Genomic DNA, 136,371 nt, shown 5'->3' with positions numbered 1-136,371 from the left:
ACCGACAAGTTTATATTACTCTCAGAGCAATCCAGGTCGAGGGCGTTTTAATTACCCGCTGCCAAAAAACATTGGGATTCGTTTGGTTTCGCAGTCTTGACGGGAGAACATCCGACAAGGGCGAGCTTCCGAAGATTGTTCTTTTTCTTGACAACCAAACGACACAGCCTCGCTTTGGCAGAAATTGGTACATACATAGGGGTTGAACAAAATGTCCGTCCCCAGGGGCAGAGGCGGGGAAAGGGGTGTCATATTATAAGCTCAGCACAGGGTTCTTCTTGCTATGCTTTATTTTATTTTAGTACGTTTGGCTGTGGTATGTATTGCCATTAAAGAATACTGCCAACCTTTGGTGTCTGGGTCCTATGTTAGCACTGGTTTTGTAACAATTTCTTATTCTCCTTCCCCGTGTCACGTGTTTGTCCTTTGACAATCTTACGCGAAATTTTGCCACTGTGTTGCGTCTGTTATCTGATGTGTTTGGTTGGCTAATACGCCAAGGCAAGCAAGGGTAAATTACTAAATCTATGGACGCTGTCACCAGATTATCACCGGATTAACTTTGACAAAGTCAACAATGAAAGCACCAGCAAGGTCTATACATTGCTGGTGCGTTCACTCAGGGTTATTGACTCTACATGTTCATTGAGGTAAAGAGGTTTTCGGCTAGCAAGTTTTTGCCCTTTTGGTCCTAATTAATCAGTGGAAGATGCCCGATGGTTTCGTTGCTAAATGTCTTCTAAAAGGAATGCAAAACTCTACGTTTTAGACTGCATTATATCTTACCTACCTGTGGAGGCCTTGCATTCAAATATTGTCCTACTGAGTGGTTTTATCGGTAAAGGTTAAATATATGCTTGAATATAAGCTTTACATGCTTAGAAAGATTCCGTTTCTGAATTTCGAGAGAAAAACCGGGAAACTTCGGCCATCGGGGAATATTTGCCCGCTCGGCGGAGCCTTATTTTTGCCTTGGGTACACCAAAACGCCCTCACACGACCGAGGACTTGCATCTGCTTTAAATTTCTTGAGAGGAACAATAGTTTCTGACACTAACTCCTCACCTCACTTTACTCAATCGTAAGAGCATAATGTGGCTTTTGATCACATGTCTTTCACATGTTAATCAGAGTTAAGCAAGAATTTCTGCATGTCAGAAAACTAGAACTCAGGCACAACTTACCCTGCCGACTATTGATAAGTACGCGGTATGACAGTGAAATAACAAATCTCCACAAAGTTTCCATCGACATTGAATATGATATTGGGAGCTAAAACGGATTTCTCACCAACCTTTCAAATCTTGAGCTCAAGTTAGTCAAGTAAGGCAAGAGTATTGCTCAACTTAAAGACAACTCAAAATCAGGCACTGATTTATTTACGGACTATCTTCGTGGCTGACCAAAGCACTCCGTATTACAGTGAAGTCACTCATCTATACAAAGGATCCAACCACACTGGAAGAAGTTCAGCCAGGGTTAAAGACAAGCAAGAAAACAGACAATTTTCTGCACTTTGGATTGTCATGGGATCACTCGGGGTCATTGACCCAACATGTACACTGGAGTAAAGGAGTTTTCGCCATGCAATTCTTTGCATTTTTGGTACCCATCAATTTGGGGAAAATGCCCGATGGTTTCGTAGCTGAACGTTTCTAAAAGGAATGCAACACTCAAAGTTTTTTTGAATACATTAAGGCTAACCTACGTGTGGTGGCCTTTAGTATAAATATTGACCTACTAAGTGGTTTTATGTAAGAAAAAAGGTCATATATTTGCTTAAATAAAAGCTTGATATGCTTATAGAAAGTGTACGTTTTAGAATTTCGAGAGAAAAACGGGAATATTCGGCGAATTTGGGACTGTTTACCCGCTCTAACGGAGCCTTATTTTACGCCTGGGGTACCCAAAGAAGCCCTCACATGGCCGTGTACTTGCCTCTGCTTTCTTGAGAGAGACACCAGTTTCTGACACTAACTCCTCACCTCACTTTAAACGTCCGTAGGAGCATGAAGCGGCTTTCTATCACGTGTCTCTTATATGTTAAGCTCAGTTAAATAAGAATTTGTATATGTCGGAAAACTAGAAATCAGGTTAAACTTGCTGCTGACTATAGATAACCAAAGTACTCGGCCTGATATCTAAACGTTGAAATAACAAATCTCCACAAAGTTTCCATCGAAACTGAATATGATATTGGGAGCTAAAACGGATTTCTCACTAACCTTTCAAATCTCAACAAAGTTAGGCAAGTTAGGCAAGAGAATTGCTCAACTTAAAGACAACTCAAAATCTAGGCCATTCTTTCTTTATGGACTGTCTTTGAGGCAAACGAAAGCACTCCGCATGACAGTGAAGTCACTCATGTTTACAATGGATCCAACCATGCTGGAAAAAGTTCAGAGTCTGCACACAAACAAGCGACAAAACAGACAATTTTCTACACTTTGGATTGACATGGGCTCACTCGTGGCCAAATGTCTTCTAAAAGGACTGCAACACTCAGCACTCTAAGTTTTTGACTGTATTAAGGTTTATCTACTTGTGGAGGCCTTTCATCCAAATGATGACCTAGTAAGTGGTTTTTATACACTTATCATATACCTAGTTTCACGTGCCTGTGTAAAGCTATGGGGCGAAGCGCCCTCACATCCGTGCATTTGTTTTTACGTGTCACGTCCCCAATTGCCAGCAGTTGCATTTCTATCCGGTAACAAGTTGAAATGTTTAAAATTGTAATAACACTGCTTTATATTCATACTTAAAATGTGTTCAGAAGCTTAAAGCAATTCGATGTAATGTTTTAAATATTAAAAGGGACAAAGTCACTCTTTTTAGTATTTTTTTCATGAATTTTATTTTGAGTGAAAATACCTAGTATTGTTTGACTTCTTGAAACATGTTGAAATACTAACTGTGTATAATCTCCATTCTGCTTGCCGCCAATCGGTGAAACATTTTACGGTCTGTAACAAAAAATTCAATAATATACCATGTTAAAATGCCCTTGTATTCACCTTGTCAAATAAAGCCTGTAAAACATGCTTATTTTCATTGGTGAAATGCGAATGCGACAGCATCGACATTCTTTTATATATTTGTGTGTCAAATTTCTCGTTTTACTCCCTAAAGTCCTGTTTATACACAAAACAAAAGTATTGAATACATGTCTTTAAATTCAGTAAATAAACAAAATTACAGAATTACAGAATTACTTTCTGTATATGCTGTCAAAGTAGTCAGGTGGCTTAGCAACAAAAAACAGCAAGATCGTTACACGGATGACAAAAGTGCCAAATTTGCTACAGAGGTTCACATATGTGTGTAGATCAAAATTAGCTATTGCTCCAAAAATTTGGGCCACCGGAAAGGCTCGATGACGTCATAAATTCAAAATGGCCGCCATTATATTGCTTAAAAATGGTAAAATACAGTTTATTCAGCCAGTTTTCACTATTCTTGTAAATAAACTGACTCAAACATTCTCAATTATAAATAAAACATTGAATTGACGCAAATTAATTATTATGATGACGTCATAAAGCCAAAATGGCCGACCAAATTCAAAATGTCTGCCGTAACATTGTCTAAAAATGTTAAAATACTGTTAATGAAGCCTGTTTTCAGCATTTTATCACCTGAACTGAAATTAACACCCCAAATTACAGACAAACCGATAATTGATGCAAATTAATTATTAAGATGACGTCATATAACCAAAATGGCAATCGAAAGTTACAAAATGGACGATTACGAATTTTACTACTTGCTTGTACAATAGCCATTTACGTGACAAAATGATAGCATAAAAGTAATGTACAATTTGGATTAATATTCCATAAACTTAAAATAAAAGATAACGGTATCAAAACTTAGCCAATATGTTCAACACAAGTATAAAACTCTTATGAATATATTTTTTATTGATATTTATATTGATTATTATAAGTGGTTTGTGTTTGAAAAATCGAATCGATATAAAGGAAATGAAGGCAACTTCACACACTAGTTCTACCTTTGCTTGTGATACGGTATAGTGAGTAGATCAATGTGGTTTGGTGATTAGGGAAAATGGTGAGAAACCAGTGAATCGATAGTGCTTTGACCCTCGTAATGTGACCTTGGTCCCGGAAATAAGGTTTTATGTTGGTTATTCCTCCTAGCAGCGTTTCGGGCCAAAGTGGGGTCCCTTCTTCAGTCACTTGAATGGTTTTGTATTCCCACATGCTCAGTTTAATGGTAGCCATTGTTCATCAAAGAGACGTGCTAAAACTATTATGTTTTGGTCAGATTTTTGCGTGAATTGTTGCTCAGACCGTTCATTTGTACTCTCCTTGTGTTTGAATTTTGCTTGAAGGAGGATATATTGTATGTTTTTCTTCCTTTTATACGTTATTATAGATTTTCTGGAAAACCATGGCCAGCGTTTAATCGCCCTTCATAATTTTCCAGATTCTTATCACATTGTTTGATTAGGCTGGTTTTGATGAGGTTGTGCTGACAAGTATTTTGTTCATCATTACTCTTACTTTTGTTGATGAAGGATGGCTGACGTTTTGTTACATTCTTTTTTATACAAGCTATGTCTTTCTTTTTGTAATCTCTTTGTTGAAGATTTTGCGTTGAGAAATTGACCTTTTTATGAAGTCCATATTGTTGTTGCATGTACATATCTGAGTAATTCACCTTCATTGAAGCATTTGAAAGTCGGTGGCAGATAAATATCGTCAGATGGTTTTGTATGGGTTTTAAAATCGAGCCATCTCTCTTGATTGTGTCAAGGTATGTGATTTTGTTGATAGAATGTCCAATTATAAATTCCAAGTTTAACGTAGAGTACAGGGTGTTGCACTCCTCGACAAATGTTCTGAATGTTAGAAGTTGATGTTCGATCATTCCTGTGTAAACCATGAACATGTCACCTTTCAAATTTCCATACGAATATTTGACCGGTTTTGGGATTTAATATAACTTTCTCAGTTTCATGGTATGTGATATCAGCTTTTTCTGGTGAGCCCATACTGCATCCATAGATTCGTTTGTATTTTTCTCAGTTGAATTAAAATATGTTGCGTTTCAGAATAATCGACAGTAAGGCTTTCATGTACATTGATAGTGGGTTGGCAGGTACTGTTTCAGAGTCCAGCACTACAATTGCTGCATTTATGGCTTCCATTTTTGGCATGTTTTTCTACATTGATATCACGTCTAATGTTACCAGAATAGAGTTTGCTTGTTTTTTTAATTGGTTCTAACTAGAGAATAAAGTTTTTTGTGGACCTGGCATATATAAGTCGTTTTGGACGATTGGTTTTATGACAAGGTCTAGAAATTCCGTCATTTGTTTTTATTGGGCTCGAGAAGCCATTTCTATTGAGACGTTGGGTGACGATTGTTTCTTCTTTGGTTTTGTGTATTTTTTGGCAGGAGATACCACCGTAGTGTACAAATTATTCTACTTATGGGTATAGGGAAACCGTAAATCACCTCGTCAATGATCTTCTTGTCGCAGATAAATGATTTCGTATACAATATCCACTGTATAGTCAATGTCGCCAAGTGTAATAGTGAACATTTCGCAGCTGTCTATAACTTCCTTTAATGTCATTTATCTTATTCACAATTGCTATGCCTCATCCTTTATTGATGGGTTTCATTGAGATTTTTTGTTTTTAGACAGATTGTTCAGGGCAGTCTTTTCTGCCAGAGTCATATGTTCTTTCTGATGTGGGTTGCGAATGGAATTTCCTCTATCGATCTAAGTTGCTTCGAGACAGTTTTACAATTTTTGGGTTTTCCGCGGTTAGTAGTGTCGAACATGGACTTATCTTCGAACAGATGTCTGATTGATTGATTGTTTCTCATGATATCGCACAATCTCATGATGCGAATAAATTTGTTGATATCTCATACGACAATTTTTCTGTATAGGCACTCCGGAGTGGGAATAATTTTAAGCCTTTACTTAATGCTTTGATTAAGGTTTAATTTGCAAGATTGTTGATGAATCTGAGAATCTTTCTGAGTTCTTATCTTTGTTTAACCTTCCATTTCTGCTTATGTTCTTCCTGGTGTTTTTTATGTTTTTATGTTTTGGGTTTCCAAACAGCAAAACTCGTCTGGTCACGTTTTTTGCAGTTTCCTTCATCTTTGAATTCCTAACCAGTCTGGTAAGTGAACAACGAAAGGCAAAGACGCTTTTCATAAAATTCACGAAAGCTGCAAAAAAGTGAGCTAAGCTAGATTCAAAAAGAAAAAACTAGTCTTCTCTTTGTTCATAAAACCCTGACCAAACGGTCTTTTTCAGGCTGGCACATCCTCAAAAAGAGAACTACTGTAGCACAAAACTATGTCACCACACCCGAGACATAAAAATCCAAGAAAATTCAAACGAAAAAGGCTTCTGAAACGAAGGAAGCAAAAGACTTAAATCACAAACATAAAACTTTTTTCAGGGACCAAGGTCACATGACCAGGGTCAAGGCATGATTTATTAACCGGTTTCTCTACATGTTTTTCATTATCATGAAATCACATCACTATTGATCTACTCACTATAACGTAACACTTTCAAAGGTAGAACCGATGGGTAAAGATGCCTTTATTTCCTTTATATTGGTTCAGTTTTTCAGACAGAGGTCATGTTTAAAAATAAATGATTTCATAATAGTTTTGTAATTTGTGTTGAGCTTATTAGCTAAGTTTTAGTACAGTTATCATTTATTTTGAGTTTATGGATTATCAAGACAAATTGCACATTACCTTTAAACTATTATTTCGTCGCGTAAATTGGCTATCGTATTAAGCACAGTGAACTTCATAATAGGTCATTTTGTAATTTTCGGTCGCCATTTTGGTTTATGACGTCATCACAATAATGAATTTGTATCAATTATATGTTTTGTCTGTAATTTGGGGTTTTAATTTTAGTACAAATGATAAAATGCTGGAAACAGGCTTAATTAACAGTATTTGAACATTTTCAGACGATAACATGGGGATATTTTGAATTTGGTCAGCCATTTTGGCTTTATGACGTCATCATAATAATTGATTTGCATCAATTTTATGTTGTATTTGTAATTTGGGATGTTTGTGGCGGTTTATTCAAAAAAATATTGAAAACTGCCTGAATTAAACGTATTTTACCATGTTTAAGCGTTATAATGGCGGCCATTTTGAATTTATGACGTCATCGAGCCTTTCCGGTGGCCCAAATTTTTGGAGCAATAGCTAACATTGATCTACACATATATGCGAACATCTGTAGCAAATTTGGCACTTTTGTCATCCGTGTAACGATATTTTTGTTAAGCCACCTGACTAAAGTGCATATATTTGGTGCTGTAGCGTGCTTTAAGTGACAAGACACCGTAATTGGCCAACACAATAAAAATGCTTTTTAAATGTTACAGCTACTGTCTGCTTAAATGATTTTTAATGACAAACTGTGTTTCTTGAATTACTTCTGCCACAACTTCTAAGATTGGCATTTTTCGCAATGCAATGCCGGAGAATCGATTTTTCAATACAAGTTAAGCTCAAGTTTATCAATTTTGGCAAGAGTATTGATCAACTCACGGACTATGCCCAAATTGATTAACTTGAGCTTCAGATTTCAAACGTTGTTGAGAAATCCGTTTTTGCTCCCAATATAATATTCAATGTTGATGGAAACTTTGTGGAGATTAGTTATTTCACTGTAATGCCAAGTACTTTGGTTATCCATAGTCGCCAGGGTAAGTTGTACATGAGTTGTAGTTTTCCGACAGAAAATATTGTTTAAGTGAGATTAACATGTGAAAGACACGTGATTAAAGGCCGCTTCATGCTCCTATGGATGTGTAAAGTTAGTGTCACAAACTGTTGTCCCTCTCAAGAAAGAGAGCAGAGGCGAGTAATCGGCCGTGTGAGGTCGTTTTGGGTACAACCCAGGCAAAAATAAGGCTTCGCCGGAGCTGGTAAACAGTTCCCAAATGGCCGAATTTTCCCGTTTTATCGCTCGAAATTCAAAAAAGGAAACTTACTAAGCATGTAAAGCTTATATTCGAGCATATATTTGACCTCTTTCTGACATAAAACCGCTCAGTAGGTAAATGTTTGGATGAAAGGCCTCCACAGTTAGATAAGCTTTCATGCAATCAAAAAACTTGCATCCCTTTTAAAAGATGGTCAGTAAAGAAAGTGGCTGATTTGAAAGGTTGGTGAGAAATCTGTTTTAGCTCCCAATATCATATTCAATGTCTGTGGAAACATTGTGGAGATTAGTTATTTTACAATCATGCCGAGTACTTTGGTTATCCATAGTCGGCAGGGTAAGTTGCTCTGTGATATGAACTGATCAGCTCAATTTGTATCGAATGACGTGGTGACTGACTGACCAGGTGCCCCTTAATTTACATAAAACTTTCCTTATCGCGAAAAATGATAACTTGATAACTTCTTTTCTACGCGAATCAACAATGTGTTTCGCTTTGACACAGTTTTACACAGTACCTTCGAAAATTTATGGACTGTTTTACATGTGAACAAATCGATTCTCTAAGCATTGCTATATAAATGTTTCATTGTGCGGAGCAACATTCAGGACTAACACACTTTGAAATGACATGAAATTGTTTGGTTTGCTCTGAAGGTCAGCTATTAAGTCGTTAAAATTATATTTTTGTAAATTATTTTGTCGTTGTGCGTACGTTTGAAGACTATGTGCCCAATAGTTAGGATGCATTCACAAATTCTGGGCCTGGAGAAATCGCCAGTGAAATGACGATTTTTAAATCCCCCTCAATAACCTCAATAATTTTGAAATCCGACCCCTCTTCATAATGAAACAATTTCAAGTTACCCCAACTATTATATGGCCTAATGTTGAAATATTCAATATTGAGCTTTTCAATATAGCCTACACTGTACTTATGCGTTAGGCTTGTAGGCAAGAGATAACGTGTATCGTGTAGAATCTATGACAATGACACATGGAATAATTTGACAATATTTAGCAACCGACAGAAAATACAAGTGATGAAATGATTGTCTTTTTTAACATTTCTATTTTTCTTACCACTCTCTATATAATTTGTATCTACGTTTATAGATTTATATCCTCACCGCTCTCTTACTTTCGGTCGTTTGCGATTGGTTGATTGCCAGAACAGTTGCTGCCCATGAAAGCGACAGTACGCACTTCGAAGGTGAGATTCATGAAAACATACTACAACGTCTACTCCTTTCTTTGGGATTTCGAAACATTGCAAGACAAAGCCAGACGAATCCTCACTTACTGACAGTTAAATTTGTTTGCTAAGTGCGATCTCCATGTTCATTTTCACTATGATCCACGTCAAGCAATACTTTATATATATTTCCTTTTTAAACATTCTTCTTTCTGATACAAACCATTTTCTTCAATAAAATCATAACAATTTCTGATTTTAGAGCCTTACGTCCGCGAAACGAAGTGTTTTTCGCCATTTTCATGCCAGACTTATTTATTTCACGGGGTGAACCACAAGTGAAACACAATAGATATATAGATATTTAGAAAAGAGATAGATAGATAGATAGATAGATAGATAGATAGATAGATAGATAGATTACTCTCATTTCCACAGGACTATTGCGAATGTCTGCGGTTATCATCACTTTGATGAAAAAAGGGCGACACGATTGCTAGACGTGTTCAGCCAGATAGGAAGGCCTCGTGTTTTACATCTGAAGACAATATCAGGTCTTTTCATAACCTCTTCGCGACCTTAAAGAGGCACTCCCACTTGGTAACATTTTTAAAACACATTTTTTTAATGCCAACGGTCGATATTTGACATTGCGACTGCGCGCGGATCGCAAGATATCGATAAAAACATGTCCTCAAAAAAGTTAAAGTTTGAATTCCGGTGGCCCACCTTAATTCAGCTTCCGAACATAGAACGTTCGGCACTGGGGCCATTGTCAACTAAGCTATGGAGTACGAGTCTACGCTGACGCTGCTGTATGCCACAGGAGTACCACTCGCGTCGGTGAGCGGTCATGTCCCGTGGGAGAAAGCCGAGTCCTACTGACTGGGCAAAAAAACGAAAAACAAAGTTACTTTGCTGATTCCACCAGAATTCGCATAGGTGACTAGTACAGATAGGTGCGGTTGATACATAGTATGCATAGTGGCCGCCGCGTGGTATCGCGCATACCACGCGGCGGCCACTATGTATCGAACCACGCGTAACTGTGTGGCAGACGACAAAATGTAGTCATCAAAGGCAACTAATATTTTACACTTTAAAACTGATATCTATGTGGTATAGTTAAAAAATGTAATACAACTGATTGAGAATAATGAAAACGACAAAAACTAAGGAGAAGTTTTAAAAAAGAATTACCAGAGGTAAGGACATTGATAACGATGTATATAAAGTCATCGCAGTAGGAGGTAAATTTAATTGCGTCATTCGAACGTTTTTGGACTCCTTAGAATATCGTCAATCAGCACAAGAACACACTTTCGGGGGGATTTCGGGTCATAACCAGAAACGATCGTAAAACTTGGGGATGTGAAAAATACCCTCGGGAAATGACAAGTTTTTATCGATATCTCGCGATCCGTGCGGAGTCGCCACGTCAAATATCGACCGTTGGCATTAAAAATATGTGTTTTAAAAATGTTACCAAGTGGGAGTGCCTCTTTAAATTCAACAAGTATTGAATTCTATTGGTTGTCAAGTATCGCTGCCTGAAAAATACAAATCTCACCTTTAAACAAGGTTCAGACGCAATTAAGGTCAGCATTCGGCGAATATTGGTGCCATGAAGATTTTAGGAAGAGTAGTCGAATAATGCAAATGATACAAGGTCGACTGGGAAACATACAAATAGCTGATCATGTAGTGAAAATCAAATTTACTTACTCCGCGCATTTGAAGCAGATGCCACTTTTACACTGAAGCCAGTTCAGACAATGCAGTGTCCCTGATTATGCCATATTCGTGGTGTGACCTTAAATGCTACTTCTCCGACCTTAGATTTTATTATCTCAATTGATATTTGTGAAGCCATGACCTCTAGAGAAGGATCATCCAGTGAGATGGCGTGCAATCATGAAATGTTGTTCTGTGAGCTAGCAAACGTCCCCTTGGTGATATAATCACTCAGTCAACAACCTATATTGACGTGGTCTGTCAGGAACAAAACAAATATTGTTAGCTTGTTACTTGCACTATGTCGAGGATTGTTTGTTTTCATCTTTCTATACTCAGTATTACATATATTGACTTTATTGAGGTGTTCTAACTGTGTTCCAACAACTTTGTGTTACTATGTCTCCTTGCTGATCTTCGTTCGTATGTACAGCCCAGTGAACAAAACTTCCGAACATTTTTCATAGCATTGTTTTGGACAAATATTCTAACATATTTAGGATTTGCTTCCTATTCACTGGAAGAAATCTTCGTAAAACATTTGCATTTACCTTAATAATAGTAGCCTGTATTTGAATGCATTAATAGGGAATGCCCTTATATAAACGAGACTGTGCTGCAAGCGCGACGACGTGTGTTTAGTTTAAGTCAATTGAATTTTTTTGAAATAATTTTTTTTACGTTTTACCGGAAAATGCATGAGATGATCCTTTCTATTACTGTCTGATATAGTAATGTAACTATTAAAGTAGGAAAATAGCCTAAGATGAGTTCCGACTATATCATTTTAAAGCTTTTGTAACATATAGCGAAATAAATATGTCAAGTTACATCTAAACCGTTTTAAAGATAAAACGTCTTCTTTATGAATGTTGTCACTATCAGTATATTTTGGAGGTCATCCTTGTGCATAATGGCAATCATTTGATTGATTTATTCATTCATGCATCATTTCATCTATATATCTCTTCATGGAATATACGAGGGAATAATAATGGTCACATGGTCAAGTTCACGGTGGTATTGGTGGCAGAATTACAAATGTACAATGTGTGGCCAGTTGAATATTTCTCGTTTGGCAAACCTCAAAAGAAACAATAAACCTTTCATTACCTTAGAAAAGGTTATAGTCCATTTGTACTTGTATACGTTATCTGTCCAAAAGAACAAGTTCCATGACACCAGCTTGACATGATCCTCAACCTGGTTATTGTAAATTCACTTCGTTATCGTCAGATGTCAGTCAATTTTAGGTAAGGTGCATCAGCAACTATCCTTTCAGTGCAGTAAAACAATGACTAAATAAGCAATTAAAAACTATCTACCGTTGATTGACCAATCAGAGTGCTCAATTCAGGGTGTTTTATCTACTCGTAAAGCCTTGGTCACTAAATTCTAGAAACGAATGACAATGCCGTGGTAAAGTACTGTCCAATCAAAAGTGAACATGTCATAATCTGTAGACATCTGGTACGTTTTAATATTCAATTTTGGTAACACAGCGGAAACCAGCTGCAACACAAAATCTGCTGTGGTACAAACATAAACTAATGTGCCCTAGGGCATTTATAGGATGTTCCATTACATTGGAAGGCTATTTCACAAATAAAAGTTTTAATTCATATCCTAAACATGTTACATTGACAAAAAGGACGGTTGACCTAAACACATTGAAAACGAAAATATATCAGTTGGGGGCGATAGTTTTTAAGTCGGATAAAACCCTCGTACTCGGGCTCTTCTGGTATATAAAGTCCAACACTACGATAAAATGTCTCGGCCCCCGGCCTCGACATTTTATCGTTGGGTTGGACTTTATACACTAGAAGAGCCCTCGTACTCGGGCTTTATCCTATACATAATTGCCTCTGCCCCGAAAGACTAGCATGAAAACAGAGTATGTTGTATGACATGATTTTTTTTCAGGAAAATGATGTATTAAGCTATTCGAACTTTCCGTCTAAAAAGACAAAAACAGCGCTCACAACATCTATATTATGTAATGGACGATTGTTGTATAATGTTATGTGATGCATGACATATAGTGTCCGTTTAAACTAAGTATAATGAGGAGACCGGTTTCGTTACGCTAATAGGAAGATAATGACTCAATGGGCATATTAATTTCTCTAGGAATTTGCACCATATAATCTACGTCATCATAAACGTGGTACTCAACTGAAACAGCTATGTCACTATTTTATCGGTGTAATTAAGGCAGCTATTCCCCAGAACAAATACAACAAACTTGCCATGCTTGTGTTTTCTCATACGTATGGAAAAAACGGTAATTACACGAACTTCCCTATGTTGGCGCCAGACTGTCTCATCAAACAATTTACTTACTAGATTAAAGTTTCAATGGAAAACAAAAGACTATGACATCTCCATAATCCTCTTACATATTCAGGGATCGTCAAAAAAGCCTTTAAATTCTTGCACTGTATCACTTCTGACAGTGAAATCATGCTGAGTTTCATTTGTCGATTTCATCATTTTCCGCGATATCGCCGGTTATCTCTAAACATCAGTAGTATAATGATGGATTGCCGTAATAATGGTGTATGAACAAATACTTAAAATAAACAGAAACAATAGTCGCGCTGTCTACGTGCACAGCTGTGATAAGAATTTCCATACGAGTTTAAAGGCAGGTGTTGGCGCCAGATTGTCTCATCAGAAAATTTACCCACAGGATAACAATTTTAATGGATAAACAAGAAGCTATAACACCTCCATAATCCTCCTACATACCAGAACAAAGGCGATCTTAGGGATCGCCAAAAAATCTTTAAATTCTTGCTCTGTATCACTTAAGACAGTGAAATCATGCTGAGTTTCGTTTGTCAATTTCATCATTTTCCGCGATATCGCTGGCTATCTCTAAACATCAGAAGTATAATGATGGATTGCCGTAATAATGGTGTATGAACAAATACTTAAAATAAACAGAAACAATAGTCGCGCTGTCTACGTGCACAGCTGTGATAAGAATTTCCATACGAGTTTAAAGGCAGGTGTTGGCGCCGGATTGTCTCATCTGAAAATTTACCCACAGGATAACAATTTTAATGGATAAACAAGAAGCTATAACACCTCCATAATCCTCCTACATACCAGAATAAAGGCGATCTTAGGGATCGCCAAAAAATCTTTAAATTCTTGCTCTGTATCACTTAAGACAGTGAAATCATGCTGAGTTTCGTTTGTCGATTTCATCATTTTCCGCGATATCGCTGGCTATCTCTAAACATCAGAAGTATAATGATGGATTGCCGTAATAATGGTGTATGAACAAATACTTAAAATAAACAGAAACAATAGTCGCGATGTCTACGTGCACCGCTGTGAGAAGAATTTGCATCATTATAATAGTTTAAAGGCAAGTGTTGGCGCCAGATTGACTCATCAGAAAATTCACCCGCTTGATTACAATTTCAATAGAAACAAAATGCTATAACACCTCGATAATCCTATTACATAATAGAACAAAGGCGATCCCAGGGATCGCTAAAAGGGGTTAAAGCAGGATGAAAATGGAGGACATTTTATGATATGAGTTCGTGTCTGTGACTTTAATTTGACACTAATCCTTTGACTTCTGAAATGTCTCCTTGAAGGCCTGTGATGGCATCAGATTGTCTCATCAGAAAATGTACCCATTAGATTAAAATTTCAATGGAAAACAATAGGCTATCACACCTCAATAATCCTATTACAGACTAGAACAAAGGCGATCCCAGGGATCGCCTAAATGGCCTTTAAGTCTGATATGTGCATTTAGTGTACAGCTTTAGGCAACCAAGAGATCAAACTGAATTCTCGCTGCAGTTAGCCACATTGCACTGTAGCAGGCGTTAAGGTTCTCAAATGCACCGGGATCGATCGTAACATGTGCTATGGATAAAAATCTACATATTAAGGTATCCATCTTGGATTTAAAGCACGTTCACATTCTTACCGGTGCAAACACGATTGTATAAAATTATATTATTTAAACAATCAATTGATTTCCATGGACGTGAAGTGTAAATCAAGGCGGATATATTGTTTTTGTAAACGATTGTGTGTAAAAGAATATCGCATGCTGTGCCGGGAACCTACAGGCAGAGAGTTATTTTGAAAGTCACAGATATAAGAAGTCCATTCTATTCATTTTAATCACAGCGAGATGGACTTTCTCAATTCGTATGATCCTGATTATTACATCCAACCCATTCAAAATTCCTGCAGTCGACCGCCAGGTATATTTGGACAACGTTGCAGCATATCAAAGTCCATTTTAGGCTGCAATAATTACGATCTAGCATTTTTAACTCACCAAGCACGAGTAGAAGCGTTTTATGAGAAAATGACCAAAGAAACGATGTGTAATATGAATGTTGTAATGACTTTTTATACTCTGAGATATTATTAACCAAAATATCACGTTAAATCAAGATTGAAACAACAAATTTCGAGGTGAAATAACCAAGGTTCTTCTTTCCTTATAATTAGAATTTTCCGAGACTGTCACAGCGTTCTTGTCACTCATGCAATATCGATAATCATGTGCTGTCCTTGTAAACTTGAATCCCGTATTAAGTTAGTATGCGCCTCGAAAGTGAAAGACTTAAAATGTTTGCTCAAACTTCCCTGAATGAAACTTTCGACCACTCTCTTGCGAAATCAACTACAAAGATCGGACGTCACCGTGCAAAGTTTGGAACTAGCGAAACAAATTACCAAACATTTTGCAAGATTTGAAATTCAAAATGGCCCCATTCCTGTGTTAACTCTATGGGGAAGAATACAATTTTAGATTTTCGAAAGTTTTTTGAAAGTTCAAAACTGAAAGTTTTTCCTTCTCCAAGAGCTTTAAAATGAGCTCCCACGAGCAGTAAATTTGAGAGTCCGAATATCCGTCCCCGAGGCGTGTTCTAATTGTTTGTCACGAGAGTACACGCCGTCAGTGTATAACAATCATCCATCATGTTCTGCAGCAAATACCAAAAGGTGACATTAAAAGTTGCTGATAGCAAAATTCTGTACATTACCTAATATTAGGCATATGGAAAGATTTGAAAATTAATGATAACCCTCTAGCGCTTACAGAGTGACGTTAACGGAAACTGTTGGCTCCGGTCCGTTCAAAGAATTCTGTTATTGTCACGGAGACTGTTAAAATTGTCTTTTTTCTAAAATAGATTCTAGTATTTCAGTAATTAGATGTCACTATGATCTAGCGTGCAAACCTGTCACACAGATGTTAGACTGAAGAAATCAATATTATGATTGTAATATGGAGTCACTTCATAGACTTTCGTATGAAGCAAACTAACAATTCTCTTTGGTTAATGACGACATGGTCTGTGCGGGCACACGATTTTCTCCCGTGGGTCTTTATTTTATATCATGACAGTACAATATCGCCTTCATACAGGTCAAGGGATGGGTAGAGGTATGGTGTTCAAGGTAGACATAAAGGCCATTAAATTCAAACTGTCATTTTATGTCTTATAATTGCAATCCAAGATTATTTCCTTCCTATTTTGATTCTTGTTACTTTTTGTCATCTAGTTTATTTGGAAATAACACTGGTAGAATGTTTTATCCATATTTCGTGGTTTGGTTGCTGATGACTCCATTTTGAGGACATTTTAATGCGATTTTCAAGATAAACAATATTATTGACTCGGCACCCTGAAATAAGCTTATGCATGAATAACTCGTCTAAAATATGCTGTGCACTGTTTGATATCTATTTGAAAGACGCTTTAGTATTGCAAAGTTTACTTGCTTTTCCGTTTTATATTAACAATATCTATTCAAACAAAATAAATAATATGCCAAAAAAATAATGTACAAAATTTACGAGGCTGGTAATGTCCAGGTAATCAGAGATATCGCAGAAAATGATGACATCATCGAACTCATCTCAGCATGATTTCGGCGTTAGTGATTATAAAAATGGCAGTGTTGCCACTGTACCATTCATTCGTTTTCTGATACCTGAAGAACGCTGAGTTTCTGGTACCATGCTTTGTCAAGTCTCATCGAGCAAGACGGCAGTGTTGCTGTTAGTGGTTCTCTGTGTTGGGATCCACTCTGCTGTTGTTGAAGACACAGATGAATGGCAAGATGGCGACTTTGCCATCACAGCTGACGACAACGTTAACGATGACGTCGGTGTTGAAACGGTAGAAACTGATGACGTGGATGCTTCGAAGTGTAAGTGCAAAATATTTGACAGTAAGATTATTTCTCTTCGCGAAACGTTATGATATGGTTTTTCATACTAGTATTGTCTGTAGATCACCATTACCAGATCTTCGAATGACATATATGTTATTAAGGGCATAAAATTAAGTCTTTCTTTGAATTTTCTTTCTAGTTGGTCGAGGCTGGAGATGTTTCCCCGGTAAAAGTTGTTACTTTGTGAATCCCGACCAACGTTTCAGTTGGACTTCAGCAAAGAGTGAGTGTGCATTAAAGCACGGGAAGCTTGCAACAATTGATGATGCAATTGAAGACGCGTATCTAAGAGGTAGGATGATGAACTGTTAGATATTTGAAAAATCTGTCTTTTGTTTGCGGTTCTGTGTTCATGGAGTTTATTTTCTTCTTTGTTGAGCTATAAAGTTATATATTACATATTTAAGAAATATTATAGGACAAATAGGACAACTATATCGTCGTCATGTGATGTGACTTTACTGATATACATTCTGGATGTTATACGGATGATGGTTAGTAACATAATAGTGTTGCCACACTTTCTTTACGGTCGACAACTTGAGTCAGGGAATTAGCTTGGTGAGAGGTATAACAGGATGCTAATACACAGAGACGTCGTAAGGTTGAAGTTGATGAAGGTTATTGATATGCTGTCAGGTGGGACCAACGAAAAGTCTGCTCGTACACATCAACAGTTCACATTAAATAGACAATTTTTCAGGGCGTACCTGAACATGTAAAAACTTGACAGGAAGTGATCTTACACTGGCTAAAAATTATGAAATGAACTTGATTGGATAAGAAATGACATTCTAAATACTTGATTGGGAGAAAGTTTTAAGATATACATAATTATTCTGCTGACTCGGCATACATTCAGTATCTATGATATTCGTGTGATAAAATGCCGACTTCTAATATAATATCGTAGTCACTAAAGTTACATGGTCAAGATTTGTAGAGCCAGAAATCGATTATATATGTGTAAGCTATTGTTTCATCCCAAAATTAATTAGGCGTTGACTAAATTGACGTAACTATATCGTTGTCACACTTTATTGTTTTAACTTAAGTGTCCATTCGAGTAACACTATCATGGTCAATGTCATTAAACATCTTTTGTCAGTACATGATGAAAAGTAAAGTTGTTTGTTGTTTTCCAGTCTCTTTAGATTGACCGACCGGTATTTGTATTGTGTGTTAATTAACACATAGGCAATGATACTTGAGTTAATAAAAGAAACACCGGTAATGATACTTGAGTTAAAGGTATACAGTCACCTGTAATCTAACTATGCCCATATATGGTCAAAGGGGCGTTCCTTGGTATTCAAAATGCCCTTGTAAGGGCGCTGTTTTTAAAAAGCGGCCACCTGATTAAAATTTGTGATTGGTTAGATTTTCTCTTTCGATGGTAACTCTGGCAAAATTGGAACAGGTGACAGTATACCTTTAATCAAAGAAAGGCCTTCCACGTTTTACCGACTGCAACTGTTTGTATTCCCACTCATCTAGGTGAATGTTCGTCATGGAATTAACACAATTATACGTATACCACGTAAGAAATTTACCTAAATATTACAATAGTAACATTAGCATTTGGATTGACGCATTACTCAGGCAACCTACACAAATAATATTTTCTTCGCAGAATTTGCTCGTCTTGAGGGAGACCTTTGGATTGGCTTCAGTGACACGATTACACGAAATACCTGGAGATGGGACAGTGGATCGAGCGTGAGTCTGTCACAATACAATGATTCGAATTTTAAGCATTTAACAACAAAGCACCTCTATCGTTCTCATAACAGCGCAAAGAATGAGATTTATTTATGTTAATTTTCATTTACAAAAGAACTAGTCATGTCTGAGAAAATGTTCTCTGTGTGTGTCTTTGTTAGCTTTGGGATGTACGTATAAATGTAAGTCAAGCTATGATGCTATTGAGTAAAGGCGTGTATGATACTATCCGACTCATGCTGGTTCAATAAACTCGGGAGGTTTTAGCATATGTTTCACCTTTTTTATAACGCACCATCGATCCGCCGATATCAGCGTATGTACTTTTTGTTTAAATCGTGAGGAATAAAATATACTTTTAAAAAATAACGACATTTGTGACTGTATGCTAACATGAATCAATTTAATGAAAATGAATGTATCATACACAGGTGAGTTATTTTAACTGGTATACCTCACGTCCATCAACCAGCACTTCGACAAAATGTGCCTACATGAGACGGATATACAACGGTCAGTGGTATGACTCAAGTTGCACAAACCTACGCGGATATATCTGCGAGAAGAGATATTAACATTCTCCTTCGTACAGGCTAAACGGTAGGATGTTTATCCATGTATGTCTATATGTGTGTGTACGTCTGTACGCGTGCGTGCGTGCATAATGAATACACATTACGTATGTGTATGTGTTCATGCCTTACTTAGTTTACTTACGCTGTCCTAGTGATCCAATTGTACTAAGTCTTGCTTACTGATACATACAACTTCTAAAACTCTTCTGTGTATATGCTGAAATACTGGAAGGAAACCGATGTATTACTGCTTTACCTCACGTCGAGACGGCTAGTATTTTGACCATATTTACATTATTTCAGACCTCAAGTTTTCAACAATGAAGAACACCTGCTGGCAAGTTCACAATGACCAATTTTCAACCTGACAAGATATTGTGTTAAATATGATCTCTCCAAGAAATAAATGTGATATAATCAATTCAACTATTTCGTGTCGTTTCATTTCTTATGGCATAAGAAATTACATAAAAGTTTATTATCTATTCAGCGTGGGTTTAGCCGTCACTTCGCGGTGTGTCGCATGACAGACTCTCTCTCTCTCTCTCTCTCTCTCTCTCTCTCTCTCTCTCTCTCTCAGTTTTACCTCCTCGTTATTGATTTTATTGATTGTTCATTCATTGTTATCCCTCGGCGCCTAGTGCCTGAGTGCCAAGGTCACTATTGTCTGACTTCAAGGTCATGGGTACACGGGGATTACCTCACGGAAAGGGTTTAAATACATTCAACTGAGCTTACCCCCAAGGAATACGCATATCAGGTTTCAAAGCAATCAGACACGCGGTTTCAGAGAAGATGATTATTTGAAAGAAAGTAGGAAATTTCCCCACAGAAAATAAAATATAAAACACACAACATACAAACTTTACAAACCAAACTAAAGACGAAAAAGTAATGAAATAGCGCCTTCTGCAACACATGTACACCCACGACTCAAGGCATGAAAACATGAGTGAGGACGAGAAGGTTCTGCGCAGGGACAAGACGTCAATCACCGATTAGGAACTTTGTTCGCACTTGGTAACCAATGTCTAAGAACTCAATAAGTTGAACGTTTTCACTCCCTGCATTTTTGTTTTGTCGTTGACAGCGCCCTCGGAGGCTAAACAATTAAGTCAATGGGCATCTACTCTCTTGAAAATCGTTCTGTCTGACTGCGCTGTTAGTGAAGAATGCACAGTTTGAACCAATGATGGCAATAATTACACAGAGCGAAAATATGCACGATGAAGATTCTATTCAACGGGCCGATATCTTTGTAAAATGCATAAGTGCCATTAAGTATCGGACATCACCACTTGTAAACGACATGAGGCTGTTTACAATCTTTCCACCGAAAGTGTGAAGTTTTCGTTGTAAACACACAACAACAGGTGGTAATTCCAACTTGCAACACAAATATAATCAATTTTAATATGAAATTGATCTTCCTGATCATTATTTCCAGTAAACGACAACAAGATAAACGACGATCGATACTTATATACTTAATGAATCAGTGGTGGTTTGAGAGGAAAACATTTGCATTATAGGCAATGCTTTAGTTCGGATTGGTACATTGAAAAACATTCACACTGCTCGTAGTAATTATCTGTACACACATGGATAGTCTTCTTTTGATTCGGGTGAAGCTCTCGTCAAGATTAAATGATGATTCTCTGATGTTTTGGAAGGCGAATATTTATTTGTTCATTCAGTCATTCATTAATTCATTTATTCATTTATTCATTTGTATATATATATAGTATATATATATATTTATTTATTTGTTTATTTATTTATTTATTACGAACCAAGGGTCATGTGCAGATTTTTATCCATTTTCATGAAAACCACTTCCCAATTAAACATTATAATAAATATATATACAAAAAGCAAAACAAACAAATAGATATGACATACACAGTACGCACGAAACAAAACAAAAACTGCAGTAAGTCGTATCTATTGATGCAAATCGGACAGTCTGCGTGCGATACTGTCTACAAACTATTGTCATGGATGAGAAAATTACTTCTAAGGACAGCAGCGATGTTGCGCTGACCACCGAACCAGGAGCGAGTTCCAATCAGAAACTGTCCTGCTGAAGAATGAATACTTCAGTAGATCTGTTCTAGTTCTTGATATAGACGGAGATCATGATTATGTCTAGTTGTCGTACCAGAAGCTGTGATGAAAATTTAAAGTGTTGATGTAATGGATATTCTTGACTATGTCGTTTGTGTAAGATAAAAATAATATTGGACCTGTTATTGTGCCTTGTGGCACACCTGATAACACATCTACCCATTCAGACGACGCGCCATTGACGACAACTCGCTGTTGTCTGATTACAAAATGTATAATCAAGTAATGATTTGCACCCTGTATACCATAACTGTACAGTTTATCCAAGAGGTGTGCATGGGGAACAGAGTCAAATGACTTACTTAAGTCTAACAAAAATTACATGTACTTCCTTCGATTTTTTTTATCGAGTGAGACAGTCCAGTCATGAATTGTCGATTGTGATTCACATGAGCGTTGAGGGCGAAATCCTTGCTTGTTAATATGATAATTATGTGGGTATGTTTTCCAATTTAAGATTCCCTGAGTCAGCAGCTAGAACACCGTGCTTCATTTTATTCCAGAGTAGAATCACTTGTAGGAGAACAATAGGACGGCGGTGGATTCACTGCATTAAATACACGGCAAGAAAAAAGGGTCGTTTGACGTACATCACCTAGCAGACTACAATAAAGTTTCATTAAGCTGACATTTCTGATATGGGACTAAATCTTTATTAATCTACTCCGCATTGTATCTAGTTGGATATCGTTTAGCTACCTACAGAGCGGCGCTTGAGAAATATTTACAGGAGTCCCCGCACTGCTTGAGAAATTCATAATCTTTCCACTAGCTGTCAACTTTGTGACGCTAGAATATTATATTAACTGAGGATGCACTGAGACTAATTTGAGGTAACGAAGCCCGTTTTGGCTCATCGATCATTCCATTGAGTCCCTTGGGAATGACTCTTGGCTTCGGTTTGATATGTGCACCTTGAAAAACGACGATTTCGCGAACGGAAATTTCATACAATTATTCATATTTTACTGGAGGGCGCTTGGCGAACATCTTTAAGATGAACTCCAACATTTGCTGTCCTTTATGCAAAATATGTCAATGTTTGGCATTCGGCGTGGCTTCCATTTCTCAAGAAATATTACCTTCTGAAATTGTAGACTCAATTTTCTTATAATTAATTCACTGCCTCTACTAAACCTTCGATACTCAAAATTAACAGAAAACTTTTGGCGCCTTCGTTTTTTAGTGACAAGCAAGCTTAAGATTCTTGGCAATGTTGTAACATCCTTCAAAGACACAACAAAATTATAATTTCAATGGACACGAATCAGCAAAAAAATCATGCATTTATAGTATGATCACGATCATGTAAGATAACGTAAACGTTACTTTTTATGACAGTAGTAGCCATATTGTCTGAAAAACGGCGATTGGATAAAGAGTGTACAGTCGAGCAGAATATAATAGTTGCTTGTCGCTCTCATTTTTCTTGGAACAACTCTTGCCCAGAGACTGCCTGATATCAAATTTAAATCCCTTAATTTTTCACAAGTACAGCTTATCGATATAATTTTTATCTCCTTTAGAGTGAATTAACACAAGGCAGTAGAATCACACACGTCAGATTACTATCTAGAATAATCATTTTTTTGCGAGTGACTGTCTCCCGGCGAACTACGTGGACGGTTTCTGGGTAACATTTCTTCAGGCCTAAAATTTTATTTTGCGGTGTTTTTACCCTATGAGGGAGTCGCGTCACACTGGTTTTACGAAAGCCTTTTGCGGCACTTTGTGGATATTTGACAACTCTTCTTCAATAAGCATTTATGACTTTGCACAATTCTGAAACCAGACTCTCTTCCTGTGTTACATCATACTTTCCACGGATATGATCTGAATTGGATATCGTGTGTTCACCAATATTAAACTTCAGATTTGGAATTTATCGATTTTTGCATGATTTTGTACAGGTCAAAAAGTAATCACGACAGACGCTCAATGTGCATTATGCAAAGTTATTGTTTTATCACCGCTGATTGTCTCGCACGGTGCGGTAAAAATAAGTTGGGCTACTTTGAAGTATTGAAGTTGCCAGTAAGTTGATAACAGCTACAGGCCCTGTCATACCTTGACGATTTAGCCAGTGTATGCCAACGTATGGCGAATAAGCTGGGCGTACGTCGAATACGTTAGAATAGCTTTTGTATAAGTTAAGAGCACGCTGAAGGACGCCGAAACCTTTTGTACATGCACAAAACTTTTCGATGTATGCCGGGGTAAGCTTATGGCTTATACGTCCCGCGCAAGGGGGCTATAAGTTGTAGGTAGGTTATGCGCTCGTTGACACACGTTCATACACGCACAGACAAATACAGAAACAGACTAACAACGCGGCATGCCTTTTGTTCCATGGTCGTCTCCGTAGACTATGGCCTTTTCATATTAAAATGAGCTTCAGAGGTGTTAAACTTTTTGGAGACTTTGTTTGTGATTGATAATTGCACGAGATTGTGCGAAAAATACGACGAGATGGCATCGTACTGCCAGTCGCGTAGCAACCATAGTTACTTTGTGAGCTCTTAGGGCAGAAACACTGCTTCACGCCAATCAAAACATAACACGCCAGCAGTTTCATAAACATGTCCTTTCTTGACGCACGTGTAAAAGACGGTATGACTGACCGTAAACCATTGAGTAAAACCAGACAGTATCGATAAAAGACTTTCAAATTTGGTTCAAACGTACTCATTATATATTCATAAAAATATTAGAAGAATTTTAAAAATGGTAAACTCACTTTCCTGAAGCTCACAACACTGCCGTTTTCGCCAGCACGACAATTCCGCTCAACACCACACGACAACAACAACACAAACTTTGGCGAACATACTTTACCTTAACAATTGGCGAAAATCCGAAAATTACAGAAGAATGCATGGTCGGCACTCTTCGGAAAAGAGAGGCGAGAGCTATACCTGAGGCGAGGCGAAAATGGATGGGTTATGTAACCGCTTCACGCCTTGAACAATACCCGTTGCCAGTTTGTTTCTCTATTTGTCTCTGATACACGTTACTTGAAAGTTACTCATTAGTCGGATTGCGTCAAGATAATTGTCCAGCGTACCCAAAACGTATTTTGAACCTATGAGTACGTTATGAATACGCTATGTATATGCCCAAAATTGAAAAATACATCGTAGCTCAGCGTAAGCCAGCGTTTTAGAGAATTTTGATACGTTGGCATACGCTGGCTAAATCGCAAGGTGTGACAGGGCCCTAATAGTATCGAAACGTAGGGACTTATCAAGTGTTGTTTTAGGTTTTATTTTACAAATATGTATCACTATAGGCACTAGCTGGTAATGAAGGGTACAGGAAGTAGCCAACGACTACTACCGAAAACGTTCCCAGTGAAATGCCTTCACAGAACTTATTATTCGAAAACAGGAGTGTGTGATGAAAGTCAATGTCTGAAATATTCGGTGCTAAACGAAAAATATCGTCACACCATCCAGTTGAAAAAACATTGAAGAATGTAAATTATTTTCAAATTGACGGTCTTAGCTGAAAACCTAAAGTTGGCATGATTTAATTATCACCGAGTCACGCAAACACTGGTTTAAGTGTGGAAAAATTAACTGTTTGACCTTTTCAATTGACGGCGTGTCCAGGCAGTTCATGCCTGGTCAAATGCCTGCAAACATTACAGAATTATTAATATTCAATACGTGTAAATGTTGATACATATTGTCAAGCTATCAAGACTGTAAAACACAATGTATGTGTATTGAAGGTGTTCAGCGTCACTTGTGCAGGAGACGGTGACAAAATATGTTCTGTAGGAGCTCAAGGAAACAACAGTCGTCCTTAGGCTAATAGTGGGAGACAGGGTTTTGTTCCACTGTGCATTAAACATCTGAAGTCAGGGACATTTTTGAGGTCTCCAAAAACGTCCGACTGCTGAATTATCGGGAATGCCGTTGACTATGGTGACCAAAAGTGATGCAAAACGTAAAATGCGAATCTGAAAATAAACACAGCGTTATTGTTTTCTGGAAGCTGCTGTACTCTAAGGACAAAAATGGGTAATACGGTCGTTTATGTGTCATTGACACGTGTCTCATGGATCTTTCCCGAAGATTACTGACTGCATCTTGTGTTTTGTTTTTTTCCGATAGCCAGGCATTTAAATTGTACTTTTAAGTAATCGGTTTAAACTTTTTTCCATTAAGTCTAATATAACAGAATCATGCGTAATAACGGTACACGATTACCTTCTGCCACTTTGAAATCACCCAAAGCGGAGCCAACTAGAAGACATAGTGATGGTGAAAAGCAAATGAGCCATACATTCTGAGTAAGATCGAATTCGAATATGCAAACATGATTAATCAGAAACTGCGATCTGAAATTGCTAAAGGACATACTTATAAATCCTGTGTCTGTTTTGCATGGCTTAACGTCAAATGCCAGGAGCATTAATTACTTGGCAAACGCTTGCAGTACTTCGAAGATTATACTTAAAGAGTCGACGCAGTTTCCCGCCAACGCTTGGTATATAAGACTACTGTTTATCAGTATGAACGATGCCTAAGCTGGACACAAACGAAATCTTGTGGCGCTCATTTTTCGTCGTCCCGCCACTACAAATGATCTATCCTAAATTTTAACTTCAATACCATTTTGACATGACTTTTTCCAAGTGTGAAATTGGTGTGAATCCGTTCTCATGCCGTTACTGCTGGTCCTTTACTGATCGGGCACTTGGAATATCTCATTCCTAACCACATCTCGGTGGGAAATGACATGAAGCAAACTCAATTTTCTGTAGTCTTTAACAGGCTCAAGAAAACTAACTACCGGGACCGAACACTGCCATACACGGCTTGCATTTTAACTACCCTAATTGAAATTCAAATCTTGAGACAAGAAAGGTCGACAGTTATTTATGTTCTCTTGTCCGGAGTAAACATTTTCTGGAGAGACATTGAACATCTACACGAAGTTCATGGCTAAATTGTGCCCGCTAAGTGAACAACTGGTATATTACGTTTGAAGAAATGGCGCCATGCGAATGTCTATGCATCACAAAAATAAGTCATTGATTGTGAACGACAATGAACAGTTTTAAATATCGTAAGTTGCCGGTGTTGTTGTTTTGTTTCGTTTTTTTTTTTTGTTTTTTTTTTTGTTTGGTTTTTGAGGGTATTTTTGTTTTTGAGATAATGTAGCTTCTTTGACAAATTCAATTTTGCATAGTAAATAATCAAACAAGCGTAATTAAGTTTTCAGGCGATACTGTACATGTATGTGGAATTAATGTCTCCAGTTGAAAGATCATATCAGAATATTGCATTCATATCTGACGGTTTAATGCCATTGGTAGCCGCAAGAGACACCGTGTGGGTGATGCAATAATCAACCATTATCTGAAAATGCATCGTGATCATGGAGAAGAAATTTCCCAACTCTCGTCTTACGGTGCCAAATCTTTTGGTAAAATGTCTGTGAAGTCGAATGTAGAGAACGCATATGAAGAGTTCGGTAATTTTGACATCTTGTTTTTATATTTTCTTCATTGCTTGTTTTCTCTTACAATGAGAAAACATAGGATGATAATAGTAGGAAAAGTCGATTAGGAAGTTCGTCTTTTTTTCCCGCCAAGAGTTAAACACAGTGGTAAATCTTGGTAAAACGTCTTGCTAGTTTTGAAAATGCGAAAAAGGTTGAGGTTTACGCATTTAAAATATTAAGATCACTTAGGGCTGATTACCGGTAAATAAGTTTTTTTTTCTAAATACTATTGGGCTCAGTTAAGCTGTAAGGCTGGAAGCATCTCTTGGGTGGGACTGCCACTTTCCTACAATTCTTTGCTCGTCTACGGATTGCGTTGATTAGTTTTGAAATTGGAAAAGCGAGTTTCATTGTCCCGATATTGTGAAAATCTAAGATTAAATTTTTCAAAAAGAGCCAACTCGGGAATGGTAGCTTTTTTGAATTACAATTGTTAAATTTAATGTAATGTAAGTCCCTCCTCTGTCTCTTTCTCGATTATGAAACAGAAAGAACAGTTTAAAGTGTCCTTGGGCAAATCATGAATGACGGAATAACCGTTTTACACATTAAATGTTGGTTGGACGTGAAGAGAATCGTAGTGCATTGCGTGAAAATTGTGACCTGACACTGATCAGCGATGGGACTTCGTGGGAGTGGCCCAAAAGGGAAAAATTCTGCGCTGCGAAAATTGCGTAAAATATTTATATAGCATTGCGCCGTTTATTGAACAATATTTACACAGAAAGACTGTAGCTTTCTTGGGGGAACTATCATGCCGTGCAAAATCCAAACAAAAAAATTGTCAATAGTTTTTGAAAGCGAACAATATCACATATCGGCATAGACCCCCATTTTCAGATCAAATGGTCCATTTCAATCGTTTGAGTAGCCCCGATTCTTTGTAAATGTTAATGTCAGCTTTCAACAGGATGGCAGAGTAGGGATACTGAGTAAACAATGTGTAGGTGAGTGTTCTTTACTCTTCAGATACCTTGATAATGGAAGCTGTCCATGAGGGCGCTTGTCAGGGGGTTACTCAATTTTCATTGATTTGTACATTCGCGTGTCTACATGATGAATCATGGTAAGCCGAATTTAATGAGCAATATTTAACCCCATAGGTTTCTTTACCTTGTTTCAGATCCATCGAATACCGTGAATTCTCCGTAAGCGTCACGGGATGATTAAAACTATCTTCCATAAGAGCACAAGTATGAGATCGTGTGAGACACAGAAATGTGAGAGGTATCAAAATAAGAGCTCGGGGCGTGTTTATGAAACTGCGCCCGAATTTCTAAAAGCGCTTTCGAGTATGTTTCTTCGAAAATGTAAAAGAAGTTGTTAATACGAAACTCGATTGCCAAGACCATTTCTGCCTTAAATCAGGAGTAATTTGTGCAAAGTCGCCGTGCAATAAATACATGCCTGGGGTGAGTGTTTATAGAAGAAAACCACACATGATCTCAAGCAGCTTATCAAAATGTTGTCTCGACCAATTAAATGTAACACCCCTAGGTTTCGAGGTCGGATCAGCGATCAGAACAGAGAATAAGCATGCATCTGGGCGCAATCTGACAAGAAAGCTGTCGCGCTTCCCGTCCGTTTGCGATATCGAACCTTGGGGATGGTAAAAACACCCGGAGAAGCGGCGTTGCGCACACATTAATGTATTGCTCACCACGTGACTTCCAAGGCTTAAAAGCTCTCACCTCCTCTTAAAGAGAGCAGCCGTTACTGTGGGGTTCTCGGTCGGACAAACCTGTCAACTTGAAGCTGTGTTGTGTCTTATCGGCAAAACTACTTTACGGGGACAAGCAGAACTCACATAGGTTATCAACCCAGCGAATCCGGCGAAGTTTCATGTCATTCAAAGAAAGCAGCGACTCAGAAGAGGATTACAAGAGACAAGGTTGGTGATAGCTCAGTTTACGTTATAAATTGCATCATGACTAGCCCTAACACGGACCTTACGTCTGTAAAGGTTACACTTCCACATCCAATAAGAACTGTTCCTAAAGCCTACCATTGCTGCATTTCAAAGAACGAACGGCTATGTTGATTTGTTAATCAAGAATAGGTCATCTTCTGCCATTAGAGAATTTTGGACAGAAGAAAACGCGTCGACATCGTAAAAAGGATGTGGCGAAGAGACAAAGTGTGTTTAGCGAGGGTTACATGAAACGAACAAACGCCGTCGAGTATAACAGTGATTTCCGGAATCAAAGTCACCGTTAACAATGTCCAAATTTATGAAATCAATGAATATACGTAAAGATCCTGCTCACGCAAGGAGTACAATCGCCAGGAGCTTTAGTTACGGTATACCGAATGTTTACACATCGAGAAAGAGTGTTTTCATTGCACATTAAAACTATATTATGAAACCCTGTGACGTGTAAGATCTTGCCGGGTATAGCTGAATGGGTCTTTCCAAACTCAATTCGTAATAGCGTGTTCCCTTCCTTTCCTTCTCATTTAATGATTTGTAGCGTTGTCGACTTAACTCTTTTAGGCTATTCATAGTCAGCCCCATTGAAGTAATAAAATTAACAGAAATTCCTACGTCGATGAATATTCCACTTACTTGAAAAGTTCAATTGATACGTTGCATTTAAGAGTTGTTTGCATGGTATAAATAAGTTCTTTTCAAACGGAAAGCTGATATAATGAGTCGGTCAGGACTGAAATATCAATCGAAAACTGTTTCCGTTCACAGTTCTGAAACATTATCTGAAGTGATAATCTACGCAAAAGCACTGCCAAGGCTCAAGCGTCGACGCCTTAAACTATGTACAGAACATTACGCTATCGAATAAACTTAACCAAAAGTTTCACATGCTATATATATTACGTGGTCGGGTCATAGCATACTTTTTCCGAGCTCACAATAACTGAATCAATAGTATTGATGAAAGGGAGCCCTGAATTCTATTTGAGAGATCTTATTTCTTAATCTACAAGCGAAGGAAATTAAATAGAGGTTATGCTTAGCTTCACGATACAAATGTGCATATCAAATCCTTTCCGTATTTAAAATATGGCCTCGCAGTAATCCATTCCTTATTAGAATATATGCCACGAACGAGCGTATGGCACAAACAATGAACGACTGTTTCCCATTCTAATCACTGTTCAAAGGCGGGTTGCTTAGCGACCAGATTATAAGCATTTCCCGTTACACAATTCACGATTATGTCACAATCCACCGCTAGCAGGGGAATTCTCTTCAAATTTCGGGGATATATACATTGACGACAAACAAACTTCCACACAGAAAGGAAAGTTGACAAGTGAAAATGTGATATTTTTAAAAGAGGCGTCGAAATGAGTTTCTTGGTAGTTCTAAAACTAAATCGACTAAAGCCTTGGGTTAACGCGTACTCAGGCTCTAATCGAAAATCTTAACAACGCATCATGATAACACTCTTGAGAGTTAACTTTTCGCCTTTACATATTATCGCAGAGTGCCTTCCTCCAGTTGCTATAGAAACAGCTGGGCAGTTGTTTGACGAGAGCTCTGAGCTTGGATATCGTTGCTCGAATCAATTCTCTGGCTTTCTGTGTGGTATCATTGACACTAACGTTGATGTCAATAAAAGCGCTCTAAAAGACATTGGAAAGCGCAATAGCACTTTTATAAAGTGCTGTTTTGGTTTTAACGCGGTTGATTTCACTTTGAGTGCATTTTAGCTCCCATGTTCACGCAACTGTTGCTCATGAAGTTACAATTTCTTGGCGTTTGTATACCCGTCTGCTTGTCAGTATCCCAAGTATGGCTGATTAGCTGAGTTGATCTCCGCGAAATTTAGCGCACAAGTAAGCTTATCTTTCTGAAAGCCTAGAACTGAGTCGATTTTGCTGTCTACAGCTTTTATGATAATGAAGTTCATAAAAGATGAAAGTTTGTAGACAACAGTAGCCTGAATATGAGAGCAGAATTGTAGACCATTTCGCTTGTACATGAAGGGAATCTGATTCACAACGTATATATCAATGGTTCTGCATGTGTCTTTTCCTGGTACAATCCAGTCCGACAAAATACGAATATTAATTTACAATATGATCCAGTTTGAAAGCTAGGTGTGCCATTTTGATTCAACATTTTACATGTCCAAGGCTATTGCTCCGACACAGCTGTACCACTTTCACTCAAAGTTAGCTCAAGGACGACTTACCATAACATGATATAAACAAGTGAATTTGTTTTGCAATGCAATCCAATATGGCTTCCACGTGAATATTGTCACAACCTTTAATGTTTAGAGCTATCACTCTTATATGCTTCCGTCAGTTTATTTTAAATCTGGTTGAGGAACCATGCCCTATGACGTTTTAAGGTTCATCTATTTTAATTTAATAAATTAAATAAAATTAAAATTAAAAAATTAAAAAAATTAATTTAATTTAATAAATGGCCCTCAGACAATGATTTTCACATTTTTATTTCAAAAGCCGTTTATCAGACATGCCTTGCTGTACATTAAATGTATCAGGCCTAATGTACATTTATATCGAGTCGTTTGGAAATGTAACTCGTAAACCTGCATTGTGGAAGATTTGACGTGACACAAAACGAAAGCTTAGATGTAACCAAGCGATACAAAAGTAGTCGACCGTAAACCTGAGAGACCAACTTCAAACTACCAGTAACCATGTTGTAATTTTTGTGGGTTAGGCAATTTGAACGTTTTATCCGTGTTCCAGATACTCCAGGAAAATCGGAACGAATAGCTCAAAGTTACGGAAACTGCCAGGATAATGGCACATATGGTGTTACAGTCACAGAAGACCTTAACGAGCTCGACAAAGCTCGGTCGAGTCGACCTGGAGCAATCTTAGAGAGCAGATAACGTGAAATTATCTATTCACTGACTCCCCAGTCTCGCTGATTGTACCTTCAGATCATAAAGGAACACAACTCTGACACTATTTCCATCGTAAACGAAGACGCGTCTTTGAGGCTTGAATTGGTTTGGGTAGCTGTGTTAGGAAGTTCACATGAGAGTATAATCAGCAGTTACGGCAGATATTCAGATTCTTGAATTTTTACAATACTTTTTCGGTCTACCGCTTGCCGGGGCTTATTTTGAAGCTAAAGGAATAAATAAAATTCACCGATTTATTTTTGTGAAAATCGAAGCTGTAATTTTCCCCATAGAGTTAACACAAGGATGGTGGCCACTTTGAATTGCAAGTGTCCTTTCGGTAATTTATTTCCTATAATATCAAAAATTTGCACGTTGGCCTCCCATTTAATTATGGATTTTGAAAGAGCATGGTTGAAAGTTTCAGGAAAGTTTGAGCAAAAGTTTCAGTCTTCAATTTCGAGGCAGGCACTACCTTAAATCAGAGCGTTTTGAATATTTTACAAACAACGTTTATCTTTTTCTCCACTTGGTTTATGATCTCACCTATTAAGTATAAACTTTCAGCATCGTCAAAAGTTACAAGTGATCGGAATCTCATTAGATAAAAATTCTATATCAAAAGTGTTATGTTGTGTTTAAATGGGAGTTCTATCAAAGGAAATCTTTTTTCCATACAAATATTGTCATAAAGTTTAGAGCGGATCTAAATGATCGGCAACACTTCTCAATAGCCAGACGAAAACTTTTCTTCCTGAATTTCTGATCAAAGCAAGTATCTTATCAAAGTTTGCCGATGTCAACTTGTTCATAAAAACGCCAACTTAGCTTTTATCAGTACGTTTCTTCCGAAGGTATCTTGACGATAACTCAGAGCTACTTTGACAGATTCCTCACAAACATGTGTCGCCTGGCAGGAAACTTTCATCGGAGCTTTCATAAAGCGTCAACAGGAAAAATAGCGTCGACCTTCTAGCCACTATTACCAAATTTTCAGTCACCCTGAAACAAACAACCAAAACGCCATTTTATTTTTTCATGCTGACCTTTCAATGATTGCAGACATTTAAGGGATAAATTTCCGGAACCTAGCTGTGCAGAGACCTGCTTTAAGCAGGTTGCTTCCAAGACTTACTTTCTCAGTGTTTTATCTGATTTACTTGATCGGATGCCCATGCTGCGTGTAGCAGTTTAAATTGTGAGCTTATTGCAGTATTTTAACTGAAGGCAAAACGTCAATTTAATTAATTGATTGGAAAGAACCTTTGGTTGCATCCTCTTCCAGCGGCATTTTGCCTGTGTATGAAGAAATGGCAAAATATCTGTTAAGATTTCCGCGTTAATATTTTTTTCTCTTCTGAAATTATCTCCATTTTAGAACTGAATAAACTGTTTCAAAGACGCTTATGATGCCTTTGGATTTGGTAAAATCAATATTTTATCAATAGTTCAAAACCGTTTTTGACCATATTACATTAATAAAAATGATGCGAAATGAATATCAATATGTGATTGTTCAAAACAGTGACACAACCATTTTCATAATTCTTGAAGTCGCTCCCTTTAGTCAGCTGTCAAAAGTTGCCTACTTTCAGCCCTGGGTAGCCATAGCCACCTCTTTGTGATCATTCGTATACTCACTGAATATACTATGTATACTCATATTCACTGAATACAAGATCATCCCTTATATGACCACTTTGTGAACCTGGTCATTCAGGTGGCAAGACTCGCGGTCCCCTTGTTAGCCTTGCTCAACTATTTGTCCTCATTATTCATTTTGTAAATATTTCTATGCTGTGCGGCCATTGTCGTTCTTCGTGATGCTTTTCAACATAAAAGGCTTATCCCGCAAATATTACGAACAAGTTTGCATTACTGAGTGTTGGAAAAGCTGTTTTTCCGGTTTAACATTTCCTAGCTAGTTTTCGAGGCCATTGTTAAATGCTATATGTCGACGGTTTTGCGTGCTTTACCTTTCAAATGAACAGGTCATAGACACGGTACGTGTACACCGCTACTAGCTTAACTTTCTCATTTTAAGTTACCGGTAACAGTACAGGAAAATCGCTGCTGAAATAAACATATGCTACATCTTCTGGTCCCAACGTTGTATATTTGACTCATTATTATAACGGTAGATTCGAAACCAGTTGATTTTTTGAGAAATAATACCAAGAGTTCATTGTAGAAACAGAAAAATACTCGATAAATGGCGGCAATAGATAAGTATGGCAATTAAGGCTTTCTCCAGTAGCCTATACTATTTAACACAATGCGACCTAGGCCAAGATAATCCCGACCGTTCTACTTCGATCAAATAACATCCTGTATAGAAAATTTATCATTGGGGAGATCGATATTCGTAATATAGGGAACAGTCAAGTAATATTTTGGAAACGATATGAAAGATACCAAATCATTCAATAATTTATCCATACAAGATTTATATTTTTAATCAGAAAAGATAGATAAATGGGCAGACAGGTGGACAATGAACAGACGGGCAGTGAAGGCGAAAAAGAGAAGATGAGTGAGGGAGGGAGAAAGAATACAGTAATTAGGTGTCAAACCAGACAGTGTCGTTTTAAAGTTCAAACATGAACTTTTAATTGAATTCTAAGCCACATTTGACCTATATACATTTACACATCAATTTATTTCATTTTCGTAACATGACGTATGAATCTTTTTATTTGTGTCTGACCTTTACAATTTTAAGGGCGGTGTTACCGTAGTTGAAATTTCGACGTGATTTGTATATTGAACGCGATATAGCATATCACAGTGTACATTTTGTCCCAAGGCCATTATCGACTATTGAATATCTGTCATTGCACTTGTTATGCCAAGTTGTAAGAAGGATAAAATTGCATTCAGGACACGTTTGAACTAGAAAAATTTATCTTTGCCACAGCAGCTTTGCTGCCATTTTGTTGATTTTGTCTTCGATTCATTTTTCCGCGAAATTCTTGGCGTCGTCTGCTTGAACTTATTTAAAATAACAAAGTATAAAATTTACAACATAAAATTAAGTCTCAGAGCTTCTTATACGTTTTAACGTAGGTACATACAAAAGAAAAACTAAAGTTTAGCTCCCCATGGAAATTAAAATGGAGCAAAATAACCTCTGTAACTGAGAACTTTATATCTACAAAAAATGTTCACAGAGGTACTGTTCCAGGGTATTGCATAAACTTTGGAAGGATACGTATTTATATAAAGGTTGTGTCACTTACTTTGACGCAAGTCATCGTGTGAGTATTTGCGTTTTCTACTTTGCACGAGATGTCATAGATTGGTCTAATGAGCACGAATTATTGAATATTCATTAGGTACGATGACGTCACGACCAGGCATGAAAAAATTACGTCACGACGATGTTTTTATCTTATTATTTTACCACCACGAGTCCGTCAGTTAGCCTGTACCTTTCTTTAATGCACACTTTGGTGAATTTATTCGATGTAGATCATGAGTTGTGGATGTTGTTATTCCAGTCACACCACGTTGACCACAGTCTCTGGGCGAAGGGACTGTGTATTGACCGAGAAAAATTTTGGACATTAGTGCAGATTACACCAGGTTGTGTAACTGTGTCCTTAGAATGGCGCGCGCGTCTGAAAACCATATGCGGAGCCAGGCTACCCTTTAACGTAAAAAGGTAAAGTAAAATAAACTTCAGGCAGAATCAAGCCATCGCCGAACCTTCATATTTTGTGTTTAGCTAATAGAAAGCACTGACTAAGCTTGATGTTATCCTGCTTAACTGCTTCGACTAGCGCCTGAAGCAAATGGAACGGTGCATCGATGGCGAACGTATGTATTCGGGAACTGATCGATTATAAGCGAAAATTGGCGAGTGAAGCTTATGACCATTATCAGTATCGTTGATCGAAATGCCAAATGGTTATGATTAGGCAATCATTTCACGTTTCGGCCTGAAGAAACCAAAAGAAAACATTCACAAATGACATTCAAGTTGGTTTTCTGTGGCGCCGATTGGCCGGTGAGGAAATAATTAATCTCTTCTTTGCATCCGTTCTAAGTTCTGACTCATAATGTTGTAATTGTCGGGATGGCTCTTCCCGCTACACAAGCTCGAAGACCGAAAATCTTAATTGAGTTGAAAAATCCCTACTTGCTTAAGAGCAATTCGTTGTGTTCAGTATCTCCAACGCCTACGCACGTGGTTTGTTTAACAGCTTAAACTAGTTCACTCATCGATCTTTGATGTGCACACTCCTACCTTTCCCCATTCATTCTCGAAATGATTTACTGAAGGTGACCTAGCTTTGGTGCACACGGCCCTCACTCAAGCGCCAATGTGAGCATGTCAGCCATCTTGAGAGATACAAGACTAGCCTTTCATCCCCCCTCCCAACATGACGAAATATTGAACGTTTCAACTTGACACATCAATTTAACTTTCTTTTTTCGATTGACGTGTGTGTTAAAGATATAAGGATCCTTCGATTTTTTTCGAGTCTGCGTTCATGACAAGTATGAAAGTGAAAATTGCTTATCGTTCCTCGACATTTTATGATGAAATGTGCTAGATCAAAAAACCTATTGGCGCAATAATTGATTGAATCGAAAGAATGTGTGAGATCACTTTACCTTCTTAAGACATATCGTCTCAGAACGATCGCACTGGTTCACCAGGAGTATCTTCAAAGCAGAGACGTTTTTACTTCTGTGTACTGCCAACGCCAACGGAGAAACGATGTCAAATATAGCATAATCTGTTTTAAACTTGCATATCTACGTTTACTGTGACTTTGAGAATGCTGTCAATAAACGCCGACGATGAAAGGGTAAACATACCAAACCTGGTCACTAGATTTTGTTCGGCTATTCAAAATTTGGACAGTGAAAGTTTTTATTAGTATGGCATTATGTAAATATTTCACACCTATTTACACTTTCAGTTGATAGGGTATTCGTGAAGATCGAACTAGCTGTTTTGCCCCTCTAAGAAAATCTATGCACTACAGCTGTCTTGCCTTGTGATGTGTTCCCTGAATATCCGTATCAGGGTTACCAAAGGCAGCTTCTATGGATGTTTGGTTGCATCAAGTTACGTATTAATCGTGGTGCAGCACAGCGTCATCGCAGCGTTTTCGAAGACTGCGCATGCGTTGAACACTGTTACGGACGACAGGACAAGGCACTGAGAGCAAAGACTCTGACTTCCCAAGAAGTCATTTCGTATGCATATGAAATAATTTATTTAAAAACCAGCTCATGGTCCCTAGACTTGCATTTGATCCGACTTACTCAGCAAGGTAAGACTAATCAAATTGATAATTTTCTGTGTTGATATAATTATTTTATTCAGCTTGCCGTTCTTTTTTTAATAATAATAATAATTTATTGTCATATATATACGCTATTGCACATACAATGAAATACATCTTGGTTTTGCGAAAACAAAAGGACAGACAGTGAGATAAAAAAAAAAACAGGGAATAAAAGAGCAATACACAAAATAAAAGAAACAGAATTAAAAATAAACATGTTAGAATAAAAGCGCCGACTTCAGAAGTACAAGTGTAGGAACTATGAGAGACGAGATGTGTGAGCTCTCACAGTACTCGATTTACATTCATTTAACATGCGAATTGCTGTAGGGTAAAAACTGTTTAGGGACCGATTAGAACTTGACTTGATTGAACGGTAACGTTCACCAGAACGCATAAGTTGAAACAACTGTGTGCAGGGTGGTACTGATCATTGACAATGGAGACAGACTTTTTGAGAACACGGTCCTCGTAAAGACTGTCTAGCGATGGAAGATTACAACCAATAATTTTACTGGCGGTACTGACGATCGCGGTTGAGTCGTTTCCGTTCATTCATTGTGATATTGCCATACCAGACAGTGATTGCGAATGTCAAGACACTCTCAATCACTCCGCGATAGAACCTAATCAACAAGTTCTGACTAACACGAAAACTCTTCAACCTCCGCAGAAAGAATAAGCGTTGCTGGCTTTTCTTAACTATGAAATCAGTATTGGTTTCCCATTTCAAGTCAGCAGATAAGTAGACACCAAGAAATTTGAAAAATTGAACTATTTCCACTTCGGTACCATTTATAGTAAGAGGCGTAATTTCTGATGGATTTTTACGAAAGTCCACTATTATTTCCTTTGTTTTCTTGACATTCAGTTCCAAGTTGTTATTGGAACACCATTTCTGTCGCATTTTTAACTCCACCAATCAAAATTAAAATGTCAATATGATGAACCGCCGGAAGCTTACTATAGTGCAAGTAAGGCATTAACAGTAACTTTACAGATTTGCGTTTAAAGACCTCTTTCCCTGTTTATTTCAATGGTTTGACGGGATAGCTATCATAACATTCAAACACACAAAAAAAAAGAGATAAAAGGTCCACGGAGACTTTACACAATGATTTATGTGAATGAAGCAACCATAATGGCATAAATGTAAACGTAGATACTGTAAAATCATCAATTGTCACGGGGATTTAAATGAAAGATTTGTCAGTAAGGCAGCGTTATTACAGAATCTGTTGTTATTTAGCATTTTCATTTAGTTTGAATGTAGCGGATTTCATATGTCGGCGAAAGAGTGAATGTAAATACCAATGAAAAGTTAATATTTTTACAGTCTTTGTAAACGCAGCATGAAGGCCGAAAACGTCATTCCTCGTAACATTGATATTCCTCATGGATTTACGTGCCATAAACGCTCTCAAAATAAAAGTATCCTTTCTCTTATCTAAATAAAAAAATGTCGATACATCTAAAACAGTAACTCTGAAAGAATTTACAGTAAGATACGAATTACGGTATATCTTTATGTGTAGATAGGTGTGTAGGTAGGTACTGTGTATGTGTTAGGTAGGCAGGTAGGTAGGTAGGTAGGTAGGTGGGTGGGTGGGTGGATGGGGGTGTAAAGGAAGAACCTGATGATCGAAGCACGATATATTAATACTCATAAATTCATGCAAGGTATTTGAGTGAGTATTTTTTAAGTATACATAATGATGATTAATTGTCAATGGATAGTATAAATACACCTCATATTATGTTTCATAAAAATTGAAGTCAAGTGTTCAAACGAAAGAAGTTAGTTGGTTTGTTCTACGCTGTCGTCTCTCTCTGTGTCTCTGTCTGTCTATCTTCTGTCTGTCTGCCCCTCTGTCTGAAAACACCCATCTCTCTCTCTCTCTCTCTCTCTCTCTCTCTCTCTCTCTCTCTCTCTCTCTCTCTCTCTCTCTCTCTCTCTCTCTCTCTCTCTCTCTCTCTCTCTCTCTCTCACACACACACACACATATTAGCTCTCCTCATTCTCTGCTTACATATTCTGCCTTGCTATACAAAGTACGGCACACCTCACTCATCTACACGCTACATTGAGACCAAATCAACCACAGCATCCTGCCTTAGCGGTAGTAGAAAATTGAGCGTGAGATTCGTCAATAAGGGGATTCGATTAGATCAGAAAGCAGTAAACTGGCACAAAGTCGAACTTATCACTCCATTAGTTTTAATGCCTGCTTCTACAATTTTTCCCCATGAGGCAAAACATGTTTCTGTTTACATTTCGCACCTAAGTCTCGAAGAGTGGTTTCGTCGATAGATCAGTGTGTGGATTGATGGGTGGCCCGGTGCATGGGATCCCGACGAGTGCATTATAAATATGTTTTAAAGGCCGTGATTCCATGAAAAACAGAACCATGAACCAGAAAGTTAAAGACACGAAAGACCTTACTTCAACGTATAGTACAAAGCTACAAAAATTATTCATATAAGCCTAAGGGGGTAACTGTGAAGTTTCTTAAACTTTTCTGGTCAGAAATGTATATTAGAAGGCGGTTCTGCACTTTGGAAATGACCAACCTATCCTACGAAGGCTGTTCACCAAACGCGTTTCTGCAGATAATGGTCTAATCTCAGAATCAAGCTATTGCACCTACTTCACGTTATCAATTATTCAGAGAAAAAGGTTCAAAGAAATCGTTAGCATGTATAGTGCGCGTGCTTGTGAAAATGTCATGGTTTAAGGTTACTGTGCCTTCGACTATCACTTCTTTGTACAACAAATAAGCTATTGAGCGGGAAGGTGGGAAGACAAGATTGACGATTATTTAATAAGGGATCTTGTCTTTTAAATTTTTGAAATCATCATGCATGACATGAAGACAAAATACGTTCGTTCCGCTATAATCGGAGTAGCACAATCGATTATTAATGCGGCTTCTAAAAGAAGTGCTATATGCGACTTAAACGTCACTTATTGAGGGAAGCTACACCCTTAAATATCCAAATCAGCAATGGAAATTTCATGGCAGGTGAGTGCCAGGGGTGTAGCCGTGTCTTGTCGTAAGCACGCGAATGAAGATATGGGTCAAAGGTAGGGAACAAACAAGCAATGGATATTTATTTGCATATGACCCAAAAATCTCCAACCTTTTGATCGAATGTCTTATTATCAGTGTGTCATGATCACGAATTAAGATAGATTTTGGTCAAATTTATGTTTAGAAACGACAAAAGGCATAATTAGGCTACAATTTGAACATAGAAGTAAACTGATGACGTCAGATCTGGCAGTCTTCTTTGGTGTACTTTACCTTCCTTTCATCAAGAATTCATATGTGCTTAAAGCAAATTGCCTACGGCCCTATCGGAAATTTGACATATATTGCGACTTTTGTTTCTCCATTGATGCTGGCTTCATAGAACGCCAAATGATACGAGTAGATAAATATTGGCTACGACTCTAAAGGTCGAACAGTGCAAAGCCAACAATTAGTGATCAATATAACGCTAGGTGTGAAAGATAAGATAAGCCAAATTTACTATGGTGGTGAAATTCAACCTAGAATACAACCATTAACATAATAGTGGCATTTTTTTCAAATGAGATTTCTGATATATCATGTTCGGGTTTTTTAGTCAGTCATTAGGCCTACAACCAGACTATTGCGGCCAGAAATCACTCTTTAACTTAAAAAGGTAACAGTTGGAGATATATTTGGTGTGAGTCGACCGCCGTATTTCCAATTAATCTCATTTTAGAATGTTGCAAGGACATGAATGAGTCCTAAACTTTCTTCTTCTCTTCACCACCGCACAGTTGGGCTTGGGTTTACTTCAAACAATTTTAGCAAAACAATATGATGATAGTCTCAATTCGGATATCAAAGCATAAACGATAAGTTGCTGTTACCAATGTTCTTTTAATGCCAGAAAATGATTTAAATAATGTATGTAGCAATTACTCGGGCAAATGCAAGGTCTTTAGAGAAAGGTATTGCTAACGCTGAAAACATAACAAATGTTACTGTACCATTATCCTCTTCCTGGTTAATGCCATGAATCAAATTGAGTAAACATCACATTTAAGTAAGACTGGCAAAAGACATTATTAATAATACACCGGTTAAGCGTTGGCTTGTTTTAATTTGAACAAGTCAAAATCTACCAAAGGTCTAAACAGTGTCCAATAATCTCTAAATCATAATTTTCATTAAAAAAAATGTTTGCGCAAACCTCCTCTGCATATAAATATTAAGCAGCGCCCTTAAGTAAATAGCGCAGTTGGAAAGCAATTTGTCGGCTTCACCTTTAGTGCAAAGTATATGCCAATGAATTCTAAAGACGAAAATTTACTGCTATTAAAATATTGATTGTAATATCATCGTTGACACTTTTATTAACCTTAATGTATTTCGCAATTTTCTATTAACGTTTTGCTGGCGAACATTTCATAAGAACGTTGAGAATAAGTGTAGACTAGTAAATCAATGAATCAAAACATTCAGTGAAATTATTAACTTGGCCCGTAAATAATAGCAGTTGTGTAATTCTTGCTCGAGTTTTATTTTTGTACAAACACATTGCCGTAAATACACTCAGTCCGGCAGTTTTTGCTCTTTCTAGGGCAAGTAGATTTACATGGTTATTTTGGTTATTTTCCGCTGTAGATTGTTATCATTGACGTTATTGCTACGTAAACGTGGTGAAGAATCCGCTGTTAAATACCACGCCAGGACTTTGATGTTGTTTTTATGTATCTCGCACTCAGTACACGCATTTTGATGCTCTAGCAAGGCGAACAAATGCATGCATTTGCACGTCAATTTAGTGAAGATATACTACACTGAATAAAGTTAGGGCAGCTTGGCGAACCCTTATAAATTTAGATAACTAATGTGGAGAGATCTTCGCTCTAACAATACTGCATATTATTGACTGGCTACATGGCGAACCCCATTGCCTACAATCCATGTAATTTCTCTCGAAATTAGTTATTGTTTCTTCTTTGGTTAATGTTACTATACTGCAAACAAAGAATTATGTCACTCTTACAACAGCATCGTCACTGTTTGAATGATATCTAACAGACAAGCATTTATGTATATTAAGGGAAAATCGCTATCAATTTTTTGTGCGCATGGCTAAAGGTGTCAAATGATTAGTACTGAAAACAGCGGTTTTACAAACACTAGGAACATATAACATATGCCTCCCTCGAAATTTCGTACCTAGATCGTTAGTGACTCGCCGCAATTTTCACTAATTAGGTAAGTATTAAGCAAAATGCCTTAGACCATTTTGGCGTGTTTACTGTTCTGATACATCACCAAACGACACCCATATCACTTTTCAGCTCTAGCTTTATCAACAGCGTGAGTCGCAATGACAGTCCTCATCTTCTGCTATGACACCATGTACTTACACGTACCTGGTGCCACGAGTTCAGCAGGAAACCTTTCTCAGAAAAAGCGTTTACAAGTATTCCACTTCATGAGTAAAGCCATAGACTTCGCGTATCATAAATAAAGTGTAGCAATTGGTCGGCACAAACGGCAGTCAGGTATTTATTTTTGGGGATGCGTTTAATTATAACTTGACTTTAATCTGTTCGTTTACGTGTTTCGACCTCCTTTTGTATGTTACTCGCCGGCAAAAGCAGCTAGTTCATATGTCAGTCAACAAGAGGTAAGTAGTTTTGTACTGATCAAAACAGAGATTTCAAAGTGAATTATACGAAAGTGTCGATTTCATTTATGTCTCGAAGATCAACCCCAAAGCATTTTATAAGGAAGTATGGGTTTTCGATTTCAGAACTGATGAGAAGTCATTAGTGAACACAGGATGCAGGCTACATGTTCCTTAGTTTTATTCACACGGAAATTATACATAACTCTACGAGATACTTGAAAGTAAATCGGTATCTGCCTTTCGCTACGGCACACGTATGTTCGGACAAAAGCATGTAAGAGACACCAATCACAATACACTCTTTATCAGTTGTCCTATCTAAATGAGCATCACACAGGTAATTCATTAAACATTGTGAAATCTGTTATAGATGGCATGCATTTGCTTTTAGTTCAAATTAAGAGAGTACTCAATTATGGTGAGTAGGTGCAAATGCCAAATGTCTCTTGATCTGCATGAATGGCACTTTTTAATTCCTCAACGAACGACTTGACCCTATGGAAAGCATTCATTGTATAAAACGAACGTCTAACACAGAGAAATCGTTACACCTAAACAGCTAATATTTGCCGTCCATCCGGTCAGACGTACCTTTACAATATACAACATGGTACAAATAATAGCGGTATAGAATAACGTATGTTCTTACCCTGCAATTTTCTAATCAATATAATTTGTATCGAAGACATCACAATAGCGCAACGGCGTATTCATGTTGGATAAAGCTTCCATCTAGGATGATTAAATCCATTGAAATTGTTAGAACTACCGTGTCCAGGTTTTAATGTGACAAGATGTTTGCTTATATTGTTACTGTCTACTTTAGCAAGTATTAAAATACACCTGAGGGAGATATATGTTTTCACGACAGAAAGTGGGTCGTCGAATATGATCATTTTATAATTGCTTTTTCTCATCGCGTTTTCCATTCCCTTCGATGTATTTGAAGATGAAAAGTAAAGTCTCCTTTGGGTTACATTTCTTGAATAATCATCACGTTTAGTTTAACATTTCAGTTTTTCTCGACCCGTTTCCTAAAGTTACTTGCTTTCTTTAAACAATATCATAAAAGTGTTCTGTCCACTTCTGAGTGGCGCAGCTATTCAAGTTACATGATTTGTGTTATTTCTGTTACTTATACTGTTTTCTATTAACATTTCTGAAATTGGTTGATAAAGACATTCCTTATGATATATTCCTTTGTCTTACAACACAAAAAGGTAGGGTAGGGTTGAATCAAAACAAGCTTAAGAAGAATTACATTCGAAGAAATGCTGGAAGACTTTCTACGAGTGATCTTTCATTAACGACATTTAAGATTAGCTCGCGGGCTGCACCATATTGAAATGCCAATTGCCGGAGGGAAAATCGATCGTTTCAACGAAAACTAACTCATGATCCGTTTTCCCAACGGCCAAGGAATGTTCTTTCGACTGTAATGTTAGTCCTGTAGCGTTTGCTTGAAAGGAATGCATACGCCTAAAAATTAAGCCTTTGGTACTAAATTTTCATTTTGTAGGATAACACACATTTGTGTCCAACCTGCGGCTGAAAAGACGTGTATCGTGTGATCATAAACACGTATGAGTTGGATTTTAAAAAGAGAATAGCTCGTAAGAATCTGAAAAAAGAAAGACTGTCGAGTCTGAGTGATTAACAGGTTTCACAGCGGAATCATGTTCAAAAACAATGAATCCTGATTGCAGAGGGTCAATAGCTGTTTACAATTTTAACTCAAAGTGGGGAGAGCAGATAAATTTTTCCTTGTCAGCGGCACGTTTCTACAGCAGGGAAAGAAGCCAATAATTCCTATGTGTGCACCACAACGGTTCATGGTTCTAACTATAATCCTTCCAGAACATTTGGGAAGGAGGATTAGGGAACATCATAAAAATTCTTATCAAACTCTTGAACAACAACAGACATATGTTAACGCCTACAACTACCTTTTCTTTGAGATCATATTTTGAAATTTCTTTGTTTTTTTAAGATTTAAAATATTTGGCTGCAAATCGTCAAGAAGGAAGTCATTTATTGCAGAGCACGATTGCGAAATTGAAATGCTCAAAAATTATCAGGACTGTGATTGACTTTCTGTAACTTTTTTACCATGGCTGTTTTCGGAAATGGCTATAAAATGATATTTTTCTGCAGATACGGGTACGATAAACACACATCATTCTTGAACCCAAAACTAAGCTAAACAAATATTTCTATAGCGTCTCCCTGGCGTTTCCTTCTTCATTCGAATGTTGTAATGTTGAAAACTTTGCACTGTTCAACGCGATATTGCAATATATACTTAGATAATTTGGTAGCAAAACTGCTACAGAATGTATAAACACGTAACAGCTTATCAGTATATGGATCAGTGTGTTCTAATAACGTATTTTCATGCCCAGATGTAAATTGCATGTATCGTTGCAGTTTGTTCACTATTCAATGACCTGTGACTTTATGCTTGGGTTTGTATTCGAAGCAGTTTCTTCTGTTAACTTTGAAAAAATAGTGTTTAAAGAGAATACTTCGCCTTCACTCCAAACGCTTTTTGGCAGAAACCATGAATTGGTGATAACGTTTAAATACATCCTTCAGACAAATAGCTTCAGGCAGCTGGTCATATTGCCATTAAGAAGTGGTCGTTCTTTTGGCTTAAAGACATATTGGATGCTATGTCTGGGATAGATGTGCGCAATTGTTACAAATCACCCTAATGTCACTTAGCTTGTTTACTGAAGTCCATATACAGATATGTCTGTCTCTTTCTCGAACATTGCTGTGTGTTGTGTGTAGTTTATTCTTTTACTCTGCACTGTGCCTATGTGAATGTTTGTGTTCTTGATTATGAAAATTAAATATTATTCTCTGTAGATAATACCTTGTATATTTCGGCTGGTTTTAATTTTGATATTTCAAATCGATAAGACCTCAGGTGTAACTCATAGAATGCCAGGCCACTTGTGGGTCTGTTTCTGTTCATTACATACAGGCTGTTAGGAACAAACTAATATTGTCGATGAATCGTGATGGTAGGGACAGCTTGCTATAGTTATTGACAGGACTTGTTTGATATCTATAGCGCAATACTTTAACCTAATGCACAGAATGTAGGACATCACCCTGGATAATCATACGAAGATGTATTTATGGAGTTTCAATAGCTCCGTCAAGCTCTGTGAATATGCACTTTATATGTATTTCTATGAAATGTCGTTTGTCCTAAGTTTAAGTCACGCGGTTAATTGCAAATCAAAAAGTTTATTACCAAATATTCATGCAACACACTGGCTGCCCATGAATAAACTAAATTTTGCGGAATGCGTTGAGTTTTCGATATTTGTTACAGAGTATCGAGAGTGTCAATTGAACAAAAATTAAGGTGCGCGATGACGTTTTACACTAGTAGTTACACAATGTTTCCAAAAGAATGTAGACGGGCTTAGAATTGTACAATGATGCAATCGACAAATGTTGGCGCACTTAATATCACTGGAAATTGTTTATTTCATCACTTAAGGGGGCGCTGCACCCAACACAGCGTAAATTGATCTAAAATCACTTTTTTTGCAAATGTTCATTCTATTTTAATTAAAGTGTTAACCCTAGATTATAATATTTGTTGGGTTCACCTTTTAGCTTGTCTACAAGTCGTTTATTGCGTGATAAAGAAGTGCTAATTTATGCAAATGTAAATCACTCGATTTCCTGGCTTCATTTTTCTCTTAATTTCAAAATTTCAAAAGAATTTTATTCCACTCTGGCTGGGTCAAATTTTCTGAAATTTTAACATTATGTTCTTTAAATGTTATATAAAAAACGACTATTTTATTGGGCAATAAATTTCTTTAATTTTGAATAAGAGACATTTTAATTTTGCTAATCATGATTTTAATCATTTTTATGAGTGTCAGTCTTTCAACCCATGCCATTTTAGAATGAGGATAGATAATGCAGAATAAAAGAGTCGTATTTTTATACATATACTCTTCTTTCAAGTGAAATATTACATTTCAGAAAGTAGCGTTAATTTTTTTACTTAAATTAATTGTTATCATTAATACCAAAATAGAGGTTTTTTACCCCACATATACATCCACTTCATCCTTCGAGCAAACTATTGCTACCATAATAAGTTTAGAGTCTCTTCTTTTTGAAAATACATAGTATGAGGGGGTATTCTTGTCATCTTTGATGAGAAATATTGCTTTGAAAAAACTGTGTTGGCAACATGCAGCTCCACCTTAATTTTACAACATGTCCCGTTTCAAAATAAAACTTGTCTTTTTTATCGGCGTCTTCATCTCACGTAAAATATAACGAACAATGTTTGCAGACTGTTGAGCACGTTCATACCTCTCCTGCTTAGAAAGTCAGACAAATTTACAGTGACAGGAATTTATTGACCTAAAAAATAAAGCAAGCCGATAACTACCCTCCTGACATACTTCCTCAGGCCATTCAATAGTACAATGACCGAAGTTCTTGCAATCTTATAGTGTAAAAGTACCCACCATGAGACTTGGATTCAACCCCGAATAGTGAAGGTAAAGCAATAGAGCATTCAATTTGGTAATTGTCTTGGTAACGGTGTCTTAAAGTTCAACATTTCTCAGTCGAAATATAAAATATTGAAAAATATTTTATATTCTATTATCTTGTACGTAACTACAATTAACACACTTTTCAAAAATGCTTCACATTTTATGTCTTATTATCTTCGGCTATTACTTAGAGTTTGCAAATACTATCCATATAGATGTGACCGCCTGATCTCTGATTCACCATTCGTACCAAATACTTTGAGCCTTTCTTTCGGAGGTATGGCTACTGACACACTCAATATCTCTATCTATCTATCTATCTATCTATCTATCTATCTATCTATCTATCTATCTATCTATCTATCTCTCTATCTATCTATCTATCTATCTATCTATCTATCTATCTATCTATCTATCTATCTATCTCTCTATCTATCCATTTATCTATCTATCTGTCTGTCTGTCTGTCTATCTATCTATCTGTCTGCCTGTCTGCCTGTCTATCCGTCTATTAAGTCCGCTATGGTGTACATAAAATACTACACGTATCCCGACAGTTTGAGCTTTACTTTTACGTTATCATCCAGACCAAAGCCGAATAACTTTAATATGGCAGCGATTGTGCATCATTGAGCGAAATTGAATTCAAATCTAACAGTTAGCTTCGTCCCAGTGTGTTTGCGTCATTCTTGGAAACCTTTGACTTTGCCAATCTACCATGATAATATAGGTAAATGTACCAATAAAGAAGTGTTTAGTGAAATTTATCAAACTGTTTGTGTTAAATAACTGCTGTCAATTTAGATAAACTCACTTTAGAATATGACGTAATGCTTTTGATGACTCCATGCCTATTAAGTCTCTTCAATTCTTAAATTTTAAACTAACCATCTTGCTTACACCGAATGGCTTCTAAATTAAATCAGTGTTTGCGCTCGAGCGTCTCGATCACATTTTCATGCGTGGACAACCCGAACAGTGCCCCAAGTAAGAAAATGCAAAATTTACACTGGCCGTGTGAACAGCAAATCACAAAGTGCGCACATAACATTTGCAGATGATCTTTTCTGACACTTGTCAACTCAGTCTGGGGATGGTAGAACCTAAACCAGCGTGACTAATCCTGAATCAAAATAAGATGTTTTGTCATAGTGTTACGGCCTTACCTTGGGAAATATTTGGTGAGGTACTATGGAATATTAAGTGGGGTACTAGTCAGGGATCGTAATGCTTTCAATAATTGAAGCTAGCGCACAGTTTGTCGGTTTTAAGCAGCACTTTAATACAAGATGGCAATATTGTGATGTTCCAGGTTTCAGTTCTTCTCAAGCTTCTAGTCTCTTTTCTCTACAAATTAGTACTCTTTTTTAAAACTTACATAACCACAAAATATCTTAATGATACAATGGAAAAATTTGTCATCTCATGGAAATTTCTGTCAGGTTTGATTGTTCCTTAAGCCCAAGGTAGAGCAAGATCACTCCATAGAATACCCCGTTCTTTATTGTTGTCATTCTAGTTTTACTAATGACAAAGTGTGGTGCTATCCCCTTCTCGTGAGATCTTGACTTAACCTCCATTGGCCTTAGTCTCGTGAGGAAAGCTTCGAGATAAGTTGTTTTTCTCTCTTTTGGTGCACTCTCTTTTAGAGTTGGAATTTTAACGCGACCCTTCCACTCCCGGGGAACCCCCTATTTGAAAATTCAAAGTGGCAGCCAAGCACAAATAACCTTTATCCGCCTCGCAGGTTAAAAGAAAGATTGTTTATTTATGCTTGTTGCTGTTGTTTGTATTGTCTCACGACATTTGTGCTTTATCAGTTGGCCAAATTTTATTCGAAAATTAGAGTAATTGTGAAAACAATTCATATCGCTATTTGGGTAGAAATACCATTTTTAAGATGGCAAGGTGGGAAAGACAATCCGCTGAAGGAGTAGTTATAGGTATGGGTCTCGTGTGATTTGTTAATTTGATCGACGTCAAGCACATGAACTAACGGTATCGTTTACACTCGAACCTGTATTTTAGGTGAAACTATCTTAATAAATATGTCTGTGAAAATAGGACTTTTAAGAGTATTTCTTCAAGGCTCAACCTAAGTAAAATTTATCCTAAGTTAATACATACCCCCAATCATTTCATAATAAACTACTTTATTAATCGATACGAAAGCAATTTTACGAACAATTACCTTAATCATTATCACTTCACTTGGATGTATAATTATGAACCCATTGTGTATGCTTATCTTTGGAACTTTGCAGTTAAGTTATCCGAGGAGTATTTGTAAAGTGAAGTAACAACTACATCACCAATAGCATGTTCGCCTCCTTAAACTGTTTTCTTTCAAAAAAAAAAAAACTAATCAAATCCTCGATTTTGAAAATGACAGTTTTTGCCCTTAAAATAGATCTATTAAAAAGAAAAAACAAGCTGGGAAGTCTGCTTTGGTTTTTTTAAAGTCACGAACCGATCACAGGTGACGTCATGGGAAAGGAAATAGTTGCATCTACCTGATAAAGTATTGGCGCTACAATTGAATTGTAAGAGTTTAATCGACTGAGGGAAATTGAAAACGTGTATAGCGGTAAGTATACACCAACGTTATCGCACAACTTGACAAAACATTTTATATAGCTATGAATTCTGTCGACAAAAGGAACTACCCGCGGGAAAATTGTTTTGATGTGACACCAATAATACAATAGCAGTTATAATGCGGAAACGTTTTACACCCATTTTGAAAATATAAGTTTGTCACGTCCGTGTTGATTTAAAGAATATTTTTATTTATTTCGTAAAACTGTTCAAACGAAGCATGTTCTTCCCTCATAATGTGTAAACTTCCAAAAACCTGTCATGGTTATGACGCATACCACATATATGCATTTTTCCTTGGAAAATAAGACACGATCACGAATTTCAAGGTTTACATGTAAGCCCATGTTCTTTTACAATTCACACATGACCGAGACTTGGCGGCAGCGCACGTATACTCCAGTAAAATCCGACACTCACAAATTCATCCTCGAGGCAAGTTAAGAGAATGCATTACAAAATTTTTTAGGAGACTCCGGCGGTGCAAATTACACCGCTGCAATAGGCCACTATAGTAAAAGTTCAACCCAGTTTTACGGTATTTTGGTAGTGTAGGTCACCATGAGAAAAGTGTCTATCGGCAATATGCGATGGCAAACTACAGTGTGTGGCGCTAAAAACAAACCAGAGTGGCGACTCACTAAATCCAAATTTGTCTTGAATGAATTTGACTCGAGATGAGATCCACTAACTCACTGCCAGCTCTATTCACATTCTGTGCTCTAAACGGCGCAGTGTCCGTATATTAACTTTTTCAGTCCATTACATGTCTACTGGTGTAATTAAATCTAAACAGTGAAATAAATCAAATTTACTGTGCCTGGTGATAGTCTGGAATACCAAGAGGGAACTCAATTCTTTGAGTGCGTCAAGCCGCATTTTTGTATTACTTCATAATAACTACCTTCGATAGTCGCCGCAGTCTTGCGATAGTAAAATATCGACCCAGCTCTAAGCTGATATCCGGTCCAATTAAAGCTGATAATCCCACTGCGCCGCAGACACGTTATGATCTATCATATTATATCGATTGAAATAGGCTCTCAGTGTCTATCTGTTTTATCCGCGGCAATCCAACTGTCGAATATTGTTCAACTGTCTGTGATATCTTTTATGTTCTTCTTCCAAGTCATGTCGAATTCCTAAAGTTCAATTGTCAATTCAGAATGTACGCGTGGCATGTCTGATGTTGTTATTGACAAAATTTAGACCTGACAAGGTTTCATTTGCCAATATTAAAACTGCATATTGTACATGATACATTGTGTTTGCAAGATGAATACTTTGTATTGCAATAGTCTTAAGGGAGAAGCATATGAAAACAATTTACTTCAAGGAACAGAAATGATGACAAAAGGTAAAGCTACTGTCCCTTTAAGTCCACTAGATGCAAGTACAAATGCTGTTTGCAGAAAAGCTGAGGGTGCTATAAGCGATTAAGGTGGTTCGCACCCAAAAAATGAAAGACTTTAACCTTTGCTTTAAAGTTTCCTCAATCAAACTTTCAACAATTCTCTTTCAAAATCAAGAATAAAAAAACAGAGGTCACCTTGCAAAGTTGGGTTCTAGAGAAACAAATTATCCAATATTAAACAATATTTGAAATTCAAAATGACCGCTGTCCCTGTGTTATCTGTATGGGGAATATAAAATTCCCGATTTCCATAAAACGTAGCCGATAAAAAACTTATTTTCTCCTAAACTCTATTGCAACTAATTGGAAGAATTGGATCTATAAAAATCCAAATTTATCAAACTTGTTAGGTGCAATATTACAAATTAAATATAACACGAGTGCATTGCAAAACACAAAAAGTAGATGAGCTTACATTTGCTGATTTAACCAATATTGATATATGGTATCCAATTATCCCAAATCAGTTCCAATCGTGTTTCCATAAACTTTACAATGAGCCCCCACAAGTGGTAGGCCAAAATAATATTGTAAAAGTTTGAGAGTCCGAAATTCTGTCCCCGAGGCGCATTCTACCTTAAGAAGCAGCAACGCATGGTTAAAATTGAGAGAGTATCATAAGCTAAACATTTCTTTTGTAATCCGTGTGGAACCCCAGCATGGGTTACTCTCGTTCAGATTTCTTCAAATTATGGAGAAAGTTGACTAAAAAAATTAAGGATACATTTGTTCTCTTTCAGCCGAACGCTCTGCATGCCTTGAGATACATATAATGATATGTTCTCATTTAGTTGTTTTCTAACTTTAAAAAACACCTTGCGACCTTATTGATCATGTTCATGTGAACCGCAGGGTTTTCCTGTAGCACTTGTATTGTTCATGTTAATTAGGATGACACTTAATATACATTATGCACCTCATAGAGTGATATAATATACATGCCGCATGTATTTGCAACTGCGGTAACAACAACATTTCTATCAACCTATAGTCAGAGCCTACGAAATAATGATTTCGCACTTTACACATCTATGTTATATGTAACGCTGCAACCTTCAAATCCGAGGATAGTAAGTCGAAGTTGGACGCTACATTGCTGCAAGCTTATCGTGCAATTCGACGTAGCCCGAGTGTTCAAACGACTGACGCATGTAAACTGATATCATGTGAATTAATGATCTCATTTACAACAATCATTTGTAACCTGCGTCGATTATATCTGAAGAGTAATTGGGGGTTTGGATACTGGTTTTTAGTGAAATTCCCTGGCACCCTCGGTTATCATCAACATAATAAGAATTTGCTTTTGGCAAAGGAATAAACTTTGGTACACATTACATCTTGAAGATGTGGCAGGGATTTTGAAAACGATTGCTAATAGTCCTTCTCCGAAACACCTTTCTGGTCGTCATCTTTTGGAAGCTTTACTTGGTTAAGTGCTCCGGGTTTGAGAAGGGTGTCGGGCAGCTAAAATGCCGAACGTTGGCTCAAAATGCGGTCCTTCAACTCTCCTTTCAGGAGAAAATGAACTGAACCCTCGCTACAAACATCGAAGAATACAGAGAAGGATGCAGCTCTAAACATTTATTGTTCCAGTTCCTTCGTTGTGCTGCCGTTAAATTCACTATCGTTTTCTGTCGGCTTAAAGGATATTGTTACCCCAAAACTCCGTCCAGTTAACAGTTCAAAAGATGCTCTTCCTTTCCGACTCGATCATCTTTGAAGCACATTTGCTTTGAAAATGACTTAGTTCTTATAAAATTTCAATTCACCATGATCAAAGTTCGAATAGTATTACCTTTTAAGCACCGGGACAACATTTTCTCGATTCAGAATACCAGAGCGGAAGGTTGGTTGCTTTACAGTGAACACCAGTTGCAAATGGACGATGGAATTGATCTAAATGTTATCACTCTTGTATTATTGGTTTGTAAAGTTGTTTCAAATTTAACTTGCACTCACTAAGTTGCGGCAAACGAAAGACGTGGATGATGGTGTTATTTTACAGTTGGCTTCCACTGTTATTATTAGATATAACAATAAAACCAGTAAGCAGTAGGAACTGATTGGTGTATGTGAACTGATTGGTGTGTGGGAACGTGTGTGGTTTTCTTGAGCGAAAAGAAACTAAATGGTTCAAAATATTCGACCATAGGTATATTTGGGTCTCTTTTCAAGCTTTAACGTTTTTAGGCACAACTTCGAGAAATGTCAAGGCAAAGACAAAGGTATAGCTTGACTCTCACTCAGCTGCTATATAATGTGACATGGGGCAGTATGGCAGTGTTATACAATTGCCTGTACCAAACAGTATACTCCCTGGTATGTGTTTTATGATAGGTCAATATACAGCCCTTTGATCAGAGTCACGACTGTGGCCAATTCAGGAACAAGTTCTCAAACCAATTTACACAAGTGTGATAACATTTATATCAATTTCATCGTCCTATTCTCAACTGGTTTTCACTGTAATTGTGCCACTGTTAGACTCTGATGGATGTGTCTACCGTCAAGCTAGAGACTTTGTTCCCTGTGATCAGTTCAGGTAACTTAAACGCCGCGGCCGTTTTCAACTAGTCTGGATAGCTTGTCGTCGGGTAGAACGAACATCGCGTTATGTGCAGGCTAAAGTATACTTCGAAAACATCCTATTTGCAGCTTTTACTGTCCCGCGCTTAGGGGTCTCAACGCTGTGTTTCCCTGTTAACCCTTCGAGCATCAAAGTCAATTTTTGTTGCCTTTATTAAACATTCCCCAGGAAATCTTTTTCAGATTTTTGCCAAAATTTTCATAAAAAGTTTGATTCAATGACATGTGATATCCATTTGGTTCAAAATTATCAAAAATGAGGGAAAGTTCACACAATTTTGTAAAATGTTGCACTAAAATTTTGGGGTACAAGTTACAGCACTCAAAGGATTAAATGAATAGGCACTATTGCTTGCAAAGGCCCACTGACATTCACATTCTGAATGTGGCAGTAACATTCATGGGTTCCACTGACATTGACATTGCCATGTCAATGGCGTTTAACATAGGTATGTATACACAATATCTGCAAAATATTCTTCCTAACGTGACAAGGTTGTTTTACTTCTAAATTTAGCTAGAAACTATGTAAAATATGTTTTCTATTCCATACGGAAGATCCGTTGCATATCACCAAGACACCTGAATAAACGTAGAACTTGGCTAATCATATACAAACCATGATTTAGAATCATTTACAGTGATCCGATTACGTCTTCGGGTTCATGTGAAGTGCCATTTCGGCTTACGAAGCAAATGACTTCTTTTCCCAGTTAACTTTTGCCCTCTCCTGTCGTATCGATGTCTTTCCGGCTGGCTAGCTGCTCTAATTCCCTTTCTCATTTCGTTGATGGAAACGTAGCTACATAAGAGGCTTGCAGGTAAGGGTTGTTACAACGCAAATGTGCTTTCCCAGGGGCCTGACGACGAGGTTTACGAAAGCAAATAAATTACAGTGTCAGAAGGGTACAAGTTAGGTTCGGGCAATCTTTATGGTAGACGTGAGTAACACAAACTTTCATATCACTTTCCCGATTCATTCGTTGTTCTTTTAAACAGCTCTAGAATCCTAAATAGTGTTATCCACCTTAAGTGGGCACCTCTTGATACGTACAGACAATTCTCTTAAGCATGATGATTCATCAATATTACAGGAAGAACAATCACTGATATAGTACTTTGGGTAGTACCTGCCAATCAGATGTCTGTGAAGAATGATCGAAATATATCAGGAATATGTTAGAAGATGAAAAATGATTAAGCTTATTTTTTCAAATCTGCTGCTTGTAGTAAAACATATTCACTTGACCGAAAATATGCAAAATGGTAAAAAAAAATATCCATTCTTTGCCTATTTCCAAAAAGATATCAAATTATAAAAGCAATACGATTGCATATCCTCACTTTGAGCATCCCTTCTGAAATCTAATGATTTGTTATCAAGCTGTACGGTAAACACCCTATTTGAAGTTTATGCCAATGAAGAAAAGATACTTAAACAATCTTAGCAAGGACGATCATTCGTGTCGAACATAAGATCACGTGGTATCATTATCACATAGGCTGTTGTCATGCAACAAAAATAAGTTCTCATTGCTGACCAAAACGCGATGATTTGCATGTTAGTTGAACACAAGCCGTAGATTGATTATTTTGATATTTATGAATAACTCGTTCGCTCGTTCGATTATTACGGACCACTTTCACGCATGGAACATGTCAAATTGATGAATCAGATATCAGTAAAACTGGAAGTTCAAACGGAAATTTGACAATTTTTTTCGACTTAGCCTACGATATTACTTTAATGGTGACCGATTAACTCCATCTGTTCTTTACATACAATTAACAACTGCCATACGAATGACAACACTACTGTTAAGCCAGGAATTGATGGTTGTTCCGACTCGTAAGTCTTGAAGTACACATAGTTAACCATTTACACTCTTTGCCCTCGAAAGTGGACAATGAGCTCAGTGAAGTATCCGGAAATTAAAAGGCCCGTGTCTACAGTCCCTTAACACTTGCCAAATTGCGTCAGTGTAACGACATGAAGTTTGAACGGGATAAACAAAGTGACTTGTGACAACCAATCAAGATTCTATGATCAGAATCTTATAGCGGTGTACTATTTTGAACATGCTGTCTGTTTGTGAATTCCTGAATGTTCTTTCACAATTCCGCATCTTTCAAATAAATTCCTCCGTGTCCATTAAGGAATAGTGTCTAATATTAATTATGCTCGGTAATCAAGCCACTCATTTTCATTTGAACGCAGTAATTGGATGAGTTATCAAGAATGGCTAGAAAGCGCCGCAATTTTAATAGCAAATGTTCCGCGTCGTGATTGATACTACCGGGGTCAAGAGCTCAAGTAAAGTAATCCCACTCCTTTGTATCTAACTGATACTGATATCACTTTTATTTCACCTGCCTAATAAACGATTATTCAGAATCAGACGAAATTCGACAGAAAATATCAATAATTGCCATGGAATGATTAGGCCAAAGCGGTGCTATTCTCTTTGATGAAATAAAATACCCGGTAAATATTTCATATGATTAGAATATATGAAGGGTAACACTCTCCTATAATAGCGGCCTCTGTGTAGTGCACATGTCGGCAGGTACGAACTTGATCCGACAAGCGATACCGCCAACGGGAGATGATGATAGGACTACTGTACATTTTCGACACAATTCCATAATATGTCTCGTTAGCGCCAGGTAGTGGAAGATCCCTATTGTAATACTATGCACAAGAAACGACCGCTTCCAAGTTCCGTCGTCATGGAAATCGGGGAACCATGGATGCACTCTTTCTAGGTAGCTGCAGTTTATTTGATATCATATGTTGACAATAAAACGCATTCACTTCGGCACAACTAGTTTGGTATTAAACTCAAAGCTCAAGTAAGAAACATCAAAGTTTGTTTGTACAAAGATGAAAGCTTGAACATTGTATATATATATATATATATATATATATATATATATATATATATATATATATATATATATATATATATATATATATATATATATATATATAATTATATAATTTTGTCATTTCAAGACATATATATATATATATATATATATATATATATATATATATATATATATATATATATATATATATATATATATTATACAAGTTCTGTCATTTCAAGACACTTAATTTTAACTTCCTCGTCGCATTTTACATATAAATGCTGCCAGTATCACTTTCACCTAAGAAGTAACCCGACTAGATGTCAAACGTCATTTTTGAGAGATTCAACTTTGTGAACCTCGTGATTGTATACAATGAGCTTCCTTTTTACATAAAGTGTCAATTAGTGTACCTGAAGATCCAAATAAATTCTTCTATAAAAACGACCTTGCCAATGTGTGACCATTGTAGCAAATCCACCGACACGTATACACACCATTTTTATTATTCTACGTCAAACATACTATAACTTAGGCCTATAGATATTCTAACATTTGAACGATTGATCGACATTGCCTCGTTCACAGAGGTTTTTGTACCAGATACGTTTTCTACAACAAGTAACTTAGATTCCAATCCTCTTTATCTAAATTTTGCAATAATAAAAGATCCTCCTTTTATCTTGAAAAACTAGAGCGTTGACGTCAGAACAGCTGAGGGGCAAAGAGTGTGGATTTTTTTGTAATCGTTGTACTATTCGAGATCGATCTCGTCAAATAAACCGCAAGGGTAGTAAGCTTATTATACCTTAATACGACTGTTTTAACAGGGTTCGAACTCACAATGTACAGTAATTAATCCTCGTACATGAGCAAACGGATAAAAGATTAATGACATCATTTCTGATATACACAAATATATATAGCTTATGAGATAAACGACTGCTTCAGAAAAATATTAATCTTAGAATATTATGGTACAGAAGTTTCTAAATTCATCATCTAATACATCACCACTATTTCTAATCATTTTCGGATTTAAAAGGTATTAGTTTCTTCTTTCCAGCTTACAAAGACATTCAACAGCAGCTCGGTCGATTGTACTGTTTTTTTCCATCAATCAAAGGCTAAAAACTTACTAAAACTGATATTAATTAATTATCTTATCCAAAAAATTGTAATGAAAGAACGTTTTTTATACGAAAATGTAGAATTCGTTTCGAAACAGATACATTTCATACTTGTGTTCATGACTTGAAATCAAATAGTTAGACTATAAGAAGAATGTAGTTTGTTCTTCCTTTTTTACATGTATCCTGATGTTTGTCTTAGCAAAGAATCTTCAACACGCTGCAAACAACAACTAAGTAATATAAATCGTACATTGGCCACTTCTTAAGAGTATGGAGTTGATTTGTTGCAAAAGAATAAACTATGATATCTAAAAATGCCAATTGACAGAAAATACACTGACACACACACACTTGGATATTAATATCATGTGGAAAGTGAGTTAATTTATGTATAGAAAAATAACTGACTGGTTTCATCATACTTATCTACTCAAAAACTACAAATACAAATTTACTTAGAACGTATACTTCAATTAATTCAGTGAATAGATTTCTTATTTAATTTTTCTCCCACGCACGTTTGACCTCCAATGGACCGACATCATAAATTCAACCTTTCTTGCACCTTTGTTTGGATTTGCCATTATGATTCTGCAGAAATTTGAATATTTATTAAAGTTCATGAGTTGATATAGTCCGATTTTCCTCTGATTTCAAAGGACAGTCCATCTCCTGTATAGGGAAGTGTGCGTCCTTGAGTATATTTTTCTGCTTTAGTTATCCGATGTTACTTTCATTCATCTCAATGCAAATATTACAGAATGTTTCCTGACACGTAACCTAATGAGGATAGGATGGGAATGCCGTATGACAAGATCCGTCTCTGCAAACGATCTCCAAGTCATGTTGTAAAGGAACCGCGATCTCAAAATTAAAATTTCAGTCGTGACGCATATACACCTCGGCCTAACAATCGATTTCCTACCTTTAACTGCCGTAATTTTATCAGGGTTTCAAACATTTTACTGGTCTTAATGCGTACACGTTTAGTAACACCTGTCTGCATCATCGGTGTAATTGAACCCGAAAGTCGCCAACGATGAAACAAATTATCTTATTACTCCCTCCAGGTGTCACTTGTTCTGGAAGTTGTTCCCCTGTGTTGCAACGTTAATAACACTTCACTTACAGGCAATTTCTCGCGTAATAACTGACGAATATTACCTTTCTTCTTTGGAAGAAAGATAATCGTTAAACTTCTGCAGAATTGGGAAGTGTATTTTAGTGTCAATCCAAAGATTTGGCTGAGACTTACTGAAGAGCAATTATCGATATTTTCCTGGTTTCATTTTAATGCATTGAAAGGCAGACGTTATCTTGTAGGGATTTTCAAAACTGTCGAAAATTAATTTACTGTCATAACCATGTTGCTACATCCATTTGCAACGGTTTAATTCATCCTTTAATGAAATCCTTTAATGAAAGCGCATTCCTTTAATAAAATGAAAATTTTAAAGAACAGCACACCAGAATATATATGATGTTATAATACCATTGACACGGGGCATGCGCATGGTAAAGAAAGAAAACCAGCCTTTCTTACTCAAGAGTTTCCCTAGGTGAATATGTCATCGTCTTTTGAGATATGTGAAAAATGTAAAGATCTAATTCTTCTAAATTAGTTCCAATCTTTATATATATATATATATATATATATATATATATATATATATATATATATATATATATATATATATATATATATATATATATATATATATATATATATAATTATATATAATCCCATGGTATTTTTCTCTGTTTGACGTCATCGTATACGAGTGTTTTTCGCGGAGCCGTACAACTTCGAGCCGAAGGCGAGAAGTTGTGCGGCTCCGCGAAAAACACGAGTATACGATGACGTCAAACAGAGAAAAATTCCATGGGATTATATATTTATCACATGAACAGTCTTCTTATTTTTCTTTGATGTGGATGGATCAAAATTATTTTAACAAATTGCATGATTTTTATCGCGATTTTGTGTTTATTTACGCGGATTACTTTCATTTAACGAGTAAAGCGGCCCGTCACCCAGGAGATGTGCAAATGTTTACAGGTATACTTTCATTCATAAATCCGATTAAGCTGAAATTTCGCTACAGCGAAAGGTATCTCCACCAATCAGACATCCGGATTCGGTCACGTGCGCGTGTCAATCATTGTCTCGCGCTGGAGCGATGCCAAGGCAAGTCTGCCATCATAGCTTTCACCGTACCGTGCTACCGACGGATAGCCATAGTATTTTGGGTTATTTAGAATATTTACAATTACATTTATGAAGTTAATACAATGGCACTATCGAAACAGTAGTTATCATTCTTAGAGATGCTGTGCTTTTTAAAATACCTTAGCGAGCCCGAAAGATTCAGATCGATGACACACAGAGTGTACGCTTGTTGTTGTGGGCACTGCCGTACGTCACCGGTCTCCGCCGCGCCGGTGGCCATCTCAGTCGTCAATGTTTTCGTTTTATGGACTTTGACGTATCTCCCGTAGGTGCATCTCAATTTTGTTACTTGATGGGAACTCTGTTCTGTTGTACAGTGAGTGTTGTCTGAGTCAACTTTCGAAATAAATCAGATTCTACAGCGCTGCACTGCAGAGTTAGGACTACAGGTCGACAGCTGTATATGTCTTCACTACAGCCTTCCGCTGCAGGTTTGATCTCGATCGAGAAACAACGGAATAATTTGTGGGATGAAGGAAATTTATCGTTGTTCGAATGACTTTATGCTTGTGCCTTCTATGTCGCTTTCCCGAAGATTATACGGTACTCATTTATTAAGTTGAACTTTCGTTGAGGTGTATCTTTTAGGGTTTATCGCCAACCGGGATCGCCAGGTATGACGTCGCTTGGCGATCGCCAGGTACGACGACGTCCACACTGAGCCTTACGACTGGAGCAGTGACGTTACTGAGCCAAATGATCGATGGTATCCTCATTCGATTCTTGGGAATAGCTAAAGCTTTAGCGACTTGGAATTTCGTTGGACATGCCTTCTATGTTTCCATATCTGGATTTATCGCGCCGGGTCACCTTTTTGTCAAAATTCCATGAACACGGCCGGAAGCACGGCATCGATCATGACAAATCGGTCTGTGTTGCGACGCGTCGACGAACGGTACCATTGCAGGAAAAAAGTTCCGGTTGATGACGTACAACAGGGGTAATATGGATTTCTTATCTGTGCTGGTGTACGTCACACAGGTGGAGATACGGGCCAGTTCATGTGATAAATATATATATAATATAATCTTTATTTCGAGTACTTGCTCAAATGTAAAAAAAAAACAAAAAAAAACAAGACAGTAAACAGCTAACGCCCGCATCATCAAACAATACAAAAAAATGAAAACACTAAAAGAGCTTTCAAAAATACAGAATTAAAAACAATCTGATACAGTCTTTGCCCAAAAGACACTTTGCCTTACAACATCGACAGATAGAGCTGCTTTAATCAAGGTATTTGTGCTTTTATGCAATCTAATATATATCTATATATATATATATATATATATATATATATATATATATATATATATATATATATATATATATATATATATATATATATATATATATATATATATATATATATATATATATATATATATATATATATATATATATATATGATGGGACAACAACATCTTTTTGATATTCGATCTTCCCCTCATTGCACGTTTAGCAGTCACCAACTGACATATTCAACGTTCGTCTGCACTTTTCAATCGCATCAAATGCGCTGAAAATGATGTTACTCATTGTTACTCACAGACTTTCTCTAATTTATCCCTTCTTTCAATGACCACTAAGTGAGACTATACTTTTGAAACCACTAAGGGGAACTCTGGCACTAAAATTTTTCGACTTTTCTGGTATTAAATTTAACCTACAACTGGGATCAAAGAAATCATCTCTTCACCTTTCAGTTTGAAAAGGTGTCATAAATTATAAATTCATAGTATAATCATGGTGCAATGGTGCAACAGGGCCTAATTTGCATAAATGTCAAGGCTGTAATTGCCGTAGATAAAAGATTTCTAATCAGTCTGCGAAACTCTATATTTTATGAAAGATTTTGCAAATATATATAACTGTATCATAGAAAGATTCCTCATATGCAAAATCCAACACGACTGCCATAAAATTTCATTTTTCTGTCAAAGACACAAATAAATAGCTATATTAAAGCTAGAACTAAGAGCAATAGAAATGTTCACCATTCATTTTGTGAAGGTCCGGAAATAACGTAATTGTGACAGTCTAATATTATTTTATTAAAGAGGGGTCAAAGTTGCATTTATTAAACAATTAACTTATTCCTCGAAGAATTTAAAAATATTACATCAAAAGTTAAAGCACCCGGTGGTCACTAACACAACATTTGATGCTTAATGATTAATTGAAACAATATAAGCCCGTTTGCATGCAAATATATACACGCCTTGCGACATCCACAGCGATGCTAATTGTGCTCTGCTTTATTAATTATATAATGAATTACGAGTTTGTTTGATTCTCTACCTGGCAACTTGATGACCCCATCACTAATCATGACACGTAAATCTGAACTTGTATGATCATTTCAATTCATTTTATCTGTCATAGGAAGATTCTTCATTTGCCTAAATCCAACATTTCAAAGGAATTTTTAAAACCTCGAGCTTCGACAATACGAAAAGGGGCGGCAAAACGTGACGATCCTCTCTATCGCTTTACAGCTCACCTAGAAATTGGAGAAGCAGTATCCTGGGCGATGACGTCTATAAGTGATTGTACCTATAAATACTAATTGAAACGAACTTTACACCTTCGTACGGTGAATAATTTAAAGAAGATGCCAGTCTTAGCAAACCAAAGGAGGCAAGGACGAAAAATAACCCAAGGTTCGACAAAACTGAACTGTGACAAGTGGTGTAGAAACCCAGGTTACACTGAATTGTATCAAGTAGTGGAGAATCCGGGCTTACTGCATCTATCAGTCACATACATAACATCAAATGCTATATGCGATTAAAACAACCATCTCAAATAAAATCCGATTTGCATATACTGCTCTTGTAGTAAATCTTGTTTTAAATTGTCATATCACAGTCTCTCTACTCTCAAGGGACTGTGGTTATAGCATTTTGTGTTGTTTAAATGACCCCTTTGCGCATTAACCTTTCTATGAGGTATTTTGAAAGTCCTTGAGGAATGACTTACCCACCAAACAGCTGTGTTACAGTTATGCAACTTGGCCCAATCTTTCACATGCGGTTCAATGAACACAGCGAAAATGTTTAAAACGAATTATTAGCCTAGTTTCCATTTTCTGATTGAACTCATAAATTTGAATATTGACGTGCCACAATGTACCACAAATTATGTTGGTAGCAAGGTATTTAAATGTTGAATGGCAACAATAAGATAAAGGACGCCGAAAAACAATCATGGCGTGAACATTGATTTGTTATCCAAGATCGCTCATACAAGTCCTTTGTCAGGGTAATTATCAATCATAAACAATAAACATCATGTATTTAACTGACATTTCAAATTTTCCTTTTATTTTATCTCAGGAATGACTGCTTCAACTTTATGAGTTTTGCTAGAGATCCTTATCATAATAAGACAAGTATATTGACAGAGAAAGCAGAAGTGTTCATTTACAAAGAACTGCGCACTGAATGAAACAATGGAGCAGTTTCATGTCATTTTTAGTTCCTATTGTAGGGAAATACCTTCTATGCCTATACACTCACATTTGATTTCTATTATACCGTATTACAAACAATAGAGAATTCTTACTACTAATTGTTGTTCCTATTCTCCACAGGTCAGTAAACGAAGATATCAGTACACAAGAACCACTTTGTCAATGTATAGCGACATTGAAAACGAACGGAGGTCAACGTGAATGTTGTATGAGACTCAATCGGAGAGGACTTCTATGAAACACTTGGATTCCGTTAACTTTGGAATAAATTTTGAAAAACATCTTGCCATTGGGACTCAAACTTGCTCTGGCGAATTGGGTCTTTCAGCGAGCATATCAGTTTGAAGTGAGTTCATCACAAAAGGTTCAAAGGATCAAATGTCGCAACAGGCGAACATCGCGCGGATCATCGAATGAGTGTGCTTTTCGATGACGGCCTAGGTCACGTGACTCTTGCTATAAATTGGACAAGAGCATTTTCCATTCCTTTCATTTAGAAGTTCATGAACGGGTAGAACACAGCAAATCTCGCGGATGCCGTGACTTCGACGCGTTGTTGACGTTCTTCAGTCATCAGTAAGACCACTACGGTAGACGAGGGAGTAAAACATTATGATGGCAACCTTTGTGGAAAAGCTGATCTCTCATCGATGCGTATTCAATTTGATTGCGTCCTTGATTATGTTTTCGTGTCTGCCGTCACTAGCGGATCATGTACCGCACTTGACAGAACTGAAATACGCGAAAGACGGTGATGTGATCCTGGGCGGGTTACTAAATTTGCACATTTTCGACGCCGACAGACAGTGCGTCAAACTGGATTCGATATCAGTTCTTCATCGCATAGAAGCGATGGTTTACACCATCGAGGAAATCAACACCAGAGATGATATACTCCGAAATATCAACATTGGGTACGAGATCTATGACAGTTGCGTGTCCGAAGATGTCACTCTTGCAGCAACACTTACCCTCCTGCGCAACGAAACCGGTTGTAGCGATACTCCTGAAAGGCACAAACTGAAAGGGATCGTCGGTCCGCGACGCAGTGCTGTGAGCGCCGCCGTCAGCCGAGTGTTCGGACTCCATCACATGCCTCAAATTACGTACATGGCGACTAGCGATGAGCTCTCAGACAAAAACGCCTTCCCGTTCTATCTACGCGCCGTTCCACCCGACCGTTTGCAAGTCAGCACAATGATAGACTTGGTCCGGTACTTTGGTTGGACTTACGTGTCAATGATAAACTCGGACGAATCGTACGGCAGGAACGGCGCTAAAGAACTCAAAAGACAGGCTGCAATGTACAACATTTGCATCGCTTCTTCCCAGGAAGTTTCTCGTTTTTCTAACGAACGACAGCTCGATAGAATAGTAGCCACGCTGCTACAGTACCCAAAGGCAAGAGTAGTAATCATGTTTTCGGTTACTTACATGGCAAATCGTGTTCTGGACGCGGTCAAAAGAGCAAACGCCACCGACAGATTCATTTGGGTCGCCAGCGACGGCTGGGGGTACAACCTGGCGGCGCATGACAACCAACAGGTTGCTCTACGGTGGGTTTTTCGTAGAACTGTACAACATGAAGTCTCTCGAATACGAACAATATTTCAGGACTCTGACTCCAGAAAACACAGGTTCGAATCCCTGGTTTATGGAATACTGGGACCGATATTTGGATTGTGATGACTCCAATCGCGAGGAATGTGATGAACAGTACGTCGAAGGTTTCAGCTCCACCATGGGTATATCGGCTGTTATCGACGCCGTGTACGTATACGGTTATGCATTAGAAAAGTTGCGACAACAACTTTGTGCCGTGGACGAAGGTGGGTGCGACGCCTTCTATGAAGCCGACGGGGAGGACCTGCTGCCGCTTCTTCGCAACACAAGTTTTAACGGTACTCGCGGACTTGTTCAGTTTGATGAGAACGGCGACCTGATGGGAAAATATGTGGTGAAGAACTTACAATACACGAACGGAAAGTACGAGAAAGTCACCGTCGGTATTTGGGATGCATTGGCCGACAATAAACTTGAGATGTTCGATGAGCTAGTTGTGTGGACCGTACCCGAGCAAGTCGATGGAGTCCCCAGGTCTGTTTGCAGCGATCCCTGCTTACCGGGTCACATAATGATACTTCATGGAGACGGTTGTTGCTGGGAATGCTTCCAATGTAGGGATAACGAAATACCCATCCTCAACAACACCCGGTGCCATGCATGTAACCCTCTCTCCTGGCCAAACGAGAACTTCACAGCCTGCGACCCAATTCCTCCGACGTTCATTAATTGGCAGGACCCCATCGCCGTGACTGTTTTGAGTGCCACCGTCTTCGGACTTACGGCCTCGATTGTAACTCTCTGCGGCTATATTCAACATCGTAACAAACCTCTGATAAAAGCATCCAGTCGCGAGCTGAGTTTCATCATGTTATTTGGCGTCACCTTTTCGTACATAATGGTTTTCGTATTTGTGGCCAAACCAACCTTGGCAACGTGTGTGATGGTCAGACTAGGCCTGATGCTCTGCTTCACGATGACCTACGCTCCGATGCTGACCAAAGTTATACGGATCTATCGAATCTTTACAGCTGGCAAGAAGTCTACGAAACGACCCAGTATGACAGGACCGACGTCACAGGTGGTTATAACGACCTTCATACTTTCAATTCAGGTATGTAGACTTTTATAACCATCAGCAGGCAGCAATGATAGTAGCTTTTACGAAGTTGTCTGTTTGTTTTCTATAAAAAAATACATCGTACGTTTGAAGGGTTCACATATTTTGCTGAAAATTACACTCAAAAGACGATAAAGCCCCCCCCCCCCCCCCCACTCTCACTATAGGAAAAATTGTGAGACCTGAGAGAGAAAGTAACGATTTTTCGCGATTGGTTAGAATCTCTTGTTATTCTCACTGTTGTCAGTGAAACAATTTGAATTCTCACTGCTGAGCAGTGAGAAATGCACCCCTTGGTGAGGATCAAGGATGGTAACAGATTCTCACCGGTCAGACTGGAAATTCTCACCAAGCCTGGTGGAATGGTAATTTTACTGGTTAGAATCAATCATAATCACCATTCATTGGTGAGAATAGGCTAGACTCGTTATTTACTGGTGAGAATTAACCAGATTGATTCTCACCGGTGAACAACAAGTCTGGCTGATTCTAACCAATGTCACGGTGAGTCTGGTTGAATCTCACCAGTGAATGATGAATATGATACATTCTCACCGTGGAAATAACCATCCTCACTGTGCTTGGTGAAAATTTCCAGTCTCACTGGTGACAATCTGTTACCATACTTGATTCTCACTGAGGAGTGCACTTCTCACTACTCACCAGTGACAATTAAAAAATTCTTACTGAGAGAGGTAAGAATGATAAAAGATTCTTACCGATTGCGAGAAAGCGTCACCTTCTCGCTCCGGTCTCTAAACGTTTTCCCATAGAATGTCTCGTTGGGTCTCTTTTTCGGAAAAAAAGAAAGTCGCAAAGGACATTATTTCACCACTTAAGTCATTCAATTTCCATTTTATCAATTGAAATGTCGATATGACAGCCGATGACTTTTATTTTGTATACGTAATTCAAGACTGCAGAATTATGTTTGCACAAATTGCGCAATCATCGAATAATCTCCATTGGTGAAGCCACCGAAATAGCAGCAGTGGGGAAAACAAATTTCATTAATGTATTAGATAACGTGATCAATAATCCTTTTGAATCCGCCGTTATAGTAACTTGGTAAGCAGCCAGAGGTTGAGACTAATCTTACATCGGGCTTTTAGCCTGATATTCGATAACAAGAGAAATCAGTTATCTCTTTATACTTTGGAATATTTCCAATGGTACGATATCTGGAATAAGATCTTCTAGAGAAAGCTATCAGGTCACAGCAGTATCATCGTGCCTAACATTCTTTTGGTAAAAAGTCTTCATCAAGTGGGAGCAAGTGGGACGCCATGTTTTTGGGTTTCTGTTTGTTTGTTTTTTTGGGGGGGTGTTGTTTTTATAAAAAAAGTGTAAAAGGTGTTAAAGCAATACGCGAATTGTGACGTGGAAAGTTTTAGTCCCAAAATAATTTTTACCCTGAACATGTATGGCTACCCTAAGTGCGTTCAGCAAGGCTGTGAATTTTGTGCTACAATGATTTCAAAAAATAGTTGACCTACTGTGACCTTCGCGCCATTATAGATCTTTATTAAGGTAGAATGCGCATCGGGGACAAACATTTGGACTCTAAAACTTTAACAATTCATTCTGATATACTACCTGTGGAGGCTCATCATAAAAAGAAAAAATTTTCACCGTCCTAGTTTTCGAAAATAGATTATTTTATTTTTCTTCATAGAGTTAACACAGGGATGGCGGCCATTTCAAATATTGGTAAATCTCGGGGTATTTCTTTCTCTACTAACAAAATTTGCACGCTAAACCCAAATTTTTATTCTTGATTTTGAAAGTTAATGATGGAAAGAGTCCCTGATGAAAGTTTGAGCAAAAGTTTAAGTCTTTCACTTTCGAGGCGCATACTACCTTAAACATAAATTAAAACCAATAGGAAAAATGCGTGGTTTATTTTATTTGTGCACATATAACGGAAACTATTCAGTACTTAAAGCACGTAAAGGAACGCAACCATTACAATTATTTTTGGTTTTATTTGGTTGGTGGTCAGCTTGAAAGTCGGAAAATATTTATGATAAAAGTAGGGTCAAATTTTTTGAAAGTTTATCATCCATCAAATAGGCCTATAGCTTCATGTATCAATGTAATGCCCTTATGAAAATAATCGATGAAATGTAAAAATATGAATATACTAGTATTTGTTAAACGTAACCTTATGCTTTTCAGTCTGATTTATAAATTTTTAAACAAAAATTGTGCCGTGGTCACTATACGGGAAGAGTATCGGATTTCATGTATCTAACAGATTAGCACAATCTTAAATACTCCTTACATAGATCGTAAAACACAACCTAATTATAACAACATGTGAACAGAATCAATCGGCAGACTGAAGGGAAGTTTTGATCATCTTTACACTTTGACTGGCTTGTGTCTCCTGCGAAAAATTCAGACAAACGTTTGGTACGGTTACGATAGCTTTAAATGATAACAGGAAATAGCGACAAGTACGACACTTTCTGTACCTTGGGATTGGCCATTCCATAAGGAAAGTGTTAATATTTTCCTCCCACCATATCCTGCCAAGAGTTTTTGAGATGAAACCAAGGAAATCCCCTTCATTTGATATAGATAAATTAGGGTTTTATTTATTTATTTATTCATTTATTTGTTGGTTTATTCATATACAATACTTATTTATTTATGTGTGTTTTATTTTGTTTCTTTGTTGAAAAGTGACTGAAAACACATCATTTAACTCATTTCGTCAACGGGTCTTTACTAGTTTCTTTGTGAGTTATCATTTCGTGAAAAGTGCAGTGTAGGTTTTTTACCACGCTAGATTTGTCGGCTTGCCCCTATATACACGAAACAGGGCGAGTGGTGGAGATCAGACTTCTCCGTCTTTGCATAAAATTTGCAAAACAGCAAACAGAAAGATACATAATAATGGTGCTTTATGTATACATTAATACTCATTTCGAATATGATAGGGTGTAGGTTGAGAACAAGATACCCACCGCAGCATTCTAACTCGCCAGGCAAAATAACATCATCACCAGGTAAAAACTCTTAGATTCTACTCACATGGATTGGAATAAGAGCTGAGAGTATCACCTGAAAGTGTTTGCTATACTTTGTGAACTCAAAAAGATCAAAGCATTCAGCGTGCTGTTCGGACGACACCGTGCAGAATTCTAACAGAATATTGCACGACATTTTGGCAGGTTTTATGGTATTTTGGCAATTTTAGATTCTCCCAGAATGACAGGACAGAACACCTACCAATGTCAGACTGTTTCAGTTTCTAACCTCTTTACCTAACCTTTTGATGGTAACAGAAGCTTTACAATTAAATCCCATCTTCAAGGGATCAAATGCTTCTTCACTCTCTCCTGGCATATTACTTTCATAAGTACATAAGTATACCCAGGGGTATCGTAAGCCGCTTATCTGCAGTGCGATATTATTGCAGTCAAACAAAAACAGGTCGGTGATAAAAATATCTCTTTAACAAGCCATGTCAGACAACTATAATATTCCCTTCAAGTTGCGTGAACTAAGAATTACACTTACTCATTAATAGTATTTGGACTTTATCGCTATGTTTTCTCGTTACGCGTTAGGTATGTCAGTCCCTAGATTTTGAAACAGGTAGACAATGTGACGGAAAGTGTTGGTTTCTCACAAGAATGTTCGTGGACTTACAACGTTTCCATTGTTGTATGTGACCAAGGTGACATGCCGTATATGAACAACTATTCTTAATAAATAGTTAATAATTATAGCAGGACATTTTCGGTTGAGGAATAATGTCTTTGCTCCTGTTACCGTTACGATATCACTTCCCTTGTATTATACCGAGCCGACAATGAACGACTTTCTTTTAAAAGTAAGATGAACTGAAAAGTTCTAATTGATGCCTCATTAGTTATCAGAGCACTGCAGTACCATGCCTTCAAAATTATCAGTCTGATAGGCTTAAAAATTTTACCTAGGTTTTAGTTCCTGTAATACATCATTTGTTTGAGCGTTGCCCTCCGAACTCTGATTGGTCTGACTAACTGTTAACACGTGTACCCCAGCAGCACTTCCTATTAGTATGCCAGCTGAGTGGAGTAGAGTCATATAAAACTACAACATGCGAAATGTACTTCATTGATTCAGGGGAAAGGGGTCGAGCCGCCGATTCGCACACCGTAAGACAATTATTAAAAGAATAGTGGATTGTATCAGAAACCGATAACGCAATGAAGGGTTCCCATTTAAGGGGAGAAAGGAATAAGCATTAGAATGAAAAGAATCATTTTCATTAATGTATTCGTCTGCTTTTAAAATGGAAACGCCTGAATAAATTATAATAACATACCTATTCCATCGAACATCGCGCACCTCATATTAATAAAATGTTTATGGTACCTTGTTAATGACGTAGCGAGCCGCATAATCATCATTTGACTGAAAAAGGAACGGAGCTATTTTCAACTTGACAAGTTCAGGATTTTAAAATTATCAAATTACACGTTTTGCATAGGAAATTCGGGTTTTACAAAGTTATTAGGAAAATCGAGAAACCGCATAACAGTGATTCAAATGTATTCATGCGCCGTTCGTAGATGAATATCGTTACATTTTTAAGGAGTTTCGTCATGGAGCTCGAACACATGATTTTCATTTGCATAAAAAATAGAGTCAAAATTATTTGAGAGGAATGTAATAAAAACATTACAATCCCAAAAAGAGACTATGTACCCTCGAGGCTATGAGTCCATTTGCGCTCCTGACGTAGAGCTAATGGTCACCTGCCCTTTGGCTACTGGTCCCCTTTGGGGGGTTATAATATATAACATTCTGAACAAAGACTATACTAGAATATTTTTATCAATATTAGACTTAGCTAACTTTAAGTGTGAAAACATGTTATGAGTAGAGCATGAGAGAAGTGCAACAATCTTCGTCAAAAAGGGCTTTAGCCTGAGGGCGCCTTGAATGCTAATTGTGTGTCGTGTTTCCATTAGTCAGTGTGTTCAATTTTGTAACTTTTAGCCGTACGAGCAAACGTCATCAGATTGTGCGATTTCTGGATGAACAGCTAAATTATCGTATCGTTGCTGTAACAGTGATTGTAATAAACGTCGCGGAAATCTAAGGATTACAATTGTATGACCATCATTGATTATAAGTAACATATCTAACATCAGGTTAAGAATATACTAGCGATCCTATATCCTACATCAAATGTGAATTTTGTTAAATAATGAAACAAAATTAACCAAGCGTTTCCTCAATTAAGGATGAAATCGATCACCCGATTGAAATTGCCGAATTGGTGTGTCACGGTCGAGCGAAAGACGTACCATTTGGTTAATCTTAGAAAAGAATGATTAATTTACGACGCGAATCATGCCAATTTGTCAGTAAAATTAAAGGAGAGGCGCTGTTCCGAATAATTTTGTCGCGCCCTTGTTATGCGCGACCGAGCGGATAACTCCGTCATTGCCAATATATCCATACAGCGTCAGCCATAGTTAACACGGAGACTACATGCAAGGTTTCTTCTGTGATCCATTCTCCGAGAAAAGTATTTATACTGTTGTGTAACAGTTATACAGTGCCGTGTATGCTCATCTCCGACGCACAATCCCGCAAACAAACGGGCAGAAAGTGTAAGCGTATCCGTTCAACGAAACAGTTGGGAGAAATCGTGAGGATACGCGATTTGTCACAATGTACCTGAAAAGCATTTCGGAAAAGGATCCAGAAATACATTGACTTCATCAACTGCAACCATACATCCATCCTGATGTCAGCTTTACGGTTGCAGCACATGCATATCCAGTAGATGGACTGCATTCAAATACTGGTAGTTTTTGTCTGTAAGCACAAAGGGATGCAGAAACGTATTTACAGCGGCATTGATTGAAAAAAGAAATATAAATCATGGTCAGAAAGAATTTCAAGCAATTCTTGATTCGGAATGCATTACATCGTCTGATAATTTAGATTCTACAATAGAAATCATAAAATTTATACCCGGAGGATTCAATGAAAATTCACTTGCACTCCATTTTGCTGTCAACTAATTCAAAACAGTTAATCTTTACGAAACGCAGTCGTAGCTTTTAGTTTTTCCAGATAAAAGTTGCCAATATCGAGAAATAGCGATGCTGTAATGTACTGTAGGATGAATTTCGTAAGTCTAGTGAAAGCCACAAATGGAACAATTGACAATTTCACATGATGACTAATCGAAATCACTGACAAGGTACCTTACGTAGCAACAGAAAATAATGTGATTACGACAAGGAGTTTGCTCACATTTGCTGATAAATGGAAAACGGTCTTGCATGACCCATGATTCCTGTGATGACATGTTACCAAGGTAACAATTTTACCCTAAACGAAGCTTTGATATAAAAGCTAAGCCCACCATGCTCGAGTTAGCGTTCTTGAGTGCCTTCGTAGACCGGGACTTTTATCGGGGAAACTGTGGAAAGGTGGTGTTATTTTCCACAGGGATCATGTAAACTTATCAAATTTTATCAAACAATTACGCGATCAGATTTTTAACCCAATAAAAGTTTTGAAAAGTATCAATGTACGGAATACTTGCATTGCGTGAATTGATATTGCTGCAATGTATCGAGCAATAATTTGTATCTAGATAAGCCAGACAAGTGCTTGCAAGCAATACAGCGAAGATTAGACGGAGCCTCGGGAGTTGTTTTCTCAGTAAAGGCCCGTCAAATTCTGTTGGCTTATCACATGTACGTTTCTATCGTGGGCTTGTCTTTTTGCTGTTAAATATGCTGCAGGCTAATTGGAAGTGACAATGTCAATAAAGCAAATTGTGTTATCAACATACAACTGTGACAATACCCAGGGGATGATGCACCGTGCGGCAGGTGCATTTTAAAGATAAATTCTAAAATCAGTGTTCAAAATCGAATTTTTTTACATTTTGTAAAAGGTAAATTAGAACACGCCACAAATTACGTGACGGTTACTCATACAAGAGAGATGTTATCTTGGTAACCTGAGACAGTCTGTTCTTTGTAGACTTAAGATGTTGGCCGCAACCATAAAGTTCCCAAAGTTCGGGATTTCACATTAATGATTCTTTGTAATTATAATTCAAAGGTTCTCATAAGTGGTATTTTTGCCATGGTTGTACACCCGGCTGCTATCCTGGAGGCCTCTTCGACCAGAGACAAAAGAGTGGAACTCAGCTGCAATATTAAGGGGTCAGAGGTCATCACATCTGTCACCTACAACCTGCTGCTCATCGTACTCTGCTGTTGGTTCGCCTTTAAAACGCGCAAGGTGCCGGACAATTATAACGAATCGCGATTCATTACGCTGAGCGTCTACACTACCCTGGTTATCTGGCTGGCATTTATCCCCGCTTACATCACCGTCAACAGCTCCTCGTACAAAGTCGCCATCCTTTCCTTCGCCACTCTACTGAACTCTTCCGTCACATTGGTATGCCTCTACGTGCCTAAACTCTACGCTGTTCACTACGTTAAGGAGGAAGACACGCGCGCGGGGACGACGATAAACGCGTACGTGGCGGGAAACAGAGTGTCACCACTGCCTCACCTTTCGACGGTTGAATCATCGCGCTCCTAGCAGAGACATCCAGTGTGTTACACTGGATTTAAAATAATTATCACTACAGGGTTATTCATTTTAAGTGTCAACCGTTTCATAAACGTATCTCAGTCTGATCATTACCTTCCGAAATCCAACAACAAGCGATACCTGATCGTAAGAGGAAGTTTCGCGGAAGCATTGTCATGACGCAGAAACTTATGTCACAAACGCGATAACGCATTTCCATGGTTCCGTTCGAAGGAGAGCACGCACGCACACGAACAGGAGGTACTTCCTATTAGACACGCGCCAGGGAAGTATGGCAGTGTGCGGTGGGAGCTCGCGTAAAAATAGAACATGCTCGCAGTGCGTGATATAAGAGGAAAACCTTATACAATTCATACATTCCATGTTTATATTCTCGATCAATAATGAAAGAATGTACACAGATTCCTTCTTAACAATATACTTGTTTATTTTGTTTAATAAATCTTCCTGACCATCTAGACCCACAGTAAATTCACGTCGATTTTCCTTCACAATTCGTTGTGGAACTGCTTCAAGTTGCTCACTGTGTTGTCATAACAATCAGGGCATTGCGTGAGTTTCGGTAACACGCACTCCTTTAAGTACTGATTGTAACAGGGTCAATGTATATTAATAATGTTCGATTGGTGTACCTAAAGTCAGGTTCGAAGAGGGGGTCGTCCCGTCTGCAACTGTGAGCAAGGGACCCAATGGGTCTGCACAGAATATCTCAACATCCCTTGCGCAAATCCAAAATTTTAAAATGGCGGATGTACAGAAACTGGTTACCGCGTCGAAAGAAGCTTCATATAAACGAGGGAACGCAACCTAAGTGTATTTGGCAAAGTCTTGCATTGATCAGCAAGCTACAGAACTAGTGAACTATGAACATCAAATGCTGAATTTACTTCACAGTTGCTCGACATTTATTTCAAGAAAGTCGCGCAGCCGAAGACGGGACGACCCCTTCCCTTTAAATTTGTGAAAGAAAAAGTATTAACTTTAATCTTCTTATAAGTGTGGTTAGTGGTGATGTGTCATACAATTGTGAACTGTGATTCTATATTTGGTAATAAAATAAAGACTGAAATAGAAGCCTCACAAGTATGTCAGCTGTCACATTATGTCTTGCAAGTTTATCCACGGTATATATTTCTCTGTTGGAAGTCAACGTCACGCAGATGGTATCTTTAGTTTTACCAGAAAACTTTACTTTCGAAGTTAGATTACACATTCCGTCAAATAAATGTTATTTATCAATGCTTTTGGAAATAGCATTGATATGATATGAGATCATTTAAATCAAATATAAATATAGTCTAATCGTTTGTCATTTACCCACTCATTGATTCATTCAGTTAGTTATTCACAAATAAGGACATCCCTCTTAAGCAAATCTTACAAAAACCGTGAGAAAGGTGCATAGGGTGCGAATAGCGTAAATGCGTAGTTAGAGCGCAAAACATGACTAAAAGTAAGCAGTCGTGTTACACTTACACATCCATCGGTTAGGTTTGAAAATTTGGGTTGCAGAGTGGCTTTTCGAATTATTTTTGTCAGTGCGGTCGGGAAAAGTGTCTATGGAGAAAGGCAACGGCATTGACACAGTCAGTGGCGACTGTAATTGCTAAAAGCGTCACGGAGCGAGCTAAATTGAAAAACGTGGTTACCATGGTGACATGAAGCTGTTGTAATAAACAGTAATGGTCTAAGATGTCGTTATCGCAGAGCGCAGTACGTTAAAATTTTAATTTTCTGACGATATTAGAGCACAAAGCCGTGACAATCACACCTACATCTCAAAGCACAAACGAAGATCAAAAGCTTAATTTGCAAAGAAAAAAAAGAAGTTTAAAGAAATTCGGCTGCAAATAGTTGGGGAAATCAAGATTGCTGTGACTTCACAGTTCTACCTCCATTGACCCATCTGAATTTGAAAGAATGAGACCTCAGAACGGCATTCCAGTTAACGCATTGTGGTGTCGCTAGATTGTCCGAGGATCCCGCTGAGAATACAATTCTCGGTGTAAATCCGAGGTTCAGGAACGAGTCACGCTTACAGGTTAACTTTCAGTACAGCTTTGGCAATTACCAAACCTTTTACTCACCTCAAAGCTCGTAATTCTCTCGTCAATATTCATTTTGAAATCATAAATAGTATTTGTGAGAATGGAACTATGAGCTTAATGTCGTCACTTTTGTCATTTTAGTCATCAAGGGTGTAAGATTTGTTGTACTGCTCGTTTTGGTTTCTACGAACAATTCTTTTCATACTGTGATTTCCAGAAAATATTTTGGGGGTCAATGTGCTCACCAAAGAAAGATAAATTTGAATTTAGCAGATTGCTGAAAGATGCAATTATTTCTACGGACGGTTTTCATGTGGAATAAGATGTTGTGATGGTGTATTCAAATCAAGCACGACAACAATACCATTCTTAATCCATTATGTTAAGTCAGTCTTCCCTGTTTTTTGCCCAAATGCCAGGAAATCATCAACAGTAGAACAGAGATATCCAATCATCGTATATGTTATACTCTGAAAGGAAATAAATGAGTGTGTTCTCTTCATGTATTTACACACTAGTGTACATCAACGTAAGTAACTGAAATATAATCTTCTTTGGAACTAATGATCCAAAGACATTTCCGATCATCGGCGTTTTCATAGAGGTACACTGAATGTACTTGATTTGATATGGATGTCTGGTTATCTATTGGTAAGAGAAAGCTTGGTGATCCAGGATGTTGTTTGCAGTAGCTTCAAATTTCATCGGCTGAAATGCCAGAGTGAACGAGTGTCAGCATTGCCGGGGCAAAAAGATTGATAGAAATGGCCACAGAATCTGAACAACTCTTTCACCTGCAATAAAGATATTGCGTTTGCAATGGCCTTTTGATTAAGATTGCCGCATTGGGAATACTGCATCCACATAGGATTGGTTTGACGAATTTACATATGTCTACATCTTTGTGGAATTGGTTGTAAAGTCATTTGCTGTTTGAACATCCATCAAAAGTAAATGTCATGTTGGCGCCTTTCATAATACCTACGCAAGTCTGAAATGTCTGCTGTCGTATATGAACGTGTGGCGGGAAAAAAATTCGATTCCGCTGTCATTACAGATCGTTTGGAAAAAGTGTAGACTAAAAGTGAAGGCTGAAATTGTCTTCCAAAGAAAGGTTTCCATTCCAAGACTGAGCTGTACCATGGATGGAAGTTTTGTTATGTGACAGGAACACCTTTTTTCATTGCTGCGGGAAGAAAACCACGGGAAATTCCTGTATACTTATTTGCTCTGACCGACAAGTCGTAATAAATAGTTGCTTGAGAAACGTTGGAAGTGCACTTGTCTGTGTTTGTTCACGACTCCATGGAGTGATCTATTAACATACTGTCCAACAATAATGGACAAACACAAGTTAGTAGCATGTTGCCAAAATACACCAAAAAGGTTTCTCAGGACGTCACATCCTTCGAATAAAAAACAAATTAACTTATTACTGTAGTATTGACAGCTGTATCAGAAACGATCTTGTTTAGCCGATAATTTAATGAATTTACAGTTTTTTTCAGTTGACTAATACGGCTAGTTTTCAATCGGGTTCGAACCCACAACATACGACATCAGTCGCCTAGCGGAGAGGCCACAGAGAGAACCGCTCGGCTAAATCTCCACTCCCAAATAAAGAGTGGTTCAATAGCCGGCTAAGTTGTTACATTTTTCTGACTGAGACCGCTCCACACGTTGTAGAGTATACTGTGCATTTCGCTGATTCGTAGAAAGTATATACGTTTCGTCTATCCGTAAAAGTGGCAATTTTACTCAACTCTACCCTTGGATCACGTCCGGCTGGGTTGCCTGTTATGTACATTGCTTGTGAGAGTTGAACATGACCCTTTTTAATACTCGGTTTGAACATATTTATAATTTTTCTGAATTGTTTGCGGGGAACTTTACTCGACCGTCTATTCAACGTCAGGCAAGGCTGCGTAAATATTGAATTGCCAACAGATTACGGTTGATCATTTTGATTAGTTCTCAAAACATGTGAGCAAAGTGTTCTCATAAATCGTTTACTCGGAGCTTTCCACCAAAAGAAAATGTGCCAGTTTAAGTGAATAATTAACGCTCTTTACGGCGATCATAGACCCTACAAGAAATAGCGTCTGTGTTACAACCTACTCGTCCGTTCTAACAACAGTATACACGTTGATTTTTACCTTTGCAGTTGTAAGCTTACGTGCAATTCGTTCTATTAAAGCCGGGACACATGAAGCAAATTATGGCAGAGGTAGGACACATTGAAAAACATACTTCTATAAGGAAGCTGAATGCCTAATTTACATGTACTTTATTGCATTAAATTGACTACCATTCTACCTGTTAATTCTTTTGGAAACATTAAATTGCCGGTGTGTCCCAAAAAAACGAAAATGTGAAAACCATAATTTTCCATTCAGAATTCCAAAATGACTCCTGACTCGCAGCTGTTTTGCAAAGAATGGCAAAATTTTAAAAACGTTTCATTTGTCTGGCTCTATATTCTTTAATGTGTTCTACATCAAACAGATCAATTTACAATTTCTTTGCAGGCGTAGTTTTCTATACGATTCACTCATACACATTTTGTATGCTTTGTGCGTGTCCGTAGGACCTACAATGAACATCGTGCTAACACGGACAGAATCAATACGATAAACCGAAGCTTGTATGAGTAAATATGTAACTGTGTGTTGTTAGATTTCAAAAATGAAGAAAATAACCGATATTTACATCAGATATTACAATTGCTGGTTATTTCGCTTGCCCCTTACAGCTTGATCACCTTTAGGGGAAAATCATAATTTACACATTTCCATTTCAATGCTTCTTAGCGTCCTTCAAAGTTTACATTTCAGCGTTTCCTCTGCTGGTATTACGCTATTAAAGTACACTTTCAATGTCATATTCTCATCGTACATTTTTTCCTTATTTCATGTCTTAATATTGGTAATCTCTGAGTATTCATGCTGTTGTGTTTTAAGCTAGTAATATCTTGTTTTCCTATACGAGTTCTTCGCAAAGGCAATGGTTTTGGTTGCTTTCTACTAATGAAGATCTAATACTTTTTTCCATACCTATAACTTCCCTCATTTCCACGTCTGTAAATGACCTGTGGGCTTTTCAAAATTTCTCGGATCAATATATTTCCCAACTCTTACCTCGACTTTCTGGGAATGATGACATCCTAAATGTTATGTCAATGCGTAAAATTGCTCAAAACAGAAATTTTGTTAACTAGCAATCTGAAGTTTGTACATCTTGGCCGGAGGCCATTAGTACAGAATAAACGAAATCTGCGATAAATTGTTCAAAACCTTCCTAGTTACATACCCATTGTTGTTAAATCATCATATATGGAATGTGTTAATCTTGTCACGCTCGAAGTAACTAAAAGCCATCTTGTCTTCGAAGAGTGAGAGGTCAGGAACTGCGCTATGAACGAATTTCACAGTCGTTCTTCGACACCATATAGAACATTAAAATATGCCAAGATTGCTACACCAGGCGACCTTAATGATTAACATGTAAGCGATGGCTGTCAAGCTGTTACACTATACTCGCGATGCTGACCAGTACACCACTAATTAGTTGAAACATACCGTCTTTGGACATCAATGTGTTTTACATACTCTTATCATGAATCTCTTTTGATTTAATTTTGAGCATCAAAATGTCTGACGAATTCAACAAAGTCCAAGAGCTTTAATGTGCCTTTGACAAAATGGCTACATGAATTAGTAACCTTACCTTCCAAAAAATGTGCAGCATTGACAGTACATATATAAAGTACAGAATGGAGATGGAGGCATCATGGGCCAGTGGCTAGAGCAGTGGACTCACGATCACAGGATGGTGAGTTCGAGCCCCGGCATGGCCATGGTGTTGTGTCCTTGAGCAAGGCACTTTATTCCTCATTGCTTCTCCCCACCCAGGAGTTATGGGTACCTGGTAGGACAGTGGTTGTAATGTGTGTGTTTAGCTCTGCTGCGCTTATTGGCTGCACATGTGAGCTGTAGTTTGCTCCCCAGGGAGTTGAGTGGTATCATATTAGGTCCAGTGACCAGGGGTAATAATAATTGTAAAGCGCCTTGGGCACATGTACTTGTGGATATGTGCGCTATATAAGAACCCAATATTATTATATTATTATTATAAATATGTGCACAAGAAAAGACGGTGTCATAGCAAAGTTATTTATATTGGCCAGATATTCATTGGGCTAAGTTGTTGAATTTGTCTATCGCTCCCGTTACATCGGTTATGCTAACGTTGTTTTCTTGCATGTGAAGCACACAAGGAAAACCATTGAAAACACTATTTTCGCCTGAGTATTTGCATCGTTTATTCACAATCCGTGGATGTCGATCCGACCCTTTCAAGAAACTGAAGTCGTAGTGAGGAGATTTATGAATTCAGTGGTATGTATAATCCCTAGCCGTCAAATTAAAAAACAAGTTTATACATCAAATCAAATACAACGTTTGATAGCGTCATTTCCGTCGCTTTTCCGAGAGACATATGTGGACGTTATATCAGACGTCACATTCAATGCGTGTTTGCAGGTCTTTCTGTCAATGGAGTATGAAAGGTAAATGGAACTTTTACTTGCTACTGATGTAATGAATTTAAATCCTCAAAGTCTGTCGAAAACTGCTTTTCGCTCAAACAAATTTAAATTGAACTTCTGTAAACATGCTGTCGTCGCTCATATGGTGTTTAATCTTTCTTGAGTAAATGGATACACGGCAGTGAATCCGCTGTATGCTATTTCAACATTCCTCACAATTATCGTCGGGGCAAAAGGTCTGCCAAAACTTACAGAATTATGTCACAGTATAGAGAATAAGGAAGAGGCCTTTAAGACCCGTCTATCTTTTTTGATTGGCCATCGAGGTCTGATTGATCGTTTGGTGGCTGTTTTTACTCCCGGGGTCAGAAATTTTACGAATCAATGCCGCTTCTACAATGACATCACAAACCCAGCTCAGACAAGCTCGAATAAATTGTCGGCTCTGTGTGAAATATTCAGTCTTATCATCGTGGGGTCTCACTCATCACAGAATGTGATTCTTTGAGGGTGTCATCAATAAGATAAGGGATATTGGCTTCTTGAATACTGTATCCGTTTGAGATTATCATTCTGATTTTTCTGTTCTTTCATATAAATCTGAGGAGACAGAGTGGGGGAATAAACAAAGACAGGGACGGTGGTAGAAAGGAAAAAGACAAAATTCATACAGTAGCTGACGTAGTGTTATTAAGGCATATTCAGTTGATGGGTTTTTGTTAACATGTTACACAGCCCACGCAAAGAAATCAATTGCTGTTATACCATACGTGGGTTACTACACAGTAAGGTGATTAACCGCAATAGCAGGTAAGGAACCCGGCAAGGACGGCCCAGTTTTCAGTAAGCTCGGGTGATAAAATCAAAACTCACTGCCGATGTCGATGCCATTACGTTATTTCAGCAAAATAAATCAGGCATTTTATGTGCGTGTATAAATATTCGTGCATCCTTTCAGGAAGGGAACATGTTTATGAAGATGGATAGATTTACAGTGTGAAATGAACTTCGGAGAGAAAAACAACATAAAGATCGTATAAAATACCGTATTGATTCAATTAGATAGAAAGCTATAGTATTTATGGGGTAAAACGGAGGTATCCAGCGAAGCTTACCTGAAGTTCCTCTTCCGCTCCGAGTCAACGACTTTTAAAAATAAGGTAAGGATGGATGTAATTTGGAAGAGGCAACAGAGAAGCAGACAAGTCAGCTGAGCTAGTATTTAAATCCAGCTGTTACCGATGGAAAAAGAACCAGTTGGAATTTTCACTGTCTCAAATAAAAGCAAGATTTATATAAGTGAATCTAATAAAGAAATGGTCGTATTATATAAGACATCTTGTGTTCTTCAAGACAACATGAAGGACCTGCTGTGAATACTTATGGAGGAAAATGAAGCAGAGTACCGAATCCTCGAATTCTCAAGAACTGCAGTGACAACAAACACACGATCAAACAATCAACATTTGGCAAACAAGGCATAGAACAAAAGGTGATATACCTGGAACCAAGAGAGGCTGGTGTGTGGACTTCAAATTATTAACCCAAGAAGTGATGTCAAATGTTTCAAAACGACTTGGTACATCAAGCCCATGTCATAGATATAATTATTCACATATCAATTCTTAAGTCGTCACATCTGCCAGAAAAAAAAAAAAAACATTTTAATCAAGGTTATTCAAGAGAACAACATTTCTCTTCGTTCGCGGCAACTTCATTCGGTTGCTTTTCTGGTGGACATGATGAGCTGGTTGGCATAGTGATACGTAAGATTATGCTATATGCAACACATATACCGTAAATAACATCGGTTTTTAGATTGTAACATCTGCCGATTAATATTTACTGATTGCCATGGGACAGTTGCCAGTTCTGATATCGGCCAAAGGGGGTTGTGATGAAGAGACAAGTAGCCTCGATTCAAGCTTGTTCAAGAGAAAGGCTGGGATCTCTGAAAAATAATGCCATTTATCAATTTGTTCAAAAATCTTGAATATTGACTTTTGTTAAGCATAATATGCCCTTGGTCATGTGATCTATTGTACTTACCATCCGTTTATTTGGGTCAACTAAGAGTGATCCTTATGTTCTCATGCAAATTAGTAAACAGTGTCAATTTTATTTACTGGAAAACATTCTATTTTATAGAGGTACGAAAACCTTTGTAACATATGTTAAATACAATACTTAAAGGGAGGGGGTCGTCGGAACTGCGCGTGTACAACTTTCTTGTTTACAAACAATGTATTTCATGCGCTATATTGAGATGCATCACGTTAACATGGCTACAACATTTAAATTTTACGATATTCACTGTTAACAAACGTTTTAACTTTCATCAATAGTAAACGTACCCTAGGTAAAGTGTTTACATCGGTCGTAGGGGTCCCTGGCAACCTTTGAGCGATATTGGGCATATTGGTTTTGTGTTAATCCACAGACCCTCGAGAAAACAGGATAGGAAACAGATGTACGTCATTTACTTGGTTGGAATAAATTAAATTGGTTTGCCCAGCAGTCCCGTCCCAGACAAGACAACTTCGTACGTGCATTCAATCTAATTAAACAGCAAACTGACGTAATATTTGCGTATCACGTTTGGTTTTTTTTATCTCGTATGCCACGTGATTTCGGACGTTGTGAATGTGTACAATTTGCGTTGGTTTTACCATAAACCCTCGACGGCCTTGGTTATTCTTCCACTCTTACACTTTTTGAAGACAGTGGGTATAGCGGTAGGTCTCGCGCATTCGAACTAGCACATTTCTGCAAAATGTCAGGATCCTCGTACGGTCTTTCTTGGATAATATCTTTTTCCTGATACGAATAAGATTGAATGAAGGAAAGGTTACCGATTACTGGCCATTACAACCGAAGCGAACGGAACCGTATTTAGTCATAGACACCAAGAGAAAGATTTTCCAAAATCTGTCTCATTACTGTGTGATGCATTTGAAGATTAGAGTTAGCTGGTGCTGGCTCCTGAACTATTAGGGCACAATTACTACCGCTAGGTAATCTGTGATTTTTTAATACTTTAACAGAGAATCGTGTGACACAAATCCGGTAAAAAGGTGGCCGGGGGACACAGGGACAAATGGTAATTACGACGTGAAGTTTAGCGGAAATTGAAACGGAGAGAAAACCCTTAAGGGGTGGCGTTTACACGGGTATGGAGACACAAAAGTGCATGGGGATGTGAGGGAAGTAGAAACTGACGGGTAAAACATTTATCATTTCCTGAAAGTTTCATCTTTTGCTTTTTGTTTTCATCAAATGTCCTCAGGCAAACTATTTTACTTCGATTGATATCAACAGACTGCTGTATAAATGCTTCTCATCCGTTGTTAAAGGAAATGTACTGAAAGCTATAGCTGCTCGGTGTATTTTCACCACTACAAATAAATCTGTATATGTTTGGCAAAATGATCATTTGTTAAAGGCGCTTTTCTGCGAAGAACAGGACAATTTGTGAAAATGAAAAAAGTAGGGAAACTTTCATGTTTAAATGTTTACCACAAGTGTCTTCTCTTCAGCATTCACATTGTCAACAGCAATGTTCTTGTCTTCCATATAACATGTCCTATCGATAAGCTACATTGCATGCTCTACTGATGTTTGGTATGTTTACAAGTTGCCTAATGGATGAGTGCCAAAAGAAATGGACTTGGCGCTTTAGTGTTGCATGAAGGTGACAAAAACAATACCAAACCATACAATTCCAAGCGACATCAAAGTTCGGTGAGGCAGATGACAAGAGGCATGGTGACGTATTGACCGAGACTAAAAGGGTTGAAACAGTTAATCGACGACTGCAAGTCGTAAAAGATAATGAAACAAACGACTCGTCGGTGACACTGTCCGTCATTTAAAATTTGTAAACAACTTTGAAAAGGTAAACAATCTTGACATTTTCAGGGCGGACGGTTTTAGAAGACAAGAGATGTAATGCATCCTCATGGGGGTTAAAATAAAAGACGAGATAGGAAACAGTGGGAGGTATGGTACTCAGAGAAAGCTAGACCACATGAGTTTAAAGCTCGTGATTTGACAAGTTTAAATATACTTTGCGATGATCCAAAGACACTAATGAAAGAGTGTAGTCTAGTGCACAGTTCACAAGGTTGGTGTGAAACTAATCTGATCAAATTCTGGTGTAGAGATGGTGACGTTTCCACCTTTGCATTGTTCACCTACACGATAACTTACACTTTCTTTTATTGGTTGACATGTTTCCAGTTTGGTGACGGCATGTCTATAATAAAAAAATCTTTTGTGCGTAAATTATGAGAAATTCGTCTTTTTCAGTTGCAAACAAAAGACTTTACACATTCAAACACAACCAATGCTATGCATTTAATGTTCCCATAATTGAACTTTCATATTTAAAAAATACGATTGGTTTAATTCCGATCAAACACTAGACAAGCTATAATATTTTATCAGGAATATAGAAAAATGTGTACTCTTTCTTTTCTTAACGTGATGCTTTCGTAACTATTTAAACAACAAATGTCATGTACTCGCAGTCAAGTTTTCAGTCCCCTCTGACTTTAATCAATCGGCGTCAAGTTCAACAAGATCGTGTCTTATTCTACAGCATGGAAAAAAATGAAAACTGCTTTCTCCGGATAATTGACGACTGCTGTACCGAGAAAATTGCATTCTGACGTTAGAGGATAAACAACTTTCAAAGCTCCTTGGTAAAACTGAAGAAACAGCTTTTGTCATGCATTGAGGAACACATAATATTGACCATAGAAGTTTTTATTTCACGTCCATGTATTGAATTCTTGTTAGGGTGATATGTAGCAGTGTGTCCATAGCTGTGTCGGTAGTTTTCTGACGGGTTTCCTCCCTTTTACGTGCCGATTTTGATTTCGACGAATGTTACAGTGAGGTGTAAAAGACAGTAAACCACAGCACAGCTACGGACAAATGTCCGTTTCCCACCCACCTTGGGGAAGAAAGTCACCCCCAAGAACAGTCAAATTCTAAAGTCAGGTCGACAAAGTCTCAATATGCTTAACCTGTGACTTGGGTTTTCGTAACAATCATAAAAGAGACCAAGTATGAAGTAAGTTTTTGTAAGTTTGAAACTGCGAATGTCCTCTGGTTAAATTTTGCCACAGTTGGAGGGAAGCTGACCTTTGAAACTGCATATATATTACATCGGCAACATGGGTAACAGTTCCGTACACCTACATATAAAAACCTATTCCCGTAAAGATTTCGCAGCAACTCAATCCGAGGGGTTTCCATGTCTTGCAATCTTATCACAACGGGCGATACGTTCACACGTTGCAAGGTCCTAGTGTTCTGTGCAAAAAACTGGCGACAGTCCTGCCGACTGGCATTCACAAAACACGTTTAAATTGTACTCATTATTGTAAAGGTAACTTCGGCCGGATCATCAATTGTGATTCGGAGTTTTAATTCGAAAACGAGACCTCGAAAAACTATCGCTTGGGGCACCTGTATAGATACGCAGAATTTTGCAAGCACTTTCAATTTTCCACAACAGTTCTCAAAATATTGCCAGATGGAACAAAAAATTGACATGTGTGTAATACCAAGAAAAGTGTCACCTTGAAATGACAAGAAGTGAACCACATCAAATGAGACAGATGAGTGTGTGCTGAACTTTCATCATTTAGCCGCTATCTTAACATTTTTCGATCGGTTTAATTTTATTTCTGTCAATTATTTTTCAGTTGAACAGCATATCATGTGTGATGGCCGAGACTGAGTGGCGAGGACTGATATGCATCTATTACCGTGTAAACATGACGTGAAAGGCTGAGAAAAAATATGTGAATTCTTTTTGAGAAAAGGAGTCGTGCACCTTGTCTACATGCGATGTGACAGCCTGCTGATGACATTTCACGCAAACTAAACAGAGAGTCTAGTCAGTTCCTCACTGAATTCATAAAATATTAGAGACGCTCGGTTTAGCTGCCATGCATTTGATTTGTATCACATACACGCGTACAGTTACAGTAGCGTCTTCAGTCCCTACTACGGAACAAAGTTGCGTTTGCGCACATCTTCGGTATTCACTCAGTCATTACAAAGGTATCTTGAAATGAACGGACAACGTTGCTCAATGCTGTAAGAAACATTTCATGCGAAAGAGATCGGCATTCCTTCTGATGTAGAATACTGCCAATTGCCCAGGAGATAATATAATAGCATCGTCTTTCTTGCGTAATATATATGAAATAGCTTCTTAATTTCCTTTATGATAAAGACAAATTGTGAGAGCTGTCAAATCACTCCTCGAGATCAAAATTAAAAGATTTCACCGACTGTCCATTTTTATGCACTAGTTCATACGTGCTTATCAAACAGAAAGGAAAACAACTGACTTTTCTCCATTCCTTTCATCATGTTACACTGTGTCAGAAACTAATGAGCATAAATGGTTCATGTCGGTAGAGACGTTCTGGATTAAAGTCTATGACAGCATACACAGTAACGTCAATTTGTACGAATGTCCATGTTCACAAAGCATTTCTCAAACAAAAATAGAGAAAAGCTTATAAAATCCACTTCATCATTTCAGTGCGAGCGTTTTGGTTTCACTGAATCGTTTCGGGATGAATGTATTTTGACCTGGTAGGTTTGAAAGGGTTCAAATGCTTTGCTCTGTAATGAATCAGTTTTAACTCAATAGTTTTATACTTCAATAGCCATATTCATTAGAATTGAGGCTTAACGAGATAAGTTAATTTTAATTACCTTTAGCCTCTCACTTCGACGACCTTTGTATTAACATTTGTTTTACGTGTATTGCAATACTATAAAGTTGAAGTGAATAAATATATGTCTATAAATATCTATGTTACGGTTGGATATGGATGTTTACACTGCAACACGTCGGTAGATATTTGTTTTATTGACGCGGCAGCTAGACCAATACAAAACATACAGTTGAGAACCACAGGTCGAAAGAAAAATGTGAATTTCTATAAAAGCTGATTGTAAACATAACGATATTCCGAATTATTTGCACATTAAGAAGGCGAGAAATATGAGAGATGGAGTAGCGTGAATTATTCAATGAAACTAATTATGTCCTGAAAACAAATCGAACGAAAACATGCAAAGACATGGAAAGTCACTTTATATACCAACATCTCTTTAATCTGTAATCCATTCTCAAAGGGAAAAAAACTGATAGAAATTACGTGACCTTTTCTCTCCGAGGAAAAGTTTTCATGAAAGGCAGAAATTATTCCATATTGGCAATTTATTGCAAATTTTCAGAACAAGACTGGAGAGAGCATTCTTTCAATTCCAACAAAAGTCTCTTAGAGACCCGTAATGATCCAATTACTTACACATCATTATCCAGGCTGAGTTAATTCAATGGATGCCTGGGTTTCTAGTTTCCAGGCATTTTAAAGTGGGCAGGACCGGTGGTGTGAGAATGCTGTGTGGAAATCCATTCTTTATGCCATACCCACTGTCTACCAATTGAACAATGCAAACAGAGTATGGGAGACAGCCTGGCCAGGTGGTACCAAAACTATAGTGGTTAAGTGGTTTAAAAATAAGAAATGAAACTAATATGTATTTCATTATGTCTGCAGCTACAAATGGAGTATTTCTAGTTTGACACTGGCAAATACAAATCTGTAATTTCCTAGACTTAAACTACTGACTAAATTTCTTTTCACTATAAAGTCTGAATACATAGTGAGGTTATAAGGAGCAATGACTTAGAGAACTTTACATTGAAGTCAGAGCTTGCCAACGAGGGAATAATTGCAGCCAATTTTGATAGCTATGTTATCTGTTTGCTAATGACGTCTGATTGGTAAATGCGGGTAATATTGATGCGCATAGATAAAATACAAGAAAACATCCGTTAACGGAAAAAAACAAATTACGGTGAAGCAGTATATTTTTCTGATGTCTACTTTGACAAAGCATGTGGTGACCTTCATTCCACACTAACAGTTTTAACGAGTTCGATGTTTAGAGCACTTCCATAAAATCAGATTTACGCTGAGGCTGTTCAAACCGTCCTCAAACATTTCAAGAACTATTTTTACGAGTATTCATTCAACTTCTGTACGTCGAGCACTTCAGAGTACAACAGACGCCATTCACACAACGAGACCACTTCAAAATCTACAACAAAAACAGCTGCTTACCAATATAGAAAGGTGTCATACCTAAACTTTAGAAAAGGTCGAATTTATCAATGACTTACTTGTCAATTGTAAAAGGGACAATAGGCTCGTAAAAGGAACTTATGGCGTCAGCATTCACTCAGAAAGTGCAGTTCAAAGAGAGGTCATTTCATGCATATATAGTTGTAAAATTTCATTTTTCTGTCGTCAGTAGAAACACAAGACAGCTTAGTTTGGCATGTATTTCAACAAACGTGTCCAAGATGCATAGCTGAGTTTTTTTCAGGAAAAAGGTGAAAGTAATACGTCCTTCTGAGTTAATATTACAAATATGGTCAAATGTGTACTTCGTAGCGGAGTCTCTACGACAAAATAAAAACTGATGTCGGGGTGACCGTCAAATAATTCGAGATGTTGTCAGATTACAGCTGTATGAATGAAAATATAAACAGAAAGTCCTTTTGAAATTCATAGTGTTAGAAAATGGCAGATGGGATTGTACTCACCTCGACACTGAATGTAAACTTATGCGTAAACTTTTCTCAAGGAAAGTTAAATCATTCTCTATCAAAATTACTAATCAAATCGGAGGTCACCATGCAAATAAGTACCTAAAATTTACCGATTTCTGAGATTAAAATGGCCGCTATCCCTGTAGTGAATGACTGAATTTGCTCACAGAACAAGCTTAAAGACCCACTGACGTCATATTGAGTTCACAATAGTAGTACACTGGCAAAATATTCTGAAAATTTGAGAGTCCGAATAGGTGTCCCCTAGGCGTGTCCTACCTATCGTAATTTGTTTTTCACTGGTGCATAAATTGTGATATTAAAAAATTGCAGTTTCTGAATAGCAGCATGTATCACCTGCATTAAAATTTAATTGTGACCCTAAAAAACCCTACAGGATATAGGTTTTTTTCCTCTCTCCAAAAAAACTTACAGCACACTGATACCCCATAACAACAATCTTTTAATCGCATAGTTCGGCAATTGTGACAGTCTAACTTAATTTTCATATTATATTTTCATAAAATGATTTTTTTACTTTTCTATTGGTATTTTAAAAAGTCTAACACAGCACATCCTTTTATCCCAAACTTTGAAACCAACCTTGGTCCACACACACAACTTATGAACGCATTCTCCCTTTACATGTAAAATGTAAAAACGTAGCTGCCTATCAACCAGAGTACACATTATGACGAGGTGACTGTTGCTTGATTCTTTCTCAGCTTTTTAGTATTGCTTCACGATGGAGCCAGCTAGGTTTTACATTCAGAAGATGTTACATTATGTAGATTATGTTTTATGTTTACTACCGTTAGCATCAAAAGTTTTGTAGATAAATAAATGAATGGTGTACGACATGGTACATTGTCTTTCTATCAACTTTGAGCGGGTTCTATTTACGCGTGCCTGCATAATAGCTCTCGACGTTAAAATTGTGACGAGATGGCTGCCAGATTGTGTCGTATCGCTAAACCAATTGACACGCATATGTAGGTCGCAGTGTATTATCCTTGTGATGGGTTTGAGCCCAATTACAAGTTCCCCAGAATAAATGTATGTAGTCCGTGTGGACTAATACCCTGTTTTACTAGTATGACTAGTCTTTTGCTTCAAGTGCTTTGATCCATCTTGCACATGTGTATTTTCATTGTGAGAATTTTGATTAGCCTGAAGACGAAAAGCACTGTAACAGTTGTCAAATACGCAGTTTAAAGTCTCATATCGAAAGACAAATAACTTTCTTTACATAGTGGCAATATTTTGACGTCTTCTCATGCAGTTACATAATTGGTCACACAATATTCATGTCATTATTAAACTCGTACTAAAAAAATTGTGTGCAGTGTTTCCAGACTCCACACATGCAAAACTTATGAGATCCTGTCGTTCATTCTATAAAACCCGACACCATATCGAGCCAGGGCCGCAGCTGGCATGCTGGAATACTACTGACACGCATGTAATTTTACCCTGGGATCAAAATGCAACCACTGTTTATGTACGGACATTTGTGATGATTTCGGCCACATTTCTATCGGCAGTCAACACTGAAACTCTCATAAGGTCCATGGTATGTGGCGATCTCAATATTTGTTGACCAAAAATACAGGACTTGAATCTCGATATTGTTCTACCCAGTGTATGGCTTTTTATCCTGGACAGAAGACTTGTTTACAGATAAGTTTTCAAACAAGTGTATATTTTTGCAATTCATTCAAAGATGGCATCGGAGCTTGTTGACATGCATGGAAAAGGAATGTTGAATCAGACTCTTCTTGTCCAGAGAGTTACTCCCTGCTCGCCTTATGACAAACAGTCCATCGCCAGTTACAGAACATTCAAATAATGCTTTACAGGATAAAGATAAACACTTGAGAATGGCACAAACATCAACCTGAACATCATAGCTTTCCGATGAAGTATTATTCTCATTACACTATGTTGGTTTAACCCTCATTATTTTTGTACCCATTTCAGTGAGATCATGAACAGATTTGCCGGAAGCAGTGCTTGCAATGACGTCGCTGCGGCATTTATTTCTTGTAGGATGAGCAGACTATTGTCACAGCTTCAGGAAATTAATCATAGGACTTTAGAGTAAATAGCACACGTGGAGTAAAGCACTATGTATAATCATCTCTTTATTTACTTTTTAATTCATTTTGGAAGCCAAGAGAACCCTGCAGAAACAGTAAATATAGAGAGAGCGAGAGAGCATTTAACTTCACACACCCTTCTAAAATGTTTTTTTTCTGTCCTGCATCAAAATGAAACACATCTTGAGTGAAATCGTTTATTGCCTGGAGTTGTGTTTGGTATTCAGCTCCTAGAAGAAAACTAAAAACACCAAATACTTAGAAGTTTGACATTTTGCAATGCCCCAACAAAAATGTCTTACCAGAAGAAAAGAGTAGGCCACAGGCAAGGCAAGGTTATGCAGGGCAGTATTTAAGATTTAAGTGGTATGATTTAAGTGAATGGATATCTATTGGAAAGCCACTGTATGTCAACTTACTGCATGGAAAATAAATTCATACTTTGTGTGGCATGTTTATCCTGAACATGGAGGTCTAGAGATTAATCAGTTGCTTACTAATAGTACATCTCCTTTTACCAGACTACGCAGCAAGAGGAGTGTGTTAACTTCACAATGAAAGCTATAAGCTTGCCAATATGAAATGTTGGAGATTGGTGAACTCTACCGTGAGCAAGACTTGAAGCCAGAATTCAAAAAGAAAACTGGCATACTTCTTTGACGAAATTCCTTTGCCAAGATAAAGCTTTCAACATTGATTTAACATGTCTTATCATTGTAGTAAAACTTACCCCCTGACACAGATTTGACATCATTTCATGCTGTTGTGAAACTTGCATGATTAAAAAAAAACAGTTGGTGAAAATAATATACCTAGTAAAAGCCTTCCTGCAAGCATCACACAGTAAAGTTTGCATTTGGCTTTCATGGATCCACCAGTACAGTATGTATTTACTGGAAGCAAATACCGACTCAAGATATGGCAGCTCCAATACTTTAATGTAAGAAACCATAGTCTATATGCACTTTGTAACAGACATCTATGGTATGAAAAATTGAAATTCTGTTGCAAAGATTTCACATCACCAATAAAATTAAGCACAAAAACAATCAGAAAGCTAGTGCATGTAGAAGTTCTCTGTAAAATTGCAATCTGTAGGTGGAAAAGTTTGGTATTTCCCTGAAAATGTCTCTACAAACTTAAAATAATAATTTCAGAACGTCGACATTGTCCAACACATAAAAGTACCAGGGATACTCAAAAAGTCTTAAATAATGAAAATAGCAAGGTTGAAGGACCCTTGACAGCACAAGTCAGAAATGATCAATTTTCGTAATTTGTTTGCCCAGCAACCAATTGACAGATTCACAAAGTCTGAGTCCATGTAAGGGCAATTTGAATTTGACCAGGTGCACACAATGCGGAAATTCAAATCAAAGTAACACAAGCATAATCACATCATAAGTATGAGTGCAGCTTTGGTTGTCTGCCACTCTGGTGCAGAGTTTTCTTTGAAGTTTCTTTGTAGTATACTTTAACAAAAAAAGAATCCTTTTAAATCTCACAATTTTGACAAAATTTCACCGACAACTTGACAAATGGAGACATTAGTGTATGATGGAAAGAGCAGGGGTCAGTAGAGGTCAGCCGGGGTAAGCAGGGAAGGCACTTGTTGAAGCACAATAACTGCAGAAATCCTTTTAGGTTATTTCTCTGACTTGGAATAAATGGCAAAAATGACCAATTGCTGTCCATTTGTCTGACAAATTGACATGATTGCTCTCTTTTCTTACATTTTGTGACTGTAAAATTTACTTGACAATGCAACAGAAAGCACTTTCTTTAGCAAGATAAATGGACACATCGAACACATAGGCAGACTTTGTCTAATGGAATGCCCAATGAGATTTTGGTGATTAAAGATCACTCGGTAATTTCATCAAAGAAACCTGATACTCTTGAAACACCCACTCCCCCACAAAAAATACCACCAAAAAATGACAACTTTGTTACGTAAATGCACACTAAATGTGGATATTTTGACACACTGCATTGTCTCATTACAAATACAAGTATTTTATAAATACTGCTGTAATAAATATATATATCTTTAATTTACAGATCTAGAGATCTAAAAAACAAGCAAAAATATCCTGCCATGCTAAAACTTGTAAGGCTTATCGTTTTCATTTCAAAAATGGCAAGTTAGACCATCAGTTTCCGTGGCAAATCAACATTGTAGTGCTAGGGCTATGTCCCAAGCTACTGTTTGTGTAGACCTTGATATAAGTGATTGTCTAGTTAAGTATCTCTTCCATGCAAGCACTAAATCTTTCACATATCGGCAGTTGTGAGTTTGTTGACACTTTCCTCCAGGTCTTGAGTTTTCCTGGCAAGCATTCTGGCAACCATCTTTTGGTGTGCCAAGGCTTCACACTTGTCATTCAACTGAAAAAAAAAATGAATAGAAATGACATTGAATCTCCTGTGAAAGACATATTTTGCATTGCTTTGAATGTTTACATGAAAATTCCCTGCTCACAGACCCAGTCATTTCTAGGTTAGTTGTAAAAACCAGCAAACTCACTTCATCAGGGATTTTTAAAAACAGTGGGTATGGATTACGACAAATCACAATTTGACACTCGTATTTTTCAGAATATCCATTTCCACTCAGTGCTTTGGAAAATTTCAGCAATGCTCATTCAGTGCCCTGTACATCAATAGTGATGTATATGCAGCTGCATTTGCCTTCAGCTCACATTCTGTAATATCAGTTTGATCTAAACTAGAGTTGAATTCATTTCATCCCATGGGTGCATTTCAGTATTGGGTTATTTCACAGAGAATTTATCAAATACACCTCACTGTAACATTACACACTTGTGAGAATGCAAAGAAAGGACGAGCAAAAAATCTTGCCATTTTTTCATAATTATTTTAAATGTTATACTGGTATATTAAAAATTTATGGAAACCAAGCGATTTGGCAGGATTTAATAATTTGAGAGATTATATTTCTAGGCCTGTAGAGAGACGTACTACAGGTAGCACACTGCAGCAACTTTCCATCACACAATGAAGATAAGAAATTGCATTACTGTGAGACTGTTTGACGATACTTAGAACTTGTAATTTGGCATCTTGTCATCAAAATCCTCTCAGAACCATTAACTGTAAGCACACTGTACTACATCGTCATCTACACCTAGGCTAACTTCTGTTGCAAAACTGTTGAATTTTTAACAGTTTGTCAATTTGAAACCATATTTGCATTTTTTTCTAACCCTAAAAAACAGGTCAGTGGGCAATCATGAACAATTTTCATAATCTATAGAAATCTATTCTTATAAATAAAATCGTAGTCTATGTTAGAGAGTAAAATCTACTTTACGGAAACAGATCGATGTGCAGTCTATCAGAATTCCTCTCTTGGGAAATTACAGCATGATATATTTATATTTCCATGATCTCTGTTCCGTATTTCAAGGCCATCAGCCAAATATACTAACAGCATTCATATAAAATTCATGGGACAGGAAATATAATTTTTGGAAAAATTATTTCAGAGTTCAACAAACTTCCTCAACATCATAGCATAAAAACGAACAGCTGCTAGTCTCTGCAGTAGATCGTTGTCATTTGAGGACATCAAGTAGACAATTTTCCTTCTGCTAGAGTAGTAAAATAAAGTACAACATAGTTAAAAAATAATGTACTCTGATAAACACAACTGCTGCGTTACATACCAGTTCAGCAAGAGTTGACACGATGTCTGAATCTTCTCCCTGGTAGATTTCAAAAGGCACTGTACAGTCATGAACCGTAGTTGCATTATCAGCTTCACTTGGAACTTTCTGATCACTCTGAGTGACTGAGTCTTGTGTTTTGTCAACTTTGTTGCCTGTTAAAACATGGTGAAGAAAGCAATATGCTGTAAAAATCACGGAGCACACCGAAAACAAGAGAAGAAAAGTCTAACTGTCATTCAATCAATTCACATTGTTTTTGTATCAATCGAAAAATGAAACATAGGTTGGAACTGACATGACAGGAAATGTACAAGCAAAATGATATTTTAGTTTGTAATGGACCAGCACAACTTCACTTTTGCGGTAAGATTTTAACTTACAACAATGAAGCTGACAAACTTTCTGTGACATGTTTTCATTTGATGACATAAGCCATGCTATAGCTACATGTGTTTGTTATCTTATGTTTTCATTGTGAACTTACAAATGTCAAAGAAAAAAGTCCTCTGTTGAATCAAAACATCCACCACATGTTTGAATGGATGCTGACATCGAAATTCTAGAGCCACTACTCGACAAATCCCAGATGCCAGCTGGCTTCAGTTGAAATAACAACAATCAAACACAAAAGTCAAAACATAAAATTCCAAAGTAGGTTCAATAAACATAGGTCCGGAATATCATGGTATATAGCCTACTTATATCTCCTTTCCTTGTCAAAGCTATGCCTCAGAAGGGTTACATGACCCATGACCTTTCTGAAGAAATAGTCTAATCACCAGTGAAATGTGCTCCAAGCTAAGTTTCCTATTAGTACTAGGCTGGCAAAGGGTTACTTGTTTATTGACGCTGTTCTTCAAAGATCAATCCCAGTGCTTTAACAAGACTATTAAAATGCAATTTCCTTGTTACAAAGCCCTTCTGCTGGCAGCGTGCTTGTGTTTGAAGTTTTCTGAGTAATGCCAACAATCTTAAGTACATGTATATGCCATCCTCTGTCACAGAGTGCAGCATAGCCAGGGGGCTGAATTAAAGTGGGTTAACAGTAGCAATTGCAGGAAAGGGGCAAGGCGATTGCGTTGAACCCTTCTAAACATGTACTTCTGTAATACTTGACTACACACGCAGAAAATAGTGATTTGCACAAATTCCACATTGACGTCATACTGGCCATGCAACAATTACCATTTGTTCAGTCAAGTTACAAAAAGTGTATCAAAGCGTACATCCAGCTGGATTCATAGTTTCTGACATTGTTTGAGAAAAACTGATGCTTGCTACTGTTAAGACTCTAAGCACTTGACAATAGACCACTGCATGAAAATGGAGGGGGGCATTTGATAAATATTGACATTAGCACATTTTTTTTCAAATTCACATTTTTTATTTTTGAATCAAACAGTTTAAAGTTTTGAGCACAATATTTAGTTTCATCTTGTCTCATTGAACTACTTGGTTGATTGCTCTGTGATATTTAGTCACTCTTGTCTTTTAACATGCATTATAAAATATTTGCTTCCACTCACTTCAAAAGGAACACAGATGATAGAAGAGTTTTGGTCAGTATATGTGTGTGCATTCTGATAGAATGACATTACAAGTTGTTTCTCTGAGGTTTACATGGGATTGCTGTAACTGAATTACTGAAGTCATGGATACATGTAAGTGGTTAGGGAGTAGCATTAGAGGTTACAAGTACATTTGCTACTTGGCTTTGGAATATAGTGAAACCACAGACCCTAGAAAAAGACTTTATCCATGGTATATGGTGAAACAATCTAATTGTCTTCACCTTCAACAAATCATGATTTATATCTGTTTTCACCTTTTTCCCATTCGTGTGCAAAAGCATAGTTGTAAGTTGATCAAAAGTACAGATCATACTACTTCTAATGGGGTTATCAGATCTTCCACGGTGAGAGTGGATCACAGACACATTTATCAGATCGTCCACGGTGAAAGTGGATCACAGGCGCTGCTTACATGTACCTTTACATCTGCATTGGAGTTTGACAAGGGACTGATATCAGTCTTTGTTTGTGATTACATGTGCCCTTTGATTGATTTATTTGACCTTTCAAAGTTCTACTCTGCGATGAGGAGTGCCGATTTTGAGTTTTAGTCCTTTCTGCGCAAACTTCCTGGATTAAACATTAGGGTGATAGAGATTGGGTTTGTTGTAGAGGATAGATCAATTTACATTTGAAATATAATAGGAACTTGAGTGCCTCTAGTGGCGCAGACAAATTCAATATTATTTCAGAGTTCCCTGTACTTTTTAACAAGCTCCACTGTGCTATATCAAGGACTTTGAAAACTATTGATACTGACTGACAGACTGCTATGATTTAGCCAGTGGGGTTTGTTACAATAGTTCCGTGTGTTCTAATACACAAACAAGCTCATCTTCCAACATAACTCGTGAATCAAAGTGTTAGTGTTTTCACACTGTTTTTTTGATGAATAGATATTTCATGAAGGAGCAGCCAAAACAGAGAATGGAATACAGAGCAAACAGTAATTCAATGTGAACAGATGTAGAGGCCTGGCATATCATTAAACTATCAGCACTATTTGATGAGAAAGCGTGACAGTGACGGCCATTAGTGCAGCTGCTCACCATATAATTGAGATGACACACGGTGTCATGTTGAGAGGTCACACCTTGAGAAAGTGGGTTATCTGTCTGTCAACATGTACACTGCTGTCAATTTCAAGTTAATGCCAGATGCCATTAACACTATGTGGCAGTGCATGTTTCTTTGTGATTGGACAATTTCAAGTCCTCTTGAAAAACCAAATCATTAAGAACAAAATCAAAGCACATTGGCACTTCATTCTGCATGGTAGATGAAGAACATATCCCCATCAAAATTTGACATTGGATTATGTAGAAATCTTTTCAGGAGAGCAACTATAAAATTCATATGAAACTCACTTCTATCAGTTGGTTTGTTTGTTTGCAATGAATTTATAAACACGACTTGCAACACTTACCATTTCCATTTCTGAGTTGTTCAATCTTATCCATCAATCCAAGACCCTTCTTCTTGGCTTTCATTGTCTGCTTTCTTTGTAACCATTCAGCAACTTTTCGGTTTAAGTTTCTATTTCTGGACAGCTGTTCTTCAAAACCCATCCTGTATGCATCAGCCAATACTTGACTGTCTTCTACTGACTTCTTCATTTCCTCAATCTTTTGTCGATGAAATAATAGTAATAAAAATAATGATCATCATCATTGTCATGGTCATCGTTATCATCATCATAAGCTAAGTCATCATCATCATCATCATCATCATCATCATCATCATCATCATCATCATCATCATCATCATCATCATTATCATCATAAGCTTCATAACTATCCTCAATGTCATCTTCCTCATACCAATAATGATTTTTTGTACCTAAATACAGTGACCTGTTAGTCAAATTCTAGAAAATTCTAACTCAGTATAAACGATAAAAGTGTCAGATATACACATCATGAACAAATTCTTGATCATCTGGACACTCATCATCACCATTATCATTACCATCATGGACATCATCATTATTGTCATCATTATTAGTTTTATTATCAGCATCACCAGCACCATCATCATCAACATCATCACCATCGTCATCAACATCAATATCATCATCATCATCATCATCATCATCATCATCATCATCACTATCACCATAATTGTCATTATCATCATCACCATCATCATCATCCATGTATCACTTCTAACACACAAACCACTGACATATTCCAACAGTTCAGTACTCGCTTTTGGCACTAGGATGCTAATAGTACCTGTTCTGAACTTCTTAATAATATCAGTAGAATTATCTATCTTTGGTGAGTGTGATGCCATACATACGCATAGAAAAACATTTGCAGACATACCTGATCTTGTAGTTTGCCGTTTTCTTTCTTCAGATGTGCTGCAGCTCTAGCACACCCACACGGCTCTGGATTTGTGACACGGCAACGACAGGCACCAAGAATTGACAGCTGCTGTGTAAAAATTCAAAAAGACAGTTGCTTTTCTAAGTAACTGTTGGCACTTTTTGTGATCATATTGCCAATTGGAGATATCAGAAAGTTATGTGGTGGTAATATAATTTGTATGGTTTATGGATGCATGACTACCAGTTGGTCACTTTTGAGAGGCTTCATGTATTAATAATGCTTTTAGTAGGAGAATATACCTATGAGATGATCTATTCACAAATGACAATATGGGATATAGCTACACACAATTAAGTTCCTCTAGGGTATATTAACACTGTTCAACAATGAACAATTTGCTAATGCACTTAAAACCGTACAAATTGTGTCAGATACACACTTGGCATGTTTTCTTCCTTTACAAATAGCTTAATGAAACTTCATTTTGACAATCCTTCATGGATATACAACATGCTGTAGCATCGGAATAAATTTCTGTCAAATGGTAATTATCAACTTGACACCAAAAAGAATTGCCGTTTTGGAATTTTGATGTGGACGGACATACATACGCACATACTAACATACATATGTACAGACATACAGATGCCACCAACCTACCATATAAGCTCTCTTTGGTATATATACATACATGTATACCAAATGTGAGCTAATAAGGATGATAAATAGCCTTAGGTAGATGTATGGTGTCAGTGTTTTAATATGGTTATCATGCTCTGTTTCAGATTTCAAATGCTGAATACACTCTGATTTCTTCTCACCCTGGCAGCCACATATACACTGGCTGAGAAATTTCACAAAAGTTTGTGCCATGAATCATCCAAATGGGAATCCAGGTGCTTAACATACCTCTGCTATGGAGTTCTCTGTGTAAGTACTATCTGTTGTTGACCGGTGTTTCTCATAAGTCAGTCTCTCCCTGACATCCATCATCGCTATCAACTCATCTCTCTCTCTGGTGACAGCTGTGAAAATAAGGAAAACCGGTAAACAAACTACACCATGTCCCATCGGAAATTAAATTTACTTAACCATGACTATCCATGGGTTAGTACCTGCCCCTCACGTACATGTATCTCATGTTTCCGAAATTTTCATTTCAATACACAGAACAACACTGAATTCTAAAGCAAATGTTGGCCAATAACTTAATAGTAGTGATAGATCATGATAATACACTGACTTTCATAAACAAATTTTATATCATGAGGTACAGCATTTTGAAAACCAAAAGTTTTCTTGAAAAAGCTAAATATGCTAAATGCACCCGTATCTTTGACTTTACTCCAACTTAAATCATTAAGTCTGCATTCACTTTGAATCCAGAGAATGTAGCCATGAGGTTTTATATGGCCAACTCATCAAATATTCACATATGCAAATTTATGCAGGTTAAAACAACACAAAATAGAGGCAGCCCCAAAAAGGTACACATCAACTTTAAAAGCCCTTAGTGAAAAAGATGTTTCACTTTAAAAATGAGAAAACTAGCCTGAAAATTTGCTTAGACAAATTTTATTATCATTTCAATAAAACTGAATGAGGTCAACCCTTGGGAACTACCACCAAATTTATATAGATTGCTACAGGATGAACACTTTGGGAAAGATGATTTTGAAGAAAAAAATTTAGCAAAAATGAGCGAAAATATTTCAATTGTAAATATTTTGCTAATTTTGAGGAAACTCAAAGAAAAATATCCCTCTGTGCTACATGTGGATTTTCAAAGCTGTAAGACTAGTCAAACCCAAGAAAATGCCAAAAATGAAAAAATCCCTAAATTTGCGTAGTTATATAAATCCTCATCATTTGAGCAGATCCTAGTTGGGTCATCATGAGTCACCTGTAATCAAAGTACGAAAATTTCCTGCCTGATATTTCAGAGAAAAAGTGCAAAGTTGACCGAAGACGATGGATAACGACATACAATCAACTGATCAGATAAGTACTGACAGCAGAGCTAATCTTAATTATAAAACATTATCTGTAGTAAGTATCTGAGAGATCATTCAAAAAAAGTATACTGTGGTTTCAAGGTTACTTTTGCAATGGAAATGTAATTCAATCCAACCCGTACATTTAATAGGATTTCTTGGCTAGAAAAGCTATAAAAATCAATGAGTTTCTGATATGATAAGTGTTTGAATACGCAGGGTAATTTTTAGATGAGTTCATGGTCTGCAAACAGGAAAAAAAATCCATCTAACTACAGACTGATATAAAACTATGACCCATAGGGTCACATCTTGATATTTGCTGGGATTGTTTGCCGAATCTGTTTAATTATCTATAACCATGATCTCATATTGCAACAATTACAAAATGCCATTAACTCTGAAAGTCTGCTGACCTCTGGATGCAATAAGATCGAAAAGATACACAAAAAAATGCCTAGGAACGATACAATCTTCATTTTCTTAATGGTAATTTCCTTTCAAAGCTGGGGAAAAATTCACAGCATCACTGTATGCAAAAAATTTATAGACCCCATATTCTCAAAGTGCTTGAAAAGATCGCTCTGACACAAATGCATATCATCTCCGAAAACGGCAGCATGAGTGACGCTGAGAGACAATGTATCAAGCTACAGTACCACCATACTGAATTCGAGTCAGACTGGTTGGCACCACTTATTTCCAGTATCAGTGTACCAATTCTAAAAGGTCGACTTCATTAATAATGGTCTTGTTCTTTTCTAACCAGCCGAATCACTTTTTATACCTATTAATATAGTCTTGCATGTTACAGCTTCTCTGAGTAGCAAATTTATGGTCATAATTTTCACGTCACATCAACAGTACGATTACAGATGACCAATTATTGACCACTGCAGAAAAGGCCAAGTATCTGTTCAGATTGAGTTGTCTGGAATGTTAGTTCACTTGGTTACTGTGATCAAGTTATCTTCAAAATATCGTGATTTATGTCCAATGTATACTCAGAAAGACAGACTTTCTCCTATTTCATAAAGTTACACATCTGGGCATGTTTCGTGGATTTAAAATTAGCCCTTAGGTATGTATTCATCTATATTCAAAACCAGTAGCTGATTAGTATCAAATTGATTGGCAACTGAGACACGCAGAAACCCCTCTTAAAAGTGTTTGCTTGGTGTATTTCGGTGCTGAAATCTGAAAAAAATATTAATGGCTGTAATATTCCTTTGGTTGGCCAGCTAGCTGAGATGCTGAAAAATGTACTGTGAGTTTAGATCTACTCTGCAAAGTGCTAATGCATCATTGCTAGATTTTCAATGTGGTTTATTTGGCTAATTTATGGTGTCTGGTTCTTAATCTCAGCGAACATGTTCCCGCTTTCTATCCATTTCCCGGCATATAGATTGAACAACTCCATTGAAATCAACGGAGTTGTAGCTGAGGATACAGAAACGGAAGGCTTGCAATTAAATTACTTCTTTCACTTTTGTGTCTGTGACAGCAATTTCCAGCAAATGTGGCAAAAGCGGTTTTAAAAGCGTGAAATTAAATCCCAGTTGGTAGCAAATTTTCCACAGTGCACGGAACAGACGTCTACTGTGGCATCTTACCCATTTTCTCTGCGTCAATTTTCTTAAGTTCATCAGACCTTGCTTGGAGAGTTGTCATCAACGCTGCATTCTCTAGACACACCCTGTCAGAGAATGAAAGGAACAAGAAACTTTCATTATGCCATTTTTATAACCCTTGAATGACCTTACATCAGATATCTCAGAGCCATACTAGTTATTCAAAATTCATAATTTACTGCAAGAAGACAAATATTTTTGCTTCATGGTAAATTACATTGGCAAATCAGGGTGATGTAAAGTATAATATGCCTCGCATACAGATTTTCAGGCTCTTGAGTTTTTACAATACTTTTCTGGTCTACCACTTGTATGGGCTCATTTTGAAGCACGTACATGAAGTTTTCATGGACTTTTTTTGCAAAAATTGAAAAAAATTTTCCCACAAAAGTTAACACAGGGATGGCCCCCTGTTTGATTTCTAATATTTAAGATAATTTGTGTCACTAGCACCCAAATTGCACTGTGATCCTTTATGTTGAAAGAGAATGGTTTAAAGTTTCCTTGACTAAAGTTCAGGGTGTCCAATCAAACTGGTGGATTTACACTCATGAAAACACTACGAAGAAAGATTGTGTAGGTAGTATAACGGGGGCAACAGTTGGAATCAAGGTTCAGCAACTGTAATGATACATGCATGTTTGTGTCTTCAGTATTATTGTACAAACAATTGGCGAAACTTATTTGAGTAAACTTGTAAATGTAATATTCTATCACTTAGTCTCATACCGGTATATCACAGAATAATTTACAAACCGAAAGCTAAATTATCCCCATCTATCACTGTACTATGGCACAACCCTGCTGTATTAAATAGATTGGTTGGTCCCGTATCAAGCGAGGAGATGAAAGAGGTAAAATCCACTTTTTATTTTGCACCAGTTAAAGGTATCCTAATTATTATATATACACAGTTCTTGAAAACATATATAGATGGTACAATGTACTTCATAAGGTGGATCATCTACAAATTGATCTTGGGTAAAAACAAATTTGGTAAACATATAAAGAAGCAGGGAAACTTTTCACAAATGCTTACAGGAAAAATTAATCTTTGATGTATCCAGCACATTGTATCAGCTTTTTCTATTTTGTAACCTTTTTTTGACTGCAATAAAATATTGATAAAACATAAAAAAATTCATCTTGGGGATTCTTGTAATTGTATCTGGTACATGACAACTGATATTCACATGTTTCACATCTGTGATTTTGTGATAAATATTTCATTTCACCGGTTTCCATTTTCTTTTCACCATGAGCCCTGGAGCACAATCTCATCCTAGGGTTTAAGATTCTTCTTAAATCGTAGATAGGAAGAAAAGATTGTCTATGCTTGAATCTACACACACAGATCCGCTTACTTGTTGAATCTATCAGCCCATGTTTCTTCACTCAGCATTGTGTTCCCAGACTGTAATTCTAACTCGAACTGCAAGGAGTTCACATCCTGTGAAAAAAGAAGGGACGTGACAAAGACATGAACTTGAGTTCACAGTTACATCCATGGTAGATGTACATGTAGTCTTGCATCAAGTGTGCCCTGAACTCGCATCACTACTTTTCACCAGTCATTTTCATCAATACACTTTGTTTTGAGAGCCAGCATCACTGGTAATACAGCAATGCTGCAGTGTGCCGTATCCATGGAAACAGAGAAGTTAAAATACCTCATTTTGGGTCAAAATGACAAGATAGACCCAGGATTTAATTTGAAAGAGGATCTGATTTCTGTAGCCATACTTTTTTCACAAATGGAAAGGAATTAATCTGGGCAGTGGACTGCAAATTCCAGTTGTAGTAGAGGAAAGTAAATGTATTGCACAGAAATGTTTATGTAATGATCTGGTGAAAAAGGTGAGGAAATCTCTCACGCAGAGTTTGGAGTTTAATCAGCAAAGCCAGCCAGCAATCAGCTGACAAAGACCAAGCACAGTGTGGCGAGTTCTCTCTAATTGGTAGAACTGAATACTACGATATTAGTTTATTTGAGAAATGACCTAGCAATTAGGGTAGCGCACTACTCACATTTGTACTGTGGGGCACAGTTCACACATGGCGGCTTATGATCCACTACCTTATCCAACGTTAAGGTAAGTTATCAAACCCAGTGTGTTGATAACTACCCAAGGCATATGCTCACATCACATGTTAGGAGAATGGGTAAAGAGTACCAGTATTAAAACTGCCATAATGATTCAAGTAATCTCTGCAGTATTTGCCAGGGAATGCTTAGAAGCCCAGGGTCAAGGTAAAATTGTACAGTTCCGCTGATACAAACACGGTTGAAGGCATGGACAGATTTACTGACAAAATTTGGTAACTGACGGAGGGGATCATCAAAGGATATGAACGGCAATTTCAAGTAAATTACTAAGCAGAGTATCATTTTTGCAGAATTTGAAACACATCTCAGGGCATGCCTTGATAACGATAATGTGCATACAGATAATGAGTCTTCATCGATGACAGAGTGCCTGCTAGACTGGTTTGCATTGCATTTGAAATTTGCTATGGTACATGTATGTCTGAATAAGAATTTGTGGTTTGTAAAACTGAAATGCACATGGACATATTGAATGTTATCATGAAACAAACTGATTAGTCGGTGTATAGCACAGTGCTTTACTTTTGTAGCCAAAGGCTATATTGGTCAGATTCATTATTAACTAATCAACACACACGAGTACACATTATTCATACACTTTATATGCTGAGATTGAAGAAATCAGTCTGACTATGAGTGAGTAATGGCTTTGACATGTGAAAAATTGAAACATGAAATGAAGGCTACATTGGTTTACATTATGCAAAGTTAACTTATTCAAAGTTAAAAGAAACTTGGCTAAGATGCAGTATGCCATGCTCCAGATATAACAAAATTTGTTACAAATTGGCGAACGTATCGGATCATATGGCAAAACAAAGTTATGATTGCACGTACCATGGAATGGCACACTGTCTCTGTGCCTGAATTGCACAAATTGCTGGTGTGTCTAAGTGATAATTTGGTACAAGGAAAGTTTGTAGGTAAACAATATCTTGGCATTGCATTATATCTCAAATTGACATTCATACATTTACCATTACAGTATATTGTCCTCCAGCAAAATTAGTAAAAAGGTCCACGTGTTTGAGTCAGGGTTCTGGACGAATGACCCCTACCTCACTAAATCTTTGAATCAATTTTGGGAATTTTCTTTGCATCGGCAGTATACTTATATGTTTCGTATCTAAAATGTTCTTGCTTCAGTGAGAACCTATTGATTCAATTAAGTTACATGTACTGTAGAATATGGGTACAAAACTAATATGAAATAATAGGGTTTTCTTTATAATACAGTACAGAAACTGCAGTGATATTTCCGCTGTCTTCTTGCTTTGATGTGTAAATGGAACCCTGGTAATTGACCAGGTACTGTATAGACACTATGACAATTATTGACCTGCAATTTTCAATGAAATCACTTGTCAAAGAATATGCACATCACAGTTTTTGTTAAACTGTGTAAGCATTGCATACAATGATAGTAAGCTTTGATGAAAGACAGACAGAGTGATTATTTATACGCTCCTTTACACAGGTTATCTGCCGTACTTTTTCTGTGAATACACCCAAAATATCTTAGATGAGTCATATTTGATAGTTGGAAGACGAGAGTCAGTCCAACTACAACTATTTTCCATGGAAAAAGGGAGTACACAAAAGACATGATGAAATGGTAGGTAGGTTGAATAAAGATTAATTTCTTGAAGACGTGAACTCTGGTCCGGCACACTTCTTTCCCTACCATTTTATCATAATCTGAGACTCCAAACTTGACAAATATACATGTACTACATATAGCAATCATTGACCTTGGCTAGGTCAGGAAATCCAATACTGTACATTGATCAGAGAATTTTCTTGCTTTACATAAAAGATGATGCATGCCTGTGAAAAGGTATAGGAAACTCTGCAAACTCTGCACTGAATAACGCTTGCTTTGTCTAATAATATCCTCCAGAAGGGCAAATGTCCAATGGGAAATATGTGTGAATGAAGGGTAATAAACTGCATCATGCAAAGATCCCTGCTTCTGTATTTTATCTCAGAAGAGCAAAAGGTCTGTTGCAATGCTCATCAATAAAAAATATAATACATGGATAGAAAATGTCATAAACTATTTAGTACTGCTCCCAAAGGTTGTATCCTTACAAGTACTGTATTGTGGATAACTTGTTTTGACATCATGGATTTTCCCGGAGTTTTTATGCGTACATGAATGTTCACAATGGATACCTCCCTTTGCCATGAGTTCATAAATATTGTACAACATGGACTGAGAATTAGTTCCCTACAGAAGGCAAATACGCTGTGATACTTGTGTTCAAATGTTATACATGATTTAAGGTAGAAAGCGCCTCAAGGACATACGGTCATACTCTCAAATTTTTACAATTCTTTTCTGATCTACCACTTGTGGGGGCTCATTTTAAAGCTCTTGGAGAAAGTAAAACTTTCCTTGTCTTAGTTTTTCTAAAATCCAATATTTAATTTTCCCTCATAGAGTTAACACAGGGATGGTAGCCATTTTGAATGCCAAATATCGCAAAATGTAGTGTAATTTGTTTCGCTAGTTCCAAACTTTGCACGGTGACCCCCGACTTTTATTGTTGATTTGGTAAGGGAATGGTTGAAAGTTTCATTCAGGAAAGTTTGAGCAAAAGTTTAAGTCTTTCACTTTCAAGGCTCATACTACATTAAAACTTGTGTACATAGTTATGATTGCTGCGGTGTTTTGGTGAAGGATGGTACATTTGTACCTCAGTAAATTTTACCAGGGTTGCCCTGTCAATGCTACATGTAACAGGGTTCCCGTGGAACACCAATGCAATCCTATTAGAGGACAACTAATATGTTACCTCGGTTCCCACACCATTTTTACCTTTTTTACTTTTTTATCTTCCCAAACCTAAGTGAAAACACTGCTGGGTACACATTAAGGTTTGTAAAATCAATAAAATATGTAATGTGACATTTTCAAATATGCGCATCCCTCCATTCGGAGATTGAATCATGTTTACTTGCAGACAAAGATTTCATCATTTTGCAGAATCCTCAGACTTCCCTGCAGCTATTACTTGGTATGGAGTTGTTTTTTTAATCTCAATAATAGAAATGCTAGAAATCTGCCAATTTATGCATTTGTGGCCTATTTCCATCTTTCCATACCTGTTCGAGTTTTTTCTTCGCTACCTCGGTATTCACTGTTGCCTGGATTTGATGAGCTTGTGCCAGTAGAGCCTGGAGGATGAAAAAATTGGATTCTGTGAAACTTCTTGATTTGCTCACAGCTGTGTTCAGCAAAAAAATTACAAATACCGGTACTGGAAAGAAGTAATCTTGTCGATAGAGATGAATGCAAGGAGGAAAAAAGTCCATTAGTGTGAAGAAAATGTTTGTGTGTTTGTTTTTTCTTTACCTTAGATTATCAAATTTGCAATGTCACTTACCTACAGAAATACATTTTAAGTTCATGAAAGTGAAACCACAAAAGTACGTTGCTCAATCACTGTCTTCCATTAATCACCAGATTCTATAGATTTCCTCAACCCTGACATGTTCAATTTCTGAAAGTCACTTTGGATAACTCAACAAACGGTATATGTAAAATATATTTCATTGTTTTCAATGAATCATCTTCTCTTGTTCTAATTCACAAATATTTTGCATCCAATTTTGTAGAGTTAATTTCACAAGAAAGTCAAACTAAAGCCATTGTGACAGCACAAAATATCAAGATAAAAACCGTTGAATCTAATACTTAATGTGACTTTGCTGAAGAATTCAACCTTTCACAGAAACATTGGTAAATATGTTTTTCATTAATATCACAGAACTGACATATTGTGCTCTCTGCCATCGCAATATCTGTTCTTTTTAGATCTTGTAAACTTGGACCTTGTCATGAGTTTTATCATAAATTAAATTATCTACTTCTCTCACTACTACATCAATGTCCTTTTCTCCAGTACAATTAAAATGTACTGTTGTTCTGAAATCTTTTTTAAAATTAATTAATTAACATTGAACATACCACTACTACTTCATTACAAACTACCAACACTACTGAAAAAATGACATCTGAGCAAGGCAAAAACCAAGTAGTCAAAATTCACTTTAAAAAATGTCCTCTTTGAATATAAGCTATGAACATCAAGCAAACAGAACTCAAATACACAAGGCTGAGACATGCTAAGGAAAAAAGCATCGGTACTTGTATTTTGTACTGAAGTATTGAGAATGTGCATGCAATGAAATACAACTTATACCCTGGAGACCAATTACCCACAGATCTTCCACGTGAAACAAAATAAGATAAATTGGAACATGACCAAATGAGATTCAATCAAGATATACTTCTGAATTAATGACATAATGAATGGTATCTGCAAATCCCTTAATAAAATGTGATATGACGCTTTTCTCAGTAATTTCACATGCAAACCGCAATGCACCACCAGTAGAGCCACCAGAACAATTCATTCATTGGTATTTAACACTTACAGTCAGAAAGTAACCCAGTTTACACCATGTTGGAGGACACAAGACTGTATCCAAAAGATAAGTTACAACTGGCCACATGGTGGCGCCCTTTAAGGTTGGTATAGGAATTAAGTGGAAAGGATATAAAAACTTGCACGATGTCTTAACATGTTGAATGTAGCAAAACAAAGCAATGAGATAATTCTGATGTTGGAGATGATGAAACAAAATTTAACAATGCTGCGTTTCAAACTTACTTGTGTTGCCTTCATTGAACAGAGAAGTGACGAATAGAAATTGAATTATCATTAGTCTGTATCGAATTTTGAAAATGGTATCCTCATATTTCTAAGATAATTACCAGAAGAATTAAAGTAATATTAAGTAATGATCTACATACACAAATATTGATTCTAGGAAGGGAAAAACACTCTAAAATGTCCTGGATGTACAGATTCCCTTTAATGTGTTTTGTACACCTGAGTCTGATGGTAAACCCTATGCTCAATAAATGGTATTAAAATCAATGCAATAACAATACATTGCCTCCTGAGATTGTAATTGCATCATTAATTCCATAGATCTCTGAAACTGTAACTTTCTCCTTCACATCAAATGAGATAAAGTAACATAAATTTATAGCAAAAGTTGTGAGAGTTGCACCATACAATCATACACACAGCATTAAAGACTTGGCCTACTACCGGGTATACTGATCATTCTTTGACACTATGAATGTGCAAATCATTGAAGGTGTTGTATGTCTATGTACACACATGCAGTATCCAAATCACTCATCTGCCATAGGGATACATACATGACAGTGACTGCAGAGAATGGGGCTGTTATACTCATGAAAAAAGTCCATGCAAATTGACTGACATCAGAGTCAGCATCAAAGTCACTGAGTGAGTCAAAGATTGCCTCAATGGAATGAAACAGAAACTCCAGCACAGTTAGAAAGCTAAACACACACTGTTAATTTCTGTTGTGTGACAATGAACGGTAAGGGCCTGGTTTTCATTTACCAGTGGACACTGACATCAAATCAAGATACTCATACCCTCCATCAATACATACATACCAGTGTCAATATCAAAAATTTGTAATGTATATGGACAAGGAAAGAAACTGTTGTTTGCTACATTCTGTAGAAGTATTTATCATACCAATAAGTTAATATGTGTCAAGTTCAAACTGACACAGTTGCATTTGGCGATGGCTCTTTGGTGAAGTCATTTGTAAAGGGATTCTGGTACATTTGCATCAAACAGTGCTCACCATGGTACCTGGTGAGATTATTCAGTCAAATATTCATAACTTTCAATTATGAAGGATGGGTCCATGAATAAGCTACTGTAAGTCTCAGTGTGAAATAGATTTTCTTTCAGAGTGAGGCACTGCAGTTTTGGAAAAAGATCAACTATACAGTGTGGGAAAATTGCTGTAAGACGAGATTTTTGTTTGAAGGCTGCTGACTTGAAAGTCTCAAATACACATAATAATAGTGCATTGTCTGAAAGTAAAAGGTCACTCTCATGTTTTACGTTGTAAAATGTTAGCAGTACAAGAATACACATGCACCAGAGCAAGAAATATGTGGCTACCCATCAGCCAATATTTCCATATCACATTAACTGTTTTCATATTTCTAAAGCTGTACTGCTAACATATATTGCTATAGGAACACAAGTACAAATATTCTATGACATGGTTGCTAATGGAAACCATGCAAATGATTCCAAAAGATGGGAATAGACACAAAATAACAGTAGCAATAACACAATATGACATTCTGTTCATTTTAAGAATACTACACAATATGTCAGGGACTAAAATTATTAGAGTGTCACATGAATGGTATCAAGCTAATTAATCTCCGTCTATTGTGAGTATAAGCCTGTCAAATTGCCTTCATTAAATATAAAATAAATGCAGCAAAATGTGCATTTTGAATAGAAGCTATCTTGATTAAACAAATCACTTGAATTCTACCAAGTCTCCAGGAGGGATTATGTTTTAATGCACAATATACAAACACTCCCAGCTTGCTTTTTGAAGCACCAGACATAAGTCTTCTTACTGTTATTTCAATTTGCTCTCCAAAAAAAATTTAATTCAATGGGTTTTGTTGATGGAAAAGGCTGTGAGTCATTCATTTCATTATACTCAGGAATTTATAACAATAGCATGCCGTATCATGTCAGGTTTTGATCTGACATAACTGAGTCAGTCTACCATATGTACATGGAGCACTCATGGTGTTGTGTCAATAATACACATACAGAACTACATTTTTAACCAATCAAGACAGCCATCTGTGCACCTCTTTAAACAATAAGTTCACTCATACCATACACATTTCACAATCCACCTCAACGATTTCATCACATCAAACAGAAAATTTCTGAAAGTCAACGAAATAAATTGTTTTAAGTAACATTCAATTTCATTACATTCACCCTAGGCATGTACTGTACAGAATTGATATTACCGAAACCAAAAGTATCTTTTGATTTTGGAAAACATTGACCATAGGCAACACAGGGAAGGAGGTTGTAGCTCTAGATGTTTCACAAAGACAAAACAGTAAAACCAACAGTTGATTGAATAATTACAAAAATCACCGCCTCCAGCAGAATCACAGTAAATCTGTCAAAAGGTTGTTTTACGTGACTGATACAAATTGCCCACGGTATAAATGTCAACAGAGAGTGTGGGATGGATTTGTCAAACTGAATAACAGACCCAATCATTCACAAGCCAGCAGATGTTGCCAGTTGAGAGGATTAAAACTCATATTTTTGCCGCTACCAGACTATATGTAGACCATCATTTTGTAAAGCCAGTGAAAATATTGATCATCTCAATATGATCTCTAGAATTTCAGATCATAAAATCTATGGCCAAAAAAAATATTGTTTCTTGTCATGGCTTCCCATTTTTTTGGGGTTGTGGTCAGTTATTCTGGTTTCTAAGCTTTTAGTCAAATGTAAATTTTCATGTGTTATAATGAATACTGGGTATTTGAGTGCTGGGAGAAAGAAGTGACTCATTTAAATCACACTATCATGTGACTTTATAGTACAGTGTTCTCCTAAAGAAATAGCTGATAGCAAAGTGGCTAATTTGCATAACAATATCATTAATTGTTATGTAAATTAATTTCTGTTGTTTTACCAAATTAAAGAATAGTGGCCACTATGGAAGAAAACTGTAGTACTGCATTGTCTTCATTGTTGGTTTCTGCATCACAGAAACAGAAAAAAAGGAATGACACAGGGCTTTCAAGTGATGCACGCCGTGACCCGAAACAACTCATTTTTTTGGCCTAGTATTACACATCCTTGCATATGTAGCTTGTATGATAAAGCTGATGTTTTTATTAGAAATCTATTTATTCTGCATCTGTGGATGAACAATCATATGCAGACACTCAGACATACCGACACCATACATGAGCAATCACAGATTAAATCCATGTGGCCATATGGTACATGCACCCCACGGTCATGTATTGTACTGTGATACTGTGGCGCACTACGACATTGTGCACCTAAAAATAGAACATTACCAATCATCAAAACAGAGACAAAATTCCACACTATAGACCATGGAGTCAGTGTTTTTACAGTAATAAATAGTATCTTCTTGTGAGTAAATGAATTTATTTACCTGACTTTGAAGTATTCGTATTGCCCTGTACTTGCTGTCTAATTGTCTCTTACAGGCTTCAAGTTCATTTTGTAAAATGTCCACTTCCTGAAGAGATAGTGTAAAAAGAAATTCCACAGGTAAATAAATAAATAAACAAATAAATAAAAACATGTAAATATCTATAAGAGGAAATATTAGCTTACATCAACACAAAACAAATGTTAAGGAAACATGTTAGTTTTACATGTAAATATAGGATCAATCGAGTATCCAACTATCAGAGGTGTAGAATGGCATAATTTCAAAAGTTGGCAGTTTGATCAACGAGGTAACAAAGTGATGGTTGGATGGATGGATGGAAGTGTTCCTGTGGGAGAAAAAGAAGCCAGTACTGAAAAGGAAATAATTTGGTTGTTTTCGCTAGCAACCAGCTTTTATAATGCCAGCATCCTTTTATTCACATATTTTAAAGGAAATCAGTGATCAAATTTTTCATAGTGATAAAGCATGGTATATGGGAAGACTATTATACACCCAGTGTGCCTTCTTAGCACATACAATGTGCCATGACGCAAGTAATTTTATTTTGTTTGAATGTTAAGATAAAAATGTAGGCCTGATGCAAAGAACTTTCCATAAATCCTCTAAATGATGTGCAGTTTCCAGAAATACATGGTTGTTAGATGGCACACTGGCTATACCTGTCCCGGACACAGATACGGCCCTTCTACCTCTGGATTTTTGTTCTAATTCATTATTTCTGATGATCTACTCAAACATGTAAAAACAAAAGCAGGGTGCGTTCACACTTGAATAATGCATCAATTGTTCCACAATTGAGACAGAGTGAAAACGACTTCACTGACAGATATTCTTATGCACTGCACTCAACATTGAAATTTACATAACAATGATACTGCATTCATCAAACTAACAAAAGAAAATATTTTGTGAAACTGATTTCATTACAATCTCAGAAGAAATATTGTGTGCATATGGTATATGGTAATTACGGACAAATAACACTTGTTTTCACTATTCTCTACATAACATGCATACCAGTAGATGGGAAAACAGCAGCTGGTATAAACAAGATTATATCATGTTTTTTAATTCTTTTCAAAAGGTAATGTACAGTACATAGACCAGCTGAAGACATCCATCGATGCATATCTAAATTATTCTTTTCATTTTTGGATGAAATCCAAATATTTCTGACAAAATGTATACTATACCCGATGCACAGTATGTGTACCGTAAACTTATCAAATAGACAACTCATCAACTTTAGCTACACCTTATACTATAAAATTGTTCCGTTGAGCAAATGGTGAAATTACAAATTTGTTGTTCTTCATCTTGAGAAAAGGACTAAATTAGAAGCTGACACTTCAATCAACAACAGCACACACAAACACAATGTGGGAAATACATGTACTTAAAATTGAATGTTGAAAATATAATGTTGACACAAAATTTACAATAAATGAAATATCAAAATTTGTTAGTTTATATCTACACATTAAATCATTATATCAACAGGGACATATGCAACAAGTGAATTTTATCATAAGAATATACATGAAGGTGAACAAAATCAAATTTGCTTCATTTTAGGAATATGTCTTCTAACCTCTAACACCAGATTACTTGATTCAGTATTTATGAGAGTTTTGGACACACTATACAACAAATGCACATGTGAAAAAACACAGACATTAAACACAAGTGCTTTAATTTGTTAAACTCACACTTTATTTCTGTTGTTGTCCTTATATAATTGGAAGCTGAAAGTTGAAAAGTTGTGACATAAATTTACTACAATAAGTTTTGTGAGCTCAGTATTAAAAACTGTCTAGATCTCACAAGTCCAGTGAGAGTGGTTAGATGAGTTGCATACTGTACTATGTAAGCAAATGATGACAAAACTAGAGTGCAAATGTTTACATGATCATTAAATTTGAAACTGAAAGCAATAAATTTTAGAATCATATCTATATTTGCATAATTCAAATGCTTTAAAACAAACAATTCAAAATGCAATTCACACTTTATGAGTTACCAGTATGTGTAGAAAATACCAAATATGGCAACTGAACAATCAGTTCATATACAACTTACAGTCCAAATAGTCCGCATATTAAATAGCCTAACCATTTGGAGCTGGTGAAAGAAAAAATACAACACTCTGATATTTTTATCTTACCTCTTCAGCTATGCGCAATTTCATCAAAACTGCTTTCTGATCAACTTTGTTGACCTTTGTTGTAAGTTCGGTTGCGGGAAGTTCTGTAGATGGCAAAACAAATGATAGGCAAACTTCAATAAATTTATAGATAATAAAGGCATATTTACATTTTATCAAGATAGCTGGCATATTTTAATGGAAGTATAGCACCTAAATTAAAGTTCAGCATCACAGAAAATGATGATTTTCTGTATTCTATTTGAGTGAAATTCACTGATGAAATCATACAAGTACACAGATGGACAACAATGACTCAAATTATTCACTGCTCTTAAACTCTTACCATTCACACATATTTTGCAGTCACTCTTGTCAGAGTAACAAATAAAGACTTAAAAAACTTCATGCAATTATGCCGATCAATATAAGAGGAATATGGAGTGTCATAGCCTTTTGTTTTTCATTGAAATCGTAATCTAAAGTAAATTTCCTGGCAAGACAATCTGACACCTGAACCATGCCTTCAAACATTTTCTTCATACATCATGTGGTCTGTGTAAGGTATCACTGTAAAGATGCATGGTTAAGGTTAATAGCATTACACAAGAGGGAAATATACAAATTTAGGAAAATTTCTACTGTTTGTGTGAACAGTAATGGGCCATATATATATATATATATATATATATATATATATATATATATATATATATATATATATATATATATATATATATATATATATATATATATATATATATATATATATATATATACAATTTTATGAGCTATTTTGCAGAAATACCATGTGTTTCATGGTTGTTGAGAATGCATTTTGCTGAAAGGTACAACACTGACATACAGTATACTCATAATGTGCAAGCAACTGAAAACATGGTTCTAATGTCACTTGAGAACCGGAATAAATGCATCAAAAGTTGGAAAACCCTTATAAATCTTTTGTGATTCGCGACTAGGAAAATCTGTTTGTTTGTTTAACTGTACCTCCAGCAAGTTGTCAGCGAGCATTCAAATGGGGGCAAATCAGGTATTTTACGTATTTTTGCTCAGACCAGAAAACTGGTCCATTTAACAAGCGGACGAGAGTATAAATTTACTTCATCAAGTTATCATGTTAACAGAATTACAAGAGTATTTCAAAGGAAATTTGCAGCTTGTAAATGATATAAATGATACTGATATATGATGTTTAATCTATTCACCCCCAATTCCCTGTAAACAGGTCCACACTTACTATTGCTAACAATGGATTTGGGCTAAACCATGGTGGTGAAAGGGTTAATACTTTGTGATAAATTGGTAATTTATAGAAACTATTGATGCCACTGATATATCAGTTTTTAAAGGCTCACCAAGGACTGCCAATTTCATTTATGTTTACCTTTGTTTCACTGACCAAATGCAGGCAGCTGTGTGATGATTAAGCTTGGTTTATGCAAGTGAAAATTTGACTTTTAACACAAAATTGACAACCAAAATATACAGCATACCTTGCTTGCTACACAGAAGTTGCACAGTTGATGCATGCTTGATCATTTTTTATCATAAAAAACAAATTATCAACAGTACAAAATGTTAGTTCCTTTCGGGTTTCTGAAAAGATTTTGTAAATATATTCATATTCAAAATTGTTTCACTTTACTTTCATTATCTTCTTCTGTTTGAGCAAATCAAACCAAAAATCTCATTTAATCAACCACATACAGGCATACAAGGGGGTTTGTCAGTTTTTGTGTTACATGAACCAAATCTACACTCTACGAATTTTTATCAACATCTTGTTGCCTGTGTCGATGCTAATATGTCCCTTTACAAAAGATAGTATACATAGTGATTGTTTGTCCTTTGAATAAACCAACAACGAATTATTTGACAAAACGCTGTTGTTTTATAACCCCAAATACATAGATGAGTTCAGATGTACGGTTACCTATAAATCATAAACCAAGTTATCTGTACGTGCATAGGCATTAACAACATACTGAAACATATCATTGTATATGCTAAATGAAGTAGAAATATTTACACTACCAGTATATTTAACACTTGCCTGGAACTCCCATGAGTGGTAGATATAGAAATCTGCCTGGAACAGCCATGAGTGATAGATACACTGTGACTACACAGTTTTCACTTATGCAGGTTCTAAAAAAATACCTGGATTGTGGTAGTTTTCCACTGATTATACATTCATCTAGTGGTTCACATGTACGTACTTGTATACATAGTTTTTTTTTTGTTCACATCATCTGCATTTCTATAAGGAACCGCTATGCTCCTGCAAAGATTGCTTTGTTTTTCTCTGCAAAGTTGATCATGGGAATTTTCTTTTTCAATGTATTCATGAAATGCATGTACATGTACCATCCTGCCAGCATATGTAACAATTGGTTGAGTGAAAAGGGGAAGGGTTGAATTCAACACTGTGTAGCCAGCAACAATTGTTGTAGTATTGTACCATGTAACTTTCTTTCATAACCTCACAATGGAAAATGGTAGAGTACATTTAAAGGATGATCACTTTGCCAAACTTGTGTACCATTACATTTACAAAATGAATATGTAAGCATCCCATAACAATGTTTTGTTATGGTGATACTTGTATCAAGGTAGAATGCACCTCCGGGACACATATTTGGACTCTCTAATTTTTCCAATTCTTTTCTGATCTAGTACTTGTGGGGGCTCATTTTGAAGCTCTTGGAAAAAGCAAAACTTTCACCGTCTTAGTTTTTTGAAAATTGAAAATTTTATTTTGCTCTACAGAGTTCAAACAGGAATGGCGGCCATTTTGAATTTCAAATGTTGGTAAATCTTGGGTAATTTCTTTCTCTAGTACTAAAATTTGCACAGTGACCCCTGATTTTTATTCTTGATTTTGAAAGATAATGGTTGAACGATTCCTTGAGGAAAGTTTGAGCAAAAGTTTAAGTCTTTCACTTTTCATTTGCAATGTATGTCATATACCAGAACTGAATGCTAATCATACTTGTTGGAAGGGGCAGATGTACACTTTGCTAGATGCCAGAGGTAATAAGTGCTTCACAAAAAAGCAATCAGGAGGGCAAAACTTGGAATGTACACACTCAACTGAAGCTCTGAAATCCCTGTACTGTAACCCAGTGCATACTGGTACATGTACATCCATAGGACAGGCAAAGCCATAAAATCATTGGTTGTAAACCAAATTGCAATGGACACTAGATTACATACATATCATTAGACCAGTGTTCGATTAGCAAAATGTCAGTAGACACATACAATATTTTTTAAACCATAAAGAAAACAATCATGTTTCCAAATATATCATGTTGATACTGTCCTTCTGTCCTGAACAATGTGATTTAAATCAGATGTTGAGGTGATTTGTCCTTCACCTTCATGTCTACAGTCCTCACCTTTCTGCATGGACAGCAGATGTGAAGAAGGACATATAACAGATGGAGATAAATATAGATAATAACTACATCAGATTTTGTTCTGAACATTCACTGACATATACACGTGTGCATATGTGCAAATGCCTATACAGAGGTACAATGCCCCTGTTTAAACTTTTGTGTGAAATAAATAAATAAAGTTATGGTATTCACATGTACCTGTACTCTTTGAGACTTTGTGAACTCTTGAACTTTATAAGAAACGAATAAACTGAAATAAATGTTTTCATGTTGTTACATTCATACATGTATGCCCATATTGATATTTTTTTTTACCATGATTTTTAATATGTATGGTACATTGACCTAGAAAACCCATTCATTAAATTGATAAATCCAATTATTTACATAATTCATTTCGTGTATCTTTATATTACACAAGATCTGGTGTACAGGGGCTTGACCTGCCTCTGTATATACAAGCCCACATTCGCTGACTTAAATTTTAAGTCAGCGAATGTGGGCTTGTATATACAGAGGCAGGTCAAGCCCCTGTACTTAAAACCATTGATATATCCATATTGGCATTTGGTTTGGCAGTTCATACAGTATACAAAATACAAGCATACAAGACCATGCAAACAGCACATACTATTACCAGGAATACTCTTTTTCAATTCATTGATTGCATCATTGAGATACAAGGCAGGTGATGTGAAAATTATTATGATGTAATCATTGTTCCCACTTTATCAAGTGTGTGCACAAATGAAACAAGGACATACTAGTAACTTAAAGCGATGAAAAAATTTCTACACAGTTTGCGCAGATTGTGAAAAAGTTTTGAGATAAGATAGAATGACCAATCACGGTCCCTCTATCACCAATCACTCTTGCTATAAATTTCTTGCTTGTCTTTTATTTACATTAAATGCCTCTTCTGTTCTTTGTTGTCTCGTATTTGTCGTTTCTTATTGACTTGTACCTTTTTTATTCATCCAGGATTTACTGTGTTAATGATGATAATATAGTCCATGTTATTCTAACTGGACCTTGGAAGGTCTTTTTATTAGTTGAGAAAAAGAAAAGTAGACCATTTTATTGCCGTACCTTGATCAAAAGACGGAAGAACTCCTTTAGTTTTCACAATTTCTTCAATTTCATGCTCATACAACTTTCTCTGCTGACGAATGGAGGTTCCCATGGGAACACCATCAAACGTTGGAAACTCCTCCGCATCATCACTTCCTGTACGAGAACTTTTCCGCCTCGTTTTGTTCGTTTTCGGTGATTCCATGAAAGAGACAGATCCGAATCGTTGTTTTTTAACATTGCAAGGCGTTTGCGACAGTTCATCTGCAGATTCTTGACCATTTTCGAGTGATTTTTTGGGAAGCCCTCCCGGTTTCAAGCCATGTCCCAGTCCAAGGTCTCCAGCCGACGGGAACGAGTCCTCGAAGTCCGCACTAACATTCCTGTGTCCGTCGTCAGTGAAATCGTTGTGGACGGGTGGAAGTGGCAACGAAAGCGCCCGTCTTACTGTTGCCATCGATGTGCTAATAAAGAGGCATTGCGGGACCAAAATGGAAAGCAATCTGTTGCTTCAAAGGCTTTCCCCGTTCCAAAATAAAGATTGAGCCAGCTGTGAAAGTGCTGTCGTCAACATTGTATTCACGGTCTCTCACTACACACAGTCATTCAATGAGGTCAAGGACCGAGCAACTTCCATTTACGAGCGTATCCTGATGCAATAATAGGAACAAATGAAGACCCCTTGGGTGGTGACAGGCGGCGGGATCGTGAATTATTTAAGTAACATCAAAAGTGATTTACTTATTAAATTTTGTTTCTATGGTCATTCGCATTAAGTATAGGTTTAACTCACGCACAACTGTCGCTACAACCAGGCCACAGCGCATTGATCTTTCAGAGTAGCTGGAGATTTTTCTTCCGGGTCAAGTACAAAACAAAAACATCATTCTTGCACGGTTGCAGTATTGTTGTTCGTTCCGAGTACAAAAATAACTTCGCTATATGCATTAACTACGAAATAAAAAATGAATGAACCAAAAATAATTAATTGAATATTTAGTTGAATATAACTGCAATCAAAATCATTGCGTTAAAGGTGTAATATAATATTAAGTGATGTCATCGTGAGGAACACACAGAATGAAAATAAATGAACTAACTGATGACTTACATTTCCGCACATGTGTGCTGTACAGTACCAGGAATGGAAGTTTACAAAAAAAATACAAAAAGCACGATTAGAAGCAGGGGAAAGCATAAATGTGCGCATGCGTGCAAGGGCATCCTCGTACGCGAATGTCATTTCAAAGATGAACGTGCTTCTTGAGATACTTGTTTTGTACCTTTAGAAGCACAATCAGTAAATATCAGTAAATATAGGAAAATTGCATGCCAAACTCATTTTTAATGCTGTCAATTTATATTAAGGTAAACGTAAAATGCCTACTTTTAAACATAACAATGTCTCTCATTCTCTCCACACCATCCCCCACCCCCTTATCTAATTATGATGTGCTTCTTGAGATATATACTTTTTGTCCTTAGAAGCACTCAATCAGAAAGTATAGCAAAATTGCATTGTTTTTGAAAATTATTTAATTTCTTTGTAGTGAAAGTTTGAATGCCTAGTGTGGATCACTAACATGTAATGCTTCTTGAGATACATATTTTTTACTCTTAGAAGCACACCGAAAAAAGATAGGAAAATCGCATCAATTACACCCTATTATGTTAAATTCAGTCATTCTATAATAGTTAAATATAGAATGCCTAAGTGTGGATCACAGTTTAAACAAAAAACTTTTTCCTCCCCTCTGTTATGGCTCTTGCTTCTTGAGATACATATTTTGTACCATTAGAATCACAATGAGAAAAATTAGGAAAATTGCATGTTAAAACTAATTTTTAAGCAATCATGCCATTTTGTGTTCTGACAGTTAAAATTAATATGCATATTTTAGGTCACAGTTTAAACCAAAATCCCTCCCCTGTGTGATGTCTTGTGCTTGTTGAGATATATATTTTGTACTCTAAAAAGCACAATGAGAAAAAAATATGAAATTTGAATATTAAAACCAATTCTGTCGACAATATGTCTTTTCCTGCTTAGTTAAATTTAAAATGTCTAAAATGTGTGTCACTTTTTAAACATAAATATCTCACCTAGCTACCCTCTATGAATACATGTGCTTCTTGAGATATATATTTTGCACTCTAAGAAGCACAATGAGACAAATATACAGAACATTGAATGTTAAAACAAGTTTTATAGACAAAATGATGTCTTGTGCTTCTTGAGATATATATTTTGTACAGTGTTTAGTTAAATTTAGAATGCCTAAAGTGTGGTACTCTTTTGAAACATAAAGATCTCATAAAGATATAGATATATATATATATATACTTCTTGTTTAGTTCAAGATCAGCTGGAGTAGAGTGCTCAATACTAGAGTAGAGCTAAATACACAACTGAGTTGATCAGGATAATCTAAAATATTACATTTCCACTACAAATTTGTTTCGATCACAGCCACCCAATGAGTGTAGGCGGCTCTGCAGCCTATACGAAACAAATTTGTAGTGGAAATGTAATATTTTAGATTATCCTGATCAACTCAGTTGAGTATTATATTATATATATATATATATATATTATAGATATATATATATATATATATATATATATATATATATATATATATATATATATATATATATATATATATATATTATATATTGTTCTCTAAGAAGCACAAAGAGAAAAATATACAGAACATTGAATGTTTAAACCAATTTTATAGACAGTATGATGTCTTGTGCTTCTTGAGATATATATTTTGTACTCTGTTTAGTTAAATTTAGAATGCCTAAAGTGTGGGTCTCTTTTGAAACATAAAGATCTCTCCTAGCAACCTTCTATAATTACATGTGCTTCTTGAGATACATTTTTTGGACTCTAAGAAGCACAATGACACAAACACAGAACAGTGAATGTTAAAAGAATATTATGCGTTAAGTGTGTGTAACTTTTTAAACATAAAAATCTTTCCTAGCTCCTGCTCTTTTATGATATTACATCTACTTCTTGAGATATATATATATTTTACTCTTTGAATCACAATTAGAAAGATATACATAATATTTAATGTTAAAACAAATTTTTTGATTAGTTAAATTAAGAATGCTAAAGTGTGGGTCACATCCCTTAACTATTAAAATTTCCGCTAGGCCCCATTATTAATACATGTGCTTCTTGAGATATATATTTTGAACTCTTTGAATATTAAAACCAATTTGTAGACAATATGTCTTTTTCTGCTTTTTTACATTTAAAATACCTAAAGTGTGGGTCACCATTTAACCATAAAGATCTCTCCTAACCCTCTATAATTACATGTGCTTCTTGAGATATATCTTTTGTACTCTAAGAAGCACAATAAGAAAAATATACAGAATATTTAACGTTTAAACAAACGTTGTAGACTATTTGATGTCTTTTTCGCCAAAGTTAAGTTTAGAATGCCTAAAGTGTGGGTCACATTTTGATCATAAAGATCTCTCCTAGCTCCCCTCTATAATTACATGTGCTTCTTGAGATATATTTTATACTGTAAGAAGCACAATGAGAAAAGATAGGAAAATTGAATATCAAAACCAATTTTGTAGACAATATGATATCTTGTGCTTCTTGAGATACATATTTTGTACTCTATGAAGCACAATGAGACAAATATACAGAACATTGAATGTTAAAATGTTTGTATGCAATATGATGTCCTTTACCATTTAGTTAAAGCAAAATTCTTTAGTGTTGGGTCACAGTTTAAACGAAAAATCCCTCCCCTGTATAATGTGTAACTGTGCTTCTCGTGGGTTCTTTGTAACTCTTAGAAGCACAATGAAAAAAAGAAAATTCTATGAGCTTTAAACCCAACATTTTTCTCAAATTATGTCATTTTATAGTACGTAAACATATCCGGGATACTATATTACTTTTGTGGGTGCAGTACAAACATAAGAATATATGTCTTCTCTTCTCTATTATCACTTGTGCTTCTTGAGATACATAATTTGCACTCAGAAACACAGAAAGAAAGTAGAAAAGTGCATGGCCAAACCTGTTAGAAGCACACTGTGAAAAGACATGAAAATAAAGAAATTTCATCATTGTAACGTAATTCATTGATTAAATTCTTTCATGTTTTAAGAAGCAATTGTGACTTATCTACTATAGACCAATTTTATTAATTAAACAAACACTTTTTCCTGTTGAATTATGACTGGTGCTTCTTGCGAGACATATTTTGTGTCCTCAGAAGCACACTATAAGAAGACATGAAAATAAAGAAAATTCATTATTGTAACGTAAGTTATCGACGAAATTCTTCCATGGGTTATGAAGCAATGAAAATTGTGACTAATCTTCCACAGACCATTTAAAAAAACATTCTTGTTATATTAAGACTGGTGCTTCTTGCGAGACATATATTTTGTGTCCTTAGAAGCACATTATTAAAAAACATGAAAATGTAAAGAAATTGAACCATTTTACCATAACTTGTCGATGGAATTATTCACGTTCTATAAAGCAATAGTGATTTATCTTCCACAGACCAATTTTAATAATTCAAAAAAACACACTTTCCTATCGAATTATGACTTGTGCTTCTTGCGAGACATATTTTATATCCTTAGAAGCACACTGTTAAAAAACATGAAAATATAAAGAACTTGCACCATTTTAACGTAACTCATTGATTAAATTCTTTCAAAGTTTATTAAGCAATTGTGACTTATCTTCTACCGACCACTTTTAATTGAAAAAAAAAACTTTTTCCTTTATATTATGACTGGTGCTTCTTGCGAGACATATTTTGTGTCCTTAGAAGCACATTGTGTTAAAAGACATGAAAATCAAGAAATTGCACCATTTTAACGTAACCCAATAATGAAATTCTTTCATATTTAACTAAGCGATTGTGACTTATGTTGTTCAGACCGATTTTATTCGGTAAAAACACTTCTCCGTTTATATTCTGACTTGTGATTCCTGCGAGACATATTATATATCTGAAAAGCACACTGTTAAAAGACATGAAAATATAGAAGTTGCACCATTTTATGGTAGCTCTTTGATGAAATCCTTCCACAGCATCGTGATTTATCTTCTACAGACCTCCTTTATTCAAAAAATCCCTCTTCTTATTATAATTCCGTGTATCTGAGGACTAATCTTCGGTTTAAAAATACCTTCATGTGTATCAAATAACAACCATTGTTGATGTTGAAACATAGCAATATTCTGCTGGTTATCATCGCGTCTTTAATTAAACACATCTTGAAGATTTTTAAGCGCTAATTTCGAGGTCTATGACAGGTAAGTATAAAGTGAACAAAAGACAATCCATCTGTTAATATATTCAAAAATTTTTTGACTTAATTACAAAAATCTGATAGTGTAAAAATGTGGCAATTAGTAAACATTGAATGTATATTCTCTCTTGTTTTTGCTTTTCTGGTGATGACAAGTATTTCAGTCACTTCTTGTAATGTCTTACTATTAGTAGTAATAGTGTAATAGCGCTATATTAAATTTTGCATATATATATATATATATATATATATATATATATATATATATATATATATATATATATATATATATACAATGTATATATATATATAATATATATATATATATAATATATATATATATATAATATATATATATATTCATCTGTCATTAATGTGTTACTAAGTAATAATAGTGTAGTAATAGTGCTATATTGAATTTTTTCATCTGATATCTACACACACACAATCATTTTTATAGGTTCCATTTTTTTCCACATTTGTTGATATGTATGCTGACAGTGGAATATTCTTTAAATAAATGCAGACACAACAATCTGACAATAATTATATACTATTATCCTCCTTTAGGTTATGACGTTGTTGGCCTGTCACCAGGGAAACACACCCTTTCCCTTGGCCTAAGTCGTGACAGAGTTCTAAAGCGTAGACGGGAAATAATCTCATCAAAGACATATAAGAAACGCAGATTGGAGCTAAAATCAGCACGTCAGTCGTGTCAGTCAGCACAGGAGGTACGAGAAGGCTCAACCTATTCAACAAGTATTGGTCTGAATGCAGGTAAATTATCAACTTTTTAAGTTGTCTTTCATATTACCTCATACAGTCATTGTGATAGAGAGCAAGGCATTCAAATCTTTAAAAATGGCACCTCTCATACAGCTACATGTATTTCAGGGTACAGTATATGTTTCAACAAATTCAAAACCATTGGTTAGATCAAGACCTGTCGTCAAATTGTGATATTTATCCTTTGTACAGGAAAAGGATGAGTGTTACATGTACCTTCAACAACCACATGATGCTCTGCAGTGTCTCACAATCATCTTTTTAAAAACTTACCTTTGATCTCATGTCTGTGTGCATGTGAATTTTGTCATCACAAGCCAATAAAAATACAAACTTTAGTTTGTTGGAAATATTGATTGATAAAAGTGAAAGTGCATTTGATTTGTATATGGTTTCTCATTAAAAAAATTATTGTTCCTTTATATACATAGATGCATCTGATATCAATGAAATACCAGCTGCAGTTGAGGCACCTGAAATGAAGAGTTTGACTGGAGGTGAAGAGTATATCTACTTTGACCTGGAAACAACTGGTTTAGGTAAAATATTTAATCATTATACACCTATTGCCGTAACCTATGGAGTTTCATCACACAGTAAATTCCAGTATCTGTGGGGGTCGGGTACAGATACCTTTGATGCAGAGTACAGGATATCTTTGACCCTTGACCTCACAGTGATAATATGTAAATACAACAACAATCAGACTGAAACTAATTATTATGAATGCAACATTATTTATGAATAACGTTACATTATGTAAATATGAATTTAAAATATTGCTGCAGTTCATTTTGATACATGCAAAATATTTAATTGTGAAACGCACATGTATAGACAGTCACAGGATTGTAACAGGACCTGCATTAGGACCTGTTACAAGGGTGATTTCTTTTAGCTGTGTATATAGACATGCAAACAAATCTTACCATGTCATGTACACTGGTACAAGACATGTGTGTCATGCACATTGAGGTATACAACCTGCCGAAAATTCTGACCATGTCATATATTCATGACTGTATGACTATATACATGCAGTCCTGTGTATATTGATGTGACATATTCAGAACTTTTCTACAGCAAAGTACATACTCTATGACATCATAGTGAATTTAATACAGTAGCTTGCAATCACAACGGGGACTAAGTCATTGACAATAACTTGTTTTACTTTTCATTTATGCTATTACAGGCACATCAGCACACATAACACAGATTGCTGCAGTGAAAGGAGCATGTAGTTTTGATGTGTATGTGATACCGAAGAAACCTATTACCAAAGAGGCATCATCCGTGACTGGGATAAAGATGGATGGGGGCAAGATGATGCACAATGGCAAAGAAGTGGCTGCTGTTACTATCACAAAAGCTCTGCAGGATTTTTTGTCATTTCTTGATAGTAGCAAAAACGTGATTCTTGTTGGTCACAATGCTAAAATATTTGACAGCAGAGTACTGTTTACAGCTGCAAGGGCATGTGGTATGGTAGCAGAAATGCATAAATGTATTTATGGATTTCTTGATACTTTACCCATGTTCAGAGCTGTATTGCCAGGTAGACAAAGCTACAAACAACAATCACTGTTTGAGGAGATTATTGGCGGGTCATATGCTGCTCATGATGCTTTGGCAGATGTAAAGGCTCTGCAGTGTCTCACAAATAAAGTTAACCCATCACAAACAGATCTAGAAAACTTTACCTTTACTGTGGACTTTGTTGAGAAAACACTAGAACATTTTAGAATGAAAAAAGAAAACTTGTCTACTCTTCAATCTTTGAACGGAGTTCTAAGTAAAAGTATGCTGGAAAGAATAGCCAGAAGTGGGCTTAAATTTAACCACTTAAAACTAGCACACAAAAGGGACAGAAATCATAGCCTTCGGTTTTTATTTTCAGAAAAACTTCCAAGTGGAAAACCAAGGATAACCAAGAAAAATTCAATAATTAAGAAAATAAATGATTTTTTTAGAATGTTTGTGTAGAAGAGTTTTCTTCAAAATTGCAACAGCAGTGGCTATGTGTAAGATAAAAGTGTACTGAATATTTGTGCTTCACAATGCCATGCGTAAGTCCCTTTTTCCAAAAAAAATTCAATGCAATATAGCAATAACTTATCTATTTGAATTTATTTGTAACTTAGATCCTGCTTACTTGAAATTAAGATTTTTTAGTGACATTTTCTATTTTCACATGGTCTTGGATATGCATGGGTAGCATAGGAAGTGGGAGATAAAACCACTTTTTTAAAACTTGCTATATATCATATTGTCAGATATCTGCAAACAAAGCTGGTCTGAAAGACTTGTAGAAAAGCCAAAGATACGCTCGTATAGAGTTTTCAAGAGCTTAATGGAACCAGAGAAGTACCTTTTCCTGAATTGTAATTGTAAATTTATCCAAGCTTTTGCACGTTTTGTTGTTCGTCCTCTGATTTAACAATTGAGGTTGGTAGACCTTAAGGTATAGACCCACACCTCAGAATATGTAAGATTTGTAAACACAGGTGACGTCGAAGATGAATAATCTCCTCAGAACCAAGTTTTTACCATGATTTACATATGTTGAACCAAACAATAACAAATTTCGAGCACTCATGTCTATGTCAGATAATAAGACACTCATCGACCTTTGCAAAGCATTGGAGTTTAGATCTTCATTTGTTATATCTGCGTAATCTGTTTGTGTTATGTAATTACTTGCATATGGGCCGGAGGCCTAGAAAAGCAATAAACCCTTACCTATTTTTTGTGGTTAGAATAATTAAAAAGAATATAAAAGGTCTTTTTCCAGTTAGAATATCTGTGTTTGTGAGTCTTCTGTACTACATGAATATCCAATTTCCAGGCCTTCTTCATAATCCTTATCATACACTGTCAAGTCAGTGTGACAATATGTGACGTAAAGATTTTTGCTTAGAAAAAAGGGCCCACTACTATTGAAGTTTCTTTGCACTAAGCAAGTAGGCCATCTTTGAAAATATTGTACATGCATTTACAACTGGGGCATTCAATGAACCCAGCAAACCAAACAAATTATTTGACAGCAGTACAAACAAAAAATCAAGCCTAGAAATTAAATTACATTTGAGTACATGTTTTCCTTTGAACCACTGTCTGTTCAAATTTTTAGTTTGGCCTATTCGGTCTACTGTTCTTTTGTGATTTTTTATATGGTGTATTAATATATATACTCTAAAAAGAAGAATAACCTGAAAGTCCTTGCTTTGTTCTGTCATTTCCCTCTCATTAAAGTTTACAGGTAGGCTTGAATCATGACCTGGCCTGGACAAGGCCACTGCAGGTGAGCAGCATTTGAAGAGCGCCCCCGTACGACGAATCCGGGAGAGCATGATTTATCGCCAGAACCTATAAATCTTAGGTACATTTTACAAAATTGTGAAAAAACGAGCACGGTGACCTACTAAACAAAATGTGATTTTGAAAAATTCACAAAAAGATCTATTATATAGCAAAGTTTGAGAAAATTGACATTAGTAGAAACTATCAATAATTAATAAATTACCCTCTCCCATTCCTAAAATTTGGGGCATATTTGTTGCAATTTTGGTTCAAAAATAAATATTGTGACTTTTTAACTCAATTTTAATGTGAGTAAAATCTTCAGAGTAGCTTAAATTTATGATTTATTTGATCTTTTGCAGTGTAAACGTGAAAAATGCAATCATAATATAAATATGAAAATGATGAACTGTTTTATTGATTTTTAGTGATTTTGTGAAAAACCATGAATTTTTAAAGTCATTTTGTAAAAAAACAAGCACGGTGACCCCATCTTTTTTTTCCAGTTTTGGACTTCTCTCATATGTAGGTATTCAAAAAACCCCATTTGAAAAAATTGACATTACTTTTACTTTTTCCGATCGTACATCCTTAACTAAAGTGTAACCATTGCGCTGACTTTAATTTTCTACAAGAAACCCATTCTACAATGGCAAATCAGGCACATTGGAAAGTTGTTTGGCGTGCGCCTATTTACTTCTTTTATGGAACGAGCAATTTTGCTGGTGTTGCGGTGCTGTTTCCGCGAAACAAAAATGTTGATGTTGTTTCTGTCAAAAGTATCATTCAAGGTCGTTTACTGCATTTGCATGTTAAAATGGATGATACTTCCTATCATTTGCTCAATGTTTTTGCTCCTACCAATGGAGATGGTCGTTGCATTTTCTTTCAAAGGCTTCGTACAGATTCATGAAATATGACTAAAACTTACCCATACCCCAAAGTTTAACATCGCAAATTACAGTGGATCGCAAATTCTACCAATTATTTGCTAGACATAATAAGAAATGCAATGCTTTGTATGAAATCTGTTTTAATTGCTACAGAAACATACCAGAAATATAAAATTGACTTTTAATAGAAAAAAATATTTGGATTGTATAGCTGTAATAGCCATATTTTGAAGAGTAATGCATTATCACAGTTCTGCAGACTGGCACCTTTTTTCAAATTGTTAAATTATTCTTGTGAGTCATCTAATGAGCTTAACCTGGCTTGTTTAGTATTAGAAAGGCAATTTATTAGTCTTCAAAATGACATATTGTAATGTTCAATATTGTCTATCTTTGTTTCTGAAATAAGACAAACATTTACCCGATACCCTAAAGTTTGTATCGGAAATTACTGTTACAGCTAATCTCAAATTTTACCAAAGTTTTACTTAGATATATTACAAAGACAATACTTTGTATGAAATCTGCTTTATTTGCTGCAGGGAAATGTCATAAATATATCAAGACTTTAATAGCCAAAAAATTGCCATACTTTGCTACACATGATACAAAAGGCAACGTTTATAAATGATTTTGTTGTTTGTTTGTTTCAAAAGTATGTCACAAATATGAAATAAACTTTTAATGGGAAGATAATATGATTTAGTAGCCATTTTGATCATTTTGGTAGGGCACCCAGATATGGCACATGTATGTGTTTCAGCAAATTTGCCGTGATACGTGGGTACCCTTCCAAATATGATCCAAATTGCTACTAAATCATATCATATTCCTGTTAAAACTTATTTCATATTTGTGAAATAATCGTAATCATACCAATCCATAATCCGATAACACTAGGTCAAAATTCGTAATACACAAGTTATAAAACATAGACTCTTGACAGAACAGAGCAGATAGTAAAGTACCCGTACACACTCATGTAACTCTCATTCTAGGGCTGAATTAGGTAAATCTGGACTCATTGCTCAATTGAATTCCTTATAATCAAAATTCACTCCTGTATAAGCAAGCCAACAGATTTTGCAGACAACATATTGCTTTTTTCTTTCCTTTTTATCCTTTCTGTCGTTATTCACGTAAATAACTGACGCTAACATTCCGTTCAGAACTGTACATATATTTCACTGTTATATTAAGCTGGCAAAACTGTGCGTTGCTGCACTAAAAGTCAAACCACAGAACTGTTGCTATACAAAAATACTAAAACAACACTACTGTGCATTAATCTCTGCGTGCATTGCTATGTCGTTTTCATGTTTTTTGCGCATTCTTGTTGGTTAAAGAGTAAAAAAGTGAGGAGAAATTTAAAAAACCGCGTCACCGCATCATTTTTGCAATATGTCTAGTATGGGAAACGGAAAAAATAAATTACGCTAAACGGAAAAAATAAATTGAAGAAAAGAAAATTGAGTACGAGACAATGTGATTACAAATCGATCTATAGATATATCTATCCATCTATCTGATGACGAATTTATCGATCGATAAATCGATCTATCGATTAATTGATCTATTTTTCTATCGAATTGATAGATCCTTCGTTCTATCGATCGATCTGCCCATCAATTTATCTATCGATCAATTGATCGATCGACCGACCATCTATCAAACATCAATATATATCGATCGATCTATCGATTGAGTGATCGATTTATCTAGCGATACATTGATCGACCTATCTATCTATCTATCCATCTATCTATCTATCTAATATCTATCTATCTATAAATCGATCGATCTATCGCTCCCAATGAATCACTGAATCAGATGTTATCAGTTAATTGATACAGTATTGGTTGTTTTGATGCAGTATTGGTTGACTTCTACGTTATCAGTTGATTTAATCCGTTGTTGGTTCATTGATACGTTATCGGTAAAATTGGTGATACGTTATCGGTTACGAAAAATTACTACGTTATCGGGTTTGATACGTTATTGGTTAGTAACAAAGTTATCGGTTTTAACAAGGCTTCTGAAAAATACAGGTTTGTTATCCGGGGGGGGGGGGGGGGGGGGGGGGGGGTGCATGTAGCCCCTCTAGCCCACGGCACATAAACGTATACTTTCAACTAATGCTCATGATATAAATACTCTTGTTACTCGTAAAACCGAATTTAGGGTTAAAATATTGGTTTTCTGTTTACAAGCTTGCCAGCAAAAATTATCTATCGTAAGTCTCTCGGGTCTTTTGTTGGCCCTTGGCGTGGGCGTACTGATCACCTGCTTGAATTTTTTTTGGAATAGTATTGGTCTCACGGTCCTTGGTACTTATTTGGGTAACAGTAGTGAGTATTAAAAAAAACTGGATTGACTGTGTTAATAATGGCGGGATAGATATGCTCCAGCTATGCCATTCCAAGGCCGCGTCATGTAATAATCCCCTTGCTGTAACCAAACTCTTCCATCTTTTGATTTGCCTCTGTCCTCCTGCTTTTATCATCGATGAAATTCAACATAATTTTCTTGATTTCCTCTGGCAAGGAAAACTTTGGGTATCAAATCAATCAGTTTTTGCTCCATTGAAGTTAGGAGGGCAAAAGCTTATCGATATCTTTTCACGTTTGAAAGCTTTTAGGTGAAAATATCTTCAAAAAAATATGTATTTAGGTCTGGATAATCCTTCATTTTTGTTCGCTGTTACACCTCTCAACTTTTTATAGTCAGTTTTCAGTATGTTTCAGGATGTCTACCTAGATTTTATCTTTAGCTTTTGAAAATTAAAATGGTCTGTAGAAGATTAGTCACAATATTAATGACTTCATAAACCATGAAAGAATTTCGTCGATAAGTCACAATTGCTTCAAAAAACGTGAAATAATTTCATCAATAAGTTACGGTAAAATGGTGCAATGTCTTTATATTTTCATGTTTTTAATAGTGTGCTTCTAAGGACACAAAATATGTCTCGCAAGAAGCACAAATTGGAAGATAAAAGGAAAAAGTTTTTTTTTAAATTAAAGATAGGCAGTAGAAGATAAGTCACAATTGCTTAATAAAATATGAAAGAAATTCATCAGTTAGTTAAGTTAAAATGGTGTAATTTCTTTACATTTTCATGTTTTTCATAGTGTGCTTCTGAGGACACAAAATATGTCTCGCAAGAAGCACCAGTCATATATCAAAGGAAAAAGGTTTTTTTTTTTCAATTGAAAGTGGTCGGTAGAAGATAAGTCACAATTGCTTAATAAACTGTGAAAGAATTTAATCAATGAGTTACGTTAAAACGGTGCAATTTCTTTATATTTTCACGTTTTTTTAACAATGTGCTTCTAAGGATACAAAATATGTCTCGCAAGAAGCACAAGTCATAATTCAATAGGAAAGTGTGGTTTTTTATTTGAATTATTAAAATTGTTCTGTGGAAGATAAGTCAACAATTGCTTCACAAAACATGAAATAATTTCATCAATAAGTTACGGTAAAATGGTGCAATTTCTTTATATTTTCATGTTTTCAATAGTGTGCTTCTAAGGACACAAAATATGTCTCGCAAGAAGCACAAATTGGAAGATAAAAGGAAAAAGTGGTTTTTTTAAATTAAAGATGGACATTTGAAGATAAGTCACAATTGCTTCATAAAACATGAAATAATTTCATCACTAAGTTATGGTAGAATGGTGTAATTTCTTTGTATTTTCCTGTTTTTAATAGTGTGCTTCTAAGGACATAAAATATGTCTTGCAAGAAGCACCAGTCATAATTCAATAGGAAAAAGTGGGTTTTGTTTTTTTTGTTTTTTAAATGATTAAATTGGTGTGTAGAAGATAAGTCAAATTGCTTCATATAACATGAAATAATTTCATCACTAAGTTATGGTAGAATGGTGTAATTTCTTTGTATTTTCCCGTTTTTAACAGTGTGCTTCTAAGGACACAAAATATGTCTTGCATGAAGCACCAGTCATAATTCAATAGGAAAAAGTGGGGTTTTTTTTTAAATGATTAAAATTGGTGTGTAGAAGATAAGTCAAATTGCTTCATATAAAGTGAAATAATTTCATCACTAAGTTATGGTAGAATGGTGTAATTTCTTTGTATTTTCATGTTTTTCTTAGTGTGCTTCTAAGGACACAAAATATGTCACAAATCGGAAGATAAGAGGAAAAAATGGGGTTTTTTTCATTAAAATTGGTGTGTAGAAGATAAGACACATTTGCTTGATAAAATATGAAAGATATTCATCAGTAAGGTAAGTTAAGATGGAGTAATTTCTTTATATTTTCCTGTTTTTAATAGTGTGCTTCTAAGGACACAAAATATGTCTTGCAAGAAGCATCAGTCATAATTCAATAGGAAAAAGTGGGTTTTGTTTTGTTTTTTGAATGATTAAAATCAGTTTGTAGAAGATAAGTCGAATTGCTTCATATAACGTGAAATAATTTCATCACTTAGTTATGTTAAAATGGTGTAATTTCTTTATATTTTCCTGTTTTTAATAGCGTGCTTCTAAGGACACAAAATATGTCTTGCAAGAAGCACCAGTCATAATTCAATAGGAAAGTGTGGTTTTTTATTTGAATTATTAAAATTGGTCTGTGGAAGATAAGTCACAATATCTTCATAAAACATGAAATAATTTCATCAATAAGTTTCGGTAAAATGATGCAATTTCTTTATATTTTCATGTTTTTTAACAGTGTGCTTCTAGGGATACAAAATATGTCTCGCAAGAAGCACCAGTCATGATATCAAAGGAAAAAGTTTTTTTTCAATTGAAAGTGGTTGGTAGAAGATAAGTTACAATTCCTTCATAAAACATGAAATAATTTCATCAATAAGTTATGGTAAAATGGTTCAATTTCTTAATATTTTCATGTTTTTAATAGTGTGCTTCTAAGGACACAAAATATGTTTTTGCAAGAAGCACAAATTGGAAGATAAAAGGAAAAAGTGTTTTTTTTTAAATAAAAGATGGTCAGTAGAAGATAAGTCACAATCGCTTAATAAAATATGAAAGAAATTCATCAGTAAGTTAAGTTAAAATGGTGTAATTTATTTATATTTTCATGTTTTTCATAGTGTGCTTCTTAGGATACAAAATATGTCTCGCAAAAAGCACCAGTCATAATATCAAAGGAATAGGTTTTTTTTTCAATTGAAAGTGGTCGGTAGAAGATAAGTCACAATTGTTTCATAAAACATGAAATAATTTCTTCACTAAGTTATGGTAAAATGGTTCAATTTCTTAATATTTTCATGTTTTTAATAGTGTGCTTCTAAGGACACAAAATATGTTTTTGCAAGAAGCACAAATTGGAATATAAAAAGAAAAAGTTTTTTTAAATTAAAGATGGTCAGTAGAAGATAAGTCACAATCGCTTAATAAAATATGAAAGAAATTCATCAGTAACTTAAGTTAAAATGGTGTAATTTATTTATATTTTCATGTTTTTAATAGTGTGCTTCTAAGGACACAAAATATGTCTTGCAAGAAGCACCAGTTATAATATCAAAGGAAAAAGGTTTTTTTTCAATTGAAAGTGGTCGGTAGAAGGTAAGTCACAATTGCTTAATAAACTGTGAAAGAATTTAATGAATGAGTTACGTTAAAACGGTGCAATATCTTTATATTTTCATGTTTTTAACAATGTGCTTCTAAGGATACAAAATATGTCTCGCAAGAAGCACAAGTCATAATTCAATAGGAAAGTGTGGTTTTTTCTTTGAATCATTAAAATTGTTCTTTGGAAGATAAGTCACAATTGCTTCATAAAACATGAAATAATTTCATCAATAAGTTACGGTAAAAATGGTGCAAATTCTTTATATTTTCATGTTTTTAATAGTGTGCTTCTGAGGAAACAAAACATGTCTTGCAAGAAGCACCAGCCATAACATCAAAGGAAATTTTTTTTTTCAATTGAAAGTGGTCTTCGTAGAAGTAAGTCACAATTGCTTCATAAAACGTGAAATAATTTCATCAATAAGTTAAGTTAAAATGGTGCAATTTCTTTATATTTTCATGTTTTTTAACAATGTGCTTCTAAGGATACAAAATATGTCTCGCAAGAAGCACCAGTCATAATTTAATGTGGAAAAAAAGGGCTTTTGAGTAAAGTGGTTAAAATGGTGCAATTTCTTTATTTTCATGTCTTTTTACAGTGTGCTTCTAAGGATACGAAATATGTCTCGCAAGAAGCACCAGTCGTATTTGGAAACAGAGAGCACGGACGATACGATCACATGTGGATTTCACTACGATTGTGGTTCTAGAGGTACAAAACAAGTATCTCAAGAAGCACGTTGCTTTGATCTTTCAAATGACATCCGCGTACGAGGATGCACGCATGCGCACACTTTGCTGCTTCTAATCGTGCTTTTTGTATTTTTTTTGTAAGCTTCCATTCCTCTGTGTGCTGTACAGTACTACTTACTGCGAGATACGTTTTTTACCAAACATGACGTCTAGGTCCCAACCAAGCGCTTTTCTTCGAAGCGTCCTACAAAATGGCGTTGGTAGATATATTTGTCAACTTAAAAGGATAACATTTCAATTTTGCAAGCACAGCGGGCAAAGTCGAGGTGTAAGGTAA

General features: G+C 36.4%; 5 protein-coding genes across 7 annotated transcripts in view; 4 read left to right on the top strand and 1 right to left on the bottom strand.

The window, feature by feature from the left end:
- Positions 1 to 16,898: 16,898 nt before the first annotated feature.
- Positions 16,899 to 19,864, top strand: LOC139119883 (lithostathine-1-beta-like). Its single transcript, XM_070683819.1, has 5 exons — positions 16,899 to 17,117; positions 17,281 to 17,433; positions 18,775 to 18,860; positions 19,295 to 19,463; positions 19,742 to 19,864. The coding sequence occupies exons 1-4, from the start codon at positions 16,925 to 16,927 to the stop codon at positions 19,436 to 19,438; spliced, it is 576 nt and encodes a 191-aa protein (XP_070539920.1). The 5' UTR covers positions 16,899 to 16,924; the 3' UTR covers positions 19,439 to 19,463; positions 19,742 to 19,864.
- Positions 19,865 to 28,200: 8,336 nt separating this feature from the next.
- On the top strand, positions 28,201 to 75,123 carry LOC139119882 (metabotropic glutamate receptor 3-like). Its single transcript, XM_070683818.1, has 3 exons — positions 28,201 to 28,970; positions 63,886 to 66,442; positions 73,541 to 75,123. Exons 2-3 carry the CDS (start codon positions 65,297 to 65,299, stop codon positions 74,030 to 74,032), a joined length of 1,638 nt encoding a protein of 545 aa, XP_070539919.1. The 5' UTR covers positions 28,201 to 28,970; positions 63,886 to 65,296; the 3' UTR covers positions 74,033 to 75,123.
- A 16,295-nt stretch (positions 75,124 to 91,418) lies between these two features.
- LOC139119881 (coiled-coil domain-containing protein 125-like) lies at positions 91,419 to 120,349 on the bottom strand. 3 transcript variants are annotated; one of them, XM_070683814.1, is made up of 11 exons: positions 119,497 to 120,349; positions 115,004 to 115,086; positions 112,816 to 112,902; positions 107,827 to 107,898; positions 103,976 to 104,061; positions 102,594 to 102,676; positions 99,896 to 100,011; positions 98,981 to 99,091; positions 98,080 to 98,278; positions 95,080 to 95,234; positions 91,419 to 93,778 (listed from the first exon to the last, which is right to left on the bottom strand). In XM_070683814.1, the coding sequence occupies exons 1-11, from the start codon at positions 119,933 to 119,935 to the stop codon at positions 93,665 to 93,667; spliced, it is 1,545 nt and encodes a 514-aa protein (XP_070539915.1). In that variant the 5' UTR covers positions 119,936 to 120,349; the 3' UTR covers positions 91,419 to 93,664. The 3 variants fall into 3 exon arrangements, with proteins under 3 accessions (XP_070539915.1, XP_070539917.1, XP_070539918.1); XM_070683816.1 differs by having other exon boundaries at positions 98,981 to 99,088; positions 119,497 to 120,341; XM_070683817.1 differs by lacking the exon at positions 119,497 to 120,349 and adding an exon at positions 117,057 to 117,189.
- Positions 120,350 to 124,788: 4,439 nt separating this feature from the next.
- LOC139120603 (protein PML-like) lies at positions 124,789 to 128,344 on the top strand. The gene is made up of 4 exons (XM_070685110.1): positions 124,789 to 124,795; positions 125,362 to 125,571; positions 126,012 to 126,119; positions 126,776 to 128,344. The coding sequence occupies exons 1-4, from the start codon at positions 124,789 to 124,791 to the stop codon at positions 127,564 to 127,566; spliced, it is 1,116 nt and encodes a 371-aa protein (XP_070541211.1). The 3' UTR covers positions 127,567 to 128,344.
- A 7,792-nt stretch (positions 128,345 to 136,136) lies between these two features.
- The window catches only part of LOC139119879 (large ribosomal subunit protein mL43-like), a 4,495-nt gene continuing 4,260 nt past the window's right edge, over positions 136,137 to 136,371 (top strand). The window contains exon 1 of the mRNA XM_070683813.1: positions 136,137 to 136,367. Coding sequence (XP_070539914.1) covers positions 136,237 to 136,367 — 131 coding nt within the window. The 5' untranslated portion in view covers positions 136,137 to 136,236. The remainder of the gene's footprint in view (positions 136,368 to 136,371) is intronic.

This window comes from Ptychodera flava, chromosome 20 (genome assembly GCF_041260155.1).
Source record: "Ptychodera flava strain L36383 chromosome 20, AS_Pfla_20210202, whole genome shotgun sequence".
Classification (NCBI taxonomy): Eukaryota; Metazoa; Hemichordata; class Enteropneusta; family Ptychoderidae; genus Ptychodera; species Ptychodera flava.
This window is presented reverse-complemented; position numbering and strand designations above follow the sequence as displayed.

Coding starts and splice junctions, on each gene's coding strand:
- LOC139119883 (XM_070683819.1), top strand. CDS start 16,925: ATGCTTTGTCAAGTCTCATCGAGCAAGACGGCAGTGTTGCTGTTAGTG. Junction 17,118..17,280: donor TGACGTGGATGCTTCGAAGT/GTAAGTGCAAAA, acceptor TTTTCTTTCTAG/TTGGTCGAGGCTGGAGATGT. Junction 17,434..18,774: donor TGAAGACGCGTATCTAAGAG/GTAGGATGATGA, acceptor TTTTCTTCGCAG/AATTTGCTCGTCTTGAGGGA.
- LOC139119882 (XM_070683818.1), top strand. CDS start 65,297: ATGACAACCAACAGGTTGCTCTACGGTGGGTTTTTCGTAGAACTGTAC. Junction 66,443..73,540: donor CCTTCATACTTTCAATTCAG/GTATGTAGACTT, acceptor TATAATTCAAAG/GTTCTCATAAGTGGTATTTT.
- LOC139119881 (XM_070683814.1), bottom strand. CDS start 119,935: ATGGCAACAGTAAGACGGGCGCTTTCGTTGCCACTTCCACCCGTCCAC. Junction 99,092..99,895: donor CAGAGAACTCCATAGCAGAG/GTATGTTAAGCA, acceptor ATTTTTACACAG/CAGCTGTCAATTCTTGGTGC. Junction 95,235..98,079: donor ACAACTCAGAAATGGAAATG/GTAAGTGTTGCA, acceptor ATGTTTTAACAG/GCAACAAAGTTGACAAAACA.
- LOC139120603 (XM_070685110.1), top strand. Junction 125,572..126,011: donor AAGTATTGGTCTGAATGCAG/GTAAATTATCAA, acceptor TTATATACATAG/ATGCATCTGATATCAATGAA. Junction 126,120..126,775: donor CCTGGAAACAACTGGTTTAG/GTAAAATATTTA, acceptor ATGCTATTACAG/GCACATCAGCACACATAACA.